The sequence below is a fragment of the Dromiciops gliroides genome, chromosome 1, assembly GCF_019393635.1.
Source record: "Dromiciops gliroides isolate mDroGli1 chromosome 1, mDroGli1.pri, whole genome shotgun sequence".
In the NCBI taxonomy this organism is placed as follows: Eukaryota; Metazoa; Chordata; class Mammalia; order Microbiotheria; family Microbiotheriidae; genus Dromiciops; species Dromiciops gliroides.
Window position 1 is genome coordinate 55702306 of NC_057861.1, and position 144179 is coordinate 55846484.

At 42.9% G+C, this 144179-nt stretch overlaps 3 protein-coding genes, 2 non-coding genes and 1 pseudogene across 9 annotated transcripts; 3 read left to right on the plus strand and 3 right to left on the minus strand.

The window, feature by feature from the left end:
• Positions 1–37415: 37415 nt before the first annotated feature.
• On the plus strand, positions 37416–51985 carry GAMT (guanidinoacetate N-methyltransferase). Its single transcript, XM_043976961.1, has 6 exons — positions 37416–37747; positions 44766–44911; positions 45248–45311; positions 48001–48068; positions 48287–48397; positions 50902–51985. The coding sequence occupies exons 1-6, from the start codon at positions 37564–37566 to the stop codon at positions 51040–51042; spliced, it is 714 nt and encodes a 237-aa protein (XP_043832896.1). The 5' UTR covers positions 37416–37563; the 3' UTR covers positions 51043–51985.
• On the plus strand, positions 44305–44449 carry LOC122737644 (annotated as a pseudogene).
• A 4418-nt stretch (positions 51986–56403) lies between the features above and the next one.
• NDUFS7 (NADH:ubiquinone oxidoreductase core subunit S7) lies at positions 56404–73804 on the minus strand. Its single transcript, XM_043977599.1, is given in 9 exon segments — positions 56404–57150; positions 60694–60782; positions 63578–63624; positions 64087–64266; positions 70023–70140; positions 70672–70731; positions 71583–71619; positions 73397–73625; positions 73628–73804. Coding segments are annotated over 9 exon segments (1020 nt in total). The 5' UTR covers positions 73790–73804; the 3' UTR covers positions 56404–57052.
• Positions 73805–73895: 91 nt separating this feature from the next.
• On the minus strand, positions 73896–73969 carry TRNAN-GUU. Its single transcript has one exon. It is a non-coding gene; the product is annotated as a tRNA-Asn (tRNA).
• Positions 73970–74417: 448 nt separating this feature from the next.
• On the plus strand, positions 74418–74490 carry TRNAF-GAA. The gene has a single exon. It is a non-coding gene; the product is annotated as a tRNA-Phe (tRNA).
• Positions 74491–75915: 1425 nt separating this feature from the next.
• PWWP3A (PWWP domain containing 3A, DNA repair factor) lies at positions 75916–109187 on the minus strand. 5 transcript variants are annotated; one of them, XM_043977941.1, is made up of 15 exons: positions 108662–108731; positions 108024–108084; positions 107509–107621; positions 106970–107061; positions 105277–105347; positions 102508–103434; positions 95278–95388; positions 94175–94245; positions 91583–91659; positions 90148–90208; positions 86876–86951; positions 86035–86085; positions 83934–84367; positions 82376–82464; positions 75916–78861 (listed from the first exon to the last, which is right to left on the minus strand). In XM_043977941.1, the coding sequence occupies exons 3-15, from the start codon at positions 107563–107565 to the stop codon at positions 78768–78770; spliced, it is 2211 nt and encodes a 736-aa protein (XP_043833876.1). In that variant the 5' UTR covers positions 107566–107621; positions 108024–108084; positions 108662–108731; the 3' UTR covers positions 75916–78767. The 5 variants fall into 5 exon arrangements, with proteins under 5 accessions (XP_043833876.1, XP_043833878.1, XP_043833877.1 ...); XM_043977943.1 differs by lacking the exons at positions 108024–108084; positions 108662–108731 and adding an exon at positions 109166–109187; XM_043977942.1 differs by lacking the exons at positions 108024–108084; positions 108662–108731 and adding an exon at positions 109016–109130.
• Between the last annotated feature and the right edge of the window lie 34992 nt (positions 109188–144179).

The following is a 144179-nucleotide window of genomic DNA, read 5'->3' on the forward strand; positions in this document are numbered from 1 at the left end:
GAGGAGGGAGAGGGTAAGGACCCTGGGGGGTTACAGCATAATCACCCCATAAATTTGGCTTCTCACCTGAAGAGTGACTGTAATTTCCAAGTCCCTAATCCCTGGGGAACAAACCCCATGTGCTTAGGGTATTCTCTATGTTTTCCTTTGAGAAGAGAAGCTTGATTTTCTTTTCTTTAAAAAAAAAAAAGTTTTGGGGGTTGACAAAGACCTTTTTTACAAGCAACCAGATAAGCATTAAACTATTACGGGGTTCTTAACCTTTTTGGTGGTGTGGGTCCTTGTTAGCAACCTGGTGAAGCCTATGGAGTGCTTCTCTGAATCATGCTTTTGTTTTTTTGGGTTTTTTTAGGGCAATTAGGGTTAAGTAACTTGCCCAGGGTCACACAGCTAGTTAGTGTCAAGTGTCTGAGACAGGATTTGAACTCAGGTCCTCCTGAATCCAGGGCCAGTGCTTTATCCACTGCATCACCTAGCTGCCCTGAATCATGCTTTTAAATTAATAAAGTAAAATACATGGGATTTTTTTTTTGATGATTAATAAATGTTTATTGGCTTGCACTGATCAGTAGCAGACCTGGGAAGGGAAACTATGTCTTCTTTTCATACAGTGATCATTTTCTTGTTTTTTTGTTTTGTTTGGCAGGGCAATGAGGGTTAAGTGACTTGTCCAGGGTCACACAGCTAGTTAATTATCAAGTGTCTGAGGCTGGATTTGAACTCAGGTCCTCCTGGATCCAAGGCCAGTGCTTTATCCACTGTGCCACCTAGCTGCCCCCAATCATTTTCTAACAGAGACCAAAAATTCAGTTTAATATTACAAAACAAATATACTTTGATTAGTCACCTACTAGTCTCCTTGTGCTGTACAAGGCTAGACATTGGTTGGTCAGCCAATCAGTCAAGTAGCATTTGTCAAGTACCAATTACATGGAAGGCAATGTGCTAAGTTCTGGGAATGCAAAGAAAGGATAAAGACAGTCCCTGCCCTCCAGAAGCTCACAATCTAATAGGGGAGATGACAGATTAAACAACTATATACAAATAAGATATATACAGGATAATCAAAAGAGGGCAAGCACTAGAATTAAGCAGGACCAGGAAAGGCCTCCCACAAAATGTGGGACCCAAAGGAAGCCAAGGAATCCAGAAGACAGAGATGAGGGGGAATATCTCAGGCACAGGGGATAGCCAGAAAATATATATGGAGTCCAGATATAGAGTGTCTCATGTGAAGAGCAGCAATGAAGGCCAGTAATACATAGGATTTCAAAGGAAATTAATTTTACTGAAGTACAGTTATCCAAAAAAACATTTTTTAAACCAAGTTCACAAACTCCTCATCATCTAATAGAACTTCTTTTTTGCTTAAAATTTGAAAAAAAGACAAATACTCAAATAAAGAGCATTTATACACACACACACACACACACACACATATATATATATATATATATATATATATCAGAAACTGGACCTCCACTTAATATAGCTTGCCTTAAAAATAATAATAATTATTATTTTAATATTAAATAGGGCTTTGGTGTACATGAACAAATCGCCTAAGACAGAGGCTGCTCCTTACCCAGGTCTTAAGGCACCTAAGAAGAAGATCCCTGCCCTCTCCCACATAGGTTCCTTCATCTTGGGTGATTTGGGCATATGCACCAAAGTTCTATTCTGTATTAAAAAAAAAAGTCTAATTAAAGAGAAATTCTATGTGTTACTGTTTGGGGGGACTTGCGACCTAGATAGGGGGAGGGAGGCTAGCTCACCCAAAGAATTGGAGGCTCATCGTGAATCTTGTAAAATAAAGAGCTTTATTAAGAGAGGAATATTTGGTCAGGGAGAGATCACTGTGGTGACTGTCCCACTGGAGTGAGAGGAGACCTGGTCTTTTGTATCTTTATGAAACAAAGGGGAGGGAAAGGCAAAATAACTGTAAGGGGATCTTTGAATAATGGGGTATCAGTAGGATATGCAGCATCCATCCATATCATCTTGTAGACCTTGATATTGCTTTTTTAGCATACCAGGGTCTTGCTTGGCCAAACCTTATTCCTTAGGTGGGAGACAGAGCTGTTTTTCTGTTGGGAAGGTTTTAAGGATTCCTTGGGGGAGGGGTGGGGTGCTGGGATCTTTAGGTTTCTTGGGGTCTCACTGCATTCCCACATTACTTTCAAAACTGTCCAGCTTGTCTGTGTTTCCTTCAGAACTTCCTTCCATTCTCTTCCAGTCAGTTTTTAAAAAAAAATTTTTTTTAATGTTTGTCCCCTTTTCTAGGCATCAATATTTATACACCTTCCCCTCTCTGGCAACTCCCTCCCCAATTTAAAAATTGAGAGAAAGCAACTTATTTCTGCATCTATTTGAACTACCCAGAATTCTCTGCAGTCTTCTTTTTAGCCATTTTTTTAAGAAGCAATAACATTCCATTCCATTCTCCGAGGACAATTGATTCATTCAGCTATTCCCAAGAAGTGATCTAAGGCACTCCCTTAGATTCTAGGTCTTTCCTTTCTGTTATGGGCCCCTGGGTACCTCAGAAGTTTTCTGGGGGTAAATCAAAAGAACCTTCTCCTTGAGAAACTAAACCAAAGGACAGACACACTTAAAGACAGACCGGATGGGGACTGAGTTACCTCCAGGACCACCACCCTTCATTCCAGTCTCCTCCATCCCTGGGGAGATAAGATTAGGTGTGGCTGCTGACTTTGTGGCATGAGGAAGACAGAGATAGCTTGAGAGATCTGGAGCCATCCCTCACCCAATTTCCCCCAGCCACCACCAGTGGGGGATGGTCCTTCTCCAATAAAGGAACTTTCCACAGTCAGATGATCACCTCATCAGACCACTGTCAGTCCTCTATAAAAATTTCTGCCTGTCTACTGCTTGAGGAGAAAGGTATCTCAGAGAGCCATGCTTCTGTACCATGCCTTCTCTCCAGGAGAAGGAATCCAAGGACTTCTCTCTTGGTTTCCTTTCCCTAGCACCTAAATAAACTATTATTTTTTCTAATTGAATTTGTGTGCAAGAGGGTGTAATGATTATTATTTTTTTTTTTGGTGAGGCAGTTGGGGTTATGTGACTTGCCCAGGGTCACACAGCTAGTAAGTGTCAAGTGTCTGAGATCTGATTTGAACTCAGGTCCTCCTGAATCCTGGGCCAATGCTCTATCCACTGCACCACCTAGCTGCCCCGAGGGTATAATTCTTTAAAGAGGAATTCCTAAAAACCCCTACCCCAACCCCCCCCCCCATCTATTTTCCCTATTACACCTTCCTTCCCTTCCTCTTTTTAATCCTCCATCTCAAGGATCAAGGAGTTTGTTTTGTTTGCATCTATTTTTCCCCATTATTATTGTTCTTCTTAATCCCATGCCTCTCTATCTCTACCATTCCCTGCTGAGTTTAATGTATTTCTACAACTGTTTGTGTATGTATATTTGAGCTTTATTTGTACATTTATGATGGATAAGGTTCAGCTGATGCCTGCTCCCCCTCATTAGACTCCATAAGGGCAGGGTCTGTTTTTATTTAATTTATTTATTTTCTTTCTTTGTATCCTCAGAGTTTAGCACACCGCCTAGCCCACAGCAGACACTTAATAAATGCTCTTGTTTGTCCTTCCTTCTCGAAGAAGAATATGACATCAAGATGATGTCATAACTTGCATTTAAGTGCGGGGCAGCTGTGCAGTCACCAGCCTCCCTAGCCATCTGGGTCTAGTGGCAAGATTCATATCAGGACAACTAAAGATGGCCCAGGATGTTAATGCAATTGGGGTTAAGTGACTTTCCCAGGGTCACTAAATGACTGAGGTAGGATTTGAACTCAGGTACTCCTAACTTCAGGGCCACTGCTCTATCCACTGTGACACCTAACTACCCTGCTAGGTGGTATTGTGGATACAGTCTCGGGCCTGGAGTCAGAAGACTCCTCTTCCTGAGTTCAAATCTAGCCTCAGACACTTAATAGCTCTGTGACCCTTCGAAAGTCACTTAACCCTGTTTACCTCAGTTTTCTTCTCAGTCAATGAGTTAGAGAAGTAAATGGCAAACCCCTCTAGTATCTTTGCCTAGAAAACTCCAAATGGAGTTCACAAACAAATGAACAATAATGACGCTGGGCAAGAAACTGAAGGACAGAGCTGATGATTGGTCCCATCCCCTAGGGAACATTCTTCTCAATCTTGGGCAGGACACCACCCAAGTAAGAGAGGTTACTTTTGATTAAATTGTAAATAGAATCTAATCTAAGTGAATTCCAGCCCTAACTCACATTTGGCCCTCTCCCTCATTGTTCAATTTGAGTGGTCTGGTTGGAGACGATTCCTTTTGTCTGGATAACTGGAGGCAGCTGAATCTCAGTCTCAGTAGGAAGAGCTGAAGGCTTTTGTCCCACCTCCTCATTAATATGTCCACCCCTTCATTCATTGCTCATCAATCAGGGGTGACCTACCCCTGTCAGGGATACCTCCTTTTCCAAAAGTATGTAAGCATTCTGGGATCTCCAAGGTTTTGTCTTCAGTTACTGAGAGACCACCGACTATCAATTTATTGATTACTTGCTAGACTAATTAATAAAATGGATTATTAATTACCCAGAAACTCTGTCTTTTGGGCAAATATGTGTTTGACATTCAAACACCATAGTCAAGCCCATTGGAGTTGTGCTCTCTGCAGTAGAATTTGAATGCTTGGCAGTTCAGCTAGAGAAAGGACCTCAGTGCCCAGTACTTTATCCTGCCAGGTGATCTTCAGAATCTTCCTAAGACAATTCAAATGGAAGTGATTCAGTTTCCTGGCATGGCACTGGTACACTGCCCAGGTTTCACAGATATACAATGAGGTCAGTACAATGGCTCTGTGGACTTTCAGTTTGGTAGGTAATCTAATACCTCTTCTTGCCCACACTTTCCTTCAGAGCCTCCCAAATTCTGAGCTAGCTCTGGCAATGTGTGCATTAACTTTATCATCTATGTGTTGTTGTTTGTCCTTTGTTCTCAAAGAAGACCATGACATCACTTGAACTGAATTGGATTTAAGTGAAGGAGGGCTGTGCAAGGTCACCAACCTCACTCTCTCCTCCAGAGCCATCTGGGTCCAGTGGCAAAATATAGATCAGGAGGACTGGAGATGGCTCTGGATGTTTAAGGCAATTGGGGTTAAGTGACTTGCACAGGTCGTACAGCAAGTAAGTATCTGAGGTAAGATTTAAATTCATATCCTCCTGACTCTGGGGTGAGTGAGTGCTCTATCTACTGCACCATCTAGCTGCCCCTTCATCTATGTGTACATCCTTAACAATTATACTGCCAAGGAAGGTGAACTTATCCACAGCATTCAAAATTTCTCCATTTCCTATAACTGATGTTTCCATGTATGGATGGTGGGGTGCTTCCTGGTGGAAAACCTCTGTTTTCTTGGTATTAATTGTTAGGTCAAAATTAGCACAAGCAGCAGAGAATCCATCCATATTCCATTTCAGTCCAGCCTTAGAGGTTGCATCGAGTGCACAATCATCTGCCAATGAAAAGTCATACACCAACTCTCCCTCCACTTTAGTCTTGGCTTGTAGCCTTTTCAAATTAAATAATTTACTGTCAGTGCAGTAGTTGACCTAAATGCCCATGTTGGCATCAACAACATTGCTGAAACATCATGCTAAAAAGCATGGGAGCAAGTACACAGCTGGGCTTCAATCCATCAGTGACTGGGGAAGTGCAAGAGCATCATCCATTATCCAGAACCAGAGCAAGCATGGTGTTGTGGAGCTGGCATACAATACTGATAAGCATCTCTGGCCAACCAACTTTTTTGTTTGTTTGTTTTTGTCTCCCTGTCCCCCTTTGGGGGCAATAAAGGTTAAGTGACTTGCCCAGGGTCACACAGCTAATAAGTGTCAAGTGTCTGAGGCCGGACCACCGAGCTGTCCCTGGCCAACCAAATTTTGCCATAATTTTCCACAAGTCCTCCCAAATGGCAGTATCAAAGGCCTTGGTCAAATCGATGAACATCGTGTACGGACCTCTGTTCTGCTCCTGGCATTTCTCCTGGAGTTGTCGGGCAGCACACATCATATTGACCCTTCCTTCACCCTTTCTGAAGCCATGCTGACTCTTGGGTAGATGATCATCTCCCAGATGAAGGATCAGCTTATTAAGAGAGAGAGAGAGAGCCCTTCCCCCCTTCCCCCCCCTTGTGATTGTCACCTGACAAGGACAATCTATTTTCTTTTCCTTTATTGAGATGGACAATGGAGGCATCATTGAATTTGCATGGAAGGAGGCAGCTGGGTGGCTAAGTGAATAGAGCACTTGCCCTGAGGTCAGGAGGACCTCAATTCAAATCCAGTCTCAGACACTTACTAGCTGAGTGATTCTGGGCAAGTTGCTTAATCCCGTTTGATTAAAAAAAAAAAAAAAGAACTTGAATGGAAGCATATAGTAGAGATGAGTGAGTGTTCAAATCTCATCTCAGGGGGCAGCTAGGTGGCGAAGTGGATAAAGCACCGGCCCTGGATTCAGGAGTTCCTGAGTTCAAATCCGGCCTCAGACACTTAACACTTACTAGCTGTGTGACCCTGGGCAAGTCACTTAACCCCAATTGCCTTAAAACATCTGGGGCCAGCTTCAATCATCCTGATTTATGTCTTGCTACTGGACCCAGATCTGGAGGAGAGAGTGAGGTTTGTGACCTTGCACAGCCCTCCCCCACTTAAATCCAATTTAGTGCAAGCCATGATATTCATTACCCCTGTCATGGTCCTCTTCAAGAACAAAGGACTGGGGCGGCTAGGTGGCACCGTGGATAGAGCACCAGCCCTGGAGTCAGGAGTACCTGAGTTCAAATCTGCCCTCAGACACTTAACACTTACTAGCTGTGTGACCCTGGGGAAGTCACTTAACCCCAATTGCCTCACTAAAAAAAAAAAAAAGGACAAAGGACAGACAACAAGTAGGCACTTAATAAATGTGTGTTTCCTCACTGACTTTCTTCCATGTTTGCATAATCTTCTTCTAATGCACCTGAAATTATGAGGAACAGCAAGTTCTCCTGCCTTATTCGAACCTTGGAATAAAGAACCATAGAGTGTTAGAATTCTCTCTTTTTTCAGGCAAGGAAACTGAACCCTAGAGAATATAAGTGATTTATCCAAATTCATGCAGTGAATGAATGAGTGGCCAGAGGGTGACTTCCAGTCCAGGATATTTTCCTCTACCTTATGCTTCATCTTTAATAAGGATATTTCTATAGCCTATTCAAGTTAACAAAGCACATTCCTCACAAGGCTAATGCAGTGATGACCCCTATCCTAAAAATGAGGAAACTGGGGATCAGAGAGGTCAAGAGTTTTGTTCAAAGTCACACAGTTAGTAAGTTTCAGTGCCAGGACTCAAACCCAGGCCTCCTAACTCTAGTCCCCTGTTTTTTTCTGCTCCACAAAAGCTGCCTTGGAGAGGGCCGGGCTCCCCTGGACCTACAACAAAGGTGTGGTGGGAAACTGCTCATTCAGTCTGTGACACCTTGGCCCTGTCCTTTGACCCCTCTGAAAACAGAAGCAAGAGTTGTAGCCTTCCCACTATGGGGCCCCCACTTTTTATACTGACTAGAAGTTCTGGCTTGCCTCTAATTTTTTTTTTCTTTTTAAATTGTATTTATTTATTTATCTTTTTTGAGGCAATTGGGGTTAAGTGACTTGACCAGGGCCACACAGCTAGTAAGTGTCAAGTATCTGCAGGCATTTTCCTGGGACAAGACAGCCAGCCATACAAGATACCTCAAAGCCCTGTAGAGGACAGGGAAGGGAAGAGTGACAGAGACACCTAGTGGCCTCGAGGGAAATGAATCATGGAATTATCCACGCTATGACCTACTTTGGAGACCTATAAAAATAAGGGAAAAAAAAACATTTATGAGGTTTCTACTGCGGGCAGAGCACTTTGATGGGCAACGCGAGAGGTATATACTTTAGATGAGACGCAATCCCTACCCTCCTAGCTTTTAGGGAAGGAAAAAACATTGATATAGTGCCTACTATATGCCAAAGTATTTGTAAAATACTTTACAAATATCATCTCATTTGAGCTTCACAACCTTGGAAGGTGGGTGCTATTATCATCCCACTGAAAATTCTCTTAGGGAGGGAATATGGGTCAGAAGACTCTAGTTCAAATCCTGTCTTAGATTCCTTAACATCCTTAGATTCCCCATCTGCTAAATGAAGGGAGGTTGGGGTGGGTATAGACTAACTGGCCTTTAGATCCCTTTTTATTCTTGATCTATGGTCTGGGGTATATGGGGCATTCAGGGAGGCTAATACCTTTGGTGTAAGGACTTGCTGAGCCCTTTCTGAGCTGCTCATCCACTGATTCACCCAAGTGTCACCCATGGTGCGGAGCTGTGGCATGTGCAGCAGTCGTACCCTGGTAAACTGTCTCAGCAGATGGGCTGAACCAGGTTGAGGGTAACCGACAGGCCTCGAACCCCTCGGTGAATCAGGGAGGTGTCTACCCGAGCACGGGAAGACTTTCCCTGGTAGAATGGGTAGATGAACACATTTTTTTCCAACAGCCATGAAAGCGGCTAAAGCAGGCCTGTGGAGTGCTTAGAGCTTGGTCAGACATCACAGACTCCAAGGTCATCCATTGCCTCCTGGGCCATCACCAGTCTTCTTGACTTTTGTCTTGCCACTGGACTCTGATGACTCTGGGAGAGAGAGTGAGACTGCTGACTTTGTGCAGTTCTGCCTCACTTAAATCCAGCTCTTGAACAAGTCAAGACATCACTCTACTGGAACAAATTGTTCTCATCGGCCCATTCCAGCCCCGGGGGGAAGTCTTTACATGCTTGGGGTAGACATCCCCCTAACTTACAGACAGGTCTGAGGCTTGCCGGTTACCCTCAACCTGCTGAGACAGAGTACTAGGTTGTGGCTGCTGCCCATACCACAGCTTCTTGGAGTCATAGCTGAGAGTTAGGTGAATCAGGTGGACACCAGAGGTGGATGAGCAGCCCAGAAAAGGGCGCAGTGAGTCCTCACACCAGAGGTGCTAGTCCTCCTGAACACCCCATACACACCTAGGGGTTTAGCTGCTACTTGATCACTCCTTGCCTGGGGGACAGGCAATGAAAATGCTTGCAATAGGGAGATGTAGTGTCTATGTATTATGTTTTGCATATTTGAAAACATTATTCTGAGTACAGGTCTCTAGATTTTATCAGGCTGCCATATTGGTCATGTGACCCCAGAGCAAGTCACAACCTCTCAAGGCCTTAGCTATACATTCGAGCAGGTATATTCAACTATAGGGTAACCGTAGTCCTTATTGGGTGTAATGTCCCTCAGTGAAATCACGGGTCCCAGAAAAAAGAAATGTATGAAAGTGCCATGAAAAATCAAAGGATGGAGGTATAATTAATAGCTTGAGTTTCGGGTAGGATCAAAGAAGGCTTCATAGAAAAGGAAGAAAGGGACGAATTTCAACAGATAGGAACTGGAAAAGAATCAGGAAAAAATGAGGAAAGAATGAAATCAGGGGTACAATGATGTAGAATTTGTGAAAGGGAACTGCTGTCTCCCAATCATTCTTCCATTTTTTTGACCAGAAAGGAAGGAAGGAAGGAAGGGAGGGAGGGAGGGAGGGAAAGGGGGGTGTCACTGAAGCACTTTTTTTTTTGAAGCACTTTTTAAAAAAATACTTTTTTAGAAAAGAACAGCCTCGGCCTCAGACACTTGACACATACTAGCTGGGTGACCCTGGGGAAGTCACTTAACCCCCATTGCCCCACCAAAAAAAAAAGAAAAGAAAAGAAAAGAACACCCCTACTGTTTCTGCCTTCCTTTCTACATTACCTTTCATTTACACTGTTTATTTGTATATGTACATTTTTTTTTGCATGTTTCTTAACCATTATGATGTGACCTCCTTAAGGGTAAAGACCTGTAATGTCATCCACAGATGGTTCTCTTGGTGAGGAAATGCCCATCATCATTGCATATCAGTAACTCTCCCTCAATTTATAGTCTTACAGCATTGTCTCTATAGGAACTTAAGTGATTTGCACCAGGTCACATAGCCAATGTGTCAGAAGTAGGATTTGAACCCAGATCACCCAGACTCCAAGACCAACCCTCTAACCCCACGACTTTCCTGGGAGATTTTGAACAGCATAACATCTCAATGTGATCCTTCTGCATTTGTATCCTTCACTGTTAAAACACTGGTATTGCCCTCTTGCAGCCTGAGCAGGTCTGAATTGACCTTCCAGGAGAGAAGCCAACATTTCCTGTGTTTCTTTCTGTCTCCACATCATGGGCCACATTTTTATTATAATCTGTTCCTCTTGGTTTCATTAACATTCTCACTGGCTGGGCCTTTTTGAAGGAACATCACATATCAAAGTTGGTTCATGATCTTAGACAACCCCATTTTATGGGTCAAGAAACTAAGAAGAGGAAAGAGGTGCTCCCAGAGGGCTCCATTTTGAACTCTACAGACAGAGAGGTGCTATAAGGCTTCAGTGTTGGGACAGATGGCACAGACTCTGCAGTTAATGCAGCAATGGATTCAGGGACTGGCTTTCTCTTCCCTCTCCCCGAGGAGTGGGATTAGATGGGATATGTCTGACTGATGGGGCTACAGGAAGTGTGCTTTCAGAAAGTCCATAATTTCACAAAATCTCTTGCTATTGGAGGTTGACTTCAGTACTAAACTATTTTGAGAACATAGCACTAGGCATTTTGAAGACCATTAAGAGAACCTGAGCTGCTTCCTCCTTGCTGAAATGTAAGCTCCACTGGGGGGAGGGGATTGTGTCTTTTGAGGTGCAGTGGGTAGAGCTAAAGTCCAGAAAACCTGAGTTTCAACGCTTATTGGCTGAGTGAACCTGGGCAAGTTATTTAATCACTGTCTGCCTCAGTTTCCTCTTCTTTTTTTTTTGTAGGGCAATGAGAGTTAAGTGACTTGCCCAGGGTCACACAGCTAGTTAAGTGTCAAGTGTCGAGGCTGGATATGAACTGAGGTCCTCCTGAATCCAAGGCCAGTGCTTTATCCACTGTGCCACCTAGCTGCCCCCTCAGTTTCCTCTTCTATAAAAAGGGGATAAAACCTACCTCCCAGAGTTGTGAGGATAAAATGAGCCATTTTTAAAGCACTCTGAAAACCTCACAACATGCTACATAATGCTAGCTATTATTATTTGCACTTAGTGCAAATAATCCAAGGGGTTGAGAAGGTGAGGAAATGGAAGCAATGAGCACAGAGCATCATTGATCAGACTTTCACTATGAGAGAAGAGATTTGGGATGAGTTTGGAGGGATACCCACTAAGTATAAACATCTCCCAAAGCTGTCATCTTGACCCTCTCCTCTCCTCTCTTCTCCTCTCTTCTCTTCTCCTCTCCTCTCTTCTCCTCTCCTTTTCTCCCCTTCCCTCCCCTCCCCTCCCCTTTCTTCCTTTCCTTCCCTCCCACCCTCTCCTCTCCTCTCTTCTCTTCATTCCTTCTCATCCCTTCTTTTTCCTTCTCTTTCTCTCTCCTTCCTTTTCTTTTCCTCCTTTCCTTTTCTATCTCCTTCCCTTTCTTCCTTTCCCTTCTCTTTTTTTCTCCCCAGTTCTTCCTTCCCATTTCTCCTATTATCCCCATTCTCTATCCTTCTCTTATCTCCTTAACCCTCCTTTTAGTCTTTCCTTTCCTCCCTTTCCTTTCTTTCCTCTTTCTTCCTTTCCCCTCCCCTCTCTTCTCTTCTTCCCATCCTGCTTCCCTCCTCTCCTCTCACACTCCCTCCCTCTCTGTCTCCTCTTTCCACAATTTGTTTCATCAACTCCCACAGGTTCATTATTATCTCTATAGGGATGATTCCCAGATCTATATTTCTAGTTCTCCAGTCCTTCATTAGTCACTACCTGCAATGCAATCATCTCCACCTGGATGTCTTGTCAGACTCTTGGATTCAACATTCTGATAAAGGCTCTTCCATTTGGATTCTGTACTAGACATCTTCTGTGTAAGTGTTAAACACCTTTGGCAAACATGTCTCCCTATTATATTGCTTACTTGATATTAGTACTCAGAAAGGGATTGATCAAAGTTATTTCCATTGTTGCATCTTTCAAGAAAAACTTGTATGCTTTTTTTTTTTTTTAGTGAGGCAATTGGGGTTAAGTGACTTGCCCGGGGTCACACAGCTAGTAAGTGTTAAGTGTCTGAGGCTGGATTTGAACTCAGGTCCTCCTGATTCCAGGGCCAGTGCTCTATCTACTGCGCCACCTAGCTGCCCCCAACTTGTATGCTTTTTAACATCTACATGGTGGATTTATGCTTCTCTTCCTAAAGAAGTAGGATGCTGTAGTGGTTAGAGTGCTGGATTTGGAATGGAGAAGACCTGGGTTTGAATTCTGCCTTTCAAGTGGACTTGCTGTGTGGCCTTGGGCAAGTTACTTAACATCTCTGATATTCAGCTTCCTCATCTGTAAAACAGAGATAGGACCTATAGTACCTGCCTTCTGGGGTTTTGTGAGATGCAGATATATGTAAAGCTGCTTTTCAAAACTTACAACATAATCATCCTTTCAGAGCCAGGTGGGCTACATCTCCTCCTTAGGGTGGTAGAAGTACCCATGAGAGGTTGGGAGGTATCTCTCTCTGATGTTATTGGCTCAAACCCCCATTCTGCTGTGTTCTCCCCACTGTTAGTTACCAGTGAATGCTTCGGATCCATTTAACAAATTAACATGAATTACATTTTACAAAGTGGGTATTTATTTCAAAGATACAGAAGTACTAACATTTCTCTCTAACACCTGGGAGTCTGGCTCTAGGGAGAGTGGGCTCAGACCTAATACAGATCTTACACACCATCGATCCCATCAAATTCACATCTAAATTCAATACTAATGCAGGATGAGTTCAAGTCTTGGTTACTGAAGGGCTGCATTCTGAAGTCTGCTCCTTCCTCTTTGGGGCATTGATGATGGCTTGACTCCAAAGTCAAGCTCTGGGCTTCATTCCCAGACTTCCACCTTCACCTAAAACAAAAGAAAGTGCTGAGACAAAGAACCAAAGTCCACATTTACCCTGTTGGCTTTGGAGGGGGATGGGGTGGCCCTGAGGCCTCTCTCTCCTCTCATAGTATTGTCTCTCTTTTCCCACTGGATCCCAACCGGACAAGAAGCCAAACCAAAAGAAAGACTAGATTCTAGTCAGCTGGTACCTTTTCTGATGCTGCCCCAATTATGGCTAAGCAGGCGAGCAAAAAGGCTTCTCTTCATCCAAATCAGAACCCTCAAAGAATGTCAGTGCATGCTACCACGTCCATGTGCGGACCACACAGGTTCATAATGACTGGGCTTCTTGGCCAGTCCCCCTTACACAGTTGTCAATCATTAGCTCAAGTGTCCCCTCCTAACAACAGCTGCGGAGTTTTCTTCTTCCCTCACCATTAGTCTGCTTATATGTTGTATATACAAACATATGTACTGTATATATGTTGTGTACACCCATATTCTTCCAGTGATGCTCCATCCACCCACCCACCCATCCATCCATCCATCCATCCATCCATCCATCCATCCATCCATCCATCCATCCATATTTATTAAGGGCCTACTATGTGCCAGATACTATGCTAAGCTTAACTATGAATCATAGAATACTACATATTCTGTAGAATCAGAATTTCTAGATGCCTGAAAAGCAATCAAAAACCGTGTGATAGGCATAAATAATATTTTATTTTTATTTTTTGTGTGCTATTTATAATATATATATATATATATATATTTATTTATTTATTTATTTATTTATTTATTTATTTTTGTGGGGCAATTGGGGTTAAGTGACTTGCCCAGCATCACACAACTAGTGTCAAGTATTTGAGATCAGATTTGAACTCAGGTCCTCCTAAATCCAGAGCCCATGCTTTATTCACTGTGCCACCTAGCTGCCCCCTGGTATGAATAATAGATGGCATTTATCTCATGTTTTAGGTTTGCAAACCACTTTACAAATAGATCATTTGATATTCACAACAACCCTGGGAGCTAGGTGTTATTATTATTATTATCTCCATTTTACAGAGGAGAAAAATGAGGATAGAGGTGAAGTGATTTGTTCAGGGTCACACAGTTAGTAAATGTCTGGGGTCGGATTTGAACTCAGGTCTTCTCCACACAAGGTCCAGAACTCTAGCCACTGTACCACCATAGCTGCCAGGGATGAAGAAAAACACACAAGGTGTAAAAGATCTTCAGAAATGCATGACTAGAAAAGGAGGTGTGTAGGTCACAGTGTAGGAGACAGGAGAAACAGAAGGAAAGAAAGCCCATGCGCTTGATGTTACTGAAAGAGACTTAGGGAAAGGTCTCCAGCACACAGGATGGACCCCATTCTGGAGGATTCATGGGAGGATATGGACAAGAGTGGCATATTGAATTGCTTGAGTTCTTAAGGCGGGGTGGGGAGGGAGGGAGGAAGAGAATTTGGAAGAGGTTTAAAAATCTATGTGAAAATGTCTTTATACAAGTAACAGGGGGAAAAAAATCTAAATAAATAAATAAATAATTTGAATTTTAAAATTAAAAAAATTTTTTAAAGAAATTTTTTAAAAAGAGTGGTATAAGGGTGAGAACCAAGCTAGTCCAATTCCCAGTCTTCAGTAGCATGCCTTTCCTTCTTCCTTTGCTAAAGAGCTCTGATACCTTTAGAGGCAGTTCATCCCACTTTGGAAGAGCACTATCAGTGGGTAGTCTCTGATCAGTTCATCCTCCTTCCCCAGTTGACATAATCACAAACAGCAAGGGGCAGGTAATAAAGTACTCATACGTTAATGAGATTATTGTTATTGTTCAGTCATGTCCAACTTTCCATTTGGAATTTTCTTGCAGAGATTCTGGTGTGGTTTGTCATATCCTTCTTGTTATGGACCCCTGGGTACCTCAGAAGTTTTCTGGGGTAAATCAAAAAACCTTCTCCTTAAGAAACCAAACCAAAGGACAGACACACCTAAAGAGATAAGTGGCACAGGATCAGGACTGAGTTACCTCCAGGACCACCACCCTTCATTCCAGTCTCCTCCATCCCTGGGGAGATAAGATTAGGTGTGGCTGCTGCCTTTGTGGCATGAGGAGGACAGAGATGGTTTGAGAGATCCGAAGACACCCCTCACCCAACTTCCCCCAGTCACCACCAGTGGAACTTTCCACAGTCAGATGATCATCTCATCAGACCACCATTGGTCCTCTATAAAAGTTTCTGCCTGTCTACTGCTTGAGGAGAAAGGTATCTCTGAGAGCCACGCTTCTGTGCCATGCCTTCTCCCCATTAGAAGGAATCCAAGGACTTCTCTCTTGGTTTCCTTTCCCTAGCATCTAAATAAACTATTGTTTTACTCTAACTGGATTCTTGTACAAGAGGGTTTAATTTTTTTTTTTTTGGGCAGGGCAATGAGGGTTAAGTGGCTTGCCCAGGGTCACACAGCTAGTAAGTGTCAAGTGTCTGAGGCTGAAGGGTGTAATTCATTAAAGAGGAATTCCCAAGAACCCCTACTCCAAACCCTCACCAGTTTCCCCCAAAACACTTTTCCAACTCATTTGACAGATGAGGAAACTGAGGCAAAACAGGGTTAAGTGACTTGCCCAGGGTCACACAGCTAGCCTGATTGATTTGAATGCAAGGAAATAAATCTTCCTGACTCCAGGCCTGGCACTTTATCTACTGTGCCACCTGGCTGCATGAGATTATTATGACATCAATATGTTGATACGAAGGTATTAACATGTTAAAGAGCTAATACCCTGTATCTCTTTGCAAAGTGTGAAAAAGCTTTTTAATTAGACCAGGGGTTCGCAACCTGAGGTCTTGGAACTTAAAAAAAATTTTTTTTGATAACTATTTCAATATAATTGGTTTGTTTTTTAATCTTATGTTTTCTTATTTTATGCATTTAAAAACACTCTGAGCCGGGTGTCCATAGGTTGTACCCAGACTGCCAGGACACAAAAGAAGGTAGACAACCCCAGGGTCAGAGGGGCAGCTGATTGCCCAGGCCCTACCATTCCTTTTTGAAATGTGCAATTTTTCTTGATTGAATTGGAAGAGACAAAGCCTTTGGGTGGAGCAAGGTTGGCTGAGCTCACCAGCTCTGGAGTTCAGTCCAGATCCCAGCCTCTTAACCTTTAGGTATGAAAGGGTGGGAGAGAAGGGCATTTTCTCTCCTTTCCTCCACTGGCCAAGGTGATCTAACCAATGTTATTGCTGTTGTTCAGTTGTTTCAGTCATATTCAACTCTTGGTGACCTCATCTGACTTTTTCTTGCCAATGGTACTGCAGTGGTTTGCCATTTCCTTCTCCAACTCATTTTACAGAGGAGAAACTGAGGCAAATAGGGTTAAGTGACTTATCCAAGGTCATACAGCTAGTAAATGTCTGAGGCCACATTTGAACTCAGGAAGGTGAGTCTTCCTGACTTCAGTGACCAGTAGGAAAAACCAACTATAACAGACAGCCCAGGATCCAGGTCTTGGGTCTTTGTGCCCAGTGCCTTCTATAGTGCTCCAGGGGCCATTCCCCCACCAGACCCTCCTCCCTCTGCTGCCTCCTCAGCAGACTCCTAAGGGCCATACTTGTGCTTGCTCCCATTCTGCTGTGAAGCAGGCCTCCCAAGGGCTCCTGGGACACAGCATCACCTCCTGACATTAGATAGATGAGCATCCATCCATCCATTCTTCCTTTCTTCTTTCCTTCCTTCCTTTCCTTCCCTTTCTTTCTCCATTCCCTTTCTTTTTTTCTTATTCTCTCTTTCTTTATTTTCCTTCCTTCCTTCCTCTTTCTTTTCTTTTCTTTCTCATTCCCTCCCTCTCTTTCACATTCTTTTTTTTTTTTATTTTGAGTTCTGAATTCTCTCCCTCACTCCCTCACTCCCCACACTCACTGAGAAGCCAAGCAATATGATACTGATTATACAGGGTGGGCCAAAAGTCACAATGTTTTAATAATTTTTTGAAAATTGTTTTCTTTGGTTTTTTTGCCATTTGCAAGATGATTTTTTCACATGTAATGTAAATTCATTTCCTTTATGTTATGGGGAAATAGGTATTTATCTGTCTGTCTTGCTGTCTGTCTGTCTACCTATATATTTATTTATTTAGAATTTTCCCAAAGTTACATGTATAAACAAATTTTCACACTGATTTTAAAACTTTGTGTTCCAAATTCTCTTCCTCCCTCTTTCCCCACCCCTTTAAGAACTCAAGCAATTCAATATAAGTTATACATGCGCAGTCATGCAAAACAATTATGTTATATTAATTTACCACAACTTGATCAGCCATTCCCCAATTGATGGGCATTCCCTTGATTTCCAATTCTTTGCCACCACAAAAGAGCTGATTATATATATATATATATATATATATATATTATATATATATATATATATATATATATATATATTTTTGGCAGGGCAATGGGGGTTAAGTGACTTGCCCAGGGTCACACAGCTAGTAAGTGTCAAGTGTCTGAGGCCGGATTTGAACTCAGGTACTCCTGAATCCAGGGCCAGTGCTTTATCCACTGCGCCACCTAGCCACCCCCTAGAAATATTTTTGTACATGTGGGTCCTTCATGTGAAGCCTTATAAAGCATATTTCTGTAGTAGCCATGTTGGGGAGGGGGGTAATAAAATGTAGAGAGTGAAAAACATACTTTAATCTGCACCCAGTTCATCAGTTCTCTCTCTGGAGATAGATAGCATTTTTCATCATGAGTCCTTTGGAATTGTCTTAGATTATTGTATTGACGAGGGAATGCCCATCAATTGGGGAATGGCTAAACAAGTTGTGGTATATGAATGTAATGGAATACTATTGTGCTGTAAGAAACTGAGCAGGAGGAGTTCAGAGAAAGCTGGAAGGACTTACATGAACTGATGCTGACTGAGAGAAGTAGAACCAGGAGATCATTTGTACACAGTAACAGCAACATTGTGTGATGAACAATGGGGATAGACTTTGCTCTTCTCAGCAGTGCAACTATCCAAAACAGTTTCAAAGAACTCATGATAAAAAGTGTTCTCAACATCCAGAAAAAAGAGCCGTGGATTCTGAATGCAGATTGAACCACACTGTTTCTATTTTGGGGCTGTTTTTCTTCCCTTTTCCCTTCATTTCTCTAATCAATAGTGATATAAGCATTTTTTTCATGGGACTATTGGTAGCTTTGGTTTCTTCAAATCACCTGCCTCTCTCTAGTCACTGATAATCTCCCTGGACTCATTCCTCAGTGGTTAGCACCCTCCCACCTCTCCATACTCTCCCCATTTCAGTGATTCTGGGATCTCCCAATTGCAGGTATACAAAATCCATTTCTTATCACCAACTGCTGCCTCCTTAATCCTATCCACCTCAACCCTACAGCCTCAATATTCCTCTCCAGATGCACCCTCCCCTTCCACTGTGCTCTCTGGAATTTGTTTAGTCTGTTACTTATGGAGATCCCTACTCCATAGGTAACAAACTTGTTTTCATCTTCACCTTTTTCCTTTCTCACTCCTTGCATCTTCTGGCTCTCAATGGGACTTGGTTCTCTCCTGATGCCACAGCCACCTGGCTTTCCCTTCCTGCACTGCTTCACTTTCACTTGTACCACCCTCCCCTCCCCGAAATTCACTGGTCATGTTGGGTGTCTTTTGTTTTTGTTTTTGTTTTTTTTCGAGGCAAGGAAGGTTAAGTGACTTGCCCAGGGTCACACAGCTAGTGAGTGTCAAGTGTCTGAGGTTGGATTTGGACTCAGGTTGTCCTGAATCCAGGACCAGTGCTTTAACCACTGCGCCATCTAGCTGCCCCTCATGGTGGGTGTCAAAGAAAAAAGAGGAATTCTATCTCTGCATTTTAGGCTTAAGTCTGCCAGAAACAATTTTTTCTTAATTTAACATTAGTCTATATCCAAGTCCTTCTAGTTAAGAGAGAGAGAGAGAGAGAGGGAGAGAAAGAGAGAGAGAGAGAGAGAGAGAGAGAGAGGGAGAGAGAGAGAGAGAGAGAGAGATTCAAAGTGAAAGAATACCCTAAAGCCCTTGGACTTGTCTCTTCTACCCGAAGACAAATTGAGGCGACATTTATAGGAATTTGAAAGATTCTGGTGTAGTGTTTCTGGAAAATATGGCACTCAAAAAGACAAGTTCAGGGAACCCTTAACAGTCATTAAATTGACAATTTGGGGGCAGCTAGGTGGTGCAGTGGATAAAGCACTGGCCCTGGATTCAGGAAGTACCTGAGTTCAAATCCGGCCTCAGACACTTGACACTTACTAGCTGTGTGAACCTGGGTAAGTCACTTAACCCCTATTGCCCCTTGAAAAAAAAATAAAAAAATAAATTGAGATTTGGGGTTAGCATTCCAGAACAATAGTCACAATTGAATTCTTTCCTTGACCACTCCTTTCAAGGCTTGAAAGGATCACCTCCTTGTAATCAATATCTCGATCTTTTCCAAAAGGAGAATCCTTTCTCCAATCCTTCCAAGGACTTCAGAGGATATGGAAGGCAAAGGATGTGAATAATGATGCCGCAAAATTGGATCTGAAAATATTCCTCTATAAAAGAATTACTCGCACACACGATCCAATCAAAATTTAAGTAAAAATTTCTATTTGGTACACAGAGGCATGGCCGGGAGAAGTCTAAACTTCAACTCCCCCAACAAAGGAAAAGGTGATAACTTCATAGGGGATAGAAGGGGGTGGGGTGGGGGAGAGAGACTTAGAACTGAAAAGTTACAGCTGTTTGGGGAGTGGGATGCATGAAATAGTAAATATGTCATATTCCTAACTTGAGATTGTCACTACCTGGTCCTAATCATGTAGCAAGCACATCTGGCTCCCAATTAGGGCCTGCTACTAAATTTCAAGGGCACCCAACTTTCTGGGTGCCATTGACACATCTGCTTTGTTATCTATTTGACTAACCACTATCTGTTCATTAACTGCTTTGCTTTTCCAAGTAAAGAGTACCCTCTAACTGACCCCAGCAAGTTGATCAACCATATTATTTCTCATGGTCAGAGTATCCCTAACTGGACCCAGGCCTACTAGGCTGCCACTATAATAAGATGAAGTAATATTTTTTGTTAAAGTTGATTTTCATCTTTTTTCTTTTCACTTTTCTTTATTCCTCTCCAACGTCCCCTCCAGAATTTCTTTATTATTCCCAGTTCTTAACCTCCCTCTCCCCCACAGTTTTTCAGCTCCCTTTTATGGTTAGTCTTCCGCCTCCCTCTCTCCTGATCTGAATGTAAGCTCATTGAGGGCAGGACCGTCTTTATTCTTGTATTTATATTCTCTGCTACCTGGCACTTACTAAGAGGCTTATTGATGTGGCTTGAAACCTTATCCCACTGCCCACTTAAGTAAGCCTTTTGTTTTTGGCTTTAGCTAGTTTAAGGGGACTTCAAGCTGGAAAAGGTTTTTATTTCCAGAGAAAACTGAAAGGGAGGTTTTTAATGTGCTTCACAAGGGAGTCAGAATCCTCCTGGTGCCCATTACCATTTCCAGACAATCACTACAGCTATCAGTCAACTCTTCTTCCTTTGAGATTCAAATTGGTCAAAGCCTCTAGTGGAAGTGATGCCCCAGATATTTTCCTGTGGTGCTAGACCCACAGTCTTTCTCTCTTCTGAACTCCTTCCCTAATATTAGGGGAGCTCAATAGATATACTGTATTCCCTCAAATACCTGATTTTCCAGTTCCTAAATCTACTGATTTTCCATGACTTACTTCTCCATTACAAGGGCAGTTAGGTGATGCAGTGTATAGAGAACCAGGCCTGGAGTAGATTCATCTTTTTCTTTTTCTTTTTTTTTTTTTTTGCAGGGCAATGAGGGTTGTTAGTAAGTGTGTCAAGTGTCTGAGTTTGGACTTGAACTCATATCTTCCTGAATCTAGGGCCAGTGCTTTATCCACTGTGCCACATAGCTGCTCCCTAGGAAGATTCATCTTCATGAGTTCAAATCCAGCCTCAGAAACTTAACTAGCTGTGTGACCTTGGGCAAGTCACTTAACCCTATTGGCCCCAGTTTCCTCCTCTGTCAAATGAGCTAGAGAAGGAAATGGTAAAACAATCCAGTATCTATGCCAAGAAAACACCAGATTGGGTCACAAAGACTCAGACACGACTGAACAATAACACCTTCTCCATTCCATCTCAGCTACACACAGATGGTCATCCTCTTGGTTTTACCATTACCCACCAGTGTTCCCATGTCATGAATTCTGAGATTCCTTTAATGATCATCATATTTTATCATTTCATCTTTTTCTCTGCATTATGAGCTTCAGTCTTTAACCATGACCTCCAATCCCCTCCAATCTTCAGTCAGTCCTTTCCCAGGCCACCTCCTGATTATACTGATTATACTTTCTTCCCTGTCCTAACTCAGCTGCTTGACCAACCAGTTCAATTGCTTATTAATTTAATTTTTTTGGGGGGGGCAAGGCAATGGGGGTTAAGTGACTTGCCCAGGGTCACACAGCTAGTAAGTGTTAAGTGTCTGAGGCTGGATTTGAACTCAGGTCCTCCTGACTCCAGGGCCAGTGCTCTATCCACTGCACCACCTAGGTGCCCCTCAATTGCTTATTCAAAACAACAAAAAACACTTTTGCTTGATCCTACCATTTCCTCTAGCTATATTTATTTTATTTTATTAATTTTTTGTTATATTTTCAATTCCAGGCTCTCTCTCTCCCTTCATATATGCACACATAGACATCATAATGTGTATATATGTGTGTATGTGTATATATATGTATTTTTTTTTTTTTGCAGGGCAATGAGGGTTAAGTGACTTGCCCAGGGTCACACAGTTAGTAAGTGTCAAGTGTCTGAGGCTGGATTTGAACTCAGGTCCTCCTGAATCCAGGGCTGGTGCTTTATCCACTGTGCCACCTAGCCCCCCCCCCCCATTTTTAAAAACATACTATGAATACTTCTATTTATCAGTTTTTTCTCTGGAGTTGGATAACATCTTCCTTCACTGGTCCTTTGTAGTTGATTTAAATATTTACAATACTCAGAATAGCTCAGTCATTTACAGTTATTTTTCAAACAATATCGCTGTTACTGAATCCATGTTCTCTTGCTTCTGCTCATGTCGTTCTTTATTATTTCATGAAAGTCCTTCCATGTTTTTCTAAAATTAACCAGCTCATCATTTCTTACAGCACAGTAGTATTCATTCCATCACAATCATATACTACAACTTGTTCAGCCATTTCCCAATTGATGGGCATCTCTTCAATTTCAGTTCTTTGTCACTACAAGGAGTTGTTATAAAATATTTTAAGCATATAGATTCTTTTCCTTTTTCCCTGATCACTTGGGGAAAAGACCTAATAATGGTATTGCTGGATCAAAGGATAAACAGTTTTATAACTCTTTGGGCATAATTTCAGTTTTCTTTCTAAAATGGCGGGATCAGTTCACAGTTCTACTCCCAGTTTTTTCACATCCCCTCCAATGTTTGTCATTTTTCCTTCTATCATTTTAGCCAATTGAGAGGTATGATTTAAATCTCAAAGTTGTTTTAATTTGTATTTCTCTAATCATTAATGATTTATAGAATTTTTTCATGACTATATAGTTTTCATTTCTTTATCCAAAAACTTCCTGTTCATATCATTGACCATTTATCATTTGGGGAATGACTCACATTCCTATTAATTGACAAAGTTCTCTCTATATTTGAGATATAAACCTTTGTCTGAGAAATTGTCTATAGTTTCCCCGTCACAACTTTTCTGCTTTCCCTTATGACCTTGGCTATGTTTGTTTTTATTTGCCACAAGACCTTTTAAAATTTAATGTAGGGGCAGCTGGGGTGGGGCAGTGAATGGAGTCAGGAGTACCTGGGGTCGAGTACCGGCCTCAGACACTTGACACTTACTGGCTGTATGACCCTGGGCAAGTCACTTAAACCCACTGCCTCACTAAAAAAAAAAAAAATTAATGTAATAAAATGATCCATTTCACAACTCACAATGCTCCTCTCTCTTGTTTTTTTCATAAATTCTTCTCCTATCCATAAGTCTAGGTTATATATATATTCCAGTTCTTCTGAATTTACTTATGATATCTCCCTTTATGTCTAGGTCATGTGTCCCATTTTGACCTTTACCTAGTTTCTGCCAGACTGCTTTGCAGATTACTTTTTAGTTTTCCCAACAGTTTTACCAAATAGTGAATTCTTATCTCCAAAGTTTTAAAATCTTACATTTGTCAAATGCAAGGTTTACTATAATCTATATACATACAATACACTACTGTGTATTGTATGTATATTCTGTTCCACTGATCCACCCTTCTACTCTTAGCCAACACCAGATAGTTTTGATAATTACAGCCTTATAATACAGTTTAAGATCTGGGTACTGCTAGACCCTTCTTCATTACATTTTCCCCCCATTAATTCTTTGATATTCTTGACCTTGTCTAATTTACTTCTGATCATTGATTCCTTATTATCACCTTTCTAAGAGTCCCTCTGATATAGGAGGCAAAAAAGGGTTAATAGAAAACTAAGATCCAACGCTCTAATTCAGATATTAGCTCCAAAGAGAGTCCAGGCCCCAGTTAATGGATAACTTACAAGTCAAAATGCTAGGTTCTTGTACCCACAGAAATCAGTGCCCATAACGGGAACAGAGGGAGAGAGGCCATGATGAGTTTAGACTAAAATGACCTAAGACTAGGAGGCAGCTAGATGGTGCAGTGGTTAAGCACCGGCCCTGGAATTCAGGAGTACCTGAGTTCAAATCCAGCCTCAGACACTTGACACTTACTAGCTGTGTGACCCTGGGCAAGTCACTTAACCCCCTATTGCCTGCAAAAAAAAGAAGAAAAAAAATGACAAGGCTATAGAAATTCTAAGGAAAAATGATTATATTTTGAAACTAGCCATGGGAATCAGAAAGAGACATGCGCAGAAAAGGCCAAATTTGTCCCCAGATTCACTTTATGATGTGTAAACCCCCAAAACACACCTCCACTGAAAAAGGTACCCGCCTCGGGGGTTGGCTTAAGACCTCAGGAACTCCAAATTAGGATAGGCCCTCCTTTTGTAACACCCCTAGATGGAGAATATTATAATGAGGACAGGCCCTCCCCTGTACCTCCCCAAGGTGGAGATTATTATAATGAGACTCATAATCAATTTATCCATACTATAAATATAACTGTCTTTCCTTTCACTGTTCCAGAGATACCTTTCCCCTATTCTTCTTCTCTCCCTGTGATCACTCACAGCATCACAATAAAACTTGGGAAACTGAGTCACTGAGTCTTATAATTCTTTTGGGATAATTAATTTGACCCTAATTCCATCCCACATCACCTCCCTTATCCTCTCCTCTGGGTGTAAACAATTGTTTCTATTTTGGCCAGAAATCCTGAGGGTCTCCTCCCCTGTCCCCACCCCCCCCCCCAATCTATTTATTTATTTTTTATTTTTGACTAGGTCAAGAGGCCTTTCTTTGCCTCCTTTCTCCTAGCCTTAATATAACTGAATGGGTGTTGTCTCAGGCAAGCTGAGGCCTGGGAAAGGCCTCAGCTGAAAAGGTCAAGGTCTCTCACTGGATGGGGGCCATCTCCAATTGTCCTGGTGTATATCTTGCCATTGGAACCATATGGCTCAGAAGAAGAGAGTGAGACTGGTGACTTTGCAGAGCTGTCCCTCACTTAAATTCAATTCATTGCAAGTCATGACATCACCTCGCCATGTCATGATTCTCTTCCAGAATGAAGGACATACAACAACCTATTTCTTAACCTCTCCACCCTCCTAAGTCCCTTCCTTTTCCTTTCCCCATTGAGAGAAGTAATTATTAATGACCAAAAATCATGGGGACCTTCAGATTTCCCCCTTTTAAAAATGCCGTAATTTAGCACAGATTTAGACTCACTGTCCCACATAAGATCACACCCAGGTGGAAGCAAGAGTGCTTGCTCAGCCTCGGTGGGGTCTACATTCTTTGAAATAATCACCTTGTGGGGCAGCTAGGTGGTGCAGAGGATGGAGCACTGGCCCTGGAGTCAGGAGTACCTGAGTTCAAATCCGGCCTCAGACACTTAACACTTACTAGCTGTGTGACCCTGGGCAAGTCATTTAACCCCAATTGCTTCACTAAAAAACAAAACAAAACAAAAAAAAAGAAATGATCACCTTGTATATATTGTCTTGAATCCAAAGGACTCTCAGTCCTTCAACTTAATGCAATCCACCTTTAATTGCTGAACCAATTAGATCCGATTGCTCTATAATGATCCACCCTTTGTCCAAAAAGGATGTAAATGTGGAAAAGTAGCCATGTACTCTTTTTGGACAACAGAAGTTAAGGAGCCATTTTGTCAATCCCTTACTGGATAGTGATTGATAAATTGATAATAAGTTACCCAAAATTGTGTCTCTCCTAATTATTTATTTTATTTTATTTTTTTGTTTGTTTTTGTGGTTTTTGGTGAGGCAATTGGGATTGAGTGACTTGCCCAGGGTCACACAGCTAGTAAGTGTTAAGTGTCTGAGGCCAGATTTGAACTCAGGTCCTCCTGAATTGAGGGCCAGCACTTTATCCACTGCGCCACCTAGTTGCCCCTCTCCTAATTTTTTTTTTTTTAAGTAAGGCAATTGGGGTTAAGTGACTTCCCCAGGGTCACACAGCTAGTAAGTGTTAAGTGTCTGAGGCCGGATCCGAACTCAAGCACTCCTGAATCCAGGGCCGGTGCTCTATCCACTGTGCCATCTAGCTGCCCTTCTCCTAATTATTTTAACAGACACACCTTGCTCTCCTCCCTTAATTTGAACATCCATCTAAGAGTCCGTCCCCTGTCTTATTCCTCTCTCCCTCTTGCTTCTCTATAAATTAAGAAGATTTTTATCCTTTGTAGATGGGTATGTCATTCCCTAGTTAACTCAGATCTTTTTTTTTTTTTGTGGGGCAATGAGGGTTAAGTGACTTGCTCAGAGTCACAGAGCTAGTAAGTAAGTGTCTGAGGTCATATTTGAACTCAGGTCCTCCTGAATCCAGGGGTGGTGCTTTATCTTCCACACCACCTAGCTGCCCCCTAGATAACTCAGTTCTGACAAGAATAAGGTTCTAGCACTATCAACCCTCCAACCCCCTCCTACCCTCTACTGTAACCATTCTTCCATTCATGCCTCATTTGTATGAGATAATTGCTCCACTTTATCTCTCAATTTTATTTTTTAGGGTAATCCCATCATAATCAATTCAACACCAAACCTTTTATGTATGCTTCTTCAAACCACCCTAGTAATTGATAACATTCTTAAGAGTAACAGACATTTACCCATACAAGAAATATATGGTTTGGTGGGGCAGCTAGGTAGTAGGCCTCCACCAGTTGCGGACAACCATGGATCAGGGCCTTGAAGAGCTACAGGCCACAGTGTGACTGTGCAGTCCGATGCGGGAGCCGCAGCTCCTGAGTGACTTATAACCGGTAACTGCCACATCCCGTGTTGTATCTACCCCATGAGGAGTAGCTAGAGTTTCCTCTCCAGGGTGCTGGCCTGGGCAGATCAATATGGAGAACAAGCTGTTGCCCATGCAGCAGGTTTTCCCTCTCCGAGACATTGGTGGATCCAAAGGAGAGGCAGAGCCAATACAGTTTGGCACCAGTGCCGCCACAGGAGTTGCCAGAGGGATGTGATGTCCAACATCCAACTGCCTAAGGGACTCAGACTCCTGATTTTTCCTCGGGGTTAACTCCCAAAGCCTTTCCCATATATGGGTATAGCCATGGGTTTAAAATCAGGGTTTCCTTCCTCTAGGCGGGTTGCCTGCCAAGGCTAACAAGTCCCACCTGCCCGAAGGGACTGGTTTTAAAGCACCAGTGACTCACCTTCGCCCCTTTTCCTGTTAGTGGAAACAGTTCCGCCATGAGAAGGCCAGGAGTTGGGCTTCGGTTGTCAGAGGCTATTTGAGATGCACTCTATTGGAGCATTTTATAGAGAGTGGGAGCTTATCCCCACTCCCATCCCAGCATGACAAACCTTTGGAACCAAGGCAGCTAGGTGGTACAGTGGATAAAGCACAGGCCCTGGATTCAGAAGGACCTGAGTTCAAATTCAGCCTCAGACACGTGACACTAGCTATGTGACCCTGGGCAAGTCACTTTAACCCTCATTGCCCCAACCAAAAAAAAAAAAAAAAGAAGAAGAAGAAGTATACAGCTTGACCTTATTAAGTTCCTTGTCACTGGTCTTTCATGTTTACCTTATTATGTTTCTGATGATTCTTGTAAGTCAAATTTTCTATTCAGTGCTGGTCTTTTCCTCAAGAATACCTGAAAGTCCTTTAACTCATTCAATATCCCTAGAATTGAACACATTATCCTAGTGGCATGGGGCTTAGGATAACTCAGGAGAAGTTTCTCCTGTGAGAAGCAAAACCAAAGATGATCAGATAACACAACATATATATCAAGGAGTCAAGGGAGTATTAAAGTTTAGACTGGCCAACTAGATATCCGGACAGACATACCTAAGAAGTAAGGGGAGATAAAATCCTATAGCAGGAAAGTCAATTAGGCATGGCTACTACCTGACAGGAACTAAGAGACAGCGATAACCCCAAAGGTCAGGACCATCATTTTATTTTTGTTTTTGTTTTTGGTGAGGCAATTGGGGTTAAGTGACTTGCCCAGGGTCACACAGCCAGTAAGTGTTAAATGTCTGAGGCCGAATATGAACTCAGGTCCTCCTGACTCCAGGGCCGGTACTCTATCCACTGCGCCACCTAGCTGCCCCGGGACCATCATTAAAAAAAAAAAAATCCCCTTGACTCTCAGGAATATGACAAGCATCCAAGCTTTCCCCACCCCACCCCAAAGAAGAACTTTCCATTTTTGGGTAGTCACCCCATCTATCTTCTACAAAAGCTTTTGCCTTCCTTCTGTTCTGGGAGGAGAATGTTTCTAATTCACATGCTCCCCAGGGGTGAAGTCTTTGACTTCCCAGTCAGTCACTTTCTCTAGCTCCAAATAAAGGATCATTTTAATTCTAACTGGACAGTGTGCAAGAATATAATTTTTTTAAAAATTTATATTATATTTATTTTGTATGTTGTTGTTTAGTTCAGCCACGTCTGACTCTTAGTGACCCCATGGACCATTGCATGCCAAGCCTTTCTGTCCTCTATTATGTCTTTTTTGTTTTGTTTTGTTTTTTAGTGAGGCAATTGGGGTCAAGTGACTTACCCAGGGTCACACAGCTAGTAAGTGTTAAGTGTCTGAGGTCGCATTTGAACTCAGGTACTCCTGACTCCAGGGCCGGTGCTCTATCCACTGTACCACCTAGCTGCCCTCCACACTCAGTTTGAGGGGCAGTTCGTGGTTGAAGCAGACTCATGGTGGAGGACTTGAGGAAGAACCAGACCAGGCTGGAACTCTAGGCTACATAGGCTTTTTTTTTTTTTTTTTAGTGAGGCAATTGGGGTTAAGTGACTTGCCCAGGGTCACACAGCTAGTAAGTGTCAAGTGTCTGAGGCCAGATTTGAACTCAGGTACTCCTGAATCCAGGGCCAGTGCTCTATCCACTGCGCCACCTAGCTGCCCCCTAGATAGGCCTTTTCTTAACTTTCTGAACTCCACATGTTTTCCTTTTTACCAATACCTAGTATGCTTTAATAAATGCTTAATGCCCAAAGATTGCTGCTAAAGCTTCTAATTTAAGGTGACCACACATTTTGGGATTTTTAGGTTTCTTGGGGTCCCACTACATTCTCACAATATCACTGTTGACTTATTTTAAACTTGTAGTTCACTAAGATACCAAGATTTTTTTCAGACAAACTTGTCTAACCATTGTCCCAACATTGTATTTGGGAAGTCTGTTTCTTTTGTGAGGGAATTGGGGTTAAGTGACTTGTCCAGGGTCACACAGCTAGTAAGTGTCAAGTGTCCTAAAGCCAGATTTGAACTCAGGTCTTCCTGAATCCAGGGCCAGTGCTTTATCCACTGCACCACCTAACTGCCCCAGGAAGTCTGTTTCTCGAAGCTGCAAGACATTAGCCTTACTCTATATTATTGGAGAGAGTGCCCACATGGATGAGAAAATTAACCCTCCAGAGGCAACATAATGTAATAGATGGAATACTGGAGCTACAGCCTAGCAGTCTCTCCTGCAAGTAGGGGATACAACCATAGTTACTGAAGACCCTGAGAAAAATCATGCTGCCTAAGTCCTTTTCAAAGTCAGAAAAGGATATGATTTTATCAATGGAACTGACATAAAAAGAGGCATTAGCATCTGCTTTGCTGCCATACCCTGAAGACTGTGGGTCCTTTCCATGGGAATCTAAAATGAAGTCTTTTGTGTTGTTGTCCCCATTAGAATATGAGCTCCACAAGCTATCTTACTATTTGTATGCTAAGTGATTAACACATAGTAAGAGCTTTGCACACAGTAAGTGCTTAACAAATAACTCTCTTTAGGGCAGTTAGGTGGTACAATGGGTAAATCACTGGCCCTGGATTCAGGAGGACCTGAATTCAAATCCAGCCTCAGACACTTGACACTTACTAGCTTTGCGACCTTAGGCAAGTCACTTAACCCTCATTGCCCAGCCATAAAACCCCACCCCCCCTTTCTTCAGTCATTCATTCTTTTGGGATTAAGAAGACCTGGGTTCAAATTTTGCCCCCTAACATTTACTACGTCTGATCCTCAGTAAGTTCATTAGCCTTTTCTGTAAAATGAGGAAGTTGAACTAGCTGGCTTCTGAAGTGGCTTCCAGTCCTACATCCATGATGTTATGAGTATGGAAGTATGTACAATGTAGCATGGTAGGCAGACACTGGTTCAGTGTGCTCAGTAGATGTTCAATAGAGTTGATTGACTACAACCCACATTAATTGTGTCCAGAATACTGTCTTGAATGCTTTCTGAGTTGAGCTTTTTGCCATTTGGGTACCTATTCTGTATGGTTTGGCCATCCCCTTGGACTTCTTTTCACGCAACATCTGAGCCACTCATGGGACCTTAGAGATCTTATAGTCTCAACTCTTCATTTGACAAATGGGGAAATCAAAGTGGAGGGAGGGAAATAACTTGTGTAAGGTCACACAGCAAGTTGGTGGCAGAGTCAGGATCTTAACCTAGGTCTTTTGTCTTCATCTGTAGCATGTAGACAATTTCCAAAATGCACCATAGCCATCATCCCTCTAAATCCTTGAAGCCTATGAAATCCTATGATTTAGAGACATCAGAAATGATCTAATCCAATCTCTTTTATTTACAAAGGGGGAAACAAGCAGAGAGATGAGTATGTTCCTGAGTCACTTAGAAAGTAGTGATTATAAATTGTGAAGGGGGCGCTAGGTGGCGCAGTGGATAAAGCACTGGCCCTGGATTCAGGAGTACCTGAGTTCAAATCCAGCCTCAGACACTTGACACTTACTAGCTGTGTGACCCTGGGCAAGTCACTTAACCCCTATTGCCCCGCAAAAAAACAAACAAAAAAAAACCAGATCTGCTGATTATAAATTGTGAAGTGATTGAATTCATTCTGGGTTCTGGACTCTCCTGCTTAAGAAGCTCCAGTAGTGGGGCAGCTAGGTGGTATAGTGGATAGAGCACCAGCCCTGGATTCAGGAGGACCTGAGTCCAAATCTGGCCTCAGACACTTGATGCTTACTAGCTGTGTGACCCTGGGCAAGTCACTTAACCCCCATTGCCCTGCAAAACAAAAACAAAAAACAAAAAAAAGAGAAAGCTACTAGAGCTTCTTTGTATGTGTGTGAGGCAATGGGGATTAAGTGACTTGCCCAGGGTCACACAGCTAGTAAGTGTCAAGTGTCTGAGGCCAGATTTGGACTCAGGTCCTCCTGAATCCAGGGCCGGTGCTTTATACACTGTGCCACCTAGCTGTTCCCCAGTAGCTTTCTCTTGACACTAGGATCAAGCACAAACTTCTCTGTGCATTTAAAGCTTTTCACAATCTGCTTCTAGCCTCCTTTTCCAGATTTACTGCAAGTTTTTTTCCTTAACAAACTTTACAATCAGCCAGAATATCTTGGATGCTGTCCCCTATGTGCCGGACAGCATTAAATTACAGACTTCCCCAAAACAAGCAGAGGACACACTTTTCAGTTTAATTTGCATTATTAACATTTTCTCCATCACTTTAAGTCTAGACAATCAATAGAATCATAAATCAAGCCCTGATTTGCATCACTGACTCATTGCTGAGGTGTAAATGCTCACACTAGAAGTTTAGTAACAAAAGAAAACCAACAAAGAAGCAAAGAAAAGCTGGGCAGATTTGAAAACAATGTGTAGTATTTATTATATAGGTTTTCTTGAAATGGAAATTTATTGTTTTACACTGAATCCTCTCCAATGTTCAGCTGTGTACATGATGTGTTGTTTTTTTCATTTTGTATTTAAGTCTAAATCTTTAAAATCACTAAATGAATGAATGAATAAATAAATAAAGGGATAGATAGATAAATATAGAAATAAATAAATAAGTGAATGAATGAAAGTTTAGTAATAGGTTTGAGCTGGCTCCAATACACTCAATAGAAGACATTCTATATCCTACCTCCACACCTTTGTATAGGTTTTCCACCTACTGGAATATTCTCCTCCATCTCTGTTTCTTAGAATCCCTAGCTTCCCAGAATACCATTTACAGGACACCTATCTTGATCCACTTGGTTGTTAGTATTCTCCCCCTGGAAACTACTTTGTGTCTACTTTGTATGAGAGGCACCAGGTAAACTGGTTGACAAGCTGGTCTCTATCCAGGAAGACCTGGGTTCTAGTCCTGCCTCTGACATATATTGGCTACATGACACTAGTATAGGGACCAATTTTTAATTGGGGAGTGCTAGCTAGGTGGCTCGCCGCAATATTGGGACAAGGAAGGAGACCGATAGCCTCCCTCAAAACAGAGCAGGATTTATTTAACAAGAACGAACTTAAAAAACAAACACAAACAAAATCAGTAGGATTAAGGGAAAGGAAATAAAATAGGGAAAGGGAAATCATGCAACCTGAACAACACCACCACCCCACCACCACCCAGGAATCAGCTGAGAACACACAGCAGCATCCTGTCACCTTCCAGCTTCAAGCTAGAATGACGAAAAACCTCCCTTCTTCCCAGCAGACCCCAGGCTGACCACACACAGCCCCCAGTCAATTGGCTAGCCACTCTGACAGTCACATGACTGCCCTCACTGGGCTTCCAATCATTATAATTTTGCCAGGCCCATGTAGGCATCGTTGAGTGGTGATGACGTGAGGTGCCAGCACCATGGTGACGGCTACAACCAGTGGGTGGAGCACCATGCTGTTTGCGGAGCCCCAGGCCAGTGAGTGCGCCAAGGTTTTTTAAAAAATTCTAGCCAAAAGATGGGGTCATAAAAACCTCAAATAACAATTAATTCTTTACACTGGGCAAGTCACGTAACCTCTCAGTACTCCAGGAAACTCCCTAAGACTCTAGGTTATACTCTTTTATGCTAAAAACCCTACAAAGTATAGGCATAGAGGGACCTTTTTTGATATAAAAAGTATCTAAATCCAAAAGCAAGCATCATATACATTGGGGATACATTAGGACTTTTTCCAGTAAATTGAAGAATGAAGCAAGGATTCCAGTCTCTCCATTATGATTTGATATAGTTCTGGAAAAGCTAGCAATAGCAGTAAGACACAGGAAAGGAATTAAAAGAATAAAGAAAGATAGAGGGAATAAAGCCATCCCTGTTTGCTGATAATATAATCTTTTACTTGGAAAACCCCAGGAAATCAGTAAAGATATTGAGAATGTCTTAAGCAAACTTGCAAGCTACAAAATAAATCCTCAAAAATCAACAGCATTTCTATGTCATAGTAACAAAACACAAGAAACAACAATAGAAAGGGAAATGTCTTTCCAAATAACTATGAAATTAATAAACTATCAATATAAAATATCAAATAAAAATCAACCCCCCTAAAGCACACAAAAGACTTGTATAAATTCAATTTTAACATACTCCTTGAAGAATTAAAGAACAACCTGGGAGGGATATTCAATGCTCATGGCTGGGCTGTGCCAATATAATAAAAATGAAAATATTACCAAAATTAATTTATACTCTAAATAATGCTATACCCAACTCTTTTTTTGGGGGGGGGCAGGCAAATGAGGGTTGAGTGACTTGCCCAGGGCCTAGTGACCCTGCACTCTTTTTTTTTTTTTTTTTGTGGGGCAATGAGGGTTAAGTGATTTGCCCAGGGTCACACAGCTAGTAAGTGTCAAGTATCTGAGGCCAGATTTGAAGTGAGGTCCTCCTGAATCCAGGACCAGTGCTTTATCCACTGTGCCACCTGACTGCCCTAGATAATGCTATACCAATTAAATTACCAAGCAGATACTTCACAGAGCTTGATAAATTAATAACAAAATTCATTTGGAAAAAGAAAAGATCTAGAATACCAAGGGAAATGATAAAAAGAGGTAAGGATGAAGGGGGAATAGCATTTCCAGACTTCAAAATATATTATATTATAAACTATATTATATTATACAAATAACTATTATAAAGCAGCAGTCATCAAAACCATCTGGTATTGGTTAAAAAATAGAGAAATAGATCAATGGAATACAGGCTACACAAGGGAGATTCAGAATCAATAGAATTCAATATCCCAGTGTTTGTAAAGTAGAAAATGTGTTACCTAGGGAAAAACTCCCTATTTGATAAAAAATGCCGGGAAAACTGGAAAGCAGTCTGGCAGAAATTAGCCTAGACCAACACCTTATATTTCACTCCATAATACATTCTATTTTTTTTTTTTTTTTGCAGGGCAATGGGGGTTAAGTGACTTGCCCAGGGTCATACAGCTAGTTAAGCGTCAAGTGTCTGAGGCTGGATTTGAACTCAGGTCCTCCTGAATCCTGGGCCAGTGCTTTATCCACTGCACCACCTAGCTGCCCCCTCATAATACATTTTAAATGGGTATGTGACCTTAATATTAAAGATTGTATTATTAAAAAAATTAGAAGAGAAACAGATCATGTACCTCTCACAGCTATGGGTAAGAGATGCTCTTAACCAAAGAAGAGATAGAGGCAGTTACAAAAGATAAGATAGATAACTTTGATTACTTGAAGCTGAAAAGTTTATGCACAAACAATATTAATGAATTTAAGAAAAGGGAAGTGGTTGAATGGGAAAAAAAATCTTTGTATCAAATTTCTCTGACAAGGGTTTGGCATCTAAGATATATAAACAATTAATGAATTTATATATATATATACACATATATTCATATATAACTATATATATACACATAAATACATAAATGCATGTATGTGTATGTGTGTATGTATATATTTATTGTTGTTGCTCAGTCCTTTCAATTGTGTCTGCCTCTTCTTGACCCCATTTGGGGTTTTCTTTGCAAAGATACTGAAGTGGTTTGCCATATCCTTCTCTAGCTCATTTTACGGATGAGGAAACTAAGGCAAACAGGATTAAGTGACTTGCCCAGGGTCACATAGCTCATAAGTGTCTGAGGTTGGATTTGAACTTAGAAACATGAGTCTTCCTGAAAAAAAAAATACACACACACAATCTTTTATATGCATACACACACACATATATATATAAACATACATATGTATATGTATGTATGTACTCCAATTTCACATCTCCAACTGCCTTTCAGACATCTTGAACTGGATGTCCATCAGACATATTAAACTCAATAGGTCCAAAACAGAATCGTTATCTTTCCCCCTAAACCCTCCCCTCTTCCTACCTTCCCTATTACTGTAGAGGGCAATAACATCTTCTCAGTTCCTAAGGCTCACAACATGAGAGCCATCCTGGAGGCCTCACTATCTCTCGTTGCTAAGGCTTGCCAATTTCACCTTTATAGCATCTCTCAAATAGATCCCCTTATTTCTTCTAACACTGCTCCCAGTCTGTTGCAGGACCTCATCACCTAACACCTGAACTACTACAATAGCTTGATGATAGGTTTGTCTGAGTCAAGTCTCTCCCCACCCTAATCCATTCCCGATTAAGCCACTAAAGTGGCTAAAATTCTCTGATCAAGAAGTCTGATCATGTCACCACCCTACTCAATAAATTCCAGTGGCTTACCATTGCCACTAGGAGCAAATCCAAAATGCTGTTTGGCATCCAAAGTCTTTCATAACCTGCCCCCCTCCTATCTTTCCAGTTTTCTTACACACTACTCCCCAACATGGGCTCTCTCTCTCTTTTTTTCTCTTTGGTGAGGCAATTGGGGTTAAGTGACTTGCCCAGGGTCACACAGCTAGTAAGTGTTAAGTGTCTGAGGTCAAATTTGAACTCAGGTCCTCCTAACTCCAGGGCCAGTGCTCTATCCACTGCACCACCTAGCTGCCCCCCAACATGTGCTCTTAAGCCCAGTAAAACTGGTCTCCAGGCTGTTCCATAAACAATATGCTCCGGTTTTCAATTATTATTTTTTTTGGGCAGGGAAATGAGGGTTAAGTGACTTGCCCAGGGTCACACAGCTAGTAGGTGTTGACTGTCTGAGGCTTTCACAACCCCTCTTAATTCTAGTCATTCTCTCTTAATTATTTCCTATGTATCTATCATATTTATTTGGTATATAGCTTGCTTTTTATATATTTGTTTGAATATTGTCTTCCCCATTAGATTGGTAAACTCCTTGAAAGCAGGGACTGTCTTTTGCCTTTTTTTTGTATCCCTAGCACTTAGCACAGTGCCTAGCACATAGTAGATGCTTAATAAATGTTTATTGAATTGAATTAAATATATGACTAATAGCCATTCCCCAATAAACAAATGGCTAACTGATATGAACAAAATTCTCAAAAGAAAAACTACAAAGTATTCACAGCCACATGAAAAAGTGCTCCAAATAACTAATAATAAAATGCAAATCAAAACAACTCTGAGGTTTCCCCTCACACTGCAAATTGGTAAAAATGGCAACAGTCAATGTTAGAGGGAAGAAAGTCACACTAATACATTGTTGGTAGAGTTTTGAAATGGTAAAAAAATAATGTGGAAAGCAATTTGGAATTATGCTAACAAAGTGACTAAAATATCCATACCCTTGGAACCAGAGACTCCATTACTGGACTTATAAAGGAAGCCATTGATAAGAAAAAACAAATCTGCATAGACTCCAAAATATTTATAGCAGCACTTTTTGTGATAGCTAAGAATTGGAAACATAGTGGTTGCCCATCAGTTGGGGAAGGACCAAACAAATTGTGGTATATGAATGTAATGGAATATTACTGTGTGTGTTATGAATGTGATGAATACAGAGAAACATGGAAAGATCTATACAAACTGATGCAGAGTGAAGTCAGCAGAACCAAGAAAACAATATACATAGTAACTACAACAATATAATGCAAGGAACAACAATACACCAAAAAATCAAAAGAAGATGTAACAAAATTATAAAGATCAGGCAGAATTCTAATAAAGAGAATTAAGAACCTACCCTTGGTGGAGGTTGGAGGACCACAGGTGTTACAAATTACAGATTGTTTTCAGACTATCCTCCCTCCACTTTAGAAACTCACTCCACCCTACCCACTATTTGTCATATAGGATGATTCTCAGGGAAAGGAAAAGAGAGAGAGAGAGATGTGATATTATAGTGATTGTAAGAAACAGAAAACATAAAAAAAAAGTTATTTTTAAAAAAGAAAGACCAAGCTTCAGAGAAAGTGCTGACCTGATTTGGTAGAAAGATTTTCCTCACCTTTGGGAAAGAAATCCTAGGCTCAGTACCTATCCCCTGTTTCTCATATATTTTGCACTTACGCATACTCGTGTTGGTGGTGGTGATGGTGATGATAATGGTGTTGCTGGTGTTGCTACTGCTGCTGGTGCTGGCAGCAGTGGACAGAGCACCGGCCCTGGAGTCAGGAAGCTATGAATTCAAATCCGACCTCAGACACTTACTAGCTGGCTGACCCTGATTAAATTTCTTACACTCTATTTTCCTCGGTTCTTCTTCGGTAAAACTGGGGACACAGTGGAAAAGGAAATGAGCAAGCACTCCCAAAAAACCACGTAGAGTAGGACACGACTGAACAACAACTTGGTGGCGGTGGGGTGGTATTGTTTATGTCTTTGTGCCTCTTGAATGGAATCGGGCCTTAGTTTCCCCATCTGCAAAATATGCGTTGATCATTTTCACGTTCTCTAAGGAAGGAGAGAAATCATTTCCATTCCGGAACCCCTGTCTAAGGACTGGGGGGTGGGGGTGGGGGTCCCTTGCACTTCCTTAAGGTGACAGCCAGGTGTCCCCTTCCTCTTTCCAAAGCCTGGGCTGGGGTTGGAGGAGGGGCGAGGGGCGGGCTCGGCCCAGCCCAGCCCGGGTCCCGGGCTCCCTCCTTCCCCTTCCCCTGGCCCTCTAGCTCCGTGCCAGTGTTGGGTTCCCCGCCCCCTGGTATAAAGTCAGCCTCGCCTGCCTCTGGCCTTCAGAAGCAGGGGGGACTGGCCGCCGGGACCCGACCATGAGCGCAGAGGCTGCCCCAGCGCCCATCTTCCAGACCGGAGAAGACTGCCGACCAGCCTGGCAAAAGGCGCCCGCCGGCTACGATGGGCCCGACACACACCTGCAGATCCTGGGCAAGCCGGTGATGGAGCGCTGGGAGACTCCCTACATGCACTCGCTGGCCGCCGTGGCCTCCTCCAGAGGTACCCGCCGGGCCCTCGTCCCCTAGGCCGCCCGCCCTCGGGGCCGATCCGAGCGGGCAGCTCCCGGGGAAGCAGAGGGGAGCCCGTAGACGCCCCAGAGCTGGGCAGAAGGGGAGGGCAGGGGAGGGGCGCAGGCCTGGGGGGCGGAATAAAGAGCAGGCTCGATGGGGAATGGTGGGCCTGGGGTCAAATCCCAGCCCCCTCTCTTTCTGGGTCCTTTGGGCCTTGGACTGTCTTTAGGACCCTTAATTCCGCTAAATCCTGTGATCACAAACTTTGAGTCCTGTATGAGTTACTTAGCCCCAGTACTACTGACTCCCCTATCCCCTTTCCTTATCTGCCGAAAGAGGGGCTTGGACTATGATCCCTTTTGACTCCAAATCCTGCAGTCGGGGGATCATAAGAAGTTAGCTAGAAGGGGCCTTGAGCCGCAGGCCTGCTTATGCCATTCTTTAAAAAAAAAACAAAAATCAAAAAACCAAACCAACAACAACAACCCCAAACCCCCAACTCCTTCAGCAGCTGCTTACTGGCTTTGGAGTCAAATTCTAAGTGCTCTCTGCCCGACTTTCAAGGCCATCTTCAGCCGGGTGGCACAGGCTCTGTAGCAGTCAAGCCAGGATGAGTGATTCTGCCACTAAAGCTGCTTCTGAAGACTCTGAATCGCTGCTCTTCTTGGGCTCGATTTGCTTCCCTTTCTGCTTTAAAGCCCAGTTGGAGTACCACCACCTCCTCCAGGAAGCCCTCCCCATCGCCCTTCCCCCACTTCCATTAAATAACACTCACTGATGTCATGTAATATTAAGAGGCAGCATGGTGTGTAGTGGATTGCAGAGCTGGCCTTAATCTCCCAAGTTCAGTGACCCTGGGCAAGTCATTTTTCTGTCAAGTTTCCTTTATCTGGAAATGAGAGATTGGACTCAATGACCTCTATAACTCTAATAAGCACTGTACATACCATATCTCAACAACCCTGGGAGGTGGGTGCTATTATTCTCATTTTTCAGAGGAAACTAGGGCAGACTAAGTTTAAGTGACTTGCTCAAGGTCATACAGCTAGTGAGTGTCTGAGACCAGATATGAACTTAGGTCTTCATGTCTAGCTAGAGCTTCATCCACTGCCCTATTTAGCTGCTTCCATGATCCTGTGTGTTTTTATGGTTTGGGTCTTCTCCTAGTTCCATGGCAGAAGAGATTGGAATTTAAGCTTTTAATTTAAATTTTCTGTATACTTACATATGCACATATTGTCTCTCCCCCCCTCACCCCACTCCCATAGGATGTAATCTTCTTGAGCACAGAGATTGGTTTGTGGGGGAGGGAGGGGGGGGGAGGTTGTCTTTGTATTCCCAGCACCCAGCACAATGCCTGGCATCGGGTAGGCACTCAATAAATGCCCATTGCTTGCTTCATTGGCCTTAGGATTTAGAACATAAGAGCTGGCAAGTAAGAAGATTAGAGAATCCAATCCCATCTGCAAAGTGAGGGGGAAACTGAGGCCTAGAGAAGAGAGGTGACTTGTCTCTATGTAAGAGGCAGAACCATGGGAAAGAAAACATCTAGGGGTACCCTCAGCTGGCCTGGGGGCTATGGTACAAAGTCATATTCTTCTCTTGTCTTCCTAAAGCCTCTAGGCCTGGTTCTTTGCTGGAGACTTTGTGAAGATTAATCTTTCCAAAACACTCCAACTCAAGCATCTTCCATGGCTCCCATTATCCATAGGAAAGAATCTAAACTTACAATCAATCAGTCTTGAGCACTTATTAAATCCTTACTGTGTGCCAGGCACTGTAAAACTAGGTGCTAGGGATACAAAAACCAAGTATTCCCTGCCCTTAAGAAGCTTCCATTTTATCTGGGAAAACAACACGTACACAAATAAAACATGTTCATCCTTCCTTCTCGAAGAGGACCAATCACTTCATGACAATATAGTCTTGCCTGAACTTGAATTGGATATGAGTGGGGCAGAGATCTGCCAGGTCATCAGCCTCCTTCTCTCCCCTGGAATCATCATTGGTGTCCAGTGGCAAGACCCAGGATGGCCCAAGATACAGTGGGTGACCTGGGCCTTTCTAAATCAAGGTCTTAGTTTGTCTGAGGCCACATCCATTCATTGACTAAGGGCTGGGTAAGAAGAACTGAGACAAAAGATGGCTCTATAATATCAATTTGGGAGGGGAAGACCCTCCCAGTTTCTGATCTGGACTGAAAAAATGATTGCTATTTGCACTCATTCTGAGCCATCAAAACCTAAATAATGAGCCTCTGAAGCGTGGGCTGGGGCTATATTTGGCCATTCAGTGAAAGCCTGAGTGATTTGGGTTTTAAGGTGGAGTCCCAGAAATTACAGAAAGGGATCCAAAGTTCTTGTTCTTCTGAGGCTTTACTCACTGGCCACTGGGGCCAACTCCACATGCATCTGGGCTTCCTCTTTCTTTTCTTTTTTTTTTTTTTTGGTGAGGCAATTGAGGTTAAGTGACTTGCCCAGGGTCACACAGCTAGTAAGTGTCAAGTGTCTGAGGTTGGATTTGAACTCAGGTACTCCTGAATCCAGGGCCAGTGCTCTATCCACTGTGCTACCTAGCTGCCCCAAGGTCCTAGATTTCAGAAGTGGAAGGTACCTTTCATGTCATCCAATCTATTTCTCTTATTTTACAATTGAGGAAACTGAGGGCCAGAAATGTTAAGTGTCTTGCCAAAGGTAACACAGAGAGTATTGAGCCAGAATTTGAACTCGGATCTTCTGACTCTATCTAAATCCCGCATGCCTTCAACTGCACCACGGTACCTCCAGGTTAATAAAGGTAAATAAAGGATCCTTTACAACTAAACAAAGCCAAGAGGAGCAGTTGAATGTGAAAAACCAGCAGGCATTCCATTCAAGAGGAATTCTTGTCCAGTACAAAGACTGAAGTTGCTGCCTTCCTGCCCCCACTGCTCCACTGCCTTCCTGAGTGTGGGAGCACAGACAACGCCTGTACGTGGAAACAATGCTGGTTTTGAAGCAGCCAGTCTTAGCATTTCACTACAAAACAATCTGGTTGAATTAGATGCCCTTGAGGGTCCCTTTCAGCTCCAAATCCTTAATATTATGAGGTTACAGAGAAATGTCTGTATTGTCTGTTTGTTGAAAGCTAGAGGATAGAGCCTGGGACCTGGAATGGGGAAGAGCTGAGTTCAGATTTAGCCCCAGACACTTCTTTTTTTTTTTTTTTTTTTTGGCGGGGCAATGGGGGTTAAGTGACTTGTTCAGGGTCACACAGCTAGTAATTACTGTGTCAAGTGTCTGAGGCCGGATTTGAACTCAGGTACTCCTGAATCCAGGTATCCGCTGCGCCACCTAGCTGCCCCCAACCCCAGACACTTCTTTCTAGTTGTGTGATGTGGGGCAAGTCATTTAACCTTTCTGTGCCCCAGTTTCCTCATCTGTGAAATGGGGCTAAAACGATAGCAGCACCTACTTCCTGGGGTTGCTGTGAGGGTCCGATGAGACAATATTTGTAAGGTGTTTTGCAAACCTAAAGTGTTGGATTAATGTTAGCCATTATTGTCATTATTGAAAATTTCCCTCTTTTGAACTAGATTTAGGGGATATGCCCAAGGTCCCTGTTCTTTTCTCTCCAGAATCGAATCCCTTTCTCACTTAGCCTCTCTCCAGAGCAAGAATCTCTGAGGGTGAAGAGTAGGGCTGGCTTCCTGACATGGCTGCATGTCCCTATGCCGGTACTAGTAAGAGAAGCTCTGGTTAGAGGGAACCTGAGGGCCTTCCCAGCTGTGACATCCTGTGCTCTAAGGGGCCTTGTAGAGATTCCTGGGAGAGATTCTAGGACCGGGATGAGAGCTGGCTAATAGGGATTTGCACAGATAGGGGAGGGCATCCTCCGGAGGAGAGACTTCTAACAATGGACAATGCAGAAGTCTGGAATGAATTCTGGCTGTACTTTAGAAACTGCCAACCACCCTCCCCTCCTCCAAGTATAAGTGTGATTTGCTTGCATGCCGTCCCACTCCCTTACCCAGAATAGCTTCTGTGTAAAAGGAGCCCTCCGGACCTTGGGCCTCCCTCCCAGTTGTGATTCCTTGTCTAGGGAGGAGACAGGCATTGGGGGAGCTGCCCCAGCCTGGGGGCAGAGGGTAAGTTACTGGAGAAACCCCTGGAAAGAGCCAGGCAAAGGCCCAGAACTTGCTCCCAGAAGACCCTGGTGGCTTTGGGCCAATCTCCCCTCCCCGACTCTGGGCTTCCAATCAAGGTTCACCTTAGCTGTCTCATCAGTCTGCTAGCTTAGCAGTTCCTAAAGACAGACCTCCAAAACGTGCTCAGCCTGTCCCACTCGGTGTCTGTGGAGAAGGAGAAGAAAGAGCCAAGGCAATTCAGTGTAGTGTAGAGAGCCTTGGACTCCAGTCACAGTCACAGCACTTAGAGCCATTGGGGATTTAGCCTGACCTTCTCTTTTTTTTAAATTTTGTTATTTTTTTTTATTTTAAGTGAGGCAATTGGAGTTAAGTGACTTGCCCAGGGTCACACAGCTAGTAAGTGTTAAGTGTCTGAGGCCGGATTTGAACTCAGGTACTCCTGACTCCAGGGCCGGTGCTCTATCCACTGTGCCATCTAGCTGCCCCATGACCTTCTCTTCTTCCAAATGGAAAGAGTCAGGATTTGAACCCAGCACTCCACATTCAGTGAACTATACACTCCTTTTTTTTTTTTTTTGGGTGAGGCAATTGGAGTTAAGTGACTTGCCCAGGGTCACACAGCTAGTAAGTGTTAAGTGTCTGAGGCTGGATTTGAACTCAGATCCTCCTGACTCCAGGGCTGGTACTCTATCCACTGCGCCACCTGGCTGCCCCAATACACTCCTTTTTTTGCATCTTTGTGGCAAGTATTTTTATTCCTACTTTATAGGTGGGGAAAAGGAGAGTCTGAGGAATTTAGTGACTTGCCCAAGAACCCAAAGAGAGTCTGAGGCACTGAGTGCTTGGCTCACTGTGCCACATATGAAACCTTGAAGGAGTTGAGAGACTGACACTCTAGTTTCAGCTCCACCACCGATTTGCTGTCTGAGAGTGGGCAAGTTACACCTCCTGTTTGGGCCTCAGTTTACCTATCAGTAGTGTGAGAAAGTTGGACTAGATAGTTTCTAAGATATCTCCCAACTCTGGCATTCTCTCTGCTAAGGTAAGGGCCTTCCCAGCTCTGACATTCTGGGTTCTAAGGGCCCTCCTTTAACTGCTATCATATTTTCAATTCCTTTTGAGCTCTGACATCATCAGTCCCCTTCATACACTCTGTTGCAGCCACACGACCTCTCTCTGTTCCCTATACACAACACTCCATCTCTCTCATCTGCATCTTTGACAGGCTTTCTGTTCCTGAGGGTCTGTAGCTTTCTCCAGAGCCCAGCTCAGGTGCTGCCTCCCCTACAAAGCCTTTTCTGCTCTTCCCTGCTTCCCAGCTGTCAGAACTCTATCTTTGCCTCTTGAAATTACTTGGCGTTTACGTATGTGCATGTGTGGCATATCCTCTAAGTTGAATGTAAACTTCTGAAGGGCAGGTCCTGGTTAGTTCCTCTGTCTCCCCAGTTTCCAGCCCAGTCTCTTACACATAACCATTTATAATGATTATTTGTTGTTGAATGAATTTGATTGTGTGACTTCTGTGACAGGCTCTAGGATGTGTGTATGTGTGTGTGTGTGTGTGTGTGTGTGTGTGTGTGTGTGTGTGTGTGAGAGAGAGAGAGAGAGACCTATGCATTAACACCCAACATAGGGCCCTATAACCAGGTGACAGACTGTGGGGCACAGGTCATAAGTACCTCAGAGGTAGAGAGATAGGAGAATTCAGTCGAAGTGGGGGGGCGTTGGTCAGAGAAGGCATCTGGGAGGAGGTGGGATTTGAAGGATTGGGGTGGGTTTACTTAGGCACAGAGTGAATGAATGACTAAAAGAACATTTTTTTTTTTTTTAGTGAGGCAATTGGAGTTAAGTGACTTGCCCAGGGTCACACAGCTAGTAAGTGTTAAGTGTCTGAGGCCATTGCCTTTTTCTAGAAGCGGTTGATTTGTTTCCTGTTTCCAGAGCAAGAACTGGAGGGGTGAGGGTAGGGGGAGAATGCCTGAGGTAGTTGGGACTTAGGGGGAGATGGGATGAGAATCGAGGTCTAGGGCCAGCCAGCCTCTTGGATTGGATGGGTTTTCTGCTCACTCACTAAGCTAGTCGACTTCTAGGAGAGAGGAAGAACTAAGGCTTTCTAGGCCCTGAGGATGTCCAAGACAGAATTTCTGAAGTTATTTGGTCCAAGCTCTTATTTTTCCGGAGACTGAGGCCAGCATAGGTCAAGGGACTTGCCCAGAGTCAGTCATGCAGAGAATAGATCAGAGGTAGAGACTGGACTCAAAATTAGAACCACAGTTGAAAATTGAAACCACCCCTCCCCTGTTTTTCTGCTATTTCTTCCTGCCTCTTCACTTGGGGAGGGAGCCGGGCAACCAGAGTAGACAGGAACAAGCCCTATGTGGTGAGAAGGCTGAATTTTTATTGAAATCCAGCCTCCCCCCATATTTACCTGGCAGGGGTGATTCCCCAGGGTGAGGCTTATCCATTGAATTCCGGATGGGCTGACCCCTGCTATTTCCCCAAATGTGGGGAAACTCGACTGCATAATTTGTGGTAGTGGGGGGACTGCTTTCACACTCTCCCCTGAAAAAAAGGGGAGCAGTACAAAAAGGTGGTGCAGTGGATAAAGCACCGGCCCTGGATTCAGGAGGACCTGAGTTCAAATCTAGCCCCAGATACTTGACACTTACTAGCTGTGTGACCTTAGGCAAGTCACTTAACCCTCATTGCCCCACCAAAAAAAAAAAAAAGAAAGAAAGAAAGAAAAAGAAATCCAGCCTCCCTTCCCACAAGATTGGGGGCAGGGGGGTGAGCTTGAAACTCATCTTCAGCAGAGATGCCTGGTGGTTCCCTGGGGTCTTGGTGGACCCTGGGTCACTTTTCCCTCTGGCTCCTCCCCCAGGGGGAAGGGTGCTGGAGGTCGGCTTCGGGATGGCCATTTCGGCCAGCAAGGTGCAGGAAGCCAACATTCAGGAGCATTGGATCATTGAATGCAACGATGGTGTCTTTCAGCGGCTGCAGGAGTGGGCCCAGCATCAGCCTCACAAGGTAACGGTTCGGGCTCTGCTGGGAGGGACATCTTGTTCAGGGTGGGCTCATTCCTAGCACACCTTCGATGGCCCACCAGCCCTTGGGATAGACTCTTAAGGGGCTGTGGAAGGAGGGGAGGTATGAAAAGAAAATAAGTATTTATTGAGCATCTACTATGTGCCAAACACTGTGCTTTACAAGTACTTATCTCATCTGATCCTCATGACAACCCTGGGAGTGTAGGTAGTGTTGATATACCCGTTTTATAGTTGAGGAAACTGAGGCAGACAGAGGTTAAGTGACTTGCCCACAGTGTCTGGATTTAATCTCTCTTTTCTCTCTCCTGTCTTGAAGGTCGTCCCCTTGAAAGGCTTGTGGGAGGAGGTGGCCCCCAACCTGCCCGATGGACATTTTGATGGTGAGAAAGCACAAAGAGGCCCTAGAGGGAGTAACAATAATAACTACAATAGCAATAATAATTTACGTTTCTTCTTAAGGCTTTCAAAACACTTTCCAAATTGTCTCATTTTTTTCCTCACAATGACCCTGGGAAGTAGATGCTGCTATTATCCCCATGAGGAAACTGAGGCAGACAGTGGGCTAAGCGACTTGCGCACTATTGGCCATGACAACTGGACAAGTAGTCCTCTAGAAAGGGGGTGACGGGGCAGTTAGGTGGAGCAATGGATAAAGCACCAGCCCTGGGTTCAGGAGGACCTGAGTTCAAATTTGGCCTCAGACACTTGACACTTACTAGCTGTGTGACCCTGGGTAAATCACTTAATCTCTATTGCCCCGCCCCCCCCAAAAAAAAGAGGTATAGAAAGGTGGTGATGGGACAGCAGGATGGGGGCAGCTGTTTGGGAATTCTTTTCACTAAAGAAATGACTCTACACTCTCCTTAGCCCCACTGAACAACTGTCTCTGTTGCCCGAAATAATTTTGCTATTATAGCATTATCCGTTTGAGTCAAGGCACTGACTCAAGAAAAGATTTCTGCTCCAAGGCAAGGGAAAGAGTTAATGTATTAATGCTGCCTCCCTCCCCAGCCTTGTTGCTATTGGGAGCTTATGACCTTGGCCCTGTTTACAGCAGGCTCCCTTCTACCCACTCTGTATCTCCACAAGTCAACATAGTTACCTATTACATGGGGGCCACACTAAGGAACAAGGGCCTTCCCACTGCCTGGACCTTGTAAGTTCTGGAACTTCATTTGTGAGTTCAGGGCCAGATTAAAAAATGCTTCTTAGGTTGTTTTTTGTTTGTTTTTGTTTTTTTAAAGGATGGAAGATAGTAAATCAGGCCTGTTTGCCTAAAGTTAACAGGCTAAATAAATAGTCTAAGTAATTGGAATGAGAATTTTGGGTCCAAATGGACACATAGTGAAAAGTATTCCTTTCTTCTTGTCATAGAGGTGGAAGATCATGGAGGTACAATGTTGTTTACATTACCAGATGAGCATAGATGCAGAAAAAGCCCTTGACACTATGCAACACTAATTTATCCTTTAAAAAAAAAAAGCCTAAACCAAAAAACAAGTCTTAGCATAGGCATAGAAGTCTTGAAAAAATATAAGAAATATATGTATAGGGGGAAGCTAGATGGCACAGTGGATAGAGCACCCACCCTGGATTCAGGAGTACCTGAGTTCAAATCTGGCATCAGACACTTGACACTTACTAGCTGTGTGACCCTGGGCAAGTCACTTAACCCTCACTGCCTCCCCCCCAAAAAAGAAATATATGTATATATATATATATATATACACATACATATGCATACACATGTGTATATATACATATACATGAATACACATCCGTGTGTGTATATAAAATCCAGGGCTAACATTATTTGTCATGGGGAAACCCAAGAAGTTTTCCCAATAAATATATGAGGAAAGCAAAGAAGTCCCCTTTCTTCACTGTTATTTGCTCAAGGTAGTAATGAGAAAAAAATTAATAGCCCAAGAATGGGTAAAGGAGAGACAAAAGTATTCCCATTTCTGAGTGATGTGGTGGTTTACTTAGAAAACCCCAGAGAATCGGTAAAGAAAAAAAAATGAGACAATTAAGAGCTTCTGCAAAGGTAGCAGGATACAAAATACAGCCACATTGTCAGATGTGGTCATGATATCATTTGGGTTTTTTTGTTTTTTTAAATTAATAAAGTATTTGATTTTTTTCCCATTACATGTAAAGATAGTTCTCAACTTTTGTTTATACAAGCTTTCCAATTTCAGATTTTTCTCCCTCCCTCCCCTCCCTCCCCCCTCCCCTAGACAGCAGGTAATCTGATATAGGTTATATATATATATATACACACATAATAACATTAATCCTATTTTTGCATTAGTCATGTTATAAGAGAAGAATCAGAGCAATGATGAAAAACCTCAAAATAGAAAAAACAACAGCACCAAAAACAAAAGAAATAGTATGGTTCATTCAGCATCTATACTCCACAATTTTTTTTTTCTTGGATTTGGAGATCCTCTTCTATCATGAGTTCCCTGGAACTCTTCTGTACCACTGCATTGGTGAGAAGAATATAGTCCATCACAGTAGATCAACACTCAATGTTGATGATACTGTGTACAATGTTCTTCTGCTCATCTCACTCATCATCAGCCCACACAAGACCCTCCAGGTTTCTCTGAACTCCTCCTGCTCATTGTTTCTTACAGCACAATAGTATTCCATTGTATTCATATACCACAACTTGTCCAGCCATTCCCCAATTGATGGGCATCCCCTCAACTTCCAATTCCTTGCCACCACAATATCATTTGTTTTTGCTAAATTGTTTTGTCTTTGTTGCAAGAAAACAGTTTAGTCCTGGGCTGTCACACATACCCAGAAATGTGAAAACCAGAGGCAGTCCCATAGAACTTTTTTTTTTTTTTTTGCGGGGCAGTGAGGGTTAAGTGACTTGCCCAGGGTCACACAGCTAGTAAGTGTCAAGTGTCTGAGGCTGGATTTGAACTCAGGTACTCCTGAATCCAGGGCCCGTGCTTTATCCAGTGTCCCACCTAGCTGACCCCTTCCCCCCCTCCCCAGAACATTTTTAAGCAATAAACAAAGTTTAAAAGGCTTGTTTCTCTGGAACAGGAATTCTGTATGACACCTATCCCCTCTCTCAGGAGACCTGGCATACCCACCAGTTCAACTTCATCAAGGTAAGGTATCAGCATTGGCCTTCGCCTGTAAACACAACAATCCTTAACTGAGTTAGCAGCAGCAGGGATGGGTTTGCACTTGAGGCATCCAAGTTCATCCATTCATCCCTTGTGACCTAGAGCATTAGTGAGATAGGCCTGGAGAGGGGAATGGGGATGGGGGCTCAGTTGTACAGGAGAGTGGGGCTCATTAAGACCCTCCCCTTTCACCCTGCCAGGCTCATGCTTTCCGCCTGCTGAAGCCAGGGGGTGTCCTTACTTACTGCAACCTCACGTCCTGGGGAGAGTTGTTGAAGACGAAGTACAAGGATATCCAAGTGATGTTTGAGGTAAGCCATGAACCTGAGCCCTTACATCCTCCAGCACGACTTCTAGACCACCCACAATCCACCCTCATCATATCATCTCCCTGCCTTCTCTCTATAGGGAGGATTACGGGGTGTGAGAAAGAGCCCTGGGGGGCAGCTAGGTGGTGCAGTGGATAGAGTACCAGCCCTGGAGTCAGGAGAATCTGAGTTCAAATCTGACCTCAGACACTTAACACTTACTAGCTGTGTGACCCTGGGCAAGTCACTTAACCCCAATTGCCTCACCAAAAAAAAAAAAAAAAAGAAAAGAAAAGAGAAAGAGCCCTGGTCTGTGAGCTGTGGGTTCTGATCTTGTTGCCATGACTTACTCTGTGGTTAACCGTAGCATAATAACTCATCTTTGGGCCTTAGTTTCTGTTCCAGTTGGACAAGATCTGGAAGATCTGACATTTCATGCCAGAAGTTGGCATGTTTAGTTGGCATCTAGGTGGCGCCATAGTGCATAGAGCGAGAGGCCTGTAGTGAGGAAGACTCATCTTCCCGAGTTCAAATCCGGCCTCAGATAATTACTAGCTGTGAGACTCTGGGCAAGTCACTTTTCTATGTTTGCCTCAGTCTTCTCATTTGTAAAATGAGCTGGAGAAGGGAATGGTAAATTACTCCAGTCTTTCTGCCAAGAAAACCCTAAATGGGATCATGAAGAATGACAACAAAAAAGATGTGGAGGAGTTGGGATCTCTGCGTGCAGAGATGCCCACGCCAACAAATCCATAGGTTCTTGAAATCTTAAAGATGAATAGATAATCAGATTTTGATTGGTTTTTGGTTTTAACCTCTAAAGGATGGTTTCATGGAAACCATGTCAAAGGTCTAAGACCCTCTCCAAACATACCTCCCTTCTCTCTCTTTTTTTTTTTTTTGTGAGGCAATTGGGGTTAAGTGACTTGCCCAGGGTCACACAGCCAGTAAGTGTTAAGTGTCTGAGGCTGGACTTGAACTCAGGTCCTCCCGACTCCAGGGCCAGTACTCCATCCACTGCGCCATCTAGCTGCCCCTCCCTTCTCTTTAGCAAAGACTCATGACTAGTCTTTTCTCTGGGAATTTCTCCTGATCTCATTTTTCTTAGGGGCCTGGATGATCTCAGAGGCTCAGACAGCTAGAGTTGGAGAGGATCTTGGAGGGCCTCCAGACAAGTTAAACTTGCCCAAGGTCCCACAGACCATCAATGGCAGACCCTCGATTTTATCACTAAAGAAGCTTTCTATGGTTCCTAATTTTCTCTGACTGCTCATCCTGCATGTCTTTCACTTGACTTTTTTTTTTTGGTATTTTTTTTCTTTCTTTTTTTTTTTTTTTCTGGGGCAATGGGGGTTAAGTGACTTGCCCAGGGTCACACAGCTAGTGTCAAGTGTCTGATGCTGGACTTGAACTCAGGTGCTCCTGAATCCAGAGCCGGTGCTTTATCCACTGTGCCACCTAGCTGCCCCTTCATTTGACTTTTAACTCCTTAGGGTGGGGTCCTGCTTCCAGGATACATTCTCCCAAGCTTCAGGGGGTCCCAGGTATTATGATTTAATGAGGGGCAGTTGCTGCACTCGCCTGGCCCTTTCTCTGATTTGTAAATAACCCCAGGCCAACTTGCCAATCAACCAGACAGCAAAACTTTATGTGCTGTGGTTGCTAGTTTGCACCCCTCCCCTACCTGGGCCACCACCACTCAAGGTTTCTTCCTGGTTTCCCTCTGGGGTAGGACATCCAAATCTCCCCTTAGCTCCTGCATATACCCCCATAGACTCTCCCTAGCCAGCTGTCCAGCCCTCTCACCAGACTGTGAGCTTAGTTCCAGAAGATGCCGGCACTGCAGTTGTTTGGAGGCTTGGGAATAAGTTTCTCTGGCGCAGCCTTCCTGGGGCATGTTGTTGTGATGTTGATGTGATTGTGGGGCTGGACTCCACTACCAGTCTGGCTTCCCCTTCTGCTGAACTTTCAAGGTGTCTTTTTTGTTTGGTTGGTTTTGGTGGAGCAATGAGGGTTAAGTGACTTGCCCAGGGTCACACAGCTAGTAAGTGTCAAGTGTCTGAGGCAGTATTTGAACTCAGGTCCTCCTGAATCCAGGGCCAGTGCTTTATCCACTGCACCACCTAGCTGCCCCCTCAAGGTGTCTTTAGCTGGAAAATAATCTCAACCGTCTTTTTGCTGCTCCAGGAGTTGTTTTTTGACTGTGTTTGGAGTTGGGTTTTTTTGGAATAGTTGTGTCAGGAAGTTTCCAGACCCCCGATTTTAGACCAAGTTGTTAAACTCATAGAAGATCACTGATTTAACTTGATTAGGAAGGAATCTTCAAGGCTGTCTAGGAAAGGGGACAGAAGCTAGGAGTAGTGAAATGACCTGTCTCAAATTCCATTGGTAGTAAATGATAAGAGCTAGGAGTCAAACTCAAGTCTCCTGCCTCAGATCTGCCATATGCATTTTTCCAATGTACCTCCCAGAGGATGACCCGGGCCTTTCTTTCTGTTGTCCCTTAGGAGACCCAGATTGCGCCCCTGGTGGAGGCAGGTTTCAAGAAGGAGAACATCGGCACCACTGTGATGGACCTGGTGCCCCCCCAGGACTGCCGTTACTACTCCTTCCCCAAGATGATCACCCCCACGGTCATCAAACACTGAAGGTGCCCAGCTTCCTCTTCCTATTCAGGCTGACCCTGCAATGGGGGCACCAGGGGCTCTCTAGCCTGAGAACCTAGAACCACTTGGTAGATCCCAGGCAACTTATTAACAGGACTTGACACAAGAAGAGAGGCCAAGAGCAAGCAGGGTATTGGGGGCCTCTCTAGGCCTGTCTCTTGACTCAAGGCCTCAAGGGTGCCAAAGAGGCTTCTGTTTCAATACAACAAATACATATTGAGTTCTGGCTGGAGCCCAGTGCTGGAAGTTAAGGCTCAGGGTTTTTCTGTGTTTTGATTTTGTCTACCATCTCAGTCCTTGTAAGTTCTTGGGGCCTTTATTTGTTTCATCTTTAGAATGGGTATATATATACATATATATATATATATATATATATATATATATACCTACTTGTGAAAAGAAAAAGATCAATAATCAATGCCTTGAGTGCTTTGCCTTGCTAATTTTTTTTTTTTATCAGCTGTAATCATTAGGATAAGAAATAACTGTGTGATTTATAGTAAAAACATAGTCCCAGGTAGAAAAACAACCTGAGTGTAACCAAACTATGATAGAGTCCCAGGGAAATTCCTGTGTCAGTTAATCATAGAAGTGTAACAAAATCATCATAAAGTGCGTGAACATAATAATCATACCTACATATTAATCTTTATGTTAAAATGATAAAGGAAGAAAGTTCTGTAAAGGGCTGATCGAGCCATCATGGAAAGTACAAAGTTAGGATGTCACATAGTTAGGACACAGTGACCTGTAGAATGCAATCTTGTATGAATCAGCTTCTAGAGGACATTGTTGCATCATACATGAATGAGGAGACCTAGAAATAACTGTGAATTCTGCAATTCGGGGTCTCGGACTGTACTGGGCGGCCTGTGGACACCACCTTTGTTTCTCTTAATAAAGGTTGGTTACTTTGCCCAGAGAAGCTTCCCAGTTTCTTTTTTATACTTGATGTGAACTGACTATCCTCAAAGGTAATAATCAGGCTCCTTAAATGGACATTTTTTATCTAAAAGCCTTTCCAAGGAGTTTTTTTTTTTTTAAGGAAATGCCCTTTTACTTTTTTTTTTTTTGGCGGGGCACAATGAGGATTAAGTGACTTGCCCAGGGTCACACAGCTAGTAAGTGTCAAATGTCTGAGGCTGGATTTAAACTCGGGTCCTCCTGGATCCAGGGCCGGTGCTTTATCTACTGTGCCACCTAGCTGTCCCCTGCCCTTTCACTTTTTTTTTTTTGGGGTGAGGCAATTGGGGTTAAATGACGTGCCCAGAGTCACACAGCTAGTAATTGGTTTTTTTTTTTTGTGAGGCAATGGGGGTTAAGTGACTTGCCCAGGGTCACACAGCCAGTAAGTGTCAAGTGTCTGAGGCCGGATTTGAACTCAGGAACTCCTGAATCCAGGGCCTGTGCTTTATCCACTGCGCCACCTAGCCGCCCCCCAACACAGCTAGTAATTGTTAAGTGTTTGAGGCCAGATTTGAACTCAGGTCCTCCTGAATCCAGGGCCGGTGTTCTATCCACTGCTCCACCTAGCTGCCCCCCTTTCACTTTTTTTTTTTTTTAAGTGAGGCAGTTGGGGTTAAGTGACTTGCCCAAGGTCACACAGCTTGTGTTAAGTGTGTGAGGCCGGATTTGGACTCAGGTACTCCTGACTCCAGGGCTGGTGCTCTATCCATTGCACCACCTAGCTACCCCAGAAGGGAGCCGTATTCTTTTTTTTTTTTTTTTTGCGGGGCAGTGGGGGTTAAGTGACTTTCCCAGGGTCACACAGCTAGTAAGTGTCAAGTGTCTGAGGCCAGATTTGAACTCAGGTACGCCTGAATCCAGGGCCGGTGCTTTATCTACTGCTCCACCTAACTGCCCCCCTTTTACTTTTTATATAGGGTTTATCAAGTGCCTATAATATGATCCTTGGTGCTGGAGGATTACAGAGAAGTCTAGAGCTTGGCCCCCTGTGTTTGAGGGGCTTGCATCCCATTTGAGACAGGGTATTGATAATCTAAGGGTGAGTCCAAGGGCCAAATGCTCATGGGGTTTCCCCTCATTGGAGGGCATCAAAAAGTCAACATCTATTCATTGGGGATGGGATTCTTGTTCAGATCATAACTGAATTAGATTGGTTCCTCTCTGAGGTCCCCACAGCACCCCTGGAGAGCAGGGACTGGGTTTTTATCTTTCTCTGTATCCTTAGCACCTAGCACAGTGCCTGAACTTGGTGCTTAATCCATGCTTGTTGACCCATTAACCCCTTTCCTTTGAGATAGGTAGAGCAAAGAGCACCCCCATTTTATGGATGACAGAGAACCATTGTGTCTACCAGACAGGAAGACCCGGGTTCAAGTCTTACCTCTGACTCATACCGGCTGTTGTGACTCTCGGCAAGTCACAAAATCTAGTCGGTCTTAGGCATCTCCTTCAGACTAAGTCGCAGACCTGCATTGGTTGAGTAAGTTTCCTTATGAGAGAGTTCCCTTCCCTATCCCTGTATAGGTGAAACAACTGAGAAGTGACTTATCCCCATCCACTAAATATGGAGCTGGGATCTGAACTCAGGTCTCTTAATGCCCAGTGTTCTATCAAACCGAAGTCTAGAGTTTGAGAAATTCTAGGCTCCAGGCATGTTCCACTATACCCCATTTGTTCCCCTTTGGTCTGCTTCCCTGTGGAGGTCCATTTGAAGGCCTTAGCTACTAATACACTGTGAGGCCCTCTCTATAGATTTTGCTGCTCTTCAGATGAGGTATTTTGCTGAAGTCCTGTGCAGGAAGGGAAGGCCCTGCACCTTCTCATCTGTAGCAGAAAGCCTGAATAAATAAAGGAATTCTGACCTCTTTGGGGGCCCGGGTTTTTTCCTTCTTGATTCTGCCAGGTGTGTGTGTGTGTGTGTGTGTGTGTGTGTGTGTGTGTGTGTGTGTGTGTGTGTGTGTGTAAGGGAAGGGAAGAAGGAAGAAATGTGGGGATAGGAAAGATTAGGAGAAAAGAATACTGTGTGACCCTGGGCAAATCACTTAACCCCAATTGACTCACTAAAAAAAAAAAAGAAAAGAATAGAGAAGAGGTGAAGGAGGAGAAAGGGGAAAGAAATGGGGGGGGGGCGGATACAAGGAAGCAAATGGGCCTTTGAAGGTCGCTCAAGCCAGAAATGAATCTACAGGATGGCAGGTGCTCTCCACCCTGAGCCATCTCTACTCGAACCCATCCTATTGCCTAATCTTCCTGTTGAAAAAATGATTACCAGGTCTGCCAACCGCAAGCCCATTGATACATTCAGCCACACGAGAGAGACTGCTTGTGGAAGCTCACCGGACAGTGAGACTCTAGATGGCTGAACAAATAATAACTTGACATTTTAAAGATTGATATCTTTTGCTCTCACATCACCTAAATCTACCCCTTTATTCCCCAATGTTGGGAAAGACCGAAAGGCCAAAGGAAAAGGGGACACAGGGGATGAGGTGGATAGATCGTATCATGGAAGCAACAAGCATGAACTTAGACTGTGAGAGATACTGGAGGACAGAAGAGCCTGGCATGGTGTGGTCCATGGGTTCATGAAAAGCTGGACATGACTGAACAACAAAATTCCTCCTCACTTATCCCATATAGAATTTTTTTTTTTTTTAGTGAGGCAATTGGGGTTAAGTGACTTGCCCAGGGTCACACAGCTAGTAAGTGTTAAGTGTCTGAGGCCGGATTTGAACTCAGGTCCTCCTGAATCCAGGGCCGGTGCTCTATCCACTGCACCACCTAGCTGCCCCTCTTCACTTTTTTAAAAAAAAATTTTTTCGGGGCAGCTAGGTGGCACAGTGGATAGAGCACCGGCCCTGGATTCAGGAGGACCTGAGTTCAAATCCGGCCTCAGACACTTAACACTTACTAGCTGTGTGACCCTGGGCAAGTCACTTAACCCCAATTGCCTCACTAAAAAAAAAAAAGTGAAGAGAAAAAAAAATAAGCTAAACTCATCAAAACACTGAAAAAAAATCTGAAAAGATATGTCATTTTCCATACCCATGAAGGGAGGTGTCTTCTCATATCTTTGGGACCATGTCTGTTTCCTTCTAATTTTACAAGATGAACTTTTTTTGTGTGGGGCAATGAGGGTTAAATAACTTGCCCAGGGTCACACAGCTAGTATCAAGTGTCTGAGGTCGAATTTGAACTCAGGCCCTCCTGAATCCAGGGTCAGTGCTTTATCCACTGCATCATCTAGCTGCCTCAAATGGTCTTCATTTTTATATCAATGTGTTTTCCTTAAAATAACTCTGTGAGGCAGGCAGTAACGATGAAAGACAGGACCTAGATTATACCCTGGCAGTGGGGTAGGCATCCCATGGAGTTGGTCCACTGCCGTCTATCAGCTAAGCCTACAATTGAAATCAGGTTGGATGATTTCTTTCCAAAATTACATGACTTATTTCTCAGGAAAGCCTCATTTCATCACTAATAGGCTTCAAGTGATGCTACATGGTCGTAGATTATGGAACACACCATGATCTTGAAACATCAGTTATAGGTGATGCTGAAAGGCAGTGGAGAGAGGGATGTGTTTGTGTGTGTGTGTGTGTGTGTCTGTAGTGGGCAGTGTGCACACGCAGGCTGCTGTATCTGATAATCTGGTAATGGGAGGTGTGGGAGGGGGCAGCATGCATTACTTCCAAGATATTCCCGACCAGAGGAAAGTGGGACAGCCTGAGTGTCGGCCCTGGTATCCCTGAACCTTAAAAGAGCCAGAGGAGAGACCCCAGTGAGGATTTATGGAGAGAAGTGGACAAAACCGGGGATTGTGGGCCATGCCTGTGAATGGGGTCCTTTGTCCTCGTGGGATCACAGATCCATCAGAAACACTCAGAGAAGGGACCTTGCTCAAGAAATCAAACAGCCCACATGACTCTCCAGTCCTCTCCGTTATGGCCATGAGGCTTCCTCAAACCAGGGCCCCTGGGGAAACCGGACCTCAGAACACAGACTCTGGTGCGAAAGGAAAACTCAAGAGTCTTTCTCATCATTCCTGAAGGATCTCTTTGTGTTCTAAAAAGAATGGCCTGTGGAGGGGCCACCCTGCCTTGAGACAATGTGCACGGCCTATCAGTCTGCCAACACCTCCACCTAGAGTAAAACAAGAAATCTCACGACTAGGGACCCAGCACAGCCTCAGCAAATCTTGGTCTGTGATGAGGCTGAAACCCAGAAAGAACCACAGACGATGAGAGCTGGGAGGGCCTTTTGGGGAAGGGAAGGGCCTAATACATCACATCCAAGCTGCAAGAAACCCTGGAGGTCTTCTGGCCCATAGTATTCCAACACCCAGGCTAGGTAAATGATGAACTAGTCAACTCTCCATCATGATCACCAACAAGAGTTTATTGAGCACCTACTATATATATCATAAGTCACAGAGGATTCTTCCCCTTACATAGGGATTCACCAGCATTCCCAAAGTGAGCTGTCCCAGCAAAAGTTAAAATGATCTGAGTGACAAAGACTGAATGCACACACATCCCACAGTGAGGTTCGCCTGTGACCAGTGGGCTCCTTGTCACTTGTGAGCCTCTTCTGTATGGCATCCTGAGTGGGCCCTGGGGACGGCACCGTGCTCAGGGTAGTGGGGATGCCTTGTTTGGAGCCTCTAGTGGCTGGCACTTGCACGATGACTTCCCAGAAATGGATCAGCTAGCTCTCTAGTCACAAGGCCTCATGGCCTTGCCTTCAATGCTATCCAGCCCATAACCCCCCAGGACTCAGCACACACTTGTACGGGACAAAGGGCTCGGAGGTGCCTTAGAGGTCATCTAGCCTAACCGTAAAGAAGGGAAAACTGAGGCCCCGTGGAATTAAGTGAAGGGATCTGAGTGGAGGGCTCCCTCTATCCACCAAGCCAGGCTGTCCTACCAAGCAGAGACAACAGTGTCTGTTATCTGGGCATTTTATTGACATTCACATAGCATGAGATCACAAAAAGGGGCCCTTAGGGCCAGAAGCGGGGCCGTGGTCACCGCCGGTACCACACCTTGAGCCTCTTCTCCCGTTTGATTTTCTTCTGGAGCTGCAGGATCCCATAGAGCAGAGCTTCAGCTGTGGGAGGGCAGCCTGAAGGGAAACACACCATGTACAGTTACATCCTTGCCAGGCAAGGGAGGACAAAGGACAAAGCACTGGACACTTCCTTAAAGCTATTCTATTCCAGGGTGCTCCTTATGTTATTAGAGCCATTTACCCTCCAAGTCACTCTCAGACTTCTGGGACCAGCAGTTTCCCCACGACTGTCTGCAGGAAGTGAGACGAGGGTGAAAAGGGAGTGTTTCAGGCATCAGGGACAGAAAGTGCAAAAGCACAGGGATGGAGGGATGGCAAGTGGAGAGAGAGTGTGTGTGTGTGTGTGTGTGTGTGTGTGTGTGTGTGTGTGCGCGCTCATGCATGTGTGTGTTTGTGTTTGCGGTCTTGGCTGTGTTCCTGCCTGGTTCTGAATCTAAGCTTCCTTCCTCATCTACAAAAGGGAAGGACTGATTACACTGGATGATCTCCAGACTTCTTTCATTTCCACATTCCCTTCTCTCCCTTTTTCCTCTTCCTAGAAACAGCACAGTGGATAGAGTGTTGTCCTGGAGTGAGAAAGACCTGAATTCAAATCCAGCCAGACATTTATTGGCTGTAGCCCTGGGCAAATCACTTAACCTGCCTGCCTCAGTTTCCCTTTAATAATAACCCTGCCTCCCAGGGTTGTTGTGAGGTTTGCATGAGGCAATGCTTGTAAAGTGCTAGGCACAGGGCGAGGGCACATAGTAAGTACTTTAATACATGCTTTCTCCCTTCCATTCCTCTGCTAGCCTCCTCTTCCAAACCTCTACTAGCACCAACACTTGTATCAGTTGACATCAAATGCCTTGCGGCTAACTGCACATGTGCTTAATTTGGATAAAATCAGGCTGCTGTGTCCTGGACATGGAGCTTAGATGGCTGTGGATCACAGGGGACACAACACGAGAGCCAAGAAGGCTTCAAGAGTCCAGCTTGGAGGAAAGTGGGAAGGGAGGCGATAAAGAGCTAAGAGACCACTGGATTTGAGCTAAAAGGGCCCTCATGACCCTCCTTTTAAAGAGGAGGTGGCTGAGGCCCAAGGAGGCTATGACTTGCCCAGGGTCACAAACATTGATATTGGAACCAGGATCTGGATTCAGATCCTCCAACTTGAGCCTTTGCCTCCAGCCTAGAGGTCTTTAAGTGCAGGCTGGCTGTTCAGGTGGAGGGAAGGCAAAGAAGGGACTTCTGCTCACACACAAGATGGGCCAGCTTCCCTCAGAGGTCTTTTCTGAGACTGTTTTTCTGGCATTGGGCCCAGAAAAGAGCCCAGCCCCGAGCAAGCCAGGGAGCCTAGCAAAAGGAATCAGGAGCTCACATGAACTGGGCAGAGGAGGCACCCTGGACACCAAACCCTAACACGGGGCTGTAAATGCTGTCTTGATGCTGCCAGGTGTCCTACAGGACAGCAGGCCTTTGGGTCCTCACACATCAATAGCAGCAAAGTGCCTTCATGCACCCTAATCTTCACAACAGGCCTAGGAAATAATGGGTGAGGATTATGCTCTCCTTCATCTTCCAGACCAGGGCACAGGCCAGCCTTCTGATGCCAGCCTGGCCCAGCAGGGCTCTTTCCCCCCACCAATGCTACCAATACACTGGCTTACACTAAATGGCCACGTATACTTCTTTTTTCTTAGTGAGGCAATTGGGGTCAAGTGACTTGCCCAGGGTCACACAGCTAGTCAGTGTAAAGTGTCTGAGGCTGGATCTAAACTCAGGTACTTCTGACTCCAGGGCCAGTGCTCTATCTACTGCGCCACCCAGCTGCCCTGGCCACGTATACTTCTTCTTCTTTTTTTTTTTTTAGTGAGGCAATTGGGGTTAAGTGACTTGCCTAGGGTCACACAGCTAGTAAGTATTAAGTGTCTGAGGCCGGATTTGAACTCAGGTACTCCTGACTCCAGGGCCGGTGCTCTATCCACTGTGCCATCTAGCTGCCCCCTGGCCACGTATACTTCTAAAGCAGAGGTGGCAGGACCCACCAACAGCACTTTATACAAGGGAATCCCTGGGAAAGAGAGAGAGGACAGGAATACTGGATGCCTTTTTGGGGAGAAAACCCACAGGCTGACGGCTGCCCCCTAGAGGGAGAATTTCAGAACAGAAACTGACTCACGCTCAAGGTCTGAATAAAACCAACTCCACTGAGTTCTTAGATTGGGGGCAAGAAGGGACTCAAGGGACCAGATGGTCTTTTTTGTTGTTGTTGTTGCAGGGCAATGAGGGTTAAGTGACTTGCCCATGGTAACACAGCTAGTGAGTGTCAAGTGTCTGAGGCTGGATTTGAACTCAGGTCCTCCTGAATCCAGGGCCAGTGCTTTATCCACTGTTGTTCCTGATAGTATTCCTACTCAGGTATAGACTGGCCAGGTGGCCGGTGAGGCTCCACCTACTTGAGGATCTATGGCTCAGTGAGTTTAGTTGAATCTTTCTTGAGTCCATCACCTCGAGCGACCATTAACTGAACTGGAGGCCCCAGGCCTTGGATTTCTGCCTCCACCCGGGCACCAAAGGGCCATCTGAGGTCTCACCTGCTTCCTTTCTGTGGCTTCTGTTTCCCTCCTTGATGGCAGCACCCACTTCCTCTGCTCTGAGGTCCCCAAGGCCCTTCCCTCTTGCTGCTTCTGCTCTGCTCTAGGCTGCACTTCGGATGACCCAGGGGCATATGGTCAGAACTGTGTGCAGGGTAAAAGGCGGCTGCCTCTTAGAGGGCCTTTGGCCTCTGCTCTGAGGAAAGCCACTGAGTCTCAGCACTGGGATTCTAAGACATCAACCCGGGGGCTCTGAAGCCTTTTGTGCTTCTTCTCTGAATCTCAACTGGATTGTGGATCAATGATTTGGTTTTGTCAATGACCATGTACCAGTCACTCAATGAGAGAGCTGGAAAGTAACTCAGAATCCTACAGTCCAACCTCCTTATTTTAGATGGGAAAACCGAGGTGCAGAGAAGGTGAGGGATGTACTGAGAGGATCACAGGACTTAAAGCAGCGAGGGTCCTTAGAGACCCTCTTGTCTGGCCATCATTTTGTCCAGCCAGATGAGGAAACAGAGGGTCAGGGAGGGCAGAGGGGATGCACCTGTCCAAATCCACACAGCCGGTGAAGAGCAAAGGCAAGATCTGAACCTCAGCACAAAGTCCCTGCTCTTTCCACTGCACCTTCATGCCATTCCGAGATGGCAAGTCAGTAACAAGCCAGTGAGGTACTGTATGTCTACACAGAAACAGGTAATTAGAGGCTTCTGCTGAGGAATTACAAAGGTTTTAATGCACCAAAGGCATCCCATCTGCAAGAAATACCTCAAGTTTGAGGCACAATCAGGCTTATTACCTGTATTCTCACATACTTATACCTCACAATACTTTTACCCCTGGCTTTCTGAATGACCTTGGGGAAGTCACTTCCCTTCTATGGTCCTCAGTTTCCCCATCTGTAAAATTGGGGGTGTGGGGAAGCTGCGGTCAACTACAGGTCCCTCCTAGTGCTGCAACACACTGCCCAGCAGAGCTGGGCTCTGGCATATTGTGGCTAAGGAAGAGTTGGCTCCTCTACCTGGGACGTAGATGTCCACGGGCACAATGCGGTCACATCCTCTCACTACAGAGTACGAGTAGTGGTAATATCCTCCGCCGTTAGCACAGCTGTTAAGAAAAGGAGGGAGAGGATAATAAGAATTATCTCACAGCTCCAGCGCATTTCAGGTATACAAAGTCACTTTGCTCATTATGACTGTGAGGTAGTTAATTCCATCCAGTGCCCTACCCATCATGCCACAAGTCACCCGTCTGCCTCGGTTTCTCCCATCTGTAAAATGAGGAAAATAATAGCATATACCTCTTGGGGTTGTTTTGGGAAGATCAAATGAGATGACCCACATAAAATGCCTGCAAACTTTAATGCACCATAGAGATGCTAGTATTGTTATTAGCAATAAGGGTTATTATCAACCCACGCCCATTTTACATGTGAAAAAACTGAAGGTCGGAGGGTTTATGAGACTGTGGTCATCACAGAATGAGAGCCTGATTCCTACAGGCCCTTCCCAGTGTCCACATCTGCTGCTCCTTAGGCTTTCTGAGTCTGTCCCACATCCAAGCCCAGCAGCCCACGAAGACCAGGCCCACGAAACGAGCCTCACCTGGGAGGTCGTTTCACTCCAGGCATGGAAGCCTTTGTGGGTGACTAGAGGGAAACTGCTCAGCGTGGCTCCAGCTCAAAGAAGCCCAAATTTTTCTGGGCCACAGCCCAGTAGTCACAGCTACTCGGGGCTTGACTGAGCATCTGCTAGTGCCTACTCGGGGGTGGCTAGCTTGGGGCTACATACTCGGGGCACAAACACACAAACTGGACCAGGGCTGGGCCTCGAGGGGCTTCTGTTCTGGCTTTCCAAGTTCTCCCTGATAGTTTGGAAGGATCCAGACAGTCCTGGGGTTTCCCAGTAACAGATGCCAAGAGAGCCCTCATACCATTGGACCTTTCTCATCCTATATCCTGGTCCTGGACATGAACCCTTTGCCAAACCGGTCTCCTCAGCATCACTTAATCTGTCGTGTTCGTTTTCTTCTTGCCAGCCCTCATGCATTTTCTCAAATTGTATTTCTGTCCTCTGTTTACATGAAATATACACCACTAGCAGCCTCCCCCTCCCCCCACCCGAGCCCTCCCCTGTAATAAAGTAAAGCAGTTAAGCAAAAATAAGCAACACAATCTTCGGAGGGATGTAGCGTTCTGCCTCTGTGCCGAGGAGTCTCAGTTTCTCTAGAACAGCTACATTTGGTTCGGTTATTCTTTCTAGTAGCCCAGGGACAAGTTGTTTCTAGCAATTCCAATTCCCATCTAGGTATAGAACTCTCTGTTTTCTGGAAGTTGGCTGGGACTAGAAAGAACTGACCACTGGACGCATTGTCTCTTGTTATCCAAGGTCAGAGGGAAAAGGTTAATTCTTCTTGAGCGGAGAAGTTAGTTACTGGGACAGCAAGAGTGCCCCAAGGAAGGAGGGAGCAGGAAAGTGCTGAGTCTCTCCAATGGGGAGCTGAATCAAATGCTATGACCTTCTCAATCTCCCATATTTTGACTTCATCTGCCTGTCTTGGGTAAAGTTCTTCTCCAAGGACTTGACTCCACTCGCAAATCCTCCTGGTCCAATCTTAGCACCAAGTTCCTAAAGGAAAGCCTTCTCTGCCCATGCCAATAGAGAAGACCTGAATTCCTTCAGTAGTTACAGAATGTCAGGATGTGAGAAAAGGAACCACAAAGACCAATTACCACCCTATCATTTTACAGAGGGAGAATTTCAGACGTAGAAGGAATAGTGATTTGCTCAATGTCATGCATGTAGTTAATTGTTAGAGACAGGACTTGGGTCCAGGGTTTCTTTTTTTTTTTTTGCGGGCCAATGAGGGTTAAGTGACTTGCCCAGGGTCACTCAGTGAGTGTCAAGTGCCTGAGGCTGGATTTGAACTCAGGTCCTTCTGAATCCAGGGCTAGTGCTTTAACCACTGTGCCATCTAGCTGCCCCCTCCTAAGGAGATTCTTATTTCATCTCAAACACTGTCTGAGGCTCTTTCCACATTATCATTGTAGAGAATCTTCCTGACAAGACCCTTCCTTTGGCCCAGTAGTCACAGCTACTCAAGGGATTCACCGAGTATTTGCTTGTGCCTACTCTGGGGTGCCTAGTTTGGGGATACATGCAGACTGAAGCTTCTCTCTCCTCACTGTAGCTGATGTGAAGCATCATCTGTGTACTTTCTGTTGCTCTGAATCACTTCCTGATTTTTACAGCTGGTCTCACATGTTTGGGGGCTTAGGATGGTTTGCCAGGCATTTTCCTCCCAACAGCTCCACATGGGAGGCAATACAAGCATTCTTTTTCTTGATCTCCAGATGAAAAAATCCATGAGGTTTAAATGACTTACCATTAACATAACCAGTAAGTGTCCAAGGTAAGAGCTGAACCTAGGCCTCTCTTGACCCCAGCCCTATTCTCAACGTTCCACTTAGCACCCCCTCCATCATGCCCCAATGCCTCTCTTTTTACTTTTCTAGAATATCTCATTAATTTCACATTGCATTTCTCACATCTTCCTCAAGTTCTCCCACCGTCCACCCTGGGGACCATTTCTAATTTGTCTTTCTTGGGGTGATCATTTCAGAGAAATTCACAGGTGTGGAGCTGATGACGTCCTGGCTTCCGGCATAGGCTCCCAATCTCATTATAGCCCATGCCACACTATTTCACACTCTGATATCATTCTAAAGGTGTTTCTTGGACTCCCCAGCGAGAGAGGAAGTTCTCAAGACAGGGACCAAGGGCTCATGGGTAGCTTTTGGATTCCCCCACGGCTTCTGGCATAGTAACACTGCTTTGGTTCACCCATGATTCACACCCTGCTCACAAAGAAATGGAAAAAAATGGTGTCCACTCTTCACTTACCTTCCCATGGAGACTACGTAACGAGGCTCTGGCATCTGGTCATATACCTGGAACACAGAGTTGCCAATCTTACTGTCAGCTACCTGCGTAATTAGATTCATCTGGTGCTAGAGCCTAGCGACTAGATACTGCCCCATCGAGGATCAGAGGGGGTGCTGTCTGGTGGAGGCCTGGGCTGGGCAGGGTCACTGAAAGCCTCCTCAGCTTGAAGGGGTCTCCTGCATTCTCCTATCTCTGATAGACCTACAAGCTGATCTCATCCATCCATACCACAGGTTACTCTGCCCAAATCTGAATCTGAACGACTTGGAGTCCTGTAGCTCTCAGCAGAAGCTTTTGATTCTCAGGTGTCTGTTTTCTCCCAACACAGACCACAGAAAATAAGAAACATCCTCCCTCAAGCAGCTCTTTGCTGTCTTTGGTAAAACAGACTTGCTCCTTGCCAAGCACAGATTGTCTCTGCCCCTATCAGGGCTATGCTTGGGCTTTCTTGGGGGAGGGGGGGGTACCTTTCGGAGAGCCGGTGCCATTTTGTTGGTGAGAGTGCCAGCTACGATCATCACGTCTGACTGACGTGGGCTGGCCCGGAACACCACTCCAAACCGGTCCATGTCGTATCGGGGGGCTGCCATATGCATCATCTCCACGGCACAGCATGCCAACCCAAAGGTCATGGGCCACAGGGAACTCTAAAGAGAGGAGAAGCCGCTCACTGAGTTTAACCCAAAAGCCTGAACTGAGGCAAGGCCTGAACTGAGGCAAGAACACATGCTGATGGAGGGGGTGTGGGGGGTGGGAACGAAGGCAAAGAAAAGAGGGATGTTTTGTGTTCCGCGTAAATGAAACATTCTGGGTCTAGGATCACTTACAGGTAGGGGAAGTAGTCATATTCTGTTACAGGGATATGGATTTCATCTCAATATAAGAAATTCCTAAGAATTAAGAGCTATCTGAAAGGAGAAGGTGGCAGAGCAGGTAGAGCACAAGCCCTGGCATCAGGAGGACCATCAAGAGTTCAACTAGCCTTAGACACCTACTAGCTGTGTGACCCTGGAGAACTCACTTCACCCTGTTTGCCTCAGTTTCCCCCATCTGTCAAATGAGCTAGAGAAGGAAATGGCAAACCACTCCAGCATCTCTGTCAAGAAAACTCCAAATAGGGTCATGAAGAGTTGTATACAACCAAATGACTAAGGAGAGAAAAAAGAAAAAGAAGAGGTAGCCTCACAGGCTCTTTGCATTAGGTAGGGAGTTGGGCTGAACCTTGGAGTTCTTCTCTCACTCTAGGCCTGTATAGCTCTAGAACATACAAAAGATATGGAGAGAGCAGGTTTTTCCCCTTTCTGAAGGCATCCCTACCTAGAACAAAGCTTCTTAAATCGTGGGTCACAACCCCATCTGGGGTCACATAACTGAATGTAGGGGTCCTGAAAAATCTGGCAACAATAGAAGGTTATGTATACCAATTTTAATTTTTTTTTGCGGGGCAATGAGGGTTAAATAACTTGCCCAGGGTCACACAGCTAGTAAGTGGCAAGTGTCTGAGGCCATATTTGAACTCAGGTCCTCCTGAATCCAGGGCCGGTTCTTTATCCAGTGCACCACCTAGCTGCCCCATTACCAATTTTATATACCTCTTTACCTGGGGTGGCATAAACAATTCTTGGATGAAAAGGGATCAAGGGTAGAAAAAGTTTAAGAAGCCCTGACCTAGAAGCAGAGATACTAATATTCTTTGCAAACTAAAATCTTGATCAACAAAAATGTGTGGGGGTATTCTGATTAACTGGATTCTCAAATTTAACTCAGGGTTAAGCAAAAAACCATTATTCTCAGGAAAAAAAGGCGTCATTTAAAATACTGTATTTCTTTCAATAAGTAGAGGATCACAGGGCTATAAGGGACACCAGAGGTCCAAAATCTTTATTTATCAGATGATGAAACAAAGGCCTCAAGAAGTGACCTGGCTAAGGTTACACAGCCAGGAAGTAGCAGAGCCAGAACGTGAAGTCAGTCTTACTGACTCCTAGTTCCCTGCTCTTTTCACTAAATCACAAAGCCTAGTTAGGAACAATTGAATTTGCCTTTGTTGACCAAGATTCCTGAAAGTCCTTAGGGTCATTGTTCTGAACACTTAAAAAATAATAATAAAGTTTTCACTGATGTCTTTTGCCTTTTTTTTCAACACCACTGTTTTCCCCAGAATCCTCCCTCTCCCAGAGAGCCATCCAATATAACAAATGGTATTTTTTGAAGACAAAAAAAAGAAAAGGAGGGAAAAAAAAATCAACATTACTGATCAATACATTGAAAAAGTCTGAAAATATGTGCAGCGTGGAAGCCTTCTGGACTCCCGCCTTGGCAAAGGGAGGGGGTGAGAGGGCCCTCTCATATCTCTTCTTTTCAGCCATGCTTTGAACATTCATTTTCATTTGAAAGGACTATCAATTCATTGAATCACAGACTATCAGAGCTAGAAGGGACCTCAGAAAGAATCTCCTCCAACCTCCTCATTTTATGGATGAGGAACCTGCAGCTCAGAGGACTTCCTCAAGGTCACACAACGTGCCAGGGGAAGATCTGGGATCCGAAGCCAGGTCTCCTGGCTCCCAGCTCAGGGCGATGTAGGCGTAGCTGTGGGCAGAAGATTCAGTGCATGCAACTTTCAGGGATGGTTTTTGAATAAAATTTCCTGATCTAGTTTTCTTTCATAAAAGATAAGCCCAGAAAAATGGTCTCTTACTAACATTGCCTGGTTGCTTAGATTCCAGGTAAACTAGAGTTTACTATACCTGGAGACCTACAACAGAAAAGATGAAAGGACAAGACAACTATTATAAAGCAACCATAAAAAAGTATCTGGTGATTTAAAGTACAACCAAGTGGCATAAGGTTAAACCTTGGTTCCCCAAACAAAAGTATGTAAAGAGAATCTCATGTTTGGCCTTTCTCCTCTGCAGGAGGTAGGAAGGAAAGGATTAAGAGAAACAGGGATGGGGGCAGTTAGATGGTGCCATGGATAAAGCACCAGCCCTGGATTCAGGAGGACCTGATTTCAAATCCGGCCTCGGACATTTGACACATACTAGCTGTGTGACCCTGGGCAAGTCACTTAACCCTCCCTGCCCCACAAAAAAAAAGACACAGGCTGGCTTGGGTAGGATTTCAGGGGCAGAAATGTATGGGCAACAAGCAACAAGTCTAGAAAGCAAATTTGAGCTCCAGAGGTTTGGCTAAAGACCCTGAATCTTGGGGGATGAAGCCGGGAAGAAGGGAGTTCAAGTTCTGCTTCTGAGGCACTTGTGTCACTGTGCACAAGCCACTTAACCTCTTTTCTCTTCGGTTTCCTCATTTGTAGAATGAGGATAAGAGCCTCTTCCCCCCAGTTAACACAAAACTTGGTAAGTTCTGAAGTGCAGTATAAGGCTAGCTAGCATTGTTATTAGCAATAAGATGTACTTGTACAAGGAAATTTAGGGACGAGAGCAGGGAGCATGATGAAAACAGGTGGGTGACAGTAGATGAGAACATTCTACAGAGGAGTTCGGGAGATGGAATCATGGGCAGGACCCAGAAGCATCACAGCGGAGAGATGGGGCTTTCAAGAGTCCCAACTTCTGCTGGAAGCAGAGCACCTAACATCTTCACGACTGGCCTGAGGGACTTCACCCTGCAAAAGGAAGAAGCCCCAAGCAGAGAGCATCTATCCTGGATCTGGCTCTCTCCAACAAGGCAGAGAATGGGCACGAGGGTGGGAATGCTGGGAACACTGGAGGGAGGACTCTATTCCATCTGAGAATGTGGAGGAAAGGAGGAAGCTTGGCCCTTAAGTGACATGTGCCCTAGGCTGGGGAGAACAGACTTCAAAGGACCCAGAAAAATGATAAGGGAGGATGGCAAAGATTAAAATGCTACAGGCAAAGTCAGCCAAGCAAGGATGAGCAGGCCTGAAAAATGAAATCTGGAAAACACAAAAAGGGGTAGTTTGTCTAAAGAGATCACTGTGAAGGCCCAAGGAACTCTATTAGTCAACTTGGATTGTTCAAAGTCACATAGAGAAGATAGAAACAAAGGCAGGTAACAGAGGATGAATACAATACCCCAGCAGAGTCCTGAAAAAAGAGCATCAGGAAGAAAAAAGAATAATGTTTGGGGATGAGCTGATATTGTCAAGGAAAGCTAAGACCAAAAAGACAGTTTTATTTTTAAAACTGTACTGGGGGAAAGGGGAACAGAGAGAGGCCAGGACGGCTGCGGATGGATCAAATCAACCAGTGAATGAACAAGCATTTACTAAGCTCTGCTACACGCCAGGCTTGGTGCTAGGCACTGGGGGTACAAGCCCAAAGAATGAAACATTCTCTCTTCCCAAGAACCTTACACTCCAGTTGGGAAAGGGAGGGGAGTATATATACAGTGACTAAGTCCAAGTGGATAAAAGTGATTAACCCCCAGGAGCCTGGGAGGGAGGAAGGGAGATTCAGGGAAGGACAGAAGACGGAGCTTGAGTTATACCTCAACAGAAAAGGCTTTTAGGCCCTGGAGGTCTGAGGATGGAAGGCCTGATACACAGCAACAGAGAGAGCAGGGAGAAAGAACCATCTAGGACTTTGTTTCTGTTTCCTCTGCAAAGGAGACTGATTCTTGCACTGAAAAGGACAGAATGAAAGTGACTCCCAGGGGAATCAATACCCAAAAGAAGCTGGAGAGATTGAGAAAGAACCTAGCTACCTGTGATGAGGTCCAGTCATCTGGCCCAGACAAAGGACATGTCAGGGGACTGAAAGGAATGGAAGTGGTGATTGCTAAGTCACTGTCAAGTCTGACAGACAGTGGAGAACAGGGTACCATGGGAGGAACACTAGCTCTGGAGCCAGAAGACCTGTGTTCAAATTTCACCTCTGAAGAGTACTGTCTTTATGACCTTAGGCAAGTCACTTAACATCTTAGAGCCAGTTTCTCCACTGGAGAAGGGTGTGTGTGTGTGTGTGTGTGTGTGTGTGTGTGTGTGTGTGTGTGTGTGTGTGTGTGAGAGAGAGAGAGAGAGAGAGAGAGAGAGAGAGAGAGAGAGAGAGAGAGAGAGAGAGAGAGGGAAAGAGGGAGAGAGGGAGAGAGGAGAGAGGAGAGAGGGAGAGAGAGAGGAGAGAGGGAGGGGGAGAGAAAGAGAGAGAACGAGAACTAGATGGACTCTGGAGTCTCTTCCAGCTCAATATCTGTGATACTGTAAGAGAAACAGGGGGCAGCTAGGTGGCGCAGTGCATAAAACACTGGCCTTGGATTCAGGAGTCCCTGAGTTCAAATCTGGCCTCAGACACTTGATACTTATTAGCTGTGTGACCCTGGGCAAGTCACTTAACCCTCATTACCCCACCAAAAAAAAAGAGAGAGAAATAGCACAGGCCTAGAGAGAGCAGTAACCCGATTTTCCAAAAATGGAAGAGAGTAGAATCTGGAAACGATAGGACAATAAGCTTGACTACAATTTCTAGAAAAATTCGAGGCTGTGTTATTAAAGGGAAGGTTAGTGAACATTCAGAAAGGAAGTAGTGATGACAAGAGTCAGCACAGCTTCAGCAAGAACGGATTAACAGCATTTTCTTTTTTTCCCCCCTTTTGGGACAATGAGGGTTAAGTGACTTGTCCAGGGTCACACAGCTAGCAAGTGTCAAGCGTCTGAGGCTGGATTTGAACTCAGGTCCTCCTGAATCCAGGGCCGGTGCTTTATCCACTGTGTCACCTAGTTGCCGCCCCCCCCCCCTTTTTTTTTGGACAGTGTTACTAGACTGAAAGATCAAAGGAATCCTACAGTTAACATCTGATAAAGTCTTGTATGCTCTTCTTATAGATAAAATGGAGAGATGTGGGCTAGACCAGATCATGGTTAGATTCAAAGGGTCTGAAGGCAAGCGAATAGTTTGATAGCAGGAGGTCTCCTGTGGATGCCCTAGAGAACTATGCTTGGCCTGCCAAATTTTCCTCAATAAACTGGATAAAGACGGTGATTGCTTACTTCTCACACTTGTCCCCATGGAAGAAGCAGAGACTTTCTGCTGAATCTGGGCACATGTTCCACCTGGTAAATGATAATGGCTGCATTCACACTGGCTTGCACAAGGCTTTACATAATCTCATTTGTAAAATAATCCTATGAAGTAGATGTTATTATTATTATGCCCATTTTACAGATAAGGAATTGAAGCTGAGAAGTTATAAATAAGTGACCGGCCACAGGCACAGAGCTAGTAAACATCTGAGGTAGGACTGGAACTCAGGTCTTCCTGACATAAGTCCTTCACTCCTACCTGCCTCAGTTAAGCAAGAGGAAGGCCGCCCCCTCTGCAGGCTGGTCTAGGTGGAGATTCACTTGCTCAGTGTTGCCATGTGCCTTGCCTGCTGTGGAGACTGAGGCCTTTAGGGAAGAAAGACTGGTCTGGTGGTGACTTACCCGCCGGGCCCAGTTGATCAGGTCATCTAGTTTGGTGATCACATACTCCCCCTTGTTGCTTGGGAGTGAGGAGGATTTGGAGACAATTGCCCCACTCTTCTTTCCCTCTGGAACGGGGCTGAGAAATGGGGACACAAATGAAAATTGAGATGTACAACATCAATGGGAAGAATCCTAAATTAAGGCACTGCAGAAAAGGGGAACACCCGGAGCTGGTATATATTGCTAACATGAACCAGACTATCAAGTAGGTGATCAGTGCACGGCGGGAAGAAGATCAAGGTCACTTGTTTCATCCTTGGCCTACTAAGCCCCCAACCCAGTTTGAGGCCCAACTTTGGCTCTACTCTGAGAGCCCTCCAACCCCGGACGAAGCATCCCAACACGGACCTCTGACAGAGAACTGACTAAAGGCAGCTGACTTCTGAATGAATAATTCTGGTCATAAGGGAGACTAGGAGAGATGAATGGTTTAATGCAAATCTACTTCATTCCTTTCCCCTACCCAATCCCCACTGAGTCTTCTCTTCCCTTTCTCAACAGTCCTGGGGCTCTACAATAGAAAGAGAGCCTGTGATGCTCATGGGAAACTCTTGGAAAAGAAGAAGAGAAAGAATGAACAGGCCTCTCCTAAGAAGCTACCTTTTACCTGCTTGCATCTGTCACCGAACTCTGATGGAGCAGTTGAACCTGCAGGGCTGTGCTGGGTCTGTTCAAAGGAACAGTTAAGAGTCAGGAGAGAATTCAACATCACATCCCACCAAGAAACACAAAGAATAGTTGAGTTCATTATCCTCTCAGCTCATCTGCCTACATTTGGTCCATGCTAGACAGACAGTCTGATTCAATTTTTAATTGTCACAGGATGATCACAGAATTAGAAGGGGTCTCTCTTTAAGCTAGTCTAACTCTCTCATTATGCAAATGAGGAAAATGAGGCACAGAAGAAGAAAACTGGCCTGAGTTAACACCTTCCTAAAGCCCAGCTCTGATGATGTTTGCTGTTCTTCTCTAAGCCCTTCAATGGCTTTCTTTTTATTCTTTCTTTCTTTTTTTTTTTTGTGGGGCAATGGGGGTTAAGTGACTTGCCCAGGGTCACACAGCTAGTAAGTGTCAAGTGTCTGAGGCTGGATTTGAACTCAGGTACTCCTGAATCCAGGGCCGGTGCTTTATCCACTGTGCCGCCTAGCCGCCCCCATTGGCTTTCCACTGCCTAGAAAACAAACTTTGAGTTTTATACCTATGGCCCCAACTTGTCTTTCTGCCTCATCGCCTATTTTTTCCCCATAGCTACCATTAGCTTCAGCCAAAAGGTACCTCTTGCCTACCCCATCAATGTGTCTTGGGCACTCTTGTCTTTCTATCTCTACTGATGATAACTGCCACTAACTCTTGATGTAACACTGGGCAAGCAAGTGATTTCCCGGGACCTTAAGTCTCCTCATCTGTAAAATGAAGAGGCTAGACTACAAGACTGTTGCTATCTAAAATTCTGATTCTTTCTCTACTCCCATAAAAATACTGTATTGTTGGTAAAATATCAGAAACCACAGTACTCACCGAAAACTAAACAATCCATACCGGGCCAGGCGAGGAACTGCAGGCAGAAACCACAGGAAAACAGACTTTTAATAGCATGCCAAGTTAATTACTGCAAGTGGGGTAGTTGTAAACTAATTACAGTATTATAATCATCATCACACCCGAACTGTTAAAAGATCTGGAGAGAAAGGCCTTCAGCATCTGGGCAGATAATCTATTCAAGATTTATGGGAAGACAAGGTCAAGGATAGAACTGCAAAGGGACTTGTTCAAGGCTCACCTCATGTGCTACCTCCCTGACCCCTTAAGGATACTCTCCTTCCTTCTGCACTGTATTTATCTTGTATGTTCCGACTTATAGACACTGTCTTCCCCATGAGAATATAAGCTCCGGGAAGGCAGAGGCTGTTTGTCTGCTTTGCTGTATCCAGAACCCAGGAAAGCACATAATATAAAACCATAAAAAAAGGACTGTGGATTTAAAGTCAACCAAGTGACTTAAGGTTAAACTTTGGTTCCCAAAGCAAAACTCTGCAAAAGGAATGCCATGTTCAAACTCACTCTTCTGTAAGAAGGGGTGGGGGGCGGGGCAGCAGCTAGGTGGCACAGTGAATAAAGCACTGGCCCTGGATTCTGGAGGACCTGAGTTCAAATTTGGCCTCAGACACTTGACACTTACTAGCTGTGTGACCCTGGGCAAGTCACTTAACCATTATTGTCCCCCCCCCCCAAAAGAAATGGGAAGGAGTGAAGAGAAATGAGATAAGGGATGGGGGTGTGTGGAGATTTCAATGGCAGAAATGCATGGGCAACAAGAAAAGCAAACTGGGGAGGTCATCGTGTGAGAGAGCAAATTGACCTCACAGCTTTGGATAAGGACACTGAGTCCTTGTGGGGATGGACCAGGATTCAGGAAGAAATGAGACACTTGCTTGCTGTGTGACTGTGGTCTAATCACTTCACTTGTTTCAGCTGGCATCATGAAGCACTTTAAAGATTGCAAAGGATTTTGCAAATATTCTTTTATCCTCACAACCACCCTGCTATTAATCTCCCCATTTTGCCCAGGAAGAAACCGAGGCAGAGAAAGTTAAATGACTTTCCCAGGGTCCTACTGCTAGTATCTCTGTCCGAAGTTGAATTTGAACTCGGGTGGTCTGGACTCCAGGCCCCGTGCTGCTACGAACGGAAGGCACAGCCCTTCAAAGTTTATATAGCTCTTTATGCAAGGCGAAGGGCCTTGCTCAAGGTGCCTGGGAAAGAGAAGTAGAATTCAAACCCAGGGCTTTTCCCTAAGTCAAGCACACCTTTTAACGAAAGTCAGAAAGGCCAGTTAGTTAGTACGGTCACGGCCGCACAGGGTCTCCGCTTTCGGTAGGGAGGAAGAACACCTGGCGCAGGTAAGTCGCGGCTCAGAGGTTAAGGGCCAGGGTCACCAACGATAGGGGTCAGAGGATTGCGTAGGAGCTCCTGCCTTCAACCGTTATTCTTAACAATTCAATTCTATCTACATTGACGGATGCAACGTAGTGAAATAAACACAGTCTGGACACAACGGCGTGGAAGACCCCAGCCAAGGTCGGCAGATGCCCACGGTCCGCAAGGGCAGAGGCTAGGCCGTGCGCACGCGCAGCCGGTTCCCCCAGAGCCCGCCCCTGCGGCTCTCCCCTCCCCGGGGATCGCGGGGCTGAGATCGGGTCACCCCTAGGCTGGGGTAGGGGACGGGACCATCTACAGTTACCCAACCGGCCGAGGCCAATGCTATGAGGCGGGGGTCCTCGCCGCCTCTCCTTCCCCCCGACTCCCTAGCCCCGGGGTCTCTCTCCGCTCACCCGCCAGCGCTGCCGCCATCTTGTACACAGCCTTCAGAACGACCTCCCGGGTCCTCCGCTCTAATCGTTCCGGGTTGGAGGGGATGGGAGGCGGAAGTGTGTCTGGGTGTATGTTCCGTGAAAGCGGAAAGGAGGCGGAGGGGGAGGGGAGTGCACTTCCCAAAGAGGCCCGGCGCCTCGGAGTGGTCACCGGAGCCGCGCGACTTAGAGTTCCGTCGCCTCCTGCCCCTCCCCGGAGGACTCAGGGCGAACCCTCCTCCCCACCAGGCATCGGGAGTGCCCCAGGGGGTGCTCCTGGGTGATCTGGGGATGCGGGCCGCTCACCCAATCTGGGAAGAGTGGGGAACTTGTTATACTCTTAGCCGCCCCCAGTGTCCTGGGCTGGCCCTCCATAAGTCTTTAAATCCTTGTCCTGTCTCAAAAGGAGCCCGTTCCGAGGTGCTTGGTTCGTAGACTAGAGTCTCCTGGGAAATCTTCCTTCGTTCAGAAAAAATGTACCCGTCCCTGGGTGGGCTCGAACCACCAACCTTTCGGTTAACAGCCGAACGCGCTAACCGATTGCGCCACAGAGACGGAACTGTAGAAAAGGTTCCCGCAGCCCGTAGTCATGGGCCTGAAAGTCTGAGGCCATAGAATGAATGGCAATGCTCCGAGGGAAATCTGGGGGCTGGAGCGTGAAATTTGAGGGCCCCTTAGAACGGGGACTCAGAATCCAGAATGTGGGTCCGAGCCGGTTGGCAGGGAATCTAGGATCTCAAAATGGGAAGGAGAACACGGGATGTCAAAGCTGGGAGGGCCCTTAGAACATCGAATGTCAGAGCTGGGAAGGACCCGGACCTTCTAGATTCTTTTTTTTTTACCCTGAGTTTCTGGTTCTGGTACTTTCAACTTAGTGAAATAAAGAAGGGCGGGGGGGCGGGGATCTGCCAGTGCACTCATCAAAAATAAAGACAAAAAAAAGGAGCAGCCCGGAAGTGTCAGCTTTCACTGAATGAGGCGAGCGAAGAAAGCGTTTTACGCAGCCGAAATAGCTCAGTTGGGAGAGCGTTAGACTGAAGATCTAAAGGTCCCTGGTTCGATCCCGGGTTTCGGCAGATATTTTGGCGTCTGAGTTACGGCGCGCAACGTTCAAACTGACCTTTTACTTGTAGTGAAAAATGTCCTTAGACCGGAACCCCAGGGTTTAGAATATCCAGCTTTACGGAACACGCCGGGGTTCTCCAAGAGAGAGTTCGGCTGCCCCTTCCCCAAACCTTCCCTCTCTCCTTCCGAGTGTTCCACAGTCAGGACCCAGGCATCCTGCCAGCTAGCTTGGGACCCAAGTTGGAACGGGAGCTCAGGGGATCTCTTAGAGGGGCAGGAAGGGCGCCAAGCCGACAGATCTAATCAACATTTATTAACACCAAGCAAAGACAGCAGCGTCTGGCTTTAAGCGACCGTCGGAAGACCCTTGGCAGTACCACCACCGTTGTCAGGGGACTCGGCCCTCCCAGGCTTGTGTCTTCACTCTGTGCAAAGGGAACGGGACTATTTGCACTGTCTGCCCTACGGGACAGCCGAGAGGAAAGGCTTTACTTTCTGCAGCTGGCTAAATACGGATTGCATTTTAAAACCCCTCCTCTAGGAAGCCTTCCCTGATTACCTGCGGCGGCCGCAGCTGCACGACTGAGCCCCTAAATTTGGAGTCAGAGGCCCTCGGTTCTGGCCCATGCAAAGCCGCCCCTGTGGGTTCCCTGGCCTCCGCGGCACGTCCAATCCTCCCCAATCAGCTGAACCTTCTGTGCTTGAGTGCCCGTCCTTGTGGTGCCGGTGCCTGCTAGACCAGCCCAGCATCCTGGCTGTGCTCCAAGTGCCCAGCTCCTGGCCTCCGCTTCCTTAAAGACGGAACTCCCGAGCCATCTCGCCCAGGAAGCCGGGGCTGATGCTCCAGCTGCCATGCCAGTGCCCTTACCTCGCCAATTAGTTTGAATTTATTGTTCCACGTCCGTCTCCCCATAAAATGCCCGCGACAGTGTTACTTGTGCCGTAGCAGAGGGCTTCCCTAAGTGCCTGTTCAGAGGGGAAGGCCCAAGATTGAGAAGCGGTGGATTTGGGCTCCGACGCCAGTTCTGCCCCCTACTACTTAGGAACCTTGGCCGAGTCACTTGCTTCTCTGTCTAGCCTATTTCCCCCTCTCTAAAATGAGAAGTGCACTAGAGGGCCTCTGAGAGCCCTTCCAGCTTACAAACTCTTTTCCTCTGAAGGACCCATAAAACAGGAAACACACCCAAGTGTGCTTAAAATTAAGCTTCCTCTAGTGGTTTCTCATCTGGAAAATGGGAATACTCCTTGCAATACAGACCTGCCTTATCATGAGGTTCAAACGAAGATAATGTATACAAAGTTACTGTCATATAAATACCAATTATTATCAATGATCTTTGATATTCTTCCCATTAGAAATTGCAACAAGCCTGGTTCCTTTATCCCTACTATGCCCTCCCCCCATTCCCCACAAAAGAAGCCCACAACGAACTGCATCGATTATCCAATTATCTTTTAATTTTACATGGGGAGAATAACAACTCCTCTATTTGGGAGCAGTAGACAATTACTTTGCACTTTTAAAATGTCACATCAAAATACTTTGGAATAAATGGCCAGAATTTGTTCATACTGACAGATTCCTCACACACACACCCATATTTGATATCTGACCTTGTTATCTAAAGCAATTTGATTTTAGCACAGCATTAAAGATGGCTGTGGCAACCACCTTCAAGGTCAGTGTTGTTTTTATCAGTACAAGGTGAATGCTTTTGAACCACCCAAGTGAGATTACAAATGATTAGTTAAAAAATAAGATATCGCCGATCTAAATTGTCTGGCTTCCTCCATAAAAAGGGACGATAGCTTTGATATAAAGACAAGTGCCCCTGCTGTAAAACCACTGTGGGAAACATGGAAAGCTTATTCTCCTGATACAAGAAATCTCTATCTCCCCTTGTCCCATTTCTTCCTGTGTTTGGCTTTGGGATGAAGAGGGCTCTTTTTGAAATTTGTCCACGGATGAGCAGTGGTACATAATTTCAAACACTGGCGAGAGCGGCACGGCAAGATCCTTTCTGATCTGTAAATGGCTCTGCAGCTGTGTATCCAGACTAGTTACTGATTCACATTCCCTGGGAATATTAAGATGGAGACTGAGGAGAAAATGGATTTCTTTATGCTTGAGGAAGAGACTGATGAGAGGATGTGGAGAAAAGTCAAACAGATGAAGGGCAGTGGCTGCTGACTCGAAAACCTCTGAATATAATCAATTCCAGGAATTTATTTAGTAGTACCATAAACACTGAAAATACTTAAAGCAATTCATTTGGATTAAATGGCAAAGGAAGGTGAAATAATAAAAGAAAAAACCTCTATTGCTTAAAAATGGGATTTCTTTTTAGACTTCTTTGATTTTACTCAAGGGTATTAAGGAGGCTATTTATAAGCACAAATATTCCCTAGGTTGTGCAAAGAGAACAGCATTGAAATTAACTCACATTTCTCTTTCTACTTTGTACATTTAAAAATTCACTTTGAAAATGGTTACAGCCCATTATAAGTTACCATTGGCTTATAATGATCTTGGTATGACTCAGGCACGTGTGAAAATTTTGTCCTCTCATAATTTAGTGACAATTTTTTAGTGCAATTACCCAATTAGAATTACATTCACATATGCTTATTAACACAAGACTCTAAAGCTATACTGAGAATAAAAAAATAGATATGTCTTCTCTCTGCCCCCTTCCCCACTCCCAAATCCAAAAATACAATATTTTAAGATTCCCTAATCACTGTTAAGAAAAGAAAGACATGAATAGGAAGTTCATACAAACAGACACTGTAACAAATACAGTGGGTTTTTTTTATATATGTATATATGTATATATGCATAAATATGTGTACAGGCACATATATAGCAAAACTATGTGCAATTCATCCATACAAGGATATAAAATTATTCTAAATTCACGTTTACACCTCATTTTAGCATTCATATTCACACCAAGAATCTGAAAAATAAATTTAACTTCTCTAAAATTTCAAGTCCACAGAAGTCAAACTTTCATCCCTATCTGAGCCGGAATCACTCATTACTTTGAGTCTTTTGCTACTAATATGATGGTCCTTTCTAAATCTGAATGGCTAAAACCTACTAGAATCTTGAAGATTCTACCACTCGTTTCCAGGGTCTAGATATTGATGGCTGTTTTCAGTGAGAATGCAGAAAGGAGAATGCAATTGTTTCTAATACTAACTTATCCCCCAAACAAATGATCTAGATAAGCTCTAAAGAGGAGTGTTTGACTTTCCTATAATGCACTACCCAAAAAGCCTGTGGGGATCAAACTAAGATGATCCAGTCAAATGAACCAGTCTGCTGATACAATGAAATCTAGTTGTCACAATGCTGGAGACTAAGGCTTGCCAGGTTAAGATTCAGTCACAGCCAAAAAATAGAGATGCACATGGGAAGGTGAGATAAGTAGTGAGAGAATCTGGCCCGGGGCTATCAAAATGGTTGACAATACAATGTAATTTCATTCAGTCACACATTCTTGAAAAATGCATGATTTGTAAGCATTCATAGATTCATTCTCACTATGGATTACTTGGAAAAGCTCCATTTAAAATAGCTATGATAATATTGCAACTTATACCTTCTTGCACACACAATTGTGGTTATTCTGTAATAATAAGAAAACATCTCTGATTCAGGTTTCACCTCTTGGAGGTAATTTCTTCCCAAAATGAATATAAAGAAAGTAGGGCCAGGGAGAACATTAAGAGGAAGTCCAACATATTGAATATCAATGAAGCAGTATTTTTAAAAGATTGATATTTATGGAATTACATATCCAAAATCTGAATTAAAAAACAAACAACCAACTCTTTAAAAACTGATAACAGTGGTTTCTTTCAATATCAAAAAATCAATGTGTAATTTACACTAAATAGGACAGCACAATAGTAACCAGAAATGCTACAAAATGTGTCAGTCCTTTCAGACATTAATTATCCAGCAATTACAAATTTCAAAAAGGGGTGGGGATAGGAAACTGGCCTGCAGTATGTTATAAAAATAGAAATGCATACTATTGACTACTTTAATAAATGGCCTTTCTGAGGAAAGAATCTCTGAAAATTCATAAGCAGTACCACAGAACACATCCAAGGGATTTATATCCCCAAACCAAAAATAGATAGATCAGTAAGAACTAAAAACACTTCGAAAGCTCCCATTTCAACAAAACATATTTATAATATTAGGAGAATTTTACACAGAAAGATAGATTACTAACTATACCTACGGGTCGACTTAGAATACAAAGGTTTCCTGCTATGGTTTTGACACATATGGAGACATTTCTGGAAAAGTTGGTTCAGTCTTCCACTTTTTCTCTAAAAGTTCTTTATCAAACATTTCTCTTTCCCTGAAGAAAACAAACATAAAGTCAGAATTCTTATATGTGAAAGGATATTGCTTTTTATTACTTTTATGAATTGTATCATCCTTAAAATAAAACTCTTCAATAAAAGAATCACAAACCACTAAAACATTTGCTAAATGGATTCATGAAGAATAACTTCTTCCTCAAAATAATGTTTGTAATTTACACAAACAAGGCATTTATACCTTGGAAACATTTTTCTCCTACTTCATGAAGTGAGTTCCAATGGGAATAAATAGGACTTGGAATCAGAAAATAGGGAGCTGGGCTCTCCTTCCACCACCTCCCGGCGGTGTGATTTTCACAAAGCCACCTCCTCGTTTGCAAAATAAAGAGCAAGGTCCTTCACAGGGGGGCTGAGGATAGGTTTTAAAGTAGTAAAAGTACTTTAGAACCATAAAGCTCTCTATGCTCTTTAGATTGCAGGCCCAATAACCAAATCTGGTTATTTATTGATCGATCAATCTATAATATACTATATAAACACAGTCACTTTACTGTATATTCATTCCACTGTATCCTTAGATTAAGACATGTTACAACTGTGTGACATAAAACCATCACCCGAGTAATCAAACATAATTCTCTTCCCTATTTCTTTACTTTTGCAGTTCACTGTGGTTATTTCAGACAGAATTTAAAGTTTAACTAAAAAAAAAACCCAAAAAGGTGTTAGCTAGAAAGAATCACTACAATTTCCACTGTACTTTTAAAAGTTTACATAAGTACTGCAAATAACATTATCCCCATTTTATAAAGGAGGAAACAGGCAGCAAAGGGGTACTGACTTGCAAGCTGTGTGGTTAGCACACAGCCCTGTGCTTGGTGCTCCGGGAGAGATGCTCTCAAGGTAGAAACCAAACAAACCATTGTCTGCAAGGAGCCTGGGATCTAACAGACCAACCAGAGTCCCAAAGCTATGAAGTGGCAGAGCCAGGACTCCCACAAACACCTTCTGACTTCAAGTTCCACTATTTTATCCACTAATGCTAAGCTGTCTCCCCAACTCTTGAGGGGGTTTAGGTACTGCCAAGTGAGGAAACAATCTCTGAAAAAATGTTAACACTGTCTAGATGAGGCAGTTCAGGGATAGATTCCAAGAGAAAGAAAGGAAGGAACGGGCCAATGTAACCCTCAGTGGCAGTGGAGTGCAGCTAAGAGGACCTCGGGATTTTAGCACTGTAATAGACCTTAGAGGTTCCCAGCCCAACCTTTGATAGATGTAGACAATGAAGGCTCAAGAAGTGAGGCACCAGAGCCTGAGGTGACAAAGATCTCACAGATCTAGAGCTGAAGAGAAAGAGGGCAGCTTCAGCTTCCAACACCTTTCCCATGGGCTGTCTTCAGGAGGAGGGGGGAGACCCAGGTCAAGTCTTGGCTTTGCAACTGTCATGGTGTTTTTGTTCGTTTGGTTTTTTGTGGGGGCAGTGGGGGTTAAGTGACTTGCCCAGGGTGACCGAGCTAGTGTCAAGTGTCTGAGGCTAGATTTGAACTCAGGTCCTCCTGAATCCAGGGCCGGTGCTCTATCCACTGCGCCACTTAGCTGTCCCTGCAACTGTCATTTTGATGCTTACTACCAGTGTGACCTGGGCCAAGTTTCTTAACCTCCCTAGGCATCAATCAAATGTGTGGAAGTAAAGACTAGATTGCCTCTGAGGCCCCTTCCATATTGAGATCTAGGATCTCAGGATCTGAAGCAAATGAAGAAGTCTGTAACTCAATCTCATCTGTAATATGGGGTTTTAGATAAGATTCCCTTCCAACCTTTTGTTATTCTTCACTAGAAGTCAAATTTCATTCTCAGGGGGGAGTTTAGCATCTAGATCTTATTCACTTTCCCAGAGTTATTCAGCCTGCCAAAATTCTACTTGGCCCCAAAACTCTACAATGGCAAAACCTCTTAAGTAATTAACTATCCATAATGGGTAAGGAGGCATCCATTTTCAGAAATTATACAATAAGGTTCTAACTATGATTTAACTAAAACTCATTTCTTCCCTAACAGTCTGCAGTGAAATGACCAATAACCTAATTATCTAAAATTCTGAACCCACTTGACTTAACATGTTAAAAGGCCTTCTAACTTAAGACTGACCAAATCAAGTTTTTGTTTTCAGTCTGTCACTTGGCTTGTTATTTATATCTAGCCCCCTTGACGGGAGTTGGAGAGGGGCCCAAAGACTTGATTAGGGATTGGATCCATTAGCCCCTAATTAACTATTTAGACTTTAAAATTCAAGGCTAAACACCCCAATTTTACACAACGATTTGAATAAACATTCTGCCTGGCTGATTTGGACCATTAGGAAACGTACCCAGGAACAAGAGAATTGTCTGAGCCAGTTCTAAGCCAATATACAATGGGGCCAGAGGTAGGCTTATGACTGTTTAACAACTGGCTCTCGGGTGGTGGGTGGGGCAAGGTAGGGGAATATGAACACAATATTTTAAAGTTTAACTTCAATTACTGACATTATCTCTCTCTCACTTCATCGACTCAGACAAGTAAAAAAAACCAAAAACCAAAACAACAAACCAAGTTGATTCCAGCAGTATAAATGCTCATGCTGGAACACTGGCTATCAGGAGCTGATTTGAGCCGGCTCTAGCACACCCTTAATGGGACCATTCCAATCTTGACCTTGTGATTCCCTAAGAAAAATGAATCCCCCTGAAAACCAAAGAGGTAGGAGGATCCAAGTATTTACCAGTCCTGACTTATTTTCTTTTAGGTCCTCAATCTGAATTAATCTTTTTTTTTTTTTGGTAGGGACAATGAGGTTTAAGTGACTCGCCCAAGGTCAAACAGCTAGTGAGTATCAAGTATCCGAGTCTGCATTTGAACTCAGGTCCTCCTGAATCCAGGGCCAGTGCTTTATCCACTGCGCCACCTAGCTGCCCCCTGAAGTAATCATTATTTTCAAAGTCATGTACCCCATTCTGGGAATCAGACATTTGAACTACAATAACACCATTGTGAAATCAGGTCTTCCTTATTCCAAAGGCCAGCTTTCTCACACTGTTCTCTTCTTTTTTTTTTTTGGTGAGGCAATTGGGGTTAAGTGACTTGCCCAGAGTCACACAGCTAGTAAGTGTTAAGTGTCTGAGGCCGGATTTGAACTCCGGTCCTCCTGAATCCAGGGCTGATGCTCTATCCACTGCACCACCTAGCTGCCCCTGCTCTCTTCTTAATTGGTTAAATTCACAAAATAAATATCAGAGGAAGGAGTAGTCTATAACAATATACTAACCACACAGAAAACAAACCAACAATTAGGGAAGGGAATGCTGCCATATTTCAAGCACTAGCTCAGATAACAACGATTTGATTTTCATGTGGCTTAAGGTTTGTAAATAAACGTTTGTTGGGGCATGGTTGTACTTTTCAGAGAAAAGAGAAATAGAGATGATTTAAAACACAATTATAATCATTGATGGAAACAAAGACTTTGGAGATCTATTTTTAAATGGTCTGGAGATAACACTGGCTTCCTACCTTTTGCTCACAGATGGTCCTTTTATATATTTTTCTTCAGCTGTTTGGTAGTCTATTTCATCAACTGCAGATATTGCATAAATGATTGCCTGTAAAAGATGATGCCGTAACACTTCATCACACTTAATGGAAAAGGGGAAACATCACAAGCCTGAATTACTGAATGCTATTTTAATGAAGTTTGGTAATTAGTTTACTGAACATGTTTTTTAGTGGATATTTTTAGTTTATCTTTAAATAAGGAATTCACATTAAGAAGTACCTGATAATAATATTCTGATAATTTCCACAATCTCAGGATTAAAGGGGACCTAAGAGGTCATCTAGTTCAACCCATTACTGAGCAGAAATCCTTTCTAGAACATTCCTGATAAATGCTCATTTGGCCTCTGCCTGAACAACCCCATTGACAAGGAACCACACCAAAGCATCTGATTCCTATTTAGACCACTCTAATTTTCATTTTTTTTATCTTATTTTTTTGCTGGGCAATGAGGGTTAAGCGACTTGCCCAGGGTCACACAGCTAGTAAGTGTCAAGTGTCTGAGGCCGGATTTGAACTCAGGTCCTTCTGAACCCAGGGCTGGTACTTTATCCACTGTGCCACCTCCCACTCTAATTTTTATTAAGCTTTCCCTCATATTAAATTTAAATCTGCTTCTCTGTGATGCCCACATATTGCTACTGGTTCTGCAATATGAAGACAAGAAGTACAAATCTCAGTTATTTTGGTTTTTTTTAAACATGACTTGAAAATACTTGAAGACAGGTTATTTCCCCAACATTCTCTTCTCCCAGTTCCCTCCAGAACAAGGTCCCACTAGGTACGAAGACAAACTGAGGGGAAGCTAGGTGGCACAGTGGATAGAGCATCAGCCCCGGAGTTAGGAAGACCTGAGTTCAAATCTGACCTCAGATACTTAACACTTCCTAGCTGTGTGACCCTGGGCAAGTCACTTAACCCCCATTGCCTCACCAAAAAAAAAAAAAAAAAAAGACAGATCTAATATCCTCTCTCTCATGCTGGACAATGTGACTCTTATGATACCCCATACAAAGGGCAGCAAGAGCACACACAAGATACACCTGCCTCACTTTACTAGGTCATTAAAGAAAAAAATTTTGATTAAAAATTGGATATCTCTTCAGTCACCAGTTGCAAAATGGCCAAGAGATTTGATATGATGGTGAAAACTCGCTTACACGGTGAAGACTTCTGATGGCACCAGAGAGAAAACAGGTTCTAATCATTGGAAACTGATTTACAATCTCCCAAATAGATGTTCCACGCTGCCAGTATTGTAAGTTACACGTATAAGCTTTTTGGGTAAGACTGCAGGGACAGCTCAGCAGTGCCTACTTAATTAAAATGTATTTTCAAATATATTTCAGTTTCTACATAAAGAACCTTCAGACTGCTGTGCTGAGCAAAATGGTACAGCACTTAAACTCTTCAGCTCAATCATCACTTAATCCTTGGAGTAGGGGATCTTGCTGGGCCAACGGGCAGGAGAACCCCAAGCCAAAAAATCAGAATCTGATAAAGTCAGCAACTTACTTCAGGCAAAAGAACATCCAGAATAAATTTTATTCCATCGCCATTTATTAGCGTCAGCATTTTGCTGTCTATTTCTTGATAGACTCCTTGTAAATATTTCACCACAAGGTACAGCTGCTCATCATCCTCAAGGTATGTTTCAATACACGTCACGTACTGACTTGAATTCAAAAATTCCTTCAGCCACCTGGATTTCTTTCTGCTCTTTAAAATAGCCAAGAGATGGTTCTCTGCACCCTTTTCATTCACTATGTATTCCACTAACTTCTCATTGGCCTTGTCTCTGGCAGCCCGTCTTCGATCGGGAAGGACTTTCTTGAAGGGCTGCTTCTTGGAGGGGGTATCGAGCAAACTGTCTTCGGGGCTGTCCTTGTTCAGGATGGGAAACACTGTTTTGAAGGACTCTTGTTGGTTTACTTTCCTCACTGGACAACCTGAAAGGTATAGCAGCTTTATAAATAAAGTAATTTACCTTTCAAATGAACAGAAAACAGAGACACATTCAGGAGATAAACCCTAGTCTTCTACCAGGGGATGAGCAAGATTTTGTAAACATACTGAGATTCTAGATTTTCACAGAGAAGGAGAAGACTTCATTCATGTCTGATAGGCAGGCTGTTTCGATAAGCTTTAATTCTTTGTACTCTCTCCCAAAAATCCAATCCTGCTTCTCCTACATGCTGGACAGTGGCAGTTGGGTGACCCTTCCATACTAGATACTACTCACATCTTTCCTGGCTTTCAGATCAGAGAGGACTTTCCTTCTAACTGCTTCGTGAGGTAAGAAGTACAGGTGTCTCTCTTATTTAGATGAGGAAACCAAAGTCTGGAGATTAAGTGACCTGTCCAGGATCACACCACTAATGAATGTTGGATCAGTGCCAAGGGACAAAGCAAAACTCAGTATACAAAGCTGACGAACTTGAGTCCAGACCTCTGCACACCAGCAAGAACTTGGATTCTGGCCTAATCAGTGAAAGGGCTAGCTTTCTACAAGTTCTGCTTTATATAATCTATAACATTTTCCACATTCCCTTTCCCCACATCCCTCCTGCCCAAGGATGTTCAATGCGCGCACGCGTGTGTGTGCGTGTGCGTGTGTGTGTGTGTGTGTGTGTGTGTGTGTGTGTGTGTGTGTGTGTGTGAGAGAGAGAGAGAGAGAGAGAGAGAGAGAGAGAGAGAGAGAGAGAGAACTCAGCTCTGGATGAATAATTACCAGAGAGATGGATTTCTCTCTGCCCATGAACATAGAGTCCAAAATCAGCTTGCACCAGCCTGTGATTCCCTTTAGGGAGGGGGCTGGACACTTAGGGAACTGGAGCCAGCTGGCCCTAGTCCAGCAAATATTCTCTCGGCAGTAGGGGAGCCATGCCCCCAGAGAGTCTGGCTATGTTCAGTGAGGCAATTAACAGAGCAAAGCACTGCAACTGATGAAGAACTCTTCTTTTGACAGAATTTTTGATCCTTCATGAGAAGGATCCGTTCACTTTTCACATTGCCAAATTCACTTCAGGGGAGTAGGAGAAAGGCCCCAACTTCTCAGGTAACTAAATTAATCTTAACTCGCTTCATGACAGGATTGTCAACAAATCAGTATGTTAGTGACAACATTTATGCAACTGAATTATGTTTTGTATAGCCCCCAACCTAAATCTATGGAACTGTAAAACATTTCATTGACTTTGTTATTAGTGGAGATTTTTCTACAAACAGTGTCAGCACAGACCACTGGGGTGCAATGAGCGTTTCCTACCTCAGGCTCATGAGCAAGGGACACAGAAGCAGTCATGGTGGGGTGCCACTTCCCCCCTCAGCTCTGGGTAGCTATAGGCTGGGGGGATGTGTTGCCTTCTGTGGGAATCTAGAGGGAGCCTCCCCTTTTCCAAGCTCTCAACCTGAGCTGAATTTGAAACTGCCCTGAGGGCACTAAATTCAAACTCAGTCCCAGAAGCCAATTTACCCTGAATAGACTATAGGAGAGCTGGTAAGCACCCCTGCTGTGGTGACTTCTTCGTCTCTAACAGAGTCCACTGGATGGCATGAAATACTTCTGTGCTTTTGAAGGAAAAAGATAGAATTAGAAGAGCATACTTGTACTTACTAATATCAGCAGAATAATATTCCAAGAAAGATCCTGCAAAGGAGCCACAACCTATGCAAAAGAAATGTATAATAAAGGGGATATTTACACAAATAGCCACTTAGGAAGCATTTTTTCTTCTAGATCAGAATAACTGGTATTTGGGTGTTTGCTATTGTAAGACTGACCCAGATGGCCTTTGTCCAGCCTCAAATGAGAAGGCTGTAATGGAAAACGCTTATGATTTTCAGTCTGGGATAGTCAAAGCAATATTTAGTATTTTTTCCAAGTGTGAGCCTCCCTAGAGGGGAGCAGATAGAGCAAAGCTTGGATTCAAACGTCCTCCTTGTACAGACTTCAAGGAGAAACTAGCCCTTTGTTTAAACCACTCTTCCCTTTTTTTCCAGATGGGAGTTTATGCTAGTAATGCACATCCCTGTCCATTTACCTCAAGTCATGGAGCTCCAGAATACAGCCCACAGTAAAATTCCAGTTACCCTGGAGATGGAGGAGAGTGGGCCCCATACCTTTTCCAAGACTTTGCAGAATGAAGAACAGCTCAGATAAGAAAAATAGAACCTGCAGGGATCATAAAGTTTAACTCCCTGCCTTTAGGCAGCTTCAGCCAAGAGAGCCTATTTTGTTCTTAATCATTTTTAGGGAAAGGAATGCTACTGTCTCCCCCTTCCTAAATAACCCTCAGTTCTCAGGATATGCCTCCTCTTTTCTCTAAACCGAATAAATCTAAACATACCTCGGAGTGCATTTCCTTCTGTCCTATTCTTAGTGGATTACAATTAATAAATTTTAAAGGCTTTGATACTCTTTAATTTGACTAACAGCACTAGGTTCCCTTGCTTACCAATTCGAATTCTGTAGTCAGAAATCAGCTTGATACACCAGTCAACAGCCTGACTGTAATCCTCCTTGGCTTTATCCTGTAATCAAAACCCATCAGTTTAGCATTAATAAAGTCCACAAGTGGCTGAGTGTCTGAATAAAACACAATAAACATTTGGTACGTATGAAGTGAAAAGTGGAAGAAAAGCTGGAAAAGCTTATTCAGCAAGTGGGGAGTTCCTTTCCAATTTCATCTTTCAACAGAGAAACACAGCCTTTTGGCCCATAAAGGCCACTTCAGTAAAGGGAATCTTTGAGGAAAGAAGTCCTCTGCAAGGGCACATTAACTCCTCCCACACTCTTCCAGCAGCCCTGTTTGTCCCAATTTGGTAAAGGGCCCCAGTGCACTGAGATCAATTACCAGTCTGACCCAGCTGCTCTGCAAGCTTCCGCTTCCATCAACAACCTTCCTCTCACAATTCACCTAACTTCAGACAGCTTTCTTTTAAGGTTATATGCAATTAAAGCTCATCTTTCTGAGCAGCTGTTGCTAGATAAAAGCAGAGCTTGCAGCCTCAAGAAAAAGGGGTTAATCATTTAAGCTTTGGCACGTTAAGTAGCAGACACCAGAGCTGTACAGAGTAGAGCTGGGCTGCAGACTATTCACAAGGGCTGAAGAAAAGGGCCCCGTTACGGTATGGATTTCTGGAAGCATTTGCCACAGTCTGTTCCTACTGAAGCTCAATGCCTACTGAATTTAGTGTGGAGGAAGAATATTGTACTGTACATTGCAGAGACAAAGACCCAGAAAAAGAAATGGACAGAACTTTGAACAATCAGTCTCCACATTACATTATCTTAAACACTCAGGGTAAAAACAGTGGCCATTGAGTAAGAGCAATATTTTCTATAATAGTGCTTACTTTCTATTAATTTAACAAAGAAATACTCCAACGTTAATGATTATGATAATTAATGATAACGAATTAACTCCAACATCACCACTTTCAAACTGTGTTTAATACTGTTCCTAAACATACCCAAATAGCCAAATATTTGCCCCCATTTAATATCATAGTTGATTATGGTGAAGAATTGGTGCAGTGGGCTTTATATTTTCCTGTTGGGCCAAGACATTGCTTTATTCTTAAGAGTTTTTAAGGGGAGAATCATTCGAATACAGTTGCAGAATGTTGGGTGTGTGGTGTTGTCCACAACCTCTTGTCTGAATTGGAACAAGGATATTTTGCAAAGACAAAAAACCCAAAATCAAACGAGAGTGGTCCAACACTAGATTCATGAAGGCTAGTGAGGCTCAGCAGCCAAGTGGAGGTGGAATAGGATCTTCTGAGAAAAAGATTACATGTTAATGGATAATTGATTATATAGCAAATTAAGCAGGTGCTTTCCATCACTCTGCTTAGATGTGGCAAAGGTTCCCCATGAGAAAACATTTTCCCATAGTCTTTCAGGATAGCAAGCTCTGGTCTACCCACAGCTGTTCACAGTAAGGTCAAGTTCTCTAGAAGTACAACAAAGTAAGACAGGCCTAGAATCCTTATTCCACAATTAGAACTATGTTCCCTTAAAGAGTGATTGGGGGGGTGGGGGTGGGCGCGGCTAGGCGGCACAGTGGATTAAACACTGGCCCTGGATTCAGAAGGACCTGAGTTCAAAGACAACCTCAGACACTTGACACTTACTAGCTGTGTGACCCTGGGCAAGTCACTTAACCCCCACTTCCCCACCCCAAAAAAAAAGGGGGCAGTTAGGTGGCACAGTGGATAGAGCACTGGCCCTGGAGTCAGGAGTACCTGAGTGCAAATCTGACCTCAGACACTTAACACTTACTGGCTGTGTGATCCTGGGCAAGTCACTTAACCCCAATTGCCTCACAGAAAAAAAAAAGTTAAAAAAAAAAAGAGTGATTGGGGGAAGATAAAGGAACAGGAAGAAAAACAAAGAAAAACTGTTATAGCTGTAGGTGTGGAGATGTATTTTTAAGTAATAAAGTCAATACTTATGATATTCAAGAGAAGATATTTTTACTCATGTACACACTGCACTCTCTAGAAACACACATCAAAGCCCCTCCCTACTTCCGCTTTTCTGCACTTAGCTGGGCTAGTCCTATAAAAGATACAAAATCAAAAAAGGCCTTCTGGATTGGAAGGACCTACCATAGCCCAGAATTGCCTCAGTGCCACAAGGAAACACTAGAGTACAAAGGACTGCTCCATTATCCTTGAAGCTACTTTTCTATCAGAAAAATGAATGGCATCTTCTATGTATGTGTTAAAAGTCCAGATCTGAAAAGAGATGAATTCCTCCCCTACTCCCACACCTGTAGGGTCACTGAAGAGCATTCTACATAACCATTAATTTTCAAGTACATTTGCTGAGAAACAAGGATGGGTGTGTGTGTGGGAGGTGTTGAAGAAGAGGGCCGACCATAAATAGAACTCAAACCAATAAATTAATAAACTCTTAAATCAAGAATCAATAATATTTGATAACTTAATTTGTACTAGGCACATGATGTTATATTGCCAGTGTATGTGAATGGGTACAGACCTTTAAAAGAGACCTGGCAAGGGGCAGCTAGGTGGCACAGTGGATAGAGCACCGGCCCTGGATTCAGGAGGACCCGAGTTCAAATCTGGCCTGAAACACTTGACACTTACTAGCTGTGTGACCCTGGGCAAGTCACTTAACCCCAACTGCCCCACAAAACCAAAAAAAAAAAAAAAAAACCAAAACCTAAAAAAAAAAGAGAGATCTGGCAGTTAAGATTGCAGTATCAGAAGAGGAGGTTGTGACCAAGGTTACCAAATTTGAAAGGTGTCTGGGATGAAAATGACATCAATTAACAAGAGACTGTGGACTACTGTGGGCTGAAGGCTAGTTTAAGGGAAATTGATATCTTAGGTAAAGAAAGACTGAGTGGGACAGTGGAAAAATTTAGAGTCCAGACACTTGGGTTCTAGGTCTTGCTTAGGTGTGGGACCTTGGGCTTGTCTATTCTCCCTGAACCTGTTTCCTCAACCATAAGGAGGGAGCCAGACTCGTTTTGACTTCATTTAGAAGAATACAGGAGAAGGATCTTCTGAGCCTTCCCAATTCATCAAAGCAAGCCTTGGGGGTGGGGGTGGGGGGTGTCTCACATCTACTTCAGAAACTTTGTCACATCCCATCTATGGCAAGATTGATTTCTTAGGCTTGCATCTTTTAGGCGATATGTTTATAAGGAATAGGATTTTACGGAACCAACAGTAAAATCTTTATCCCGCCTACCATAAACTCCTGCTTTTCTTCACAATCAAAGTGCTTTAATCTTCTAAGACACACTGTAAACCTTGAGGAAACAAAGGCACGAGAGGGTCACAGGAATGAACTGTCAGGCAAACCAGGTGAACAGAATGGTATTTTTCTCCTATTAACATGACAGTCTGAGGTCCTTTTTAATAACATTTGGTTTATTTCCCAAAAGCTATTTTCTTTCTTTATCCATCCCAAAGTCCCCTTCCCCACCGCCCCCACCTGGTGGCCTTAATCGAGATTGCCTTTGGAATAAGAACACTATTTTCTAAGGACCAGCACGAGTCATTACTAAGAGGCTGGAGCCTCCAATGGCAGTACCAATCAGATGCAGATCCCTGGTACCAGGTTCACTCAAATGAAGCCAACAGAATTACCCAGTCAGTAAGGATCATAGAAATTCCACATCCTTTATATTGTGGCTTTAAAAAAAAAACTACCTTCTTGTTTTACCTCTTCCAGTAGAAAGCACTTCTGGTTTTTGTACTGACCACTGAAGTCAGAGCAAGAACATTCCCTTCAGAGTAGAAGAGCTATATGTGGGCAGCTGAGGGGTTCTGTAGAATAAATCTGGGTTTTCTGTCTTACAGTTATCAAAGCAAAGCTTCTGAAGCCCCAGTGGCCACAAATGACTTGTAACAGCTTCACCGTTTTCTTTATTTTCTTAGTTGTTTGGTTAAACTAACCACATTATGAAGAGTAAGAATACTCAAAAGCAACAGTGCTAAGAATCCAGTTTGCAAAGCCCTGTACATCTATCATCTCATTTTCATAAGGACTCACATTAATACAAATGTCAAGTTTTACAAAGTTTTTACTCTAGCCACATTATGAAAGAAGCAAGTTAATATGATGGAAAGAACACAGGCCCCATCCTGAAGCCCAGCTCGGATACATATACCAGCTGGGTGATCTCTGGCTTTTGGGAGAAAAGGGTCTCACCAACCTTACCTGTGAATCACCACGAGCAACATAAGGATCAGTAGCCCCATTAATTAAATGAGAATGAGGGGGGAGGGAGGGAAGGGGAGGGCTCCCAGAGGTCAAATGACAGTGCCCAAGCTGAGCAATTATACAACCTCTAGCTTCTGCCTCCAAATTCAATGCTCAGCTCCACTGTATCACAAATACCTTTCAAAAGGTACTGGCACTTTGGTTGGTTCTGAGTAGCTCGAAATGGTTTTTCACACCCAGGTGGGGAGTGTTTGGCTATTGTAAAATTAGAAAAATAAGGCCATTTGCAGTCTTATCTTCAAATGACCAGATTTTTACACATAGGCCAAAACCCATTCTTATTAGTCAGTAGTATAATCCCTGCAGCAACATGCACACAGAAAGCATTTAAGATCCCAAGATTTTTCAAAAGATGTCCCTTCAGGTGACAGCTTCCAAAAGCCATTATTATTTTTACCCTCTTTTTTCTGGATTCATATTTTCTTCAATATATAATACACTTGCTTTCCTTTCCTTCCGCTTTATACTTTTTACCTGTAGAAAAATTCAAGAAAAAAAAAGATGCTATTTTTAGAAAATTATATAAGCATTTTCTCCATTATCCCACTGAACTTTATGGAAGACCATGTGACATAAAGAAACTATGACAAGAGGCACCATCTACACTGAGAATAACCTCATCCACATATTTAGTAAAAACTACATTTGAAATGTAAGAAAGGAGTTTTACATGTTTTCCCCTTAATTAAAGAGATATACTGATTGCTTGCTGTCTTGGGGAGGGAAGCAGAAAAATTTGGAATTCAACATCTTCCAAAAATGAGGGTTGAAAACTAAAAAAATACACATACTACTACTGCTTATTTAAAAAAAAAATGAAAAAAAGATATTGCTCTATTCTATCTTTTTTTCACTTTGTATACATGTACATATATATATATATATATATATATATATATATTTACAGACACACCTAGTATAAATCCCAAGACTGGCCTCATGTATAAGTAAACACAGCTCCTCATCCACCTAAAATATCTTCCTCAACTACCCCTACTACTCATTCCCTGGGGCTAAGGTACAGAAGGTTGTTAAAATGTAAATGTTAAGGGTAACACATTAGCCATTAACACAAGCATTCCAGTTGGATGGGATGGCCAGTCCTTGGGCAGGACTTTGTGGGAATGAGATGGAATATAGTTCAATTTTGGTAAGAAGAGGAGGCTTAAAAGGCCTGAAACCTGCCCAGGAGCATAGGCCTCTCAGTCCTTCGCAGCTGGTCAGGTATCATTCTAAGTAACGTCTAAGACCAATGTTAGGTTTGGTTTGTACCAAGGGCAAGGCATCACAGATGGACAATCTTAGTTTTATGTCAATATCCTCCACATCATAAAAGAGCCTGAGGAAGGACTCCAGAATCTCTACCATGGAGGATTTTTGGACAAAAATTGTACAGGATGAGGTGTGAATGAGAAAGGGCTCACATCAAATAAGGTCACAATCTATCGAAGTCAATAGTCAATAAATGTTAAACACCTACTGTGGCCAGCTACTCTGGTAAGCAGTGGGGATACAAAGAAAAGCAAAAGGTAGTCCCCACTCCCACGGAGCTCACAGTCTAAAGGGGGCAGACAACATGAAAACAATACGAACAAGATATATACGAGGGAAATTGGGAAAAGGATCAAAGTAAGATGCCTGGTGAAGAGAGGGTGCTGAAAGAAGACCGGAGAAGAAAAAGCCTAGTGCCAAAAACAAACTTCACGTACTTCACAATTGCCCAGACACCCTGAAATCTTCCTGATTTCATGCCAAATTAATCACTTATAATCTTAATAATCTATCTTAATAGCTACTTTAGGTTTCTCCCTACTCTATTTTCCCTTAGCCCTTTTGGCCACAGGGGACAAAAGTCTCAAGGAAAGTATTTTATTTTTCTTGACACTGAACAGAGCTCAATTTCCTAGGGAGCAAATTTTTATTATTCTAAAGAATTAGCCCAGTACTCTGTGAGTTCTTGCTTAATCAAGGTGCTGCTGTATTTTTTAAAGCAATAAGGTAAGCAGCCTTCAGCAGAAACAGTGTCTTGTGCTTCAAAGAGGCTTCTCCTTGAACCAAGCAAGGGTAAACTAAATCTTTTTGAGAAGACAAAAAAAAATCAAGTGAGGGGGATACAAATAGAGAAGATACATGAAAAGAGGGGAATAATGGGGAAATAAATGAAGGTATGCAAAATTGAGTAAGGTTCATTGACCAAGATGTAGCCTGGCACACTCTAGGAAAAGAATAACATTTTAACAGGAATTTTTTTTTTAAATCAAGTGCTTTACATTGCTGTGATTAGAAGGGCAAAAAGACTAGTTCCTCCGAGTTGAAATATTGCACCTACCCACAGCCCTTTGCAGTAATGTTGAAATCTTGGAGCACAACAAAATAGCAGATCTAGAATCCTGATTCCACAATCATTTTTACTACAGAGTTCCTTTAATTATTCCAAAGAATGATTAAAGATAGAGGAAAAATTTTGAAGCCAACTCTTTTAAATTTTAAAACCATTTGAAGACACAGCAAAAATCACTATGAGCCCCCAAATAACTGAGAGTAGGAGGGAAAAAGGGGATAAATGACAGAAGTTCAAACATACAGTAAAAGATACAAATTCTACACTTAATTCAACTAGGCTCAATGATGAATTAAGTGAAGAGCACATTAACTTAACTCATGTCATATAAAAGCTAACTGGGACCAAATGGGAGGAAATCCAGTTGAAATTATACACTATTGAATAAGGTTCAGTTTTGTTAAAGTTTTTCCAAGGCAAGCAAGATTCTGCTAGACTTGTTTTAATCAATACAAAGAATCCAGGATTAGATTCTGCCAGTTAAATCCTGGTTATAATTTGCTTATAAAATCATCAATAAATACTATTAAAGTAAACTTTTGCACAAGCCAGGTCAGGTTAGCATAATTTCCAGAAAAATGGAGTCCAAATTAATGAAGTTTTATTATACTTTACATTTAAAAAATAGATATGGTTATTCTTTCTTACCACTGCTGGCCAATAGGGATATTTTTGATATTTACACCAGACTAACATTCCAGCTTCTATGGAACATGGCTCTGAAACATAAAGAAATACAAGAAAAAATGTCAGATATTGGTCTAAAGCTATCAGGCAAGTGCAAATAGACAAGAGCTTGATAAAAAAAAATTTTTTTTAACTGGAAGCTAAAGTGGTCAATGTCACATAGCATCCCCCAGGTCATTTTAAATGTAGTAGGCAAAACTACAATGCAAATGGAAAGAACAAAAAAATTAAAGTGAACACTGAAAATGATTAAGCCCGCCCCAGGGAAGAGATAAAGTAATACACCTCCTTCCTTCTGCAGAGGTGGGAGAGACCCTACATATACTGTCCAACTCAGGTAATATTGGCTGGTTTTGCTGAACTGTTTTTTCCTTCCTCTCTTTTAAAATTCTTTGTTAGAAGGGATGGTTCCCTGGACAGAGAAAGAGAGGGATATATTCAGAAATAAAGGTGCTATAAAAACAAATGATATCAACAAAAGTTTTAAATTAGAAAATTAAGTATAAAAATAATTATTAAATGATTGTCAGCAAATGAAGCCAAGGAGCTACCAATGAGTGGTTCAGAGAACTTGGTTCTGTTTGCTTCTTGTGATTGGTGACCTGGATTATAGCCTCAACTGGTTAATTCCCTTGGATTGACAGGCTTGTCTCTCTGGGTGTCTGGCTTCTTTTAGCTGCTTTCTCCCCCACTAAAGATAAATTTCTTCCTGGGTGTAAGCTGGAGCATAACAGACTTAAGTTCCATATAAAAGAATAAAATCCTAAGAGTGAGGGCTGAATGGACTGCCAGTGGCAGCTGGAATTTCTTCCTTAAAGACTCTTAGACATACAATTAGGGTTATTAGGAGATGAAAACCTAAATGCACATCTGTATGAAATTCGGTGAACAACCAGATGACCTTTCAAGATCCTTCATGGTTCTAGGAGGCTGCTAAGGGAACAAGTTAACGAGTAATAGGTGCCTGCCTTTAGTTTGAAATGTTAAAAAGAGTTTTATGACATCACTCACCCCACTTTAATGTTCCCATGCTCTCATTTTCAAATGCTCTAATTATTTCTTACCAGGGTGTGAAAGTATACTTGGAAGTTCTTCATCTTCCTCCTCTTCTTCTGCCACAGTGATGCTGACAGCATTAGTATTAGACTCCAAAGACTGTTCAGAAGACTGAAGTTCTACAAATAAAGTTAGATTACAATTTCATTTTGCTATCCTAAAAGACATATTTTGAAGATCAGTTGTTATTGAGTCGTTTCAGTCGTGTCCAACCCTTCATGACCCCATCTAGGGTATTCTTGGCATAGATAAAAGAGTGGCTTGCTATTTCCTTCTAGCTCTTTTTTTTTGTCAGGGCAATTGGGGTTAAGTGACTTGCCCAGGGTCACACAGCTAGTGAGTGTTAAGTGTCTGAGGCCACATTTGAACTCAGGTACTCCTGACTCCAGGGCCAGTGCTCTATCCACTGTGCCACCTAGCTGCCCCTCCTTCTAGCTCATTTTACAGATGAGGAAACTAAGGCAGACAGGGTGCAGTGACTTACCCAGGGTCACATAGCTACTATCTGTCTGAGGCCAGATTTGAAATCAGGAAGACGAGTCTTTCTGATTCCAGGCCTAACACTATCCACTGTACCACCTAAGAAAATATTTACTGATTCATGATTGTCCATGAAAGAGGAAAGGCTCTCCATAGCAGTATCAGCAGCATAATGTTGTGTGAATGTGCTGAATTGGGAGTCAAAAGACTCCCACCTCAAACTTTACTAGCCAAGTGATCAGGGCAAATTACTTCACTCCCTCTATGCTTCATCTTCTTCATCTCTAAGACAAGAAAATCATACTTACATTATAGATTTCATGCATTTTGTAGGGAAAGTATTTTCTGAACCTTCAATTAACTACATATATTGTGAACTTCTGCTCTCACGTTCAAACAAGGTGAAAAATATTTTAAAAGTCAACTTTCTATGGCTTACTCCTATTGCCATCAAAAGGTAGTTTTAGTATTAAAATACTAATGACCACAAATGAAATTTGTAATTGCCAAGCATTTTCTAGACAGGACATTGCGCTTCCCAACAGCCCTGGGACGGATGCATTTCTGTGTTGACAGGGGTGTAATTTCGTTGGTATCGCTGGATCCACACTATGCATTCTATGTATATGACTCAAACTTGGCACAGCCACTCATATTTGCTCTCAAACCCGCCCCTCTCATCCAAACTTTGTTATTGCTCTCAAGGGCACCACCATCCTTTCAGTGACCCAATTTCATAACTGTGACGCTATTCTCAACTCTTCCTGCTCACGCATCCCACATATCTAGTCAGTTGCCAAATGATGTTATTTCTATCTCCACAAGCTTCCTTCTCTCCACTCCAGTTTAGGCCTTTATGACCTCTTTATTGGAGGAGGCCTCCTTTCCCTAAAGTTTATCTCCAATGCAGGCCCCCCTCCAGAGAGCCATCCAAGAGATTTTTCTAAGGCACAGGCCTGACCGTGTAACACCCCCAACACCCACACCCACACACCCACACCCACACACACACACACACTCTCTCTCTCTCTCTCTCTCAAACTCCAGTGTCTCCCTATTGTCTCCAGGACATTTTAAGCTCCTCATAACCTGGTCCCATCCAACCTTTCAGACTTTATTACAAATTACTGTCCCACTCCATGCATCCCACTGCAGCCAAACTGATTTTCTTGCCATTCCTCACATATGGAATACTGTCTCCCACTAAAGGCAGCTAGATGGTGAAGCAGATAGAGCACTGAGCCTTAGACCCCCAAAGACCAGAGTTAAATCTAACCTCAGGCACTTTGTAGCTGTGTGACCCTGGGAAAGTCACTTACTCTTTGACTTAGTTTCTTCATCTGTAAAATGGGGATAATAAAAGTACCTACTGCCCAGGGTTGTAGTGAGGATCCAGTGAGATAATATTTGTAAAAGCACAGTGTCTAGCACAAAGTAAATGCTTAATAAATGCTTGTCTCCCCCCCCCCCACCCCATTCCATCTCCATGCCTAAAACTGAGCCCCTCCTTCTTTACCTCTGTCTCTCAGAATCCCAGGTTTCACTTTAACACTCCAGCTCTAACTTTTACACGAGGTCTTTCCCAATCCTGTACTTGAGTTGTAGATAACTACAACTCTTCCTTCCAGACAGGTTCAAGCTTTCTCTGGATCCCTAGTACCCAACACATGGCAGACATTATGGGGAGGAAATCCCTTACAATGCAGAGTCTCCAAGAATTGTCCAAGATTCCACAACCTACATGTCAGACGCCAGCTGTCAGTCCAACAAGCCAAGACATGCTACAGGAGTCATTACCCCAATCGCTTAATGAATAAACATTTATTAAGCAGCTACTATGTGCCACGAACTGTGCTGAGAGCTGAAGACAAGTTTTGTCTTTCATTATCGAAGAGGACCATGACATGGGGGAGGTGATTTCATGACTTGCAGTGAAATGAATTTAAGTGAGGCAAGGGTGTGCAAAGTCACCAACCTCACTCTTTCTTCCAGAGCCACCTGGGTCCAGGGGTGAGATATATAACAGGATGACTTGAGATGGCTCCTGGGGAAGGCGGTACTGAGCCGGCTCTAGCCCAAACTTTTGGGAACCGGCACTCTCGGGATGTTCTAGGCACTTGAAGTACCTGGAAACAGGACCTTACAAAATTAGGAGTGTGTGTGTGTGTGTGTGTGTGTGTGTGTGTGTGTGTGTGTGTGTGTGTATGCGCACACGCGCATGTGTGTGTGTGTAAAAGAGAGAGAGAAATGGGGAAGAGGGGGAAAGAAAGAGAGATTCAGAGAGACAGAAATAGAGACAGGAGAGATAAGAAGCAGAGGGGAAAGAGACAGAGAAATAGAGAGATCGAGAGAAAGACAGAGTGGAGGAAGAGACACAGAGACAAGAGACAAAGACATGGGAGGAGAGAGAAATACAGATCGTTACACATAGCCAGAGAACGACAGACACAGACAGAAGAGAAACAGCTCCCACTGTCAATGAGCTTACTTTCTAATGGGGGAGACATGTACACATAGACCTATCTATGGCATGTGTGTGTCTATACACCCCTGTACAAACCCCAGACACACACAAATAGAACAGAAGGGAACCTGGGAGGGGAGCCCACCAGCAATTAGGGGAACTAGAGGAGAGTCGTCATAGAGGTAGCAGTTAAGTTCTGAAGGAAACTAAAGCAGGAGGTGGAAGTGAGGAAGGATTGCATTCTAGGCAGAAGGAACTGCTAATGCATGGCACAGAGACAGTAGATGAAGCATCAAACTGTGTAAGAACAGCAAGGAGGTCAAACAGCACACACAGAGGAATAATGGGGTACACACCCTGGAAAGGTAAGAAAGGACCAGATCAGGAATCAACACCAACTATGGGCCAATGTTTAAGCATACTTAAGCATACTAAAGAGAGTGTAGCTATCTAATCCCAGAGCCAGGAAAAACTGGGATCAAATTCTTCCTCTGGCACATCCTGGCTGTGACATTGGGCAAGTCACTTCACTTTTCAGCATCTCAAGCAACCCTTTAAGATTCCTGAATTGCAGAGAAGGGGCTGACTCTGCATTTGTGCTGGGAGTTTTCTCACGTAGGAGTTCCCTATACCTGTGAAATCAAAAGGAGGCTACTGTATAGTCCAGGACAGAGGTGAGAAGGGCTTTAATTGGGGTTGTGGTCACATGACTAGAATAAAGGACATGTGTATGAGATGTTGTGAAGAATGAAATAACAAGATTCAGCCACAGACTGGTTATGAGGGATGAGGAAGAATGAGGAGTTGAGGATGACACTGAAATTGTGAACCCAAGTCATTTGAAGGCTGCTGATGCCCTCAACAGTAATACAGAAGTTTGGAACAGGGATGGGTTTGGGGGGAAAGAAAATGAGTTCTCTTCTGGACATGAGTTGTCTACAAGTCATCCAGGTTCAAAATGTCTAAAAGGCTACTGAGAAAACTGAGGCTCCAAAGGTCTCAAATGACTTGACCGTGGTCACACAGCTAGAGTCCAAGGTGGAATCTGAATTTCCTAATTCCAGCATGCACTTTTCAGAATAAACCAGGAGCACGAAAATCAATAGTCACTAATAGTCTAGAGAGACACCCCTCACACAAAATGCCTTTGTCAGTATTATTTTACAGGTATACATTCTAACCAAGGCCTACCCTACCCTCAAGCTCCATCCACACCACGAACCCTAATTCTGTGCATATGACTCCCCACTTCTAGACATATCCAGCCCTAGTGTTTTTCCTGAGCGCCTTTGTCAGCTAATTCCTAGAGACAAATCCAGATCAGTCTGAGGACCCAATTTAAGCCTTTGTTCTTCGTTTGGACTGCTAAGCATAGCAGAGATGTTCAGTGTTTCAGTCACTTAGCCATGTTCTTATCAGTAGCAACCCCATTTACAATAAAAAGGCTATCAATGTGAACTGCTTCACCTATTCTTCTAGGTGAAACAGCAAAACATCTTGAGGTCTTGGAAACTTTGTAGTAGCCCCACACCCACAAGTTCAAAGTCACCAGCCACTCCAAGGTTCAAAGTAGGGGGAAAGGGAAATTAGGCTTCAGAACTCCTCAGGCTTAAGCTCTCATCAATGACCCCACTCCCTTTAACACATGACCCGATGGCTCAGTATTTAAATGGAAGGGACCTCAAATTTTATCGATGAATAAGTCGAGGCCCCAGGAGGTGGCTCACAGCTAAGTGTCAGAGGCAAGATTTATACCCAAGTGCCCTGGCTCCCCAGCCAGTGCTCCTTCCATTCAGCTGGGCTACATTCCTTTTCCCATTGGTCTTTCCCCTGAAGAGCCTGAGAAACCTTCCCCAAATGTGGGGAACAGATTTTCTGAAGAGGGGAACTGTCCAGAACAATGCCCAAATTCATCTGACAATTTTCATCCTGGCTAATCTTAAAAGAGAGGTGAGGAAATTTCTGGGAAATTTTTCCACCCCTTTTCCAAGGTGGTGCTCATTATTGTTTCTTATCCTCGATCCTGTTACCCTCGATTAATTCTGTTGGCTACTAGCCATCAGTCTCATGGGTGCCTCTGATAACTTCACATAGCAGGGTTCCTTTCCTCAGGTCTATTTATGGTATCCAAGCATGCCCAGCCCACATGGCCCAACTGGTCTCAGGTGTCTATAAAGAAAGATTTCAAATTCTTAGAGTCTGAATTCTGGCTGTCCAGAAAAGTATCACTATGCTATCAAAAGAATTGTCCCCAGAGTTTGTTTCCCTTAAAGTTCTATTGTCCATGAATCCATGTATGACCTTTAGTAGCATATGCCTGTCATTATAGGAGGAAGTGACTTTGGTCTAGGTGTGATTTATCTGTGTACTATCTCTAGCATTCTTTGCTTCGGTGAAAAGAACATGACTGAGTCACAAGTCAGAGGACTTGGGTTCAAATGTCATCTTTGATACTTTCCACCTATGTGACTTTGGGCAAGTCACAACTGCCCTGGACTTCGTTCTTTCCCTGTATAACATGAGAGATGGGCTAGAGGACCTATGAGGTCTCTTCTAGTTCTAAATCTATGACCTCATGGTTCCAGGGATGATACACCAAGCAGCAAAGGGCTTACCTATAAAGTGATATTCAACTGTAGAGTAATGATATTGTGACTTTGATCTTCAGAAAATGGTGCAATGAATGAAAACAGAAAAAATCCCCCCAATTTGAAAGCAGATTACCTAGATCAGAGGTGTCAAACACAAGGTCCTGAGTGTTGCCCCAACCAGATTAAAATGTAACTGGGAAATAGCTAACAAAATAAATTAAAATACAATAAAACATAGATAACATTACATTAAAAAAAGTCAGGGGTGGCTAGGTGGCACAGTGGATAGAGCACTGGCCCTGGAGTCAAGAGTACCTGAGTTCAAATCCGACCTCAGACACTTAACACTTATTAGCTGTGTGACCCTGGGCAAGTCACTTAACCCCAATTGCCTCACTTAAAAAAAAAAAAAAGTCAGCATGCAGTTTGCAGAGGATTCACAGCTCCCATTCCTATTTGAATTTGACACCAATGACCTAGACCAACACCTCCCAAATGCCAGTAGCTGGCCAATGCCACCCAGTCCACAAGTTATTTTATGAAAAAATCTTTACTTTTAAAAAAACCTCTACATTCCTCCAATCATGTCTTCCCTGATCTTAGGATTTAGAACTGGAAGGGACCTTGATCTCCTTATTTTTAAAGAGGAGAAACTGGAAGCCCAGAGGGACAAAAAGAAGGGGACTTGCCCAAAGTCATCCAGATCGAGTGGGAGAGCCAAGATTTAAACTCAGATTCTATGACCCCTAATTCCCCTCTGCCCCTACTACACCGTGCTGCCTCCTTATGCTGGAGAACAGCCCACAGCAGAAAATGTAGACATCTTTATGGGGCTACACTACAGTCTGGGCTGAGAAACACTGGTTCAAAAAACAAGAGCAGGAAAGGAGCATAATTAGAAATCACCCAGTCTAACCCCTTCATTTTACAGATGAGAAAAATGAGGCCCATTTTGGTGTGGCTATAAATAGTTCAATAAAGAGAAAAACTATTATATGGGATATAATATCCTGAAGCACTTAAACTATATAGTCAGATGTTATCACTAGCTTCAAGACTAGGATGCTTAGCAAACCAAGCAGGCACAGCATCACAGACTCCAACCCATACCTGAATATGCTTTTTGAATCTACTATTCAAAAATAATCACCTTTTAAGAAGTGGGTAAATCACTGCTCAGGTCCCTGTTATGCTTAGTTGACAAAAAAAAAGGTCACATTCACCAATGGCAAGGGAAAGGAACAATTCTAAATAAAATAAATGCATCATAATGACCATTCACTATAACATCTAATATACAAACACATACAATCAATAAACCTGGTATCTTTTCCCTCTCCCCTTTTAAATCTTATGAATGTACCTTTCCTCTCTTCCTCCCCCAAAGAGTATTGGGAAAATACTGTATTTTAAAGTAGAAGCAACGTATTAAGCACTGTACTAAGAACATAATAAAGAATCAGGAATCTTAACTCTAACCCACATTTGCCACCAGTCTGATGGACGATGGGCCACTTTTAGTGGACAAAATGAGTGGGGCCAATTTCTAAAATGAATAGCTATTAGCAATTAAGAATGGGGATTAGATTTATGAGTTTCTGGTGCCCACCCACTTTGCCCCACAGGTACAGATCTCCCTAAAGAAATTATGAACTATATGAAATCACACATTAAGTCAAACTTTCCTAGTCATAAGTTTTTACCTTCTTCATCTTCCTCAAAATCTGGAAGCTTAAGCATTCTCGTTTTAGGATCACAATAACTTGGGCTGCAATTAGAGACACTCGGGGGAATATCAGATCCACTGGTGCACAGCCCTCTCCCTTCTGGCTCCATAGAATGGCATTCAGAAACTTTGCAGTACTTCTGTGAAGTCATTTTGCCATGTTCACTTTCACACTCTGATGCCACAAAGGAATGGTTGGTACCAAAATCCAATGCTTTTTGGACAGGACTGCTTGCCTTTTCTCTCAAAGCCATCAACTGGATGTAACTTCGACATGACAAAACTGGACTGAGTTCTCCAAATTCACTGTTTGTAACATCACCTTCCCCAGCTTTCAAAGGTGATGAATTCCTGTTTGAGGTCCTTGGCCTCTTCCTGCCTTTTTCCCCACTATTCTTTACTTTGCGTTTCTTCTCAAGGTTCAATTTTGAGTTTTGTGATGAATCCTCTTTCTTTTGTTTCCGGTTTTTCCAAGTTCTGGACTGTGACTTAGAATTCTCACAATTCTGATGCCGTGGCTTTTCAGTACCCAAAATATTTCTAGTTGGAGAAGCCAAGGGCTCTGTTTTGTTACCACACCTTCTTTTAGATCTCTGAAAACCCTTTTTGCATTTATTTTCTTCAAGGGGGGAACTGGACAGCCTCTGTAGTACATTTTCTTTCTTAAAGGGCCCAGATCCTCCTATTACTTCTTCACAGACAAAAGGTGACGAGTCAGATTCAGAGAAAGAATGTGCAGGTCTTGTTTGTTTCACTTTGTGAAGTACAGGAGTAGTCAGACTTTTGCCCGAAGAGTTTACTTGACTGGCATCTGCTTTCTCACTCAAAATATCCAGTGCAACTTTAAGTGATCGCCTGTAAATCAGTTCTTCGATAGGTGAAGTATTTTTTTCAACTTGGGTAGCTAAAATATGTGAAATAACCAACACTGTAATTTTTACTGAAAATAAAAACATTTTTATGATGCCCACCACGTAGTGATGGTTTACAAGCACAGGAAAACTGGTGATTTAAACTACAGGCTGAATGTAACTTAAAAAAATAAAAGCACAAGTGTTTACAGAGCTCACTTATCCAAACCTTATTTTTAAATAAACAAATTATTAACCTAACTTGGATAAAAATATAAATTCCTTCAACCTACAACCCATAACCACAAAATGTGTTCAAATATTTAATGTCTATTGAATAGAAAAGAACGCTAGTAATTTATTCTTAATATCTGTGCAAACTGGTAAAAATATTTTGTGGATGGGTAATATTTTGTCCTCTCCAAGACTATGTTTAAAGACATAAAAAAACTCTGAATAATAATCTTGGAAGTGTTCCCACCCATTGTGTTGTTGTTTTTTTTCTTTTAAAGCCCGGACACTGTGCTATTTATGCTAACAAGATGATTCAAACATCAATCAAAACATTTCCCCCTAGTTTTAATATTTAATTGTCCAGAAATACAAGTTACCAATAATACACTAGGCACTATAGCCCTTCAGAGATGATACGCTGGGGGTAACAATAAGCATAACTATCTATTATATACAGATATATCTTATCTATGCCACAGAAAAATGTGTAAACAAAATCTTAGCAGACAATTCCATTTTCTAGGCAGTTTTCTTTCTTAAAAAGCCCAATGCTTAATGTTCTGGCAAAGCGGAGCATCCTTTATAAAATGAACAATCATCCCTTATTTGTCTGTGTTCAAATTCTGATTTCATACCTGGGTTTGCTTAAAGCAGGATACATCGATGTCCGCATGTTGCTATTGTATATGTTCTCCCGAAATGTATATGACCTTTCTACCCCATGAGACTTAAATCCTCATGGGGTGGGGGAGGGGAACACTTTGGTTTCTCTTTTACTAGCCTCAGTGCCTACCTAATACTAGGTTCTGCAAATAGGTGATAAATAATGCTGGTGATTAAGCAAGTATACAACATATACTGCTTTCCTTGACACATATTTTAACCCATTTTTTATTGCACTATGATCCATAAACATAGCTTAAAATTGTTTTGCCCAAATTAACCTACAGGATCTGTGACCTGGAGTCACATGATTAATTCTTATAAATATCCTATGGATATTTTGAAAAAATATGCATTTCCTTCCTTTTATGTCCAGCTCATTATTTTATGTCTCTACAATCCTGTTTCAACACTAAGAACCTAGAATCTAACTTATTTCTTTTGTCTGATTTACCATTCAGTGGGGTGTTGAAATTTCCTACTATTATTGATTTTTTATTTTTGTAAATGAGGAAGTTTTTCCTTAATAAATTCAGAAACCACACTGCTAACATTTATATGCTTTCATTATGAAGGTTATCTTAATGCTGCTATTTCTTTCACCTAAGAATTTTTTTTTGAAAATACTTAAAATACACTGGCAGACTCCAGCCAGAAAAGCAGTGACCAGGAGAGATTCAGCCCACAGCAGCTGCCCTAGATTTCTGTAGTCTGAGCAGAAAAGAGGAAGACTACTTTGCACATATAACGAGACAACCATGTGCACCCCCAGAGATCCTAGAGGTTGATCACTGGATACACTAACGATCTCCTTTAGAGGAAGAGTCAGAGCTGGCCTCCAGGAGAAAGCATGGGAAGGAATCCTGGCTCTTTCTCCTTTGAGCTCAGGAAATTCAACACTGTGACTAACTTGTTTTGAGCAACAAATTTTTACAATTCCTCCAAAATGGAATCTCTTATTTCATTAAAATGATAAATTTACATCAAAAGTCTCTTACTAAATTCCGCAGCAATCTCTTCTATCTGAGACGTCTCTAGAATCTTGGTTTCAGTCTTCTTTACTCTAACTCTGCTGAGACAACAAGTCATATGTTTACTCACGATCACCATGAGAACATTTTCAAATAATAAAGGGGGAGGGGAATGTGAGAGAAAATGAAAACATACTTTCTTCCTTAAATCAAAATTCTCTCTCTCTCTCTCTCTCTCTCTCTCTCTCTCTCTCTCTCGCTCTCTCTCTCACTCACACACACACACACACACACACACACACACACACACACACACACACACACACACACACACACACACACACCCCTTTACATTTAAATTAAATGCCAGGAGCTGGCCTTAATGAGCTATAAATACCTTTATTCCTGGTCTACCCTTTAACAAAGGAAAAGCTATCCTGACTTCAGAGCCAAATAAATTGACTCGTTTATCTGAGGTAAATCTTATTTATAACTTCCTTATAGAGAATGTCTGTGATGTTATCACCTTTTCTGAAAAAGATGCTAACAAAGAAATCATCTGTTCATAACCTAGCAGGAGCTGGCACTCCCCCCTTTTTAACCAAAATACAGGTAAAACCCACTAGATGTTATTAATTGGTTAGAAGTGAAGGGCGGAAGCAATTAAGTGTTGCATAAGAATAAAGTCATAAATGGAAAACTGGGAGGGATTTGCCACTTTATAGCAAGATCATGGACACTCACAGATAGTTCACTTACAGATGAGAGAGGCTATGAAGTCCCAGAGAGGTTATGACAGAGAGGTTAACAGTCATACCCAAAGTCTCTCAGGTAGCAAGAGACAGAATTGGGATGTGATAGCAGACTCTCTGACTCCAGATCCAGCACTCTTCCCAACACACAATCTATCAGAATGCTTCTGTGAAACAACTGGTGTGTGAAATCTAACAGTACTCAATTATCTCCTCTCCTTGGTGAAAATATGAGCTCGAGAGCTAGGGAGCTTACAGAGTAGGAAAGGCAGCCCAGCTTAGCCTGATACATAAGAAATCGCATAAGAAGCAACACTGTTTATCCCCAGGATGGAGTAACACAGCTTTTGACTGCTCTTGAGTTGTGGACAAAATGAGGCTTCATTTTTGTTGTTTAAAGTCTTGTGAATCATTAGATCACTCTATAACCTTGTTTAAACATAAGTATCAAATGCAGTCCACATTCCAATATAATATGGATATTTTTATTTCTCAAATGAGAATAGATATAAAGTGCTTTTGTAAACTTTAAAGGGCTATATAGATGTTGATTATCATCATTCAATTTTTCCATTAAAGGATATTCAAAAATAGCAGATGATGACTTAAAGCTACCCTGTAAGCTAAAATTTCTTATTAACATGAAATTGCAAGTTTCTCATTTTGGAACAGATTCAAACTTTTCAAAGGATTAGACAAACAAAACAGATTTGCAAAAATAAACGTAACTTCTTTCAAAACTGACAAGAGGCCATCTATCTTAGGCAAGCTTTATCTATGGGTAATTTTTATTTGATTTCTCCAGCGCTGTTCCACTGGATAACTCAAAGGGCCTTCTGTACAGAACACACCTATTTTCTCTAGTGATTCTTAGCAAAAGGAAAATGAGGTTCTTTTGGTTTGGTTTTTTTTTTGCATATAAGATTTTAAACAAAAGCCACATTTGTAGAAAAGAAGCAATACTTAACTTTTCATCTAGACTCAGTATTTCAACATCTAAAAAGGCCGCTTTCCTTTTCCGAATACATTGTCGTCTAGAGATTCCAGTTTGGGGCAAAACCTAAGTTAGAAAAAAAGGCAACTGTCATCAGTCTGTTTCTGAGAACATAAAAAGTTCCCCAAAACAGAGATCATGGTAAGGTCACACGAAACAAAAAAACACAGCAAGAAGGAAAAAAATAATCTATCCGCCTGCCCCTGAGATACTGTTTAAGGCTATTTCCTCATGAATTATAACCTCAATTCACTAAGCCTTCACACAGCTGTCTCAGTTCACTTAAAAATGTATGCAAAATTCACGATTTTGGAACCGTGCCCTGAAGCTGTTTGGGACAAGTTTAACGATCTGAACTTTATGCCAATGTTTTCATGGAGGCAAACTGTACAGCTCAATCATTTTGCTAAACTGAATTGTAAGCACCCTTTTTAACTCCTGATGGAGACATTAAGTGTCACCAAAAAGTCATCTTTAATTCTGGAAATTATGAAAACAGTAAGAGCTTGTCACCTTTGCTGGCCATAAACGCTCTTTCCATCTGCAGAGGACATACTGAGTATCCATCATGATGAAAATGCATGTGGGAAGTAGGGTTGAACTACTTCAAGGTCTGAGGATGCAACCTGCAACAAAAGTGACAGAAGAGCAGTAAAGTCTTTTTGCCACAGTTTTAATGATGACACGCTGGCCAAGGGCAAAGGTTAGTTCAATTGGATAAGTCAAATTCCTAGATAATTATACAGAGATACTCAAAACAAAAGCTAAGACTAGAAAAGCAAACTAGCTTTTGATACCTAGATAGGTTTTGTCTTCTTTAAAAAAAAAAGTGATTATCTGGCTTCTGGGGGGGAAAAAGCACGCGTGCACGCGAACACACACACACACACACACACACTGCACAGTTTGAGGGCCAGCAATGCAAAACCACCCAATAAATCCACGAAGGTTTTAGTCTTCCATGATTTGGGGCTAACGTGTTAACAAACAGCAAATAAAAATAAGGCACACGTTAACTGAGATCTCACCAAGACTTTCACAACGGCAGTTTGTTCATTGTCTCAACATAAAATCCTGGCTCTGGTTAGTCTGGAAATGAAATGACCCTTTTTGTTTTTTAAAAAAAAAGGGGGTGGTGGTGGTGGTGTGTGTGTGTGTGTATGTGTAAGGTAGGAAAGAACACTTATTTACAGTTTCCAGCTCAAAGGTCTGAGGAGAGGAATGTTTAGGCCAAGCTGCTTTTCGGGTGCATGAACGAATTTAGGTATTCCCACCGTCCCACCCCCCACCCCTCCACCTCCTACAACAAGAACTTTTAATCAGTTATTCCTAACCCCAACCTCCGTACCCCGGGAAGAGGGGGCCTCCCACTTGAACAATTTCTCTGGCTTCCTTCAACTAGTTAACACAAAGCAGCCTCGAGTCATTCCCCCCTCTCTGGGCCTGTTTTCTCGTCTGCAAAATGAGGGGGCCGGATCCGTTGGGATGTTCCCGCCGACATACCACCACCACCCCCTCCCCCGCTCCCGCCTGGGCCTCAGTTTCCCCATTTGTAGGAAGAAGTTACACGAGATGCCCAGAGGGGAAGGAAGGGGCCGCCCTCGGCCTCTCCTTCAGCCCAGAGCGGGGGACCACGTAGGCCAGCCTGACTCCTCGAGCCTCTTACCGCGGTGGGCTCCCCGGCACCGGGCTGAGGGGCCAGGCCGAGCCGCAACCAGGGCTTCCTCCACTCCCCGGGCCTCCCACAAACGCGGGGGACCCCAGGGCGCATGTGCGCGGGAAGGCGCAGGGGCGGGGCCCGGCGAGGAGCTAGGCCTGGAAGGGGCAGGGCCAGAGAGGGGCGAGGCCAGGGGAGAGGCGGGGCTGCGAAAGAGCGAAGCTCGCGGTCACGCTCCCCCCCACTCCCCTCCCCCCAATCGCCCGCAAACTCAGGTCTATCCCCGTCCCCTTCCCCCCCTACCCCCCCGACCCTGTCACTACCCAGACAACTGTAGGGGGGAAAGAGTCGCCCTCTCCTTACGGGAGTGTCACAGACGGTGCTGGGGGTTAGGGAAGTCACCGAGGTTCTCAATGAGACGCCATAACACCCGCCCCACCCCCAACCTGAGAGAGGTTGAGGGTCCCGGGAATCTGCGCGCCCCCGCTCACCCGGGCACGCGTACGCGCTCACCCGCCGTTTGTGCCACTTGCAAGCGGCGGCGGGGTCGAACTGCCCCCTCCCGCCCGCCCCGCCCTCTAGGTTTCCCGCCAGCCTCGAAGTGGAGCTGGAGGCAGCCACCACCCTTCCCCCACCCCTCGTTTCCCTCCTCCCTCCTTTTGCCTCACAGTCTGTCTTTCCCTTTCTTATTCTTTCGCCTCTTTACCCCCTCCCTTTACTGTTCTCTTCTCTCTCCCTCTCTATTCTTTCTCACCTCTTCTTACCTGCTCCTCCTCCTCCTCCTCCCCTCCTCTTCCCAACCTCCCCTCTTTCCTTCCTGCCTCCCCTCTCCCCCTTCACCCTCCTTTTCTTTCTCCTTTCCTCACCTTTGCCCTTCCTTCCCTCGCTCCCCCATTCCCTCCTCTTCCCTAAACTCCCCTTCTTCACTTAGGGAGGATGGGGCGGGGAACCTGGGTTACGGGACCTCACCCCTTCTCCTTCCTGGCAACTAGGGGGGAGGGGAAGCTCTCGATCAACTCTGTTCTCCTGCTTCGTTTTGCGGAGCCCCTCTTTTCACCTCCCTCCCCCTTTCCTCCCTCTCTCTGTCTCTGTCTCTGTATCTCCCCTTTCTCTGTTAGTAAATGTTATGAACCGCAGCTAGTTGACCAGCTTGGCCTCCTTTTCTCCTATATCCCTAGAGCCCCCGTCCTCCTGAAGGATACAGCAAGTCCCCAGGCCCTTTTGCAACTTGAATTCTTTGCTAGATTTATAAGAAATATTTATCACCTCAATCTCAGCCAGTTCAGACCTTTCAAGAAGTCCTTAGCCTACATGGCCCCCTCCCCCCTCCCCTCTAGCTAGGTAGTCCAGGGAAGAGGTATTGGGATTTGGGACCACTCAAGGCTATCTTTGGAATTTAAAAGTAATCTTGTTGCCGTGAAAAAAAGAATCATTGTCAATAACAAAAGCCCAGCAGCTATTTTATAATGACTTTACTCATCCCCCTCCCCTGAAAGATCATCATAGAATTTAGAGCTAGAAGGGACTTTTTAAAAGCCTTCATTTTACAGATGGGAAACTGATGGTCAGAAAGATGGAGGAACACAGCCAATCATTGTCAGAATTGGGATTCAAGACAAAGTCCCCCCACCCTAAATCCAGAGCTCCTTCCAATTATAACTGCAAAAATGCGATCAAAGATCTTCACATTCAAATCTGAAGCAGTTAATGTGGAACCTGAACTTGAGCTTTTGAGAAGGGAAGTCAAAATGGTAACAGCCAAGTTTAGAATCCTGCTATTCTGACTTGCCCGTCCAAATTATTTAACCTCAGGCACCTCAATTTCCTCATCGATGAATGAGGGAGTTAAATTAGATGGCTCGTAAGATGCCTTCTGCTTTAAAATCCTATGATCATAGGCTGCTGTGTCCAAGACTCACTTTGCTAATTCAGCTACTCTCAGCTCCTGCTGAATGCACAATTCACTAGAGGCGAGAGAACTAGGCTGGGAAACAAGAGACCTCCATTCCTCTGTTCTGACCCAAGATCACACAGTAAGTAGAGTGTGAATTTGAACCCAGGACTTTTGATTCCAAGCTCTTTCCACTATTCACAGATGATTGTTGCAGCTAGATTAACATTCAGTAGCAGCCTTGAAGCTTTAGCAAGATGCAGTTTGGAGATGGTACCCTAGAATCCAATCTTCTTACTATGTTCTGTATAGCGTCCACTATGCTCTGCCCTCTGTCAGGCCTCAAATGAAGTATTTTGTTCCGTTCTGGGTACCACAGTTTAAAAAAGGACAAATAAGACAATTCTGTATATGAAAAAAAAAGGACAAATAAGACAATTCTGTATATGAGAAAAAACAAGATAAGGTGGAGAGTGTCCAGAGGGATGAGAAAGACCCGGAAAGATGTGGGGAAAGGCCTTGACTTCTTATCTTATGAGGATTTGTTTAAAGAACTGGGGACGTTTAGCACCCAGAAGAGAAGACTTGGTATCTGTCTTTAAGCATTTGAAAGGCTGTCTTGTGGAGAAGGGATTAGGTTTGTTCAATTTGGCCCTAGAGGTCAGAATCAAGAGGAATCTGTGAAAGCAGTGAAGAGGTCAATTTAGGCTTGAGATCAGGAAAAAACTCTCTACCACTTGGAGAATAGGCCGCCTCCTGAGGTGATGGCTTCTCCCTCCTTGGAGGTCTGCAAACAGAGGACGGATGGCTGACCACTCGTCGGGTATGTTAACAGCGGGGATTCCTTCGATGAATAGCTTGAACTGTATAGTTGCTGAGGACCCTTTCAACTCTCAAATTCTATAATTCTGTTTTAGAGATGAGGAAACTCAGGCCCAGAAAGGGGAAAGGTCTTGCCCACTATTCAACCCCTTTCCGGTTTTCTGGAATGGGGTGTCATCGCTGGGGGCTATTTTCGACATTCTCTTATGCCTAATTCTCATTTTTCCCTGCACCCTGATAGTTGAGTTATCACCTTTTCCCTTGCTTTCGAATTTTGTCTGGTGAACGTAGATGCTAAAACCACCAGGCAGGGTTGTATCTTAATTTTACATTTGTACAACACCTAGTACATTACTGGCTGTCTGAACCTGTTAAATCAGTTGGTTAGAACATGTTGCTAACAAGGCCAAGGTGAGGTCAAGGTTTCAGGTTGCATCCTCTTGTGGCCTAATTAGGGACTCCAGTGCAATGAAATACTGGTCCAGGTTCCATTTGGAGAATATTTTGATGTTCCAATTTCAATCATTTTGGAAGATACAGTTTCAGTGCGCAGTTCTTCATCTAACAGTATCTTTAAGCACCTTTTGCAAAACAAAACAAGCCTTCAGTTTGGCTCATGGTGCAGCAAAGTAAAATAAAAGGAAGGGGATAAAAATAAATAATGTAGGAAACCCTTTCTATTTCCGACTTCATTTTCAGACATTCTTCTGCTCACTTCACTAACACTCTCCTCCCCCCATCTCCCTCGGTCACTTACTTTTCTACATGCCTAGAACAAGATACATCTTTGTTCCTTTTCTAAGCTCATCATGTCGTACCATCTACAGATGGCACCTTGACATACATAGAGCAATTCCTAAGTGGAATGGATAGAAAGGAACAAAAAACTTTTGTTGTACATGCCCTCATTTCAGCCTCAATGATAGTTAATTATCTAAGTTCCTTTTTACTACCACCTATAGTTCTCTTTCATTAACAATATTTTAGGCATGAGGGAGTCACTTACTAATTTGACTTTGAGTCTTTTTCTCTAAAGAGGTACCAGGTAGCAGAAACTTCAAAGACAGAGGGAGTGTTTTTGAAAATACATGTTCTGTTGTGTCACTAGATTTTTGGAGAAACAGAAATGAATTATAGTGTCAAGTCTGAGTAATTTTAATTACAGCAGAATGAGGGTTTTAGGCTTTTTTGTTTCAGCGTGTTTTTAGAGGGCTTGACATTACTGCAGATGGTGATGGGTAGACTAGATATTACTGTCCTGAAGGACCATAGGAAACTGCTTTCCTGAAGCCTCGATGACCTTCAGGAAGAACAATAGAGAAAAGTTTGCTTAAATTGTAAACAATTATTTTAAAATATTTTACCCTTTTCTTGGAATATTTCAAATACCCCTTGCACAACTTATCTACTGAAATTCACTACCTCAACACTAATTTCCGAATTTTGTATCCTTTCAATAAGCCTCATTCCTGGAACACTCACCTCTAGCGCCATCTTCTGAGGCTTTTCTGATCCCCATAGCTGCTAATGCTGTACCCTCCAAGGTTACCTTGTATAAGCTTTGCATCTCTCCATGTATCAATCAATCAACAAAAATCAATCAACAATCCCTACTTGAATAGACTTTCCATTTTAATTGGGAGGGAATAAGCATTTATTTTATTTTTTAATTAATTAATTTATTTTTTGTGGGGTCACACAGCTAGTAAGTGTCAAGTGTCTGAGGCTGGATTTGAACTCAGGTCCTCCTGAATCCAGGGCCAGTGCTTTATCCACTGTGCCACCTAGCCGCCCCCAAATAAGCATTTATTAAGCTCCTGTGTGATGTTCCAGGTACTGTTATTATTAATAATAATGATAAGTTTCTAGAGTGCCTATTATGTGCAGGGCACTGTGCTAAGCCCTTTACAATTATTATCTCATTTGTTCCTCACAACAACTCAGGGAGGTAGGTGCTATTATTATCACTTTACAGATAAGGCAGACAAAAACTTAAGTAATTTGCTTAGGGTCACATGGCCAGGAAGTATCTGAGACTGAATTTGAACTCACGCCTTCCTGACTTCAGACTCAGTACTCTATCCACTGCCACCACCTAGCTGCCTCAGACAAGTATGTATGTATGCGTGTGTGTATGTGTGTGTGTGTGTGTGTGTGTGTGTGTGTATAATATATGCGGCATAAAGTGAACATATACAATTATACACAAAGAAATTAGCATTAAATATGTTCATTTTCTACCCCTCATTACAACATAAACTCCTTAAGGGCAGAGACTATTCCACTTGGTATCCCCAATGCGTAATTCTCAAAAGAACTATTAATAGCCATATGAAAGCTTGTCCCATAACTAAAAATAACAGAAATAAAAATCTAAACAACTCTGAGAGTCTCCCTTACACCCTGTAAATTTACAGAGAAGCATGGAAAGACTTATATGAACATATAAAAATATAGTAAGCAGAACCCGGAAAACAAAATAGACAATGGCTACAGTGATGCGGGGGTGGGGGGTGGGGGGAGAGAATCAACAGAAATAACTAAACATTATGTAATTGAATCAACCTTGGTCCCAAAGAAGAGCTAAGAAAAGGCGCCTCGCATCCTTCTTTGCAGAGGCAGGGGAATATGGGTGCAAAGTATTGTGTTTACTGTCAGTCCAGTTTGATGTATTGGTTAGGTTTACTGAACTGCCCCCCCCCTTATGTTCTTTGTTTCTGAGCAGAGCTCTGTGGGGAGGAAGGGATGGGGGAAGGGATATGTATGAAAATGCGGGTGATATGAAAACAAAAGATATCAATACAGTTGTTTTTCTTAAAAATTTCTCCATCTTATCTACCTTCATTAATTTCCTAACTCTGGACTTCCCTCCATTGATTTTTGTCTTTTCCAAAGATTGTCAAAACTTCCCCCATGCTCTAACTTGGTTGGGGAAAAGCTTCTCATTCACATCACTGCTACTCTGTGTGTGTGTCTGTGTTCCAATGTCTCTTCCCCTTTTAACTGCAAGAAATAAAGATGTGCCTTTAAGCAAGTACTGGGTCGATTCTTCAACATGACCAATTTCGGTCCTGGAGAACAGATAATGAAATATACCCTTGTCCCTCCTTCCAGGAGTGAGGTGAGGGAATACCAATGCAAGATGTTGCCCACATGGTCAGATTCTGTCTCCGTGTAGGTTAGTTTTGCTGAACTTTTTCTTTTATACAAGAGAGATTTCTGTGGGGGAGTGGGACAATATCTGGAAATGACTGTGATTAAAAAAAAGTAACATTAGGATTTATTTTTTAAAATTTGTGTTTTAGTTTCATCAGCTTTTTGGCATACATTTTGGAAGGAAAGACATTTCTCTACTGAATTCCATTTCCTTTATCTGAAAAATAAGCCAGTTGTACTAGATCTTAGGCTTCTTCTAGGTCTAAGTGTATGAATGAATGAATGAGGGAGTGAGTGAATGAATGAATGAATGAATGAATGAATGAGTCAATCAAAAGCATTTATCAAGCACCTATAGGCTAGACACTGTGTTAGGCACCAGAGATACAGATATAATTGATGAAATAATTCCTACTCTTAAAGAGCTTACATTTTTAGTTGGTTGGTTGTTGTCCTTCATTCTCAAAGAGGACCAAAATGACATCACTATATTGGGGTCAAGGTACAGTGAGTCCATCCGATTGTGGCTGATCAGACCAATACAGGGGGAAATGAATGAATGAGGGAGCCAGGGACACCTTGCAAAGAAAGTTTCTGAACAACAGGAAAGATTTCTGGAGCCTCTATGATTGATTGCTAACCTACAGAAACTGTGGGGAAAATGTGGCTGTTTAACCTCAGGAAAAAAAATAGCAATGCAATCATGTTTGTTTCACCACAAGCATTAAAATAGGCATTCCTTTTTTGGAAATGGTTGCTTGATGAAGCCGCCATTCTCAACTGTAACAAAGTGTTTGGAGCTGTTAGGATGTACCCCAATAAAACCTTTGTTTGTTAAGATGCTTTGGACTTGTTAAAATAAGCAAGGTGTATGACAAACACTCATTAGTCTAGATGCAGCCAAAGAGTGACATTGTTTGTCAGCTGAATATCAAGAAAAATAGTCAGGCAACATAATGATCTCTATTTTTATTTTATTTTTCTAAAAGCCGAGCTGTATAAATATCCATAACATTGAAAATGTTAACACTAGGTTGCATTCATAAATAGTGATTAGAACACATTTCAAAAACACACCATTGAAATTGTGGCCATACACACCCAGTATGTTTCAGGGGATTGATGTTCTCTACCAAGATCACAAGTTTACAGAATAATGTTTTTGACAAGACAAGCTAGCTAGCAATGCTATTTTTTTTTTTTGCTTGTTTCCCCCCCTTTGAATCTGTCCATTGTTGTGGGCTGCTTGGTATCCTCTTTCACTCCATGGGGACCTAGCCCCCTGTCCTTTAGACCAGCCAAACTCCAGTTGGAATCAGCTAGAGTTTTGCCTTCACAAAGAGGAAAGGATTAGGCCCCACAGTGTTTCCATCCTGTTTTGTCTTTGATTTTTTTTTTAAGCCTTTCATTTTAACTATTAGGCATTTCAGGGCAGAATGCCTACTGTTATCTGCATTTCAAAAAGAATTGCTGGAAGGATTTGTTTTGCTCTCGTCCCTGAGTTCCTTGTTCTTCTCCCAGATGTAGGTGATCTACAACTGTGTTTTGTTAGTTTTCTTCAAGGTCCTATATCAGAGTCTCTTGCATTGTTCCCGACAATAACTTTTCACTTTCCCTAAGACTAGTCCTCTCAGAGATGTTTCCTCAAAACTTCCAGGGACTCACCTTTTCATAGTTAAGTTCCCCTGAAATGTTGAAGTGATTTCTCTACCTAGAAATGTTCACTACCCAGTCTCTTGGGATCACTCCTAACTATGTTTCTGTTTGACATAAGACACGGCAAGTTCAAATATGGATTTTGGCTTTTTTTTTAAGTCCCAAGATGCCTTGGGCTCAACTCATAGCCAATAACGTCCTGAAAATATCCACAGAATTACGGTATACCATTACTGTATATGTGTGTGTGAACCAAGAGAATCTGGTGATATGAAGATGAAAGTCTCCTTCCAAGACCTTCCATTCTATTAGGAGGAAATGATATGTGCAAGATAAGTAAATACACAATGTACACAAAGATAATATCAATTAATGGCAGGAGGAGGCTCAGAGATCACAATTAGATTTTTTTCCTGGGTAGTAGTGGAAAAATGCCCACCAAAAACCTAAGCTAATTCAATATATCTCCCTCTGTTACCCCCCCCCTTTTTGTGATTAGCTAGTTTCTTATGTTAACTTCACCTCCACTTTATAGAAAGGACATTGATGGGTTAAAAAGTTTCCAGAGGAGGACAGCTAACATTATTAAGGGCCTCAAATTCATGCCATATGAAGACGGGTTAAAGGAACTTGGGGTTTTTAGACTAGATGAGAGTAGACTTAGGACCATATGAAAGAATCTTCAATTCATTAATAATAACAGAAATGCCAATCAAGTCAATTGTGAGATTTCACTTCACCCCCTAAAAATTGACAGAGGTGACAGAAGATGGGAAGAGTCAATGGTGGAGGTATTGTAGAAAGATAGGTTAATAATGCATTGTTGGTATATCTGTGAACTAGTGTAACCATTTGGGAAAGCAATTTGGAGCGATGCAAAGAAAGAGGCTAAAATGTCCACATTCTTTGACCCAGAGATTTCAATTCTAGGAACAAACTCTAAGGTCATTGATTTAAAAAAAATAAAAATAAATAGGCTTCATATGTGCCAAAATATCTATTGCAGCATGTTTTATGGTAGTAAAGGATGAAAAACAAGGTAGATACCCATTGATTGAAGAATAGATAAACAAATTGTGGTACATGAATATAATAGAATATTACTGTGCTGTAAGAAATAACAGGAATATAGAAAAACATGGAAAGATTTACATGAACTGATGCAGAATGAAATAAGCAGGGTCAAGAAAACAATATACACAATGACTGCAATTTAAATGGAAAGGAAAACAAAAAATAAGCTCAATTGAAAATGTTGCAGAATTGCAAATAACAAACTTGGCCTCAAAGAAAAGATAAAAGAAGAAACTTCATTCATTTGCCAAGGTGGGATGTTCACAGATATAGAACACTGTGTATATTTTCAGATTTTTTTCAATGTATTGAGTTTGCTGATTTTTTTTCCCTCTTCTTCATTTATTTATTTTTTCTTTTAAAAATAAATTCTTTGTTATATGGACCAACTCTCCGAGAGACAAAGGGGAAGAATACAAGGGGAAACATAGGCAATGGAAAAACAAAAGATATCAATAAAACGTATTTTTTTAAACCCCTCCAAAAGTAACATTATAGCTATATTTACATATTTGAAAGGGAAGAGAAGATTCATTGCCTTCTGTCTGCCGAGTGAAGGTAGAACTAGGAAGATGACTAGAAGTTGCTGAGAGATGAATTTAAGTTTTATATAGATGAAAATTTTCTAATAATTAGAGCCATCCTGAAATAGAATGGTGCACCTTAGTAGGTAGTAGGTTTCCCTTCACTGCTGGTGTTGCAGCATCATTCAAAGGTTGGACAACCATTTGTTGTATATGTTGTAGAGACTGGACAGGATGACCTCAGAAATTCCCTTATGCCTCTGAAGTTCTCTAATACTAGATCGATTTATATCTATGGGGGGCATCAATTAGGGTTCAGCAAACTCCTAATTTCATTGTAAACCTTCTATAAAATATATTCCTCTCAAGTTCTCCTCCAGTAATTCACTGGGGTATTTATTGGGTAACCCTGGGTTCTTTAAGGCTATGCAGTGGATTACAGAATGGAACAGGCTAAAGACAGGTCTTATCAATCTGGAAAGGCCTGGTGATTGATGTTTGTCATCTGAGGACCAGCACAATTGACCAGAGAATGAAATCTGAATAACCGAGGAAACAAAGGTTCAAGCTTCTAAGAATATTGATTTATTAAGCAATGCCATAACATTGCATGATTGCCAATTACATAACAAATCAGGACCAGGCCTCCTTGGCTTGGCACTAGGTCCCAAATACAAGGGGAGACAGATTTTGATGCATTAAAAGAAAACAATTGGGGCAGCTAGGTGGCACAGTGGATAGAGCACTGGCCCTGGATTCAAGAGGACCTGAGTTCAAATCTGGCCTCAGACACTTAACAATTACTAGCTGTGTGACCCTGGGCAAGTCACTTAACCTCAATTGCCTCACCAAAAAAAAAAACAAAACAGAAAAAAACAATTAACAGGAGATAAACCAGTATACAAGACTGGGTAGTCTGATTTCTAATCAGAAGAAAGATTAGGGACTTTGCAAGTTGTGAGGGGTGGGGTGGTGGAGCACAAATAGGTGCAAATACCCTGAAATCAGAAAAAGAGGTGTCTCCCTCCCTCCCACCAAGTGTCTATATTCAATCAAAGGAACAAGGAAGCAGTAACTGATTGAGCAGTATGGGAACAGTTTCCAGATAGGACTTATGAGTTGCTTAAGCTGTATAATTGTGAGAAAACTCATAGTGAGGAGTTTTTCACCCAGAGCAGCTCAGCTAGGTGTCAAAGTGCATAAAATACTGCACCTGGAGTCAGGAAGATCTGAATTTAAGACCTGGTTCTGTTGCTTACTATCTGTGTGACACTGGCCAAGTAACAAATTTTTGTGCCTCAATTTCCTCATCCATAAATTGAGGGGGTTGGATTCAGTAACCTTCTAGCTATACATCTACAATCTTAAAACTTATTTGATTCTCTTGCAATGGCAACTTTTGCATTTTAATTTTTTCTCTAGAGGTCTGTTTTTGTGATAGAACAATATCAGATCACAAGTTGAGAACTGAAAGAAATTTTAGAACTTTTATCCAAAGCTCTGCATGTTAATCCATTTGTTAATTTACTTCATTTAATTTATTTATTAATCTTCATATTTGTTCATTTTTTTAAATTCAATTTTATTTTATTTTCAGTTCTAAGTTATCTCCCTCTCACCTTCTCTTCACCTACTGAGAAGGCAAGAAAAACAAACTCACTAAAATATGTATTGTCATGCAAAGCAAATTCCTGTTAACCATGTTCAAAAAAAAAAAAAGAAAGGAAAGAAAGGAAAGGAAAAGGACAAAGAAAGAAAAAGACAAGAAAATATGCTTCAATCTTCCCTCTGAATCCATCACTTCTTTTTCTGGAGGTGGGTAGATTTTTTTTTTAAATCATGAGTCCTTTGGTATTGTGGTTGGTTATTGTGTTGCTCAGTGTTACATAATATTTCATATTGCTGTTACTGTGTGTAATATTCTCTGGGTTCTTCTTATTTCACTTTGTATCAATTCATATTAAGTCTTGCCAGTTTTTTCTGAAACCATCCTCCTTGTCATTTTTTATAACACAATAATGTTCCGTTGCATTCTTATATCATAACTTGTTCAATCATTCCTCAATTCATGGGCATCTCCTCAGTTTCCAGTACTACCACAAAAAAGAGCTACTTTAAATATTTTTTACAGGGCAGCTAGGTGGCGCGGTGGATAAAGCACTCACTGGCCCTGGATTCAGGAGGACCTGAGTTCAAATTTGACCTCAGACACTTGACTTACTAGCTGTGTGACCCTGGGCAAGTCACTTAACCCTCATTCTCACACACACACACACACACACACACACACACACACACACCCCACAACCAAAAAACCAGAAACAAAAACAATAAATATTTTTTATACACATGGATCCTTTTTTTTTTGTTTGATTTCTTTGAGGTATAGATCTAATAGCTATATTGCTTGGTCAAAAGGTATGTACAGTTTAATAGCTTTTTGGGCATAGTTCCAAGTTCCTTTCCAGCATGCTTGGCCTAATTTACAACTCTAACAACAGTGTATTAGTGTACTCATTTTTTCATAATCCCTCTAGCATTTGTGATTTTCTTTTCTTTTCCATCACCTTTGCCAAACTAATAGGTTCGAGGTGGTACCTCAGAGTTGTTTTAATTTGCATTTTCTAATTATAATTATTTAGAACATTTTAATATGACTATTGATACCTTGATTAAACCATATATTTTCATAGATGAGACCCAAAGAGGTTAATTTACTTACCCAAGGTCATATAGAAAGTATCTGACAGAGCCAGGATTTGAACCCTGGTCCTTTCACTCCAAATTCAGCACTCTTTCTACTGCTAGTTAGTAACCTCATTAAAAGGAATTAAAATCTAAAGCATATTTTTAGTTTCCACTACATACCTCAGTGACTGGAGTTGTTAAAAATCCTTATTCCCATCGAAATATTTTATATCAATTTTAGTCACCATTCATGATAAATAGCAGGGTGTAGACACTTTAGGAGAGAGAGGATGTGGGGCTGGCATTCAGAGTCAGAATGCTCTGGATTCAAATACCATCTCTGACAATACTAGTTATGTGAACTTGAATGAATCATTTAACTTAATCATTTAATCATTTAACTTCTCAGTGTCCCAGGCAACTCTCTAAGACTCAATAATCAGCAAGTATTTATTAGGCTCTTACTGTGTACTGGGCACCATACTCCTTGGCATACAAACAAACAAAATGATCTCTACTCTCAAAGAACTTATAGTGTATCTGTGTGCCTGTTGTAAGTAGATGTAAGGTAATTTGGTGTGGGGAGCTCTGGGTGGGAGAGGGGTGTTGTCAATCAGCAAAGATCTTCTTATATATAGCAGGTAGCATTTGATCTTGGGAAGGAGGCTAGGGAATTCAAGAAGCAGATGTAAAAAGACCAGGCATTGGGGAAAGCCTCTAGAAAGGCAGAGAAATGGGAGATGAAGGAAGAGAGATAGCAAGGTCAATTTGCCTGGACCACAGAGTATATGAAGGGGAGGGAATGAAGGGGAGGCATGTGGATAAGTCTGGAACAGTCAACTGCAACCAGATGGTAAAGGGCTTTAAAATTAGAATTTGATCCTTGAGGCAATAGGGAGCCACTGGGGCTTCATGAACAGAGGGTCGATTGACATGGTCAGCATCGTGCTGTAGAAACACTATTTTGCCAGCTGTGGGGAGGATGGATAGGAAAAGAGAGAAATTGGAGGCAGGGAGAGTAATTATAGGAATTATAGATCATTGCCTGAGATCTATATTAGGAAGTAGAAGGTTTAACACCAGGAGTTCATCCTCATTGATTGAAATTATAGAGCTGCGTATATGTATATGTATATGTGTATGTGTATGTGTATGTGTTTCTGTGTATAGATATATTTCTGTGTGTATTTTATAAATTAAGTATAAGATCAGAACACTGAGAACAGGAAGGAAACTTAGAAATCCTCTAGTCTAAGAGGTCTATAAAGAGATTTCAAGAAATCTGTGAAAATTTAAAAATATATATTTTGATCCAAGACAATTCCAAAGGACTCATGATGGAAAAAAAAAAGAACTGTGGAATCTGAATATTGATTGAATCATTACTATTTGTACCTTTTTTTTCTTTCTTTCTTGAGGTTTTTTCCCTTTTGTTCTGATTCTTCTTTTGCAATATGACTAATGTGGAAATATGTTTAATGTGATTGTACATATATAACTTATCAGAATGCTTGCTGTCTTGGGGAGGGGGGAGTGAACGGAAGGAGGGAGAAAAATCTGGAACTCAAAATCTTATAAAAGCAAATGTTGAAAACTATCTTTACATGTAACTGGAAAAAAATTAAATACTATTAAGATTGGAAAAGATCAAGAATAATCAACAATATTATTAAAGGTAAAAACTCTTTTGATAATGATTTCAATATAATTGGTTTCCTTTGTAATGCTATGTTTTCTTTTATGCATTTAAAAACATTATTCCCAGAAAAGGTCCCCAGGTTTCAACAGACTGGTTGCCAAATGGGTCCAGGGCACACACAAAAAGATGTAGAATGCCTCGTCTAGTTCAACTCTTCCATTTGACTGGTAAGGAAACCGATTTGGAGGGAAGAAACTAGCCCTAAATCACACAGCCAGTAAACAGAAGGGAGAGTCAACCGAAGTCATAGAATCAGAGGGTTAGAGATGCAGCAGAACCTTAGCAGTCATTGAACACAATCTGCTCGTTTTACATTTGAGGAAATCAAAGCACAAGAAGCTAAGTGAATTACAGTCATACAGGTAGAAATTGTCTGGAGCACATAGTTGGTCCCTAATAAATAATTCTTATTGATTGACTGACTGACTGAAATCTGGTTCTTTCAGACTTCAAGTATTGCACTCTATTCACTATACCATATTACCTCTCTCATCTGATTGCAAATCCAGTCCAGGGTTCCTTCCACTACCCCAGAAACTATTCGTGATTAAATTCTCTGCATTTGTGTTTGTATGCACTCCTACCTCAACAAACATCTAGTAACACATTCAACATTTCTGACTAATATTGACCTTCTGATCGGATATTGAACATGTGTAATCACTGGGGGCTCTTGCTCCTCATTAGCGGGGTATTAGGTTAATGACAATGCCAGAAATTCAAATTTTGTAGGTTCACAAAGCTCTTTCTTTACAACATTCCTGGGAGTTGGAGAACACAAGGATTATAGCTTCTGTTTTTCGGAGGAGGAAAAAGAAGCTCAGAGGAGTTAAATAATTTTCCTATTGTTCATTAAATATGAAAGTCAGCATTTGAACCCATCTCCCTCTGGGCTTCCAGAGCAATATGACACTCAAATAAAATAAAGGAGCTTCATACTTCTCTCTTCACTCTTTAGTTCACAAGGAAGCTTGGTGAGCTAGTCTATTGAGTACTGGATTTGGAGTTAAGAAGACCTGAGTTTAAATTCTAATTCAGACACTGTCTGTGTGACTTTGGGGGAGTTAACCACTTTACCTTTCTCAGCCTCAGCTCTCCCATCTGTAATTGGGATTAATAATAGCACCTACTTCACTAGGTCTTTGTAAGGTATCAATGGAGATAATATGTAAAATTACTTTTAGTGCATTGATGCACTATATACATGTTATAATACTATTATTAAGGCTCATTTTAAAAAAAATATATAATGTTTCAATCCTTGCTTCATCTCCCTTTGGTTATGGGGCTGAAAATTTGTCTTTAAATGTCCCCTTTTTTAGTTTCTCAGTTTTCTAAACAATTTAAAGTCAGACAATTGGGTCCAAGTGAACAGCATGTTATCTGCATTCAGGGGTGGGAGAGGTGAAATAAATGAAAATAAACAAATCTTTTTCTCTGCATGATACCCTACAAAGAACAGGGTTGTCCTAAACTCACATAGAGTCACTCACTTTAAGTGCCAGTCAAGTAATTTCTTAGTCTTTATGTAAAAAGAAAAAAAATGACAACAACCCCCAAACCCCATCCTGTCAGGAGAAGATGGTTTTAGGAGCTGTTCAAAGTCAAGATGGAAATCAGTCATCTTTCTCTCCTGTCTGTCTGCCATATATATTATAGAGCACGTTTAGAAGGCATTTCATCCCACCCACAACATACCAGAGTAGTGGCATGTAATGGGAATGACTGACAGGTCTGTCTCATTTGTGGAGCTGAAATGTTCCTGCACTGCATTTGTGTCCCTCCTTTTCCAAGTAGGATTGATTCCCATCTGTCTCTCGTGGTTGAAGGAATACTTCTGCCTGAGACGGGGGAGTATGGACTAGACCTCAGAAGGTCCTTTCCACTCTTATCATTCCATTACATATGCCTCTGCCGCCTTGCCGGTGTCGTGACAGCAAGTCTGTTTTCCAGCACCCAGATATTCATTTGAAAGCCTTATGCAGATTGTCAGATGCTAACTCGTGGGAAGGATTTAGACTGCAGTGTTATTTAAAAACAGGTCCCCAGCTCTTCAGTGGCAGAAGTCTTTTGAAGGTGAACTGCTGACGTATTTAAAAATCTTTTCCCCCCATTAAAATCATACGGCATATTGGGATTTTGCAAACCAGTCTGAAGGCTGGGATCACCAGCAGCTGCGGTGGCTCAGTGTTCTTTGTTATAATGAAGGATGGTGTTATTATTCTGCCGGGCAATTGGAGGGTCTTGAAGCAACTGGAACTCGACAGCTTCTGAAAAGTGCAGACAAGGCTACAATCAGCAGGGTCCCCATGGAGAGGAAGGCCAACAGCTATGATCCACAGGGAGTCAATGATTTAAAACATATTTCTGTGGATGAGATGAAATGACTGAGGTCAGATTCAAACAGTCTCTGGCCCGACCAAAAGCACTGCATTTTCAAAGAATTAGACTGGAGACAGACCTCACTTCTTCCTTCCTTAAATATGCCTTTCAGGATAACTTACATTTAAAACCATGGCAAAACGCTCATGAAGACCGTGTTAGGGGCCCCTTTGGCGGAGATGAAACGTTAGGTTGTTTGTCGAGGTACCAAAGGCTGCCTTTGGTCAGGGGGTGCCCTTTCTGAACCCCTGTGTCCTTTTTCTCTCTTAAGTACAGTGACTATTTCCTGGATGGGAGGTGGGGAGAGAAAAGGAAGCTTTCAACTGCTCTCTCTGCCTTATTTTCGGGGCATCTGAAGCAAATGGTCTTGACATAAAGATGGACCCTAGAGGATAGGATTAGAATTCGAAATGACCTTGACAAGTTAAAGAGGTGCCCCGTAATAAATAGGATGAAGTTCAATGGGAGGAAGGTGCAGCTGTGGGGCGGTTAGAGGAAGAAAAAAGCCAACTGCTGGGGAGGCAGCAGCTGAGTGTGGAAGGGGCCCTGCCTGGGCAAGGAGCTGGAAGACCTGGGTTTGAGTCCTGGTGCCGGCACTTACTAGCTAGATGACCTGAGGCAAATCACATTCCCTCCCAGGATCAGGCATTTTTAACCTTTTTTCCTGTGTGTATCATGGAGAATTTTGGAAATCTAGAGAAATCTAGGGGCCCCTTCTCAGATCACATTTTTAAATGCATGAAACAAAGTATATAGGATCACAAAGGAAACCAATTTTTATGATGGAATAGCTTCATCAAAATGTATTAAAGACAAACAAACCACAGAACAAGTCCACAGACAAGATTGAGGATCCCTGGGCTCGTTGATCTCTAAAGCTGTTTCTACCTCTGCCTGCCCTGGCTGGTTCTAGCTCTGATTTTCTATGCGCTAAGGTTTTTTGTTTTGTTTTTTGCTTTTGTTTTTGTTTTGTAGGGCAATGAGGGTTAAGTGACTTGCCCAGGGTCACACAGCTAGTAAGTGTCAAGTGTCTGAGGCCAGATTTGAACTCAGGTCCTCCTGAATCCAGGGTCAGTGCTTTATCCACTGCACCACCTAGCTTCCCGCTATGGGCTAAGGTTTTTGTTTTAAGTGTACACCAACCTGGCTGAACTCAGCTTTCCACCCTGCAGCCAGGTGAATATACACAAACTATCCCACTGATCCATGGCTGGAATGCTCTCCCAGCCTCCTTCAGAGTCCTTTGGGGTGAAGCTCTATCTCCAAGAAAGCTTTGAGTTCAAATCCAACCTCAGGCACTTAACTAGCTTTGTGACCCCAGGGAAGTCCCTTAAGCTCTGTTTGCCTCAGTTTCCTCAACTGTAAAATGAGGAAAGTAATAGCACCTACCTCCCAAAGTTGTGAGGAACAGATGAGGTAATATTTCCAATGTGCTTTGCAAACCTTAAAACTCTACATCAGGGCATCTAGGTGGCACAGTGGATAGAGCACCGGCCCTGGATTCAGTAGGACCTGAGTTCAAATCCGGCCTCAAACACTTAACACTAGCTGTGTGACCCTGGGCAAGTCACTTAACCCCAATTGCTTCACCAAAAAAACCCAACAACAAAAACCAAACTCTACATCATCATTATCATAATTCCCACAATGGTTAAGGTTTCCTCCCTTCTCAGAGAATTGTGATTTTGGAGCAGATCTGTGATTTCACTGGTATAGGGAATTCCAGGTGAAGAAACTCCCTTCACCAAATGCAAGATGGCACCAATTATTACATATATACCCATATCCATATATTATCTATGTGTATACGCCTATAAATCTATAACATGCTATCTACGTGTATATGTATGTGATGTTAGCTCCTTAAAGGCAGAGAATTTCATTTTTGTCCTTTTATCCCCAGGGCATGGGCTAAGTGTCTATAGTAGAGGCTATTGTTGTTTATCCTTTATTCTCGAAGAGGGCCATGACATCAGGAAGGTGATGTCATGACTAGCAGTGAATTGGATTTAAGGAAGGGAGGGCTGTGCAAAGCCACCAGCCTCACACTTTCCTCTGGAGCCATCTGGGTCTAGTAGCAAGGTCCAGGATGACTGAAGATAGCTCCAGATGTTTAAGGCAATTGGGGTTAAGTGACTTGCCCAGGGTCACGCAGCTAATAAGTGTTAGAGGTGAGATTTGAACTCAGGTCCTCCTTACTTTAGGTCCAGTGCTCTATCCACTGTGCCAATAGAGATAGCTAGGTAGTGGATAGTGCTCAAGACCTGGACTCAGGAAGTTTTGTTATTGTTGCTCAGTTGTTTTTCAGTCCTGTCATAACTCCACTATGCCACCAAGCTGCCCTAGAGTCAGGAAGACCTGAGTTCAAATCCAGCCTCAGATACATAGTAGCTATATGACCTTGAGCGAATCTCTTAACCTCAGTTTCTTCAAACTGCAAAATGGGGATAATAAAAGCGCTTACTTTTCACTGTTGTCAGGATCAGATGAGGTAATTGTAAAGTGTTTTGGCACATAGTAGGTGCTATATAAAAGGGCAGCCAGATGGCGCCATAGTGCACAGAGTGCTGGGCCTTGAGTCAGGAAGACTCATCTTGCATTCAAAGCTGAGCTCAGGGGCAGGTAGGTGGTGCAGTGGATAAAGTTCAGGCCCTGGATTCAGGAGTATCTGAGTTCAAATCTGGCCTCAGATACTTAACACTTCCCTGGGCAAGTCACTTAACCCCAATTGCCTTACCAAAATATTAATAATAATAATAAATCTGACCTCAGAAACTTCCTAGCTGTGTGACCCTGGGCAAGTCATTTCACCCAGTTTGCCTCAGTTTCCTCATCTGTAAAATGACCTGGAGCAGGACATGGCAAACCACTCTAGATATCTCTGTCAAGAAAACCCCAAATGGGATCCTGAAAGAGTCGGATACGAGTGAAATGACCAAATAAACAACAAAGATGCTTATATAAATGCTATTAATAGTAGCAGTGGTAGGTATTTGATACATAACCACTGAGTTGAGGTCCCTTTCCAAATTTGCCATTCTGTGTTCTAAATAAAGTCCTTCCTAACTCTGGCATTCTTTGTGCTAAAGTCTTCAGTCATGGCAGGATAGGTTCTAAGCTTCCTCAAAGCTCTGACATGCTATGATGTCGTTTTGCTCCTTGGGCTATGTCTGGGCTCTGGCTGAGTAGTTAGGCAAAAAGAAAGACCTTGAAGGGCCCGAAGGTGAACTAAAGATATAAGCTGGAAAGTGCTCAACCATGATAATGCTGTTATTTAAAGAACTAATATGATACTAGGATGTGCTAGCAAGAATATTAGGTACAAGATCCATTAGGGAATCCTTCACCCTTCCTTGAAACTGATTAGACTCTTACTGAATGAAAATAATGTGTTGGGCTGGAAAGCTTTCTTTAAAAAAGAATGGAAGAGTGTGACCCTGGGCAAGTCACTTAACCTCATTTGCCTCACCAAAAAAACCCAACAACAAACAAAAAGGGGGCAGCTAGGTGACGCAGTGGATAAAGCACCAGCTTTGGATTCAGGAGAACCTGAGTTCAAATCCAGCCTCAGACACTCAGACACTAGCTGTGTGACCCTGGGCAAGTCACTTAACCCTCGTTGCCCCACCAAAAACAAAAACAAAAACAACCCATAAAAACAAACAAAAAATAACAAAGAAGAATGGAAGAAAACCATTCCACAGAAGGGTTTTTTTGTTTGTTTGGTTTTTTTTTTTTTAAACCTCAGGGGCAGCTAGGTGGCACAGTGGATAAAGCACCAGTCAGGAAGACCTGAGTTCAAATCCAGCCTCCCACACTTGACACTAACTAGCTGTGTGACCCTGGCCAAGTCACTTATCCCTCATTGCCCTGCAAAAAACAAAAAACAAACCAAACAGCCAGTATCTAAAGAAAGAAAACTCAGGAAATCATGTGAAAGAGATGGATTATCCAATTTGGACAGCCAATGGAATAGAGGATTAATAATAATGACATTCAAGTGGGGCGAGTGGAAAGAGTTTTGGATTTGGAGAGGACTGGAGTCGACATCCTGTCTCTCTCCCTTTACTTTCTGTTTGATGTTGGGCAAATCACTTAACCTCTTATGGTCTCAGTTTCTCTCTATGTAAAATGAAGGGGACAGGACTAGATAATCTCTGAGGTCTCCTCCAGCTCAAAAGATGGAGAAATATGAACCCTTTGCTTCCTGATCCCTCCTCTTTAATTTGATCATTGTTTACCTTAGGGGTGTCATTGAGTGATTAGTTTACTCTCCTTCCCAATTCTCAGTCCTTCCCTAGGTTAACTGTGTTGTAAAACCTCTTTGCCGAGCAAATATCTCAAGCACCATCTTCTACATGAAGCCTTTGCTGATGCCCCCAATGGCTAGTGCCCCTCCTGTGACTATGCTGTATTTAACAACTTTCTATTTATTTATATCGATTTGCTTTATATTTTTGCTGAATATATATTTGTATGTCATTGTAGTTTTCCCTATTAGAATGTAAGCTTCTTGCCAGTCAGGATTGATTGTTTCTTTCTTTGTACCTTTATCTCCAGCACCTAGCAAAATGCCTAATACACAGAGGTAGCTGGGTGGGACAATAGATAGAACACTGGACGTAGAGTCAGAAATGTTGTTAAGTTGCTTCAGTTGTGTGCAATAGATGGCAAAGAAACTAGAGTGTTTTGCCATTTCCTTTTCCAGCTAATTTTAGAGAGAAAAACTAAGGCAAATAGGGTGAAGTGACTTGCCCAGGACCACACAGCTAGTAAGTATCTGAGGCTGGATTTGAACTCAGGTATCTCCTTTTCCAGGCCTGGCTCTCAGTCCACTGCACCACTTAGCTGCCTCTGTATTTTAGGCATTTTGCTAGGTGCTGGAGATACAAGAGTCAGAAATATGTGAGTTCAAATCCTGCCTCAAACACCTATAAGCTGTGGGACTCTAGGCAAGGCACTAGATCAGGGATTTCATATAGGTACATACATACATACATAATACCTTCACACACATATATTTTATTTTTCCAAGTTATGTGTAAAAACAATTTTTAACATTTGTTTTGTAAAATTTTGAGTTCTAAATTGTCTCCCACCCTCCTTCCCTCCCCTGCTCCTTGAGAAGGAAAGCAATCCGATATAGATTATACATGGGCTGTCATGCAAAACATGTTTCCATATTAGTTAAAAACCCAAGGAAAATAAAAAAATATATAAACTATGTTTCAATCATACTGTTTCTACTTTTGGACTGTTTTTTTCCTTCTTTTTTGAAGTTTTTCCCTAGTGCTCTGATTCTTCTTTCACAAAATGACTAATGTAGAAATATGCTTAATATGATTGTACATATACAACCTATATCAGACTGCTTTCTGTCTTGGGGGGGAGGGAGGGAAGGGAGGGTGGGAAAAAAAATTTGGAACTAAAAATCCCATGAAAACAAATGTCAAAAACTATTCTTATATATAACTGGAAAATAATAAAATACTTTTAAAAAAGTATGTTTCAATCTTCATTCAGACTCCATTGGTTCTTTCTCTGGAGGTGAATAGCATTTTTCATCATAAATCCTTTGGAATTGTCTTGGATCATTGACTTGTTGAGAATAGCTAAGTCATTCACAGTTGATCATCGTTACAATATTGCTGTTACTGTGTACACTGTTCTGCTTCTGTTCACTTCACTTTGCATTAGGTCATGTAAGTCTTTACTAGTTTTTCTGAAAGCATCTTGCTCGCCATTTCTTTTAGCAGATAGTACTCCATCACAATCATATTCCCTAGCTTGTTCAGCCATTCTTCAATTGATAGGCATTCCCTTATTTTCTAATTCTTTGCCACCACAAAAAGAGTTGCTATAAATATTTTTGTACATATAATTCTCTCCCTTTTAAAAAAATCTCTTTGGGACACAGACCTAATAGTGGCATTGCTGGGTCAAAGAACATTCATTTTTATAGCCCTTTGGGCATTGTTCCAAATTGTTCTCCAGAATGGTTGGATCAGTGCACAACTCCACCAACTATGCATTAGTGCCCCATTTTTTCCACATTCCCTCTAACACATGTCTTTTTCCTCTCCTATTAGCCAATCTGATAGGTGTGAGGTAGTACCTTAGAGCTGTTTTCATTTGCATTTTTCATAATCAAAAGTCTATGGGGGCAGCTAGGTGGTGCAGTGGATGGAGCACTGGCCCTGGAGTCAGGAGTAGCTGAGTTCAAATCTGGCCTCAGACACTTAACACTTACTAGCTGTGTGACTTTGGGCAAGTCACTTAACCCCAATTGCCTCACTACTTTAAAAAAAAAAGTCTATGTCAGGGATTCTTAACCTTCTTTTTGTCATGGACCCCTTTGGCAGTCTGGTGAAGTCTATGAACTCCTTAATGTTTTAAAATACATTAAAAATCCATCAGATTACAAAGGAAATATTTTATTGAAGTACAGTTATCCAAATAGTTTTAAAAGTTCGTTGGCCTCAGATTAAAAACCCCTTGACTCGATCTCTAAGGAACCTTCCAGTTCTTTTTTTTTTTTTTTTTTGCAGGGCAATGGGGGTTAAGTGACTTGCCCAGGGTCACACTGCTAGTAAGTGTCAAGTGTCTGAGGCCGGATTTGAACTCAGGTACTCCTGAATCTAGGGCTGGTGCTTTATCCACTGCGCCACCTAGCCACCCCGAACCTTCCAGTTCTAATATTCCATACCCAGCCTAGAAGTCTATAATAATTATCACAAAGTGTAGCGTTGCAATTGCCTGGAAGCAGAGAAATGACTTCTTCATTTTTTTGGAGGGAATTGGGGTGAAGTGACTTGCCCAGCGTCAAATGGCTAGTAAGTGTCTAAGGCTAGATTTGAACTCAGATCCTCCTGTCTCTAGGGGTGGTACTCTACCACTGTACCACCTAGCTGCCCCTTTGAGGGATAACTTTTTGAAGTCCCACAAATCCCAGTCATTCTATGATCTTATGACCCTTTTTTCCCTTAGGAAAAAACCAGAAGTGTTATGGTATAGTAGATAGAGAGGCAAGCTTTAGAGCCAAGTAGATCTGGGTTGAGGTCCTGTCTCTGAAATGTATTGACTCTGGGTAAGTCACTTAGGCTCTGAATGGACTACAAGTTGTTAAACATTTACCAACATCCCCCTACATTGCTTTATAAACATTGCTCCAGATCAACAAGAGGGCAGGAGAAGGTTCAGGCAGTGAAATCATCACCAGACTAGAGTTCCAGTGACTGGAGACTAATTATGATGATGGTGGTAGTGATGGTCATGGTAATGATAAGTATTTATATAGTGCTTTAAGGTCTGTAAAATACTTTACATCCATTATTTTCTTTGAGTCTAGATACAAGAAATTTACAAATAAGCAAATGTAAAAACAATCTGTATTCTGCAATTGGCCAGAAGGAAAAAAGTCTAGAAGAGTCACTTGATTGGTTTTTGTTTGTTTGTTTGTTTTGGCAGGGCAATGAGGGTTAAGTGACTTGCCCAAGGTCACACAGCTAGTAAATGCCAAGTATCTGAGGCCAGATTTGAACTCAGGTCCTCCTGAATCCAGGGCCAGTGCTTTATCCATTGCACCACCTAGCTGCCCCACACTTGATTGTTAATACAAAGAATCGAAGAAAGAACCCATTGACCAAGACAGTGCCAAAGCGGCTCTGCACCAGCCTTCTGCCCCACCTCTCAGCACTGTGCACCTGACATTTATAGAACAAAATTGAGAGGCATATTCGTGACAGCTGATTAGATGACAAGAGATGGGCATAGTCAATAATCTATACAAGGAGAGATCACAATAAAGTATACTGTTTTTGTTTTGGTTTTTTTTTTTGTTTTGTTTTTAGTGAGACAGTTGGGGTTAAGTGACTTGCCCAGGGTCACACAGCTAGTAAGTATTAAGTGTCTGAGGCCGGACTTGAACTCAGGTACTCCTGACTCCAAGGCCACTGCTCTATCCACTGCGCCATCTAGCTGCCCCCTAAAGTATACTGTTTTCAAGATGCAGTTTTATACTTCTTGCAACCTTGTTTGTCACCTGCTAAATAGGGGATAATATAATGGAAAAAGACATGCTGTAAAAGAGCTTGGTGAATAGTTGGACCTCCCAGGGGGGTTGGTTCTTATTCCTTACAGCCTTAACCTTCAATTCTGGGGTTCTTATGCTTCACCTGAGTTAAGGGAATAGCATATAGTGTTGGGAGTGCAGGAGAGTGAAGTGAAATATACCTGGAAAGGAAGACTAGAGCCAAACTCTGAGAAGCATAAAATGCTGAGCTGAGGATTTTATTCTTGGAGGCAATAGAGAGCTACTGAAGTTTCCAGTGTAAGGCAGTTATATGGCCAGATCTGGATTTTAGGAAGATGATTTTTGGCAGCTTGTGTGGAGGATAGATGGACAGACTAGGGCGGGGAGACCAATTAGGTGGCTATTCCAATAGTCCAGGAAAGAGGTGATGAGAGCCCAAACTATGGTGGTTGTGGTATGAGTATAATAAAGGAAATGGATCATGTGCTGCAAGTCTATGCACATAAATATTTAATAACCAGTTTTTTGGGGGGCAGGGAAAGAACGCATGCATGACACATTTTAAAGTTTAATCTGCATTATTAATATTCTCACCATCACTTTCTTAAGTCTAGACAATCAAAAAACAATTCACCAAACCCTGATTTGTAGCATTTGCCAATTTCTGGGGTATAAATGTTTATCCTGAAATTTTTTTTTTTTTTAGTAAGGCAATTGGGGTTAAGTGATTTGCCCAGGGTCACACAGCTAGTAAGTGTTAAATGTCTGAGGCTGGATTTGAACTCAGGTACTCCTGAATCCAGGGCCAGTGCTCTATCCACTGCGCCATCTAGCTGCCCCCAATCCTGAAAATTTAACAATCGGCTCCAACTATGAACTGGCTGTAGTACCCCCTGGATTCAAAAAATGTTGAGGAGGTAGAATCAACAAAATTCAGCTGCTGATTGGATTGGGGGAGGACAGGAGGTGAGGGGAGTCAAGGATACCTCTGAAATTAAAAGTCCGGGTGAATGAGAGGATGGTGGTAGAAACAGCAATAGAGATGTTTGGAAGAGAGTTAGGTTTGGTGGAGGAGACAGAGACTTCTATTTTAGATCTATAAACCTAACACCACAAGTCTGACTCCTTTTGGAATATTGTCTGCTGCTGCCATAGTCAAAATTGCTGGTGGGCTCCTGAACTCTCAAGCTTAGCTAAATCCTCTGACTTGTGCTTCCTAGAAAGAAGGTGACTGGAACCCCTCCAGAAGGAAGGACTTAGGGTCTCTTTTAGTGAAGCTGTGTCTGATCTTTCGAACCCTTCCTTCCTACACCTTCTCTGAGAGCTGTCCATGGTTCTGGCCAAGTGGAAGCAGCCACCATTTTTGTTGCCACCTTCTTAAATACAAACAACAACAACAACAACAAATGAATTAATAATTTATTAAGCACTTACTATATGCAAAGCACTGGAGCTACAAATAGAAAAGGAAGACAGGCACTGCTATCAAGGAGTTCACATTCCAATAGGAGAGACAACACATGTGGAAGGTTTCTTCTGAAAGTTAGATGGAAAGGTCCTATGGTCCTTGGGGCATAGCAGCAAAACAGATGTTAAGGCTTCTTCTTGACTAGCTCTGCTTGCTATTGAACTTTTATTTGTCTGTGGTGCTACTGAGGGGAATCCTATCTGGGTAGGCATTAGATTAGATGACTTAATCTACTACCTACCATGTGTGACTTGGAAGCAAGTCAGATTTCCTACCTTAGTTTCCTCATCTATAAAAAAAGGGGGGGGGGTTGTTGGACTTCATGATCTCTAAGGTCCCTTATATCTTTAAATCTATAATCCTATGACCTTGGAGGGTCTATCCAATTCTGAGATTCCATGTATGTAGGGAATACAAGTATTGTTTTCATTTTACAGATAAGGAAACTGAGGCTCAGAGGCTTAAGAGATTTGCCCAGAATCACACAACCTGTAAATATCCATTGACTCTCATGGTGGGGTGGTGATGGAGAAAACATTACTACTATGCCAGCTTTCTCTGAGGGCAATCTCTGTCACAAGCAGTGCAAAGGGATCTATGGAATTTGTCACTTTCTCAAGTGTCCCTGAAAATTTTAGCCTGGTGCCAACATGCCATGGCTGGCTGATAAGCCCAGCCTAAATTATCTTGTATTGTTTTTTGGTTGTTTTTTTGTGTTTTATCCACTGTACCACTTAGCTGCCCCCCAGTCTAAATTATCTTAAAGATATTGACATTTTCATCTCAGGGGAAGTATCCATTCTCACAAGGTGAGTCTGACATGAAAATGGGCTTGTGGGTGCAAGGAGATGTAGAAACCCAGTTTTAAGCTCCACTGAAGGAAAGACTTTTCAATAATGAGAACTGCCCCAAAGTAGAATTGAGCTGAATTGGAAGGTAGTAAATTGAATTCTACATCCCTTCGCATTTTCAATCTGGGGCTGGGGAATCACTTTGTTATATGGTAGAGAAAAGAATGAGGGATTCAGAGTCACTGGACCTCCATCCCAATCCCTCCCTATTCTGGGACTTACCACCTGCATGACCTTGGGCAAGTCTCTTCCCTTCTCTGAAACTCAGCATCCTCCTCTGTGCCCCTCCCAACTTTATTTATTTGTTTATTTATTTTTGGTGAGGCAACTGGGGTTAAGTGACTTGCCCAGGGTCACACAGCTAGTAAGTGTCAAGCGTCTGAGGCCGGATTTGAACTCAGGTACTCCTGACTCCAGGGCCGGTGCTCTATCCACTGCACCACCTAGCTGCTCCCCCTCCCAACTTTAAATCTTCTTATGGGGCAATAAGGGTTCCTGGTAGAGGGAATTCACCCAGGTTGGACTAGATGCCTTGGAGATCCCTTCTAATTCTGATTTGCTAATTCCATGATTCAAAGACATATACACAACTTGTTTAGGCCCCTTAGAGGATCAGGGGCCTAAAAACATATTAGTCCTTCTCACAGGGTCGATACTAAGAATATCAACATGATATATAATATAACGCATTATTACATATATTTATATATTTTATACATATACACATGTATATGCATACATATATAACAAATTGTATATACTATATAACACAATATAAATACAGTAAGTAGATGGATGATAGGAATGTGGATAGGACTGGATCTGAGATTTCATTGGTAGAGGGAAATCTTGGATAAAGAAACTCCCTCTACTAGAGTAAGTGGGCATCTTCTGCTGAACTTACAGTCTGATACAAGCCCCAGATAAGGATAAGCATAGTCACTTTGGGCTCTGGGTAACCTGGGCATTAACCAGCCCCCTAGAGGTTAAAGCCTCCATCCCCAGCATCCAATTACCAATCCCCAGTCCAATCTAGTCCCCCAGCAACCTGAACTATTCACAAGCCTGTCTTTCTTTTGATTTCAGACACATAACAGCCTAATAGTAACCACATCTGGGGGTGCACACAGGAGGCCAACACTTTCAGGGAGATTAAAATGGAAAAATGTTAGCACTGAGAACAGCATGGTCCCTTGGCCTTACTTTCAATTTCCGGCAGGTACAGAACTCCCGGAGTTTCTTTTTTTGTGTCTTCCATGTGAGCCAAGTTAGCAGCTTTGCCTGTGACCCAGGGGCGCCCTAGAGCCTGCCCTGTGGTCAATCTCTTCTGGGGATCCAGGGTGATCAGATTTTTGACCTATGACCAAAGATGAGCAAAGATGTAGGTTAAAAGATCCAAGTTCAAGATCCCCGTGATTATGAATAGCATCAAATCCTTGCTGTGTTACAGAATATGAGTTCAATTTATTCTGCACCATGCTTCCCCCTTTCCCTTCCCATTTGTCTATGGATATTCTACTGTTATTCAGCCACTTGTCCCTGTCATCATCATCACCTTGTACCCAGCAGGCAATGTGGCATAATGGAAAAAGCAGAGGATTTGGAATCAGAAGACAGGTTTATATCCTTATTCTGCTACTTACTGTTGTGCTCTCTGGGCCAAGCCATAACTAAGGTGGGGTGACCGAGGCTTTGTCTTGGAGAACTGAAATTTAGAGGATGCTAATAATTGCACTATATCCCTTCAGCAACAACTAGGCATAGCACTTATTAGCAAGGATAGTTCAACTGGGAAGCTACCAGATGACCGCCTAGTCCAATAGTACTCCTTCTCCCCATTGGTGTCTTCTCAATACCCCAAGGTCTCTGCTCTCAGGGGGCAATGTCTTGAGGTCTCTGATCCACTTTCCATGGGGTCTCCTATGAGCCCCTCAATTCAGTTTGTCTTGAAGAATCGATCTGGGGTTGTATCTCATGTTGACTATATCAGGCACATACCAGGCCTCAGTATCCTTATCTGTAAAATAAGGACTTTGTACTAAATGATCGAAAAACCTGTTCACCAGGGCATCATAACTGTAATTTACAGAGCAATTTCAAGTTTGCAAAATGCCTTACATGAGTTAATCTCATTTGATCTTCACTACAACTATGGGATAGGCTCTACAGATATTATAGTCTACATTTTACAGATGGAGAAACTGAGGCTTAGAAAGGTTAAATTAGTTTTCCCATGGTCATACAGCTAGTAGTCTCAGAAGTAAGCTTAGGCACTGAGATGATAAATGACTTGTCTAGGGTCAGACAGATAGCATATGTCAAAGGTAGGATTCAGACCCAGGTCTCCCTGATTCCAGGCCTGGTTCTCTATGCTTAAAAACTTTTAGCAACTCCTCACTGCCAGATGAAATCAAGTTTCAATTCCTGACACTGGGACTCAAGCCTTCCACAATTTGAGGCCTACTGACCAGTCCAGCCATATCTAGTTCTTTTCCCCTTCTTGTTTTTGTTTCTGTTTTGGGGGGCAGGCCAATGAAAGTTAAGTGACTTGCCCAGGGTCACACAGCTGGTAAGTGTCAAGTATCTGAGGTCAGATTTGAACTCAGGTCCTCCTGACTCCAGGGTTGGTGCTTTATCCCCTGCACTACCTAGCTGCCCCCTTCTCCTCGTCCTATGACAGTAGCTGATATTTATAATAGCACATTAAGGTTTTCAAAGCACCTTATGTATATTCTCTCATGTGAGCCTCCTGATAGCTCTGTGATGTAGACTCTGTAGGTGGGTGTTGTTGTCTCCATTTTAGAGATAGAAAGGTGAAACCCAGAGAGGATAGTATCCTGACCACAATCCCACAGCTAGTAAGTATCAGAGGAAGGATTTAAACCTAGGTTTTCCAGAATCTCCATTTGTGGCCATCTCCCAGATACCTCTTTGTTTTTGAGGTTTACTCAGTTCAGATATATCATTTCAGACCCTGGGGGCTCTTAGGTCATCCTCTTTTTTTTCTCAAGGAGTTCAGTATTTGGCCATAGTCTTCCTATGCACACCAACCACTGCCCATATACATACACACTGATATGCACTCAAACACCTTCACTTTCCAGTTCCTCTATCTCCTCAACCCCCATGATATACTCCTCCAGTCCCCCTTCAGCCATGCACTGGGATAGTCATATCCTTGAATGTCCCCTATTAAAGTTCCCCTTCCAGGACCAAGAATTCTGAAACTCTTAGTATCCAGTTCCTTCCTAGGCTTCCTTCCTCCTACAACTATTTATTTTTCAACCTTGGCTTGACCCCGCAGTCCCTCCACAACTCAGTATTCAGTCAGGCCATCACCAACCTGCTCTGGGTACACTTTCTTCCCTTCCCTATAGTGATCCTAGAGGTAACCAAGTTCTGTATACTTCTGCTCCCTATTCTTGAATTCTCTGCCCCTTTGTTTTGTCTATCTCCTGCCCCACCGTGGCATGTTTCTACCATCCACCTCCTCCACTCATGTTCTTGTGCTGCTGAACAGTGATTCAGGACTAGAGGAGCTAGAGAAAGTCATGCATGCTACTATGATGACTAGGTTTGCTACAAATTTGTCATCTAATCTCAACTGGGCACTCACTGAAGCAAGGCAATCCTTTTACTCCTCCATTCCCTCTTTTTTTTTTTTTTTTTTTTTAGTGAGGCAATTGGGGTTAAGTGACCTGCCCAGGGTCACACAGCTAGTAAGTGTTAAGTGTCTAAGGCCGGATTTGAACTCAGGTCCTCCTGACTCCAGGGCCGGTGCTCTATCCACTGCGCCACCTAACTGCCCCTACTCCTCCATTCTCAAAAGTATTCCTCACAGCAGTCTCCCAGTCTTTTCTTGTCTTTAGCACCTTAACCCTCTCCTTCCTCTGTACTCTCTCTGCAGAACTCACCTCATACTCCACTGGGAATCATCACTCACTTTGAGTCTCCTCTTCTTCCCTACTCAAAACCTCTTGATATCATCCCCCATTCTGTCCTTCTTTACTCTAATCTCTGATGAAGAAATGGCCCTTCTCCACAAGGCCATCCCCTCTTTGTCTGTTCCAACAGATTGCCCCAACAGTCATCCTCTCCTTTCTCTAATCTTCAACCTCTCCCTATTAACTCCTTCCTTGTTGCCTATGAATATGTACAGGTCTCCTGATTTAAAAAAAAACAAAACAAAACTCACTAGACCTACAATCCCCTCAAGCTGTCATTCCATATCTTCCTTTCACAGTCAGCTTTCTAAAAGAAACTGTTTACACTTGTAGACTATACCTCCTCTCTTCATGTCGCAATTGCTTGTAATCTAACAAGAGTAACGACAACATTATTGTTATTAACAACAATAACTAACATCTATATAGTACCATAAGGTTTGGAAAATGCCTTTCAGATGTTATCTTGCTTGATTCTCACAACAATCCAGGGAGGCTATTACTATCCCCGTTTTACAGATGGGAAACAGAGGCAGACAAAGGTAAAGTGACTCACCCAAGGTCCCACAGTCAGTAAAATGTTGAAGCCAGGACTTGAACTTAGGATTTCCTGATTCCATTGTACTGTCTAGTTGCCAAAACTACTCTCTTCAAAGTCACTATTGATCCCTCAATTGCCAAATCTGATGACCTTTTCTCAATTCTCATCCTTCTTTGCAACATTCAATGCTGTTGACTATCCAATCTTTCTGGACACTCTCCTCTCTGGGCTTTCTTGACACTGCTCTCTTGCTTTTCTTCCTAGTGGTCCTCATTGTTCTTTTCTGGATCATGATATGTATCCTCTCCTCCTCTAACTGTGGGTGTACCTGAATGTCCCATCCCAGGCCTTCTTCTCTTCTCTCTTACATTGTCTCTTGGGGATCTCAGCTCCCATAAGTTGGACTATCATCCTTATGCAGATGTCTCCCAGATCTTACATCCAGTCCCTCATCTCTTTCCCGGGCTGCAGTCCCACATCACCATCAGACTATTGGGCATTTTGAATGCATTTCCCAGAGGCATATCAAACACATTTCCAAAACAGAAGTCATTTAAATTTTCCCAAAGCCACCGCTCTTCAGAACTTCCTTCTTTTTATTGAGCCACCACCAATCATCCCAATTATAATAACCATGGAATCATCTTCAACTCTTCATTCTCACTTGACTCACATAATCAGTCAGTTGCCAAGTCTCATTGGTTCATTTTCTTACACACTCCCCCTTTTTTTCCATTCACACCACAACCACCCTAGTTCAGGCATTCATCATCTCCACCTTGATGATTGCCAATTAGTCTCCTGGTCTCAACTCCCTCCCTTCCCTGATCCATCCTGCACAAAAATGTTAAAGTGATATTCCTAAATCACATAGCAATCCATGTCACTCAACTGCTTAATTAAACTTAATTAAAAACCAGTGGTTTCCTATTATCTCTTCTGTTTTGGTTTTTTTGGGGGGGCAATTAGGGTCAAGTGACTTGCCCAGGGTCACACAGCTAGTAAGTGTCAAGTATCTGAGGCCGGATTTGAACTCAGGTCCTCCTAAATCCAGGGCCGGTGCTCTATCCACTGCGCCACCTAGCTGCCCCACCAGGCATTTTCCTATGGCATTATTTGGATGTTTTTTGGAGCAATCGTGTCATGAGTTCAAGAGCTCACTGTCTTTCCTCCGCCATCTTGGCTCTGCCCCAGAAGTCCGTTTTCCTATTATCTTAAGGATTGAACGTACATGCCTTTGTTGTGTATTTCAAATCTATTCTAACCTGGCTCCAACATCTCTCCCAAGCCTTGTCATACATCTTCACCAGCTCTTCAGTTCATCCAGAAAGGCCTTCCCATTCCTTTTCCCTGCTCCTTCAGCTTAAGATTCTACCTTCTATCTCCATGTCTTTGCCCAGGCTGCCTGCCAGGGTCTCCCTCCTCATTCTCACCTTTTAGAAGCTCTAAGTTTCCCAGGCAGCTAGGTGGTGCAGTGGATAAAGCATTGGCCCTGGATTCAGGAGGATCTGAGTTCAAATCAGGCCTTAGACACGACGCTTACTACCTGTGTGACCCTGGGAAAGTCAATTAACTCTCATTGCCCTGCAAAACAAAAACAAACAAAAAATAGAATCCCTAGTTTCTTTCTATGCTACCTCCTATATGAAGCCCTTCCTGATTACCCCTTCCCCCAGCTGCTTGCTAGTGCCCCCTCTGCCAAATTACCTTGGATTTATTTTGTTTCTACTTGGGCAGTTAGTATAGTGTCTAGAATACTAGACTTGGAGTAAGGAAGACCTGAGTTCAAATTCTGCCTCAAATACTTATTAACTGTATGACCCTGGGCAAGTTGCATAATCTCCCTCAGCCTCTGTTTTCTCATCTTGACCAAGGTCATATAGGGAGTAAATTTTCAAGAGAAATACATCACACCCAGGTCATATGAATACAGAGTCAGTGTTCTTGCTGCTAAATGTTTGTTTAATTGAATTGAATGCATTGTACTGAAGGGTTGGGGGCTGAGGGAGGATACAAAAGGATGGATAAGAGATGACCCCTGCCCTCAAGAGGCTTACACTACAATAGAAGAGATGACAGGGACACAGATAAACATAAATGAAAATATGGTAATGAAAATTCTTTGCACCTTTTTTATATCTGTGTATGTGTCATCCCCATGAGACTGTAAAAACTCTAGAGGTGTGGAGATTGCACCTTCCCTGCATCTCTCCTCCCCCTCCCCCACCCACATGGACATTGTTGTGCCCAATATTCTTCATGCTATAGCTTCTTCTTCTTCATTTTTTTTGGTGAGGCAATTGTGGTTAAGTGACTTACCCAGGGTCACACAGCTAGTAAGTATCAAGTGTCTGAGGCCGGATTTGAACTCAGGTACTCTTGCCTCCAGGGCCGGTGCTCTATCCACTGAGCCACCTAGCTGCCCCTCATGCTATAGCTTCTCAGTAAGTGTTTGTTGAATTGAAGGATGTAAGAGTGAATGTGCGGGGCAGCTGGGTGGCACAGTGGATAGAGCACCGACCCTGGAGTCAGGAGTACCTGAGTTCAGATCCGGCCTCAGACACTTGACACTTACTGGCTGTGTGACCTTGGGCAGGTCACTTGACCCCAATTGCCTCACCAAAAAAAAAAAAAAAAAAAAAAGAGTGAATGTGCTAAGATTGGATGAGAAGAGTGAAAGGCAGATTCATGGAGAGGGCATTTTAAGCCAGACAGACCTCAGAGGATCTAAGACCTTTTTTTAAATTCTGAGGTTATATTTTCTCTGTTCTAAGGTTCACTTAATTAGTTCAGTTCAGTTCAGTTCAACGGGCACCATGCTAGGAGATGGGGGAGACAAAGGCATCAATGAAGCAATATCTGCTCTCAGGTAGCTTACACAAGAAGCAGCATAATAGAGCAGATAGAATCAGCTGGACTTAGAATCTGGAAGACCTGGGTTCAAATTCTGCTTAGACAGTTTGGAGCTATGTCACCTGGGGCAGGTCTTTTCACTACCCTGTGCCTTGGTAAAATGAAGGCTTTGACCTTTAAGGACCTTCTTCCTCTAAATCTATGATCCATTTTGTGGTGTGCATTCTCACAAGAGAATGCAACATTATTCACAAGTAATTTGAAGAGGGGGGGTGAGGGGGTGAGGGTGAGAAATCTAGCTCTAACAGTCTATGAGTCCTGGCTCAAGTGATCTTGGGTAAGTCACTGTCCTTTTCTTTTCTTTTTTTTACTCAGGGCAATGAGGGTTAAGTGACTTGCCCAGGGTCACACAGGTAGTAAGTGTCAAGTGTCTGAGTCATTGTCCTTTTCTAAGCCTTAGTGTTTTTACAGTGTTCTTTAAAAAAATTTTTTTTTTGTTGGGCAATGAGGGTTAAGTGACTTGCCCACACAGCTACTAAGTGTCAAGTGTCTGAGGCCGGATTTGAACTCAGGTACTCCTGAATCCAGGGCCGGTGCTTTATCCACTGTGCCACCTAGCTGCCCCCCTTTTAAATTATTTTTAAAATTATTTTTCCTATTACATGTAAAGATTTTTTTGGAGTTCCAGATTTTTCTCCCACCCTTCCTTCCCTCCCCCCACCCAAGGACAGCAAGCTATTTGATATAGGTTTCTTATAGCTTTCTTATATATAGTTTCTTAATTTTCTTCTTTCTGTAAAATGAGGCTAATCATATTGACATTGCCTGCCTACCTCATAGAACTGTTGTGGGGGAAAGTGCTTCACTAACTGTAAAGACATGTGAGATATCATTACCATTATTATTAAGCTTTGGGCTGGGGAGGGGGAAAGGACATCTGATAGATGTGTTTGTCCATATCAGAACCTGTGCCTCCTCTCCCCTAATCAAGGAGGGAAATAGGAGGTTCTGGCCTTGCTCCAGCTTCTCCATCAGGAAACCCTACTGAGAATTGTGTGTGAACATGTGGGTCCATTACAACTAACCATTTTCTCTTTCACCACCTTCTGGCCAACAAATCGATTCCACACCCATCCTATGTGTCTAGTCCTTTTTCGTGCAAAGATGGTGTCCTGGGTGGGATAAAATGATGGATCACCGATGGGGGCAGGGAGAGCCTTCTCTGTCCATCAATGTAATACTGGGCAGAGGATCCCAAATCTCCTTCTGGGACTGACTCCTCTTTTCCTTCCTTCCCCCTGCTCCACTGTCAGATGCATCCAAGGAAAGACTAGCTTGAGAGGCAATTACTCCATTTGGCTATGAATCATTGATCACGGCTGGGGGAAAGCCAGGCTTCTCGTCCAGAGCCATCCTCATCCATCATCGGTGGGCTGCACTTCCGTTGCCTCCATTGGGTAAGGGGGGGGGGAGGCAAGCAAGAGGGCCCGTGTTTTATTAATGGGCTGTGGGGTTACTCGCAGCCATTAGAGGGTTTCAGGAGAGACGGCGGGTGAGACACCGGCCAATTTGAAGGGTCATGAAAGGGTTTTGAAGGCGATTTAGAGGGGAGCAGAAGTGCATGCCCTTAGCAAAAAAACAGGGCGCTTTAATATAAGCAAATTCAGGCCACCTGTGGCTGGCAATTAGTCTTACAAAAGGAAATTCAGACTTCAGTTGGCAACTGTGACCCATGGCCCCGGAACTGAAAGCTACACAGGCTGGTTTCAATCTTAGGGACTTCTGATACGTCACTTTTGGCTAGTGCCCCCACCTAGAATTCCCCTGGGAATGGGCTCCCATGCAAGCTCTCAGTGGACAAAGCATTTCATTTACTCCAGGCTGGCTGCCTCCTCTTCTGGTTCCACCAGTTCTTGGTGATGATTTTTTTTTGGTGGGGCAATGGG

Coding starts and splice junctions, on each gene's coding strand:
- GAMT (XM_043976961.1), top strand. CDS start 37,564: ATGAGCGCAGAGGCTGCCCCAGCGCCCATCTTCCAGACCGGAGAAGAC. Junction 44,912..45,247: donor CCCAGCATCAGCCTCACAAG/GTAACGGTTCGG, acceptor CCTGTCTTGAAG/GTCGTCCCCTTGAAAGGCTT. Junction 48,398..50,901: donor ATATCCAAGTGATGTTTGAG/GTAAGCCATGAA, acceptor GTTGTCCCTTAG/GAGACCCAGATTGCGCCCCT.
- PWWP3A (XM_043977943.1), bottom strand. CDS start 107,565: ATGATGGATACTCAGTATGTCCTCTGCAGATGGAAAGAGCGTTTATGG. Junction 105,348..106,969: donor ATACTGAGTCTAGATGAAAA/GTTAAGTATTGC, acceptor TTGTCTCAGCAG/AGTTAGAGTAAAGAAGACTG. Junction 94,246..95,277: donor AAGTATACTTTCACACCCTG/GTAAGAAATAAT, acceptor TTTATGTTTCAG/AGCCATGTTCCATAGAAGCT.